General features: G+C 41.1%; 2 protein-coding genes across 4 annotated transcripts; one reads left to right on the top strand and one right to left on the bottom strand.

The window, feature by feature from the left end:
* Positions 1-26,630: 26,630 nt before the first annotated feature.
* CAPN7 (calpain 7) lies at positions 26,631-56,320 on the top strand. 3 transcript variants are annotated; one of them, XM_033067061.2, is made up of 21 exons: positions 26,631-26,809; positions 30,482-30,590; positions 31,251-31,408; positions 33,641-33,708; positions 34,801-35,001; positions 35,410-35,496; positions 36,171-36,297; positions 36,612-36,697; positions 38,567-38,660; positions 40,252-40,398; positions 42,041-42,147; positions 43,632-43,752; positions 44,009-44,153; positions 45,632-45,731; positions 47,409-47,544; positions 47,977-48,052; positions 50,252-50,397; positions 51,133-51,195; positions 54,308-54,438; positions 55,619-55,711; positions 55,792-56,320. In XM_033067061.2, exons 1-21 carry the CDS (start codon positions 26,708-26,710, stop codon positions 55,934-55,936), a joined length of 2,442 nt encoding a protein of 813 aa, XP_032922952.1. In that variant the 5' UTR covers positions 26,631-26,707; the 3' UTR covers positions 55,937-56,320. The 3 variants fall into 3 exon arrangements, with proteins under 3 accessions (XP_032922952.1, XP_032922968.1, XP_032922962.1); XM_033067077.2 differs by lacking the exons at positions 47,409-47,544; positions 50,252-50,397; XM_033067071.2 differs by lacking the exons at positions 26,631-26,809; positions 30,482-30,590 and having other exon boundaries at positions 31,368-31,449.
* A 4,966-nt stretch (positions 56,321-61,286) lies between these two features.
* SH3BP5 (SH3 domain binding protein 5) lies at positions 61,287-114,686 on the bottom strand. Its single transcript, XM_033061717.2, has 9 exons — positions 114,555-114,686; positions 112,357-112,419; positions 102,554-102,682; positions 82,514-82,678; positions 72,849-72,979; positions 68,947-68,989; positions 66,863-67,082; positions 63,427-63,687; positions 61,287-62,749 (listed from the first exon to the last, which is right to left on the bottom strand). Exons 1-9 carry the CDS (start codon positions 114,633-114,635, stop codon positions 62,568-62,570), a joined length of 1,275 nt encoding a protein of 424 aa, XP_032917608.1. The 5' UTR covers positions 114,636-114,686; the 3' UTR covers positions 61,287-62,567.
* Between the last annotated feature and the right edge of the window lie 8,923 nt (positions 114,687-123,609).

Below are 123,609 nucleotides of genomic sequence, written 5' to 3'. Positions count from 1 at the left end.
TACACCCAACAAAAGGTTTATTCCTTACCCTGACCAGGGAGATGTTTGCATTAATAGACCTGACTGACATTAGTTTTTATGGTTTTCAGTGCATCAGGATTATCCACTGTGAACTCTCCCTCTATCACCAGCTATTAAAAACAGCTCTCAAGGGGGATTTTATCATTCCATAGGAATGACATAGTCAGCTTCAAAGACATAGATCCCATTGCTCCACAAAGCCATTGCTGCATCCTCTACCCTGTCAGCAGAGTACTCATTGAAAAAAGCTCTGGACAAGCCTCTTTTTGGCTACCAGCACTTGCTATGAAGTGATTCCCTAGCACTGGAGGCTCTGCCCTGTTTTGGTGACTCCTTCTTTGTAATGTAATTTTTGTATCTTCTGTAAGGAATTGTTCTTGTTATAAAAAGTGTTCAAGAATAATTCAGTGTATGTCACATCACTGTGCTGAATCACACCAACACAGATTTTGTCTTGTATTGATCTTTGAGCATTAAGTTCCATGTCCCTGTACTCCAGGATCCATCTACCAGGAAAAATATGTCAGTCATGGAAGCTTTCCTGCTGACTGAAGAAACACATTGTAAATTTCCTCCTTCCCTAAAGGTTGTGTGATCTAATACAAAAGTAATTTTGAATCCTAATTGCTTTTCAGTATCCAAGACCTATTGGACTTTCGCAGAAAAATCCTTCCATCTATTCTGCCAAATTGTCATCACCCACTAGTTACTTCTTTTCCCCTGTTTATCATAGAGAGGGTCAGAAGATACATCCTTCTGCACCACCATGCATAGGAAAAGGAGAGATGCTGAAATCCACAACACAGTTCTCGTTCACAGTCTGCTCAGAATAAATATGTAGTGAATGCATATGAAACACTTCTGTATGTGAAACACAACTATTGGAATGTGTTGGCCTGCTCTCAAGAGAGCAAAGGAAAAGTAAGTAATGCACTTTGAGTTCCATTCTGCATGCATACATTATTAATTAATATTTACTTTCTGAGGGGAAAAAAATTAGTTCACACCAACTAAGCACATTTCTTTGCAGTAGGTGTTAAGCTCACGAGTTTCCACAAATTCCAGAAGCATATAACAGTACCAGAGCATGGATGGAACAGTTATTATTTCCTCAAATTCAATGATCATGCAGAAAACATCCTGCAACTGGGCAGAACACTTCTCAAACAAATCTTTCAGAAGACCTGACTACCAAAATGGAACTGCTAAATACTGTGACTTATCTTGCTTTTGGCAGTCTTACAATTTAAAGAGCTTTATGTTGCTTTTACAAATATAAAACCTCAGCATGCATGAACAAACCCAAAATTTAATGAGCTGTTGCATTATTTTTTTTCATTTTTAAGAGAAATTCTCATACTGTAGTTATAAGTTTCACAAAAACAGACCACATTATCCCTGATTATAATCCATAGTTAGAAAAAAAATTCAGAAATTCTTCATCTCTACATTGGGTATAAATGTAAAAAAGCAATTTTGCTATTAACTTGAAGAGCAATTTCTTTAGTGTATTACCAGACTCCTCCGCCTCTGTAGAAAAGGTGAAAACATAGAGAAGAAGAAGTGGTATCCAGGCATCCATTTTGAAAACTTTCCTAGGGGAAAAAAAATCAAAGCCAAAGATATAAGAAATACAAAGTATAATTCCCTAAAAAAGATGCTTTTAATTGTGGAGGAACAGGGTAAGTGCATTTTATTAACAACATGCAGGCTTTCTAGCTTATGCAATTTAAACTAGCATTTCAAATTCATAATTTTTCCCTTTGCTTTTAATACACAGGCTTTGAACACAGAGCTGTTAGAGTTTGGCACTGATGTACACAGCATATAACCAAAATGAATTGTTCTATGCTTTGCTCTCACAGTCATTCTTTGTTCTGATTCACACAGCTATATTTACCATGATATAAAATTCAACTAAAAGCAAGGTTTTCAAAATGTAAGATTAATGGGAGTTATGCCTTTAAGATTCCCTTTTAGCCTTGAAATTTCCCACCCCCACATCAATTTAAAGGAAAGCTTGGTGGTTTTATCTATATATGATACACATAGATAAGAACAAGCATTCATTTACAAATTAAATACACCAGTGGGCCAGTAATAAGGACACTTGTCATAGAAAAATGGAAATAAAAACCAAACTCAGTGTTGTGGATAATGGGAATGAAAATCCCTCAGAAAGGACAAAATTAAGGCATGTTGAGCTTAAGTACACTAAACAAATGAGAACAAAACAGTTTTGAGTAACTTTGTATTCTAGGACACAAGCACACTTGATTCTGCCTTTAACAACTCATTACACTGTTTATTCTGTACCTTGGATCTGCAAAGACAACTTAGTAAAAGGGTTACAGCTGGTCTAACATTATAGCACAAGGTTCAGTCCAGATTCTTAGGGTAACAGCATATAATATTACCCTAGGTCTTCTAAATAACAAAAGGTAATGAATAGAAATTATCATATTGAATCTATATTCAAACCTCAGGCAAGAGCAAAACTTCATTTCCAAGTATTGCCACACCAAGCTGCACTGAAGCTCTTGAAGAGTTCTTTGGAACCTTTGGGGAAAAAAGCACCACATTTCCTGTATTTCAAGACATTTATCAGATACAGACACTTTCCACTTTTATTAGAACTGCAGAAATCCCAGGTGCAACTGAGGTCCCTATGCAATCACAGAGGTTCTAGGTATTATGTAGTCCTCTACAGGAACAGAAAGCAATGCTAGGGTTGGTGCATTAAGGAAATCTCCTTCATGCCACATGACAATTTTCTTTAATAAGCATTACTAACGCAAAAGGAAACTGTTTTGCAACCATTTTACATGCCATCTTCACAATTAAATTTTGTCTTGGATTTAATTATTTTTTCTGCATATATTCCTGAGAGTTAATGAATCTCTTCAGAGTTCCCCTTGGTCACTTTGACAGAGATTTAATCCTGTTATCTATTTTCACTTCTACACCTCATTATATGAGCCTCTTTTTAAATGTTAATAAGCTCAAACTTTATACTGAGAGACAATTAAATATTTTAATGGTACCCCAAAAATAATAATGATTACTAATTTTCATTACTGTGTTACACAGTTCCTGCTTTGATAGCACAGTTATTATGCCAGAGCAGCATTAACATCTTGAACTCTCTTATTTGAATCAATTGCACACAGATCTATAGACCCAGCCAGACATGTACATATTCAAGTACAGTTAAGTGCTGCCAGTGTTTCCAAAGCCTCCAATTAGTGTTTTGCTCTAGAAATTTCCATCAGGATAAGTATGTGAACAATTCAAGAGCACCAACAGCAGCAAGCTCCCAAGGTACAGGTGGCTGCTCACACTCAGATGAGTGAAAAACAGCTGGTGTTTTAGCAAGGAGCTAGACTTTCCTAAATTATGTAAATATTCAGATTTCATACCAAAATCTAGCTCTTACTGCTATAATATGCAAAATAATCTGAGACTGTTTAGCTATGCAACTATTTTCACACCTCCTAACAGCTGTGGTCTCTGCCTCCTTTGGCTTCTTTCAGCCCCACAACTCAAGAATGCCCCCTAAGAATGTTCCTTTTTCTACAGGTCAGATACCCTCGATGTGAAAAATCTCTCCCACTCTTCCTAAACAGTGAGTGTGGACGGGAACCTATTTATCACGTGCTTTGGTTTTCTTTTAATTAGTTCCTTCTGACATCAGGCAGCTTCTTTAAATACACAGAAAAACCTGCAATTTAGAAACATGTGCAGACTAATTTTTCTACTTATACTATTTATTTTGCCTTATCTTCACATGCAAAATTCCAATCATACACTACTAGATGCATAGATAGAAGTGCTTTAGGCCTTTTATGTGTATTCTTCCTTATTTACTAATGCAAAATAAGAAGTAATTTAATGGAAAATTCACATCATACTGCTCATATATACTATAGATCAAAGCCTAAATAAACTCACTCAGAAACATGCAGTGCTACAGAGCATTACACTAGCAATATCTTAATTTTAAAATTTATTTGAATGTAAAATGGTACATACAAGGTATCAGCATAAAGTACTTATATATGCATATCTGCAGTTGCTTATATAAATAAATAAATAAATAAAAGCATAATTATGCAAGATGCTAAGGTAGCAATTCTCCAAAATCTAAGACATCTTTCCACTTTAATTCTATTTTAGGAGACAAGAGTTGAAAATTATTGAAAATCCCTAGAAACCAGTATAAAATAATACTTATTTTAAAGCTCATTTTACTGCCAGCACTTTTACTTATTTGTTCCCAGAGATAAACCAACATGTATATAAATCTCAAGGGAAGAAAAAGATCAACAGTACTCCTGAATCTTTAAATGCTTCACAAAGATTACTTGCCAATATATTTTATTTTTCTTTTTAACCAGCAAAAGTCCCAATCTTATCTTCAGCTGCTTCAATTTAGGCAGGTGAAAAAGTCATTCTGTAGATTTTTGCTGCCAGAACAAAAGGCACCCTCAAATGATAATATGCTTCTTAAGCACACTGTCAAAAGCATGGAGATCTTGAAGCAACATCTCTTTTTCACCTATGATTTATAAGCATCTTGCATACAGGATCTCCCTGCACACCTGACTGGGGACATTTTACCTCTTGTGTTGGTATATACTAACTAAAGGAACACAATCTTTCTTGTCTCAGTTTAAAATCCCATCTCTACCAGTGCAAATAAATGCAATCATATAGTTTTCTTCTACCTACTGAAGTACTCAAGTTAGATTACTTCAACTTCTACATGCTTCCTTCCTTCTTCATTCCTTCTGAAGTCTCTGAGATAAGATCAAGTCTTGGAATACAGCGGAGAGAAAGCTTCAACTTACATGTCCCACTTAGTTATTCCTTTCCTTCACCATCCCCTTTTCTCTCACTAAAACAAATTTAAAGTCTGGTTTTCAACTGTGGAATTTCCTGGTTTCACCAAACAGTAAAACAGGAGGAATCCATCCCACTCTCCCACCTCACCACTCTCCTCATATACCCACATATTGAACTTTAAACACTGAGAAATCATAGTACCAGAAGAAAGATAAAATGTTGCTGTAAAAATAAAGCAACATACTTTCTAGGTGTCAGCTCTTTATGTAAAAGAAGAAATTTGGTTTTTTAGTTATCTCCTCTCTACATATTTTTTCCTACAAATATATTATCTTCTTGTTAGCACTAAAATGTCTCAGGAAGAAAGTTGTTGCTTAACCCATTACAGGTTTCCTGGAGAAAAAGGAGTTTCTTAATGATTCCAGGAATAATCACAGGGCGAGGCACTGATTCAAGCAAGGAGACCCTGAGTGACTTACCTGATTTCTTAAATCAGTGTGAACAACATGAGGTTCAATATGTTTCAAGGGGTGGTTTTGTTTAGAAGTGCATGCAGACACAGCTGGAAAGGACGTGGCCACCAGGATAAGGAACACCCCCACAGACAGACGTAAGTACAGACAAGCACAGAACCAGCCCATGAGGAGTCTACATCCAGTCTTACAAGGAAAAGACTGACTGACACTAAAAATCCGTTTCATTTACCATTAATATCAGTGTCTGCCTCTCTGTGAGCAAATGGGACAGATGTTTACTTGCTGACTTCATTTTAAAGAATGAAGAGACAAAATGATTTCCCATTTCAGTATTTGGTGCACCTTTTCTAAGCCTATTGCCTATTTTTCCATTTCTGAGCAAAGTTAAGTAATTAGCACATTATGATCCTGTTAGTTTTCATTCATACTTCTATCTTCCTGATGGTTTAAACAGAAAAAAAAATGTGATAATTACACATTAATAAAATTTTATAAATAGACCCTGATACCCTGACAGCCTCAAACAGTTCTTAACCTACCATGAAATTAAAAATAAAATTATGGTTTCTCTATTCAGCCCAGAAGATCCCTCAAAAACAAATCTTCTGTCAGAGAGCCCAACTATTTATGACATCTCCATATCTAACGTAACCATACTCTTTTAGTGTCCCCTGAAGTCAAATGTGTTGAATGCATCAAGTACATATGTATATTCCCTTAGGATCAGGACAATTCCTTCAGAAGTCCTGAGCATCCTCTCTCTATTTTACACAACTTCCTTTAGCTCAGCATGAGCAACCTGCAACTCCCATAATGCATGATGGGGAGACAAGTAGAGCTGCCCTTGCTGTCTGCCAGGTGTGAGAAGTAAAAATTCTGTAAGATTTAGAAAACAAATTTTCTGATCCTGTTATGTTGCCTGCCCCAACTCCCCATACTTTGCTTTAAGAAAATCTTCACTGAAAAATCTATGGTTTTTTCCTCATAAATTTATTTTTAACACAAAATAAAGTAAAACAAATGGCTGAAAACCTCATTAGATGAAAAGGAGATCTAATCAGAATACTTACAACATCTACCTAAGACTATAGTTTGCTATTCTGAGAGCCTGATAAGCTTTCACTTCTTCTTTGCACACTCTGTAATTAGCTGTTTACTAATCACACCCTTATTTAAACTGCTCTATTCAGTTGAAATTTAAAGCTTGCCTCTAAGTGTATGAATTCAACTAGGCTATCCCAAGTTGTCATTAAAATATGAACATAACTATGCACATTACTATGGCTTTAGACTTTACTCTTGTTCTAGTTTCCTCAAGAAAGAAGTCAAGCAGAAGGTTACATTTCACCTTTCATCCCTGATGGGGGGAAGAATTTTAAAATCAAATCTAGTAAAGAGAGCTGTGAAACTTAAGAGTTTTTAAACCTTGTTGAACGAGTTCTTACCTAGCAATGACTCATTTTGACCCAGAACTAATTCACTTTCAAACTCCTCAACACTCCGTTCTTTGGCCTCAATAAAAGAGCAGCGAAGGGGACCTCATACGACAATTTAGGACTGTACCCAATAACCTGTATATATGCATTTCACAGAAAGGCGGATGTATGTCCTACTAAGGGATTTGTCAAAGGGGGTAAAGGAGGCAAAAGAGCTCCTTTGTATGGAGTAGTTTTCCCACATCGGAAAGCTCTTACGGAACTAGAGATGCATTTCTTATTGTTCCTCTCTCTCTTTCCTATCTGTTCTGGCCTTAGACTTCCTTTGCTTTAGTATCATGTCAGTATCAAAGAAGTATCATGGCTGATCTGGCCACGGATCAAGTTTGTTTACACACCGAAAAAAGCATAAATGCTATCAATAAAAAGCTTTAAAGCAGGAAACCAAAAGCATTTCACAGACCTTGTAAAATGGGCCAGCTAAATCTGGAGGATAATACAAGTAATTTTTCATATCCTCACTAGTCCCTTTGGTTGGAAAGCAGACAAATGTCAATAGCATAAACCTTACCCACATATGCTTCACTGACTCATTTAGTAAAGGATATTAAGTGAACAAAACACAAACATTTCATTCATGAAAGCAGCTTCTCAAAGCCAAAAGTTCTTAAGAAAACCAGCAGATGTGACCCTCCTGCTTCCAGGAATATTGAGTGGGAAATCCTCCTATCCACAGGAGTAAGTACTCAAACTCATCTGGAACAAATTAATTTTATAAGAAGTCTTGTTTTAGAATAAAAATAGTGTAAGTCACCTCATGTTGAACCACCACAAAGTGGGGAATTTAAAATTGAAGACAACAGTTTGTATGCAGAGTTACACAATTTTAAAACCATCAATTATTCACAAACATATGCTAGAAGTACCTTTGAGATAAGATTCTAAAAATATGAGCTTACTGGAGGTGGCAAGATGCAGATTCTTGCTTTATAAAAACTTAATGTTAGAAAAACCTTGCAATAGTCAATAGAAGTAAAACTTCTGCCAACATACTTGCTTTAAAAACCCTGCTTAATTATCCTCTCATTTCTAGTTCTGAAAATCATGCATTTTTACCAGAATCTATCACTTTTGATGTCAGGAAAATACGAAGCTAGGAAGAATCAAAACTTTTGCTTGTGAATATCTTCACAATACTATATCACCCATAGTTAGTGCAAGGCTTATGTTGTCTTGTTAAATGAAATATCTTTGTAAAATGAACAAAGCAAAGAGACACATGCATTTCTGAAGCATCCTGATGTTATTACTAGGTGCATATTTTACTTTGAATTGTTTGGAATAAATTTTGTTTATCCAAAGGCTCTTTTCTTATTCATTGACATGAAGGAGATTTGTTTGACTGAATAATACTGTATTTGGATTTGAATGTGTGGAAGAATTAAGTAAATTATTATATGCAGGCAAATTATAGCTCAGTAATTTTGTGGCAAACATCTTTACAACTGCAGCTGTTGTGAAACCAATGAAAATTAAACAGCATGTTTTATATGTTGCCACATTGTGAGAAGAATCCATAATAAATTCCAGAAAGTAACTGGAAATCTGACACATTCTCAGGTGTCTGCATGCCTATATACAGGTAACTTAGAAAATGTGTTTTGTGACACTCGCCATGCACTAAAGTCACAATGCACCAGATAAAATGTAAGTTCATACATATGCAAACATTCACTAATAATCCTCAGCAATGCCATCTCAGTATAGCAGATCTTGAAAAACAGTTTTGTGAGGAGCTAATAAACTTTAAAATGTAGCTTCATACAGAACCAAAATAAGCCAAAAATTCCGATTTTCCCTTGAAGCTAAATTAATTTGAATACAATTTGGCACCTCTCAAGTGTTGCATTTTCTCAAAAATCATTGGTCTCTGATATTTTTTTTTAATGCTATAATACTAAGCTTTTAAATGCTGAAAGGAGCTACATGACACTTGCAAAATGAGGGTTTGTCATATATGATTACTCAGTACTACATAGGATTATCTTGGCAGATGAAAGAATATTGCTTGAATCTCCAAACTATTGCTGAAGATGTTGAGCTCTCTTCCTTCAAATCTTTGTCCCCAGTCTTCCAATCCAGCAAGAATTCTGCACATAAATTCTTTCATCACATTTTTTATATTGACAATACCCACTGAAATTCACTTCATGCACACTGAATAACCTATGCTGAAAGTGTATTCTGAGATAACATACAACTAATAATAGTCATGGAATTTGGTCTCTACAGCATCATCTAGAAAAAAATCCTCTGTTTCCCTAGGACCACACAAAAGAAAACAAGTATAGCATCAATGTTTTTTCCCTGTGCGCTACTAACATTTCCTGGACAATGTTTCAGTTCAAGACTACCATATGCCTCTAATTATTTACTGATTAGAATTCTTGCATGAGCCATTCTATTTCTGCATTCTAATTTTGCTTTGGAAGGTTGTAGGTTCAGTTCAGATGTAAAAGCGCTTTTAAACAAATGCTTTTACTTTGTCTGGTGTCAGGAAAGCTAAAAAGAAGTGGAATCTTGCACACTGTTCTGAACAACATAGTAGCATATAATAATTTAACTGCAGTTCCGTCCCTTTTTTATAACATGCTAATTACTTCCAAACACTGCAACCAGACCTCCTGGGTTCCTCTGAAAATTGAGAAGTGCCTCGAAATACCACCCAGAGACACTGGCATCAAAGTAAAGTTCCCTTCAATGAAAGGGAGACAGCAAGTACTATGTTACCAAACTTATCTGGAGTCATTGTAGGTAAGAAAAATGCTTCTTCATGCTACAGAAGTTTGAGATGTCTCAAACTTAAATGGGAAAAAAAATACTGAAAGCTCAATTGCCCACATCAGAATCACTATGTTTTCTGTTCCCTTCAGAAGGGAGTCTCACACATCTTTTTTTCTTTATGGAAGCAGTTTTGATGCAGGGGATACAGCAACTTAACCTCAGGGACATCCTCATGCAAGATGAATGCATGTAGTTATTCACTTCCACTTGTAGAACCTCACAGCTATTGTGCAAAGGCACCTGGAAAGGGGGCCACAGAAGGCAAGACACCTCAAAAAGATGGGATTTGTCCACATTCAGGTTCCTTAGCTGGTCTTAAACCTGATCTCTTTAAGAGGCATTTAAGTGGGCATTTTCCCAGTCCCTACCTTTGGACTCTGGAATTGAGTGACATGAGTGGAGCACTTGCTGGTGAAGACCAAATAAAAAAAAGTTGTTGAGTATCTCAGTTTTGTACGTGTCAGTTGTAGACAGGTCCTCTGTTTACCACTGATCAGACAGGGTGCAGTTTGTTCTCTTCCTTTTCTGTTCCAAGTACCTGAGGAAAAACTGTTATTTTTCATTTCCCAAGCCAGGTTTAGTTCCGGCTGATTCGTTCCATGCACCCTGACTTTTTCTCTTAGTATTTCATTTTCTTTTCGATTAGTTTTAACTTTCTGTCATCTATTTTTGTTGTTGTTGATGCTGTTGTTGTTTCCTTAGGAAACATCCTCTATGTATCATACAGTCTCAAAACCCACACAATTTTTGTTCTGTTTTATGGCAACCAGGTGTCTCAGGAAAGACAGGCAGCTTTGCTTTTTTTTTTTTCCTTTATTTCCTATTCAGCATATCCCTAGGGATAAGATCAGCAAAGAACCATGGACTTCAATAGCACAGATAAGGATCTGGTGTACAGATGGGGTGTTCATTCCAACCTCTCCAGTAATGTCTTTCCTTAGAAGGAAAAGGAAAAGCTCACAGGCAATGACCAGCTATTGTAAGAGTGACTCTACAGGTCACACTGCTTCAAGAGACTAGAGAGATCTTTTGCTTTATTTCTAGTGAAAGAGAGATTTAGTAGGGAAGTCCATCCCTTCTGAACACAGTAACTGGGAAAGGTGTAAAAGCTAAAAGAAGGATGAGCTAATAATGCCATGGTAAGCAAGGCTAATGCTGGAACAGAGATCACATGAGTAAAGATTCCTGCAAATCTATTCCTGTTCCAATTACAAGGAGCTCTACACAGTACAGACTACATCACCCCAACTAATGAGGCAATTGCACAATTTGGGGTGTTTTTAGGGATGTAGTGACTCCAATCCTATTTTGTTGAACCTTCTACTGAAAAACTGATTTCAGGCATCAAATACTAATATTTTGCTAGTCTCTCCTGCATTTGGAGGTAGGGAGCCCACTGGTCAGAATATGAGATGGACACTGCTGAATGTTTGCCTGATCAGCATTCAAACTAAACTTATTTGCAGAATACCTGAAAAGGTTTTTGGATCATCCTGATCCTGTAGCACATTCACACGATGACAGTACACAGGTAGTGTACTTAATCCTGTACAGATAAAAAAATCTTCACTCCCTAGGAAGGTGAAAATTCTTCATAAAAACACATTTTAAAAACCTGATTTTTTAAACTTCTTACAAATATCTCAGGCTCAGTTTACAACCCTGCAGTGACGTCTCATGGCTCCATAATAGTTCCAGCAGCAAATACATGCTGTCAAAGAACACAGACAACACTGAGGAACACAAATATCTACATGTACAAAACTGGGTAGCTGACATTGCTAAGGGATGATCTAACCCCATTAGTTGGTAACACCAGACTCATTTATCCTCCAAAAAAACCTAGTACAAAATGCTGCCTGTTACAGGGTACTTATGTCTGTTTGCACACAGGTTTGCATCCCATTACAAGGATGCCAGTTCTAAATAAAAGGATGGAATAGATGTGGAGAATAAAATTACAAGAAACTAGGCAGGGGTGAGTGAAGTTAAGAAGCAGGGTCACAGGAGCAGCAGTAGCTGCTGGAAAAATTGATTCCTACCCTTCCTAACACAGACAAGTTACCATTCCAAGAGGTCAATGCCTTAGGTAGCCACCTATTTCAAGCAAAGAAAAAAAAAAGAAAGAAAAAAGATAGTCTCTTAGTTTAAGAAGCCTGGAGCCATCACATGAATATCATTACAGGGAGCTGCATTGCATACTTGCATTGCAGAAGCCAGCAAGAGGTGAATTAATTCCATGTACTAATAAAGTTGAAATTTTCTTACGAAGAAAAATTATTAAAATGCTCAGTCAAAACCAAAGACTAGACCCATTCCAGTCTAACCAATCATGGCATCTGCATACCTTTTCAAAATTTAATGCAAGAGCAGTCTTTATTCCGTAATAAACTCAAAGCACAATACCATTTCCCAGGTCAAAACAAAACTACTATGTAATTTATTCTCTCATGATGAATAGCAAAGCTTTTAACTAGGTCTCTTGGGAACCTGTTTTGGGGTGTTTGGTTTTTTTGGGGTTTTTTTGCATTGCTGGGAGTATTCAGGTACTTCATAAATGGAAGCAAACTGGGGAGATGAAGGGAAAGAAATAGGCAGGCTTACCTCATTGTAGCTGAGGGTAGTTTATGAGCACAATGCAGTTTTATTATTTTTAAAGAGATCAGACTCAGGCTTCTGGTGAAAACTCCACTGTCCCAGAATGCCACCCTTGCATCATTAATTTTTTACTCCAGTGGCTTAAATCTTAATCATGTCTTCAGTGCCTTGATCTGAATACATGCTAATTACTAGACAGTGTGCACTGTCTAGAATACACAGTGAGCTCTAAATTGGCTCTATTTCTATTTCATTAATTTTGTGACCTACTACAGATATTGAAAAGTCTGAGTATTTTGAAACAGGAAATGCAAAAAGTTAACCACTAAGGCTTTAATAGGTGAAAGAAATAATAGAAACTTTAAGGTTATCGGTTCTGCATGATCTCTACACTCCTGGCTTTTGACACAGGTCATTACTGAAGTCAAACCTTCATGTGGCAATTTTGGTATTTAGTGAAAATTACTTGGATTTCAACCAGAAGACACATGAAGAAAATCCTCAAAGACACACCCACCTTCTACGGAAATGTTTTCCTCCTCTGGCAATCACCAGTTTTCATACAAAAGAGGAAATTAGAACATCTGGCAAAGTGAACTCTGCTATGTTCCTAAGAATGGAGGGTTCATTGAGCTCTATCATAAACTGGAATACTTCCCACTTGACCGGTACATAAAGATGAGATGAGATCAGGTTAATAAAATGCACACAATTGCACACCTTTACTACTTTTCTTGATTTGCCTTTATTAATGCATATCATGCTCACCTAAACATTGGTTTTGATTGGGTTTTCTGTTCTTGTTTGGTTTTGAAGATTTTGATCTACTGAACAGCCTAACTTTATTGCAGGGTGTCATACGAGATACAGAAAGAAGCAGCAATGTTTGCATTTGACTGGACAACACAGACCCTTCAAGCCCATGTGTTCTTTTTCCTGTTCTTTTTTTCTCTCCCGTGATCCAATACCCATGTCTCCATTGAAGTAAAGTAACAGTGATTTCAGAGATCAGCAATAAATCTGTAGATTCATCCAAGCACAAAGCAGGGTAAAAAGAATAAAAGAAAAGTATGGAAAGACATCCAAGCACAAAGTGACTACAGTAATTTCACGAATACAAGCCGCAGCAATTTGACAAAAATTTTGGTGGAAACCCGGAAGTGCGGCTAATACTTGGGGGTGGCTAATATGTGAATAATTTTCTGACATTTACAAACCCCAGATGTGCCAGACAGGGCGCCGAGCCAAGCACCTGCCAGTAAAAGTCGGCATTTCGCGATTGTTACAAAGTGTTACTCTGTTGCCCTGGTTCCCTGCAGGCAGCACATGGGGCGGAGAGAGAGGCGGGAGAGCTCTCTTCCCTCCTCTGCCGCAGCCCGGGGGAGAGACGGGGGGAGCCTGCGCCGCCATTGCCGCAGCTCGTGGAGGCGGGGGGGAGCCTGCGCCGCCCATTGCCGCAGCTCGGGGAGGAGGGGGGGTGCTCTGCCCCCGCCCTCCGCCACCGTGGCGGGAGCAGGGGGTGCTCCGTGCCCGGCCGGCGCCGCGGCAGGAGCGGGGCCGGGGTGAGTGAACCCAGAGGCGGCGGCCAGCCCCGAGCGGCAGCGCCGGGCTGGGCCACCTGGCCCCGTCAGCAGCCCCTAGCAGGCCAAGCCTGCACAGCCTTAGTTGAGCCAGTAAACCCCCCACTATGCCGCAGTTCTGTTAGTATTTGGCAACTTTGTTGCACGCAGGTCCTCGCTGCGAACGACAGAGCGGCTTATATTCAGGTGCGGCTTATTTATGGACAAAGAACGAAATATTTGCCAACACCCAGAGGTGCGGCTTATACTCAGTGCGGCTTGTATTCGTGAATTTACTGTATTCAGACTAGTGGTGAATATGACTACAAAAGATGACTGAGTAGAGATACAATTGGTGTTTATAAAGCCATAAGCAACTTGAAGACAATGGCTCTTCAATATAAGGATGAGATATCAACTAAAGATAGATGACAGCAGATTCACAGCAAGCAAAATGGAAGATCAAATACTGGGTGCTTAAGTGTGGAATGTTTTGCAGCAGGGTGTTGGGATTGCTAAGACATCAGGTAAGTACAAAGAGCCAATGAATTGAAAGTAAATAAATCTGAGGGCATTAAAAATCCACCTTTTACCTCTAGAAGTCTCTGATCTTAGAGCATTAAATTTCTGCTGCGTCCTTTTACTCTTCTCTCACAGACTTCCAGGGAGGGTAGAAAAATTATTTGAAAAAATTTTGATGAACCAAGGATCTGAAAAACTTACCATCATACAGAACCCAAGCACTCCTCTTGGGACTTAAGTTAAAGATCATTGCAAAGAGCCTGACATTAAGCTCTAACAACAGGATCCACTTAGAAAAAAGTATATGCACACATCACTTGTAAAACAGAGCAGAAAGACAATTTCCTGCAAGATACACTGGGGATTTTTGCCCAAAACAGTTATAACATCCAGGCTGCTCCACTTCCAGTTCTAAACTACTTCTTTGTTTCTAGGCAGCAAAACAGTCAAAGAAATGTTCATCCACCAATACCGTTGGAGGTCTCCGTTCTGTTTCCCAGACAATGTTCACTGCCAAATTCCTTGCCTGCAGTACTTTAAAAATAAACAAAGCACAGGAATTGTCTTAGTTCTGAGGGACATTTTCATATCATCATGCTGTTCACTTGTCTGAGGCAGACACAATTTTGTTGAAAACCAAATATCTTATTGCCTTTTAACTTTAAAACATTAAATGTGTAAGTAAAAACATAATAAAAATGAGACAGTCACAAGCAAAGCCATTACCATGTGGAAAGGTTATAGGATATGACATGCAGATTGGAAGTGACATTTCCAGGTCATGGTTTTCTGTCCTTAATTCCTTCTGATTGTACTCAGCCATTTTGTTTTGGTAGTTCGGAGCAGACATGCTGCAACAATGCAGATTATAAAACTCACTAAATACTAGACTTTATTCAGGGCTGTTTTATCACACAGTTAAATACTGCATAATGATCCCACAGGACTAGAGGGAGACTGGTTATTTGCAGAAGGAGAAAAATAATAGTTTTCATTTGAAAAAGAGACTAGATTTTTTGGCATGCTATTATTTTATTAATAGCTGGAGATTTATGGTTAGGTTAAGGGATATCAATGTAGTGTACCTATAATTTCTCTTGTTCCAACTGTACAAACACTTATGCCCATGAACAACTTAATCCTATTGAAATTTTCAAGGGTAAAGTTTAGGATATGCAATAACTGAATGAGGTCCACCATTACTTACACATTGGTGTCCTCAGGACTTTACTGTCATTATTTTTTTCTGCTGCATTTCTGTGCAATATAAACGGCATTATTTTAGCACTCATCCTAGAATTTGCCTACTGCTTGCCTACTTACTGCTCACAACAATGTGTCAGGTATCCTTCAAAAATACAAACTCAAACAAATAATGTAATTTAATGATTGATGGAATCATGTCATTTGACATAAAAATAGAAAAAATCTGTAGCAAAAAGCAGCTTGACTGAGCATATGTGTATTCATGCACACAAGGAAAGACTGAAGATGTACACTTGGCATCTACTCCAAATGCTATCAGATTAGTTCTCTGCATCAATTCATGAAGAAAAACTTTCTCAGAAAAGTGACAATTACCAAGATGGATCAAAACCGTCTTGGAGCAATTGTACTCCATCATCCCATTACACTTATTCTGAGCAGTTTTTCCTCATTCCTTCATATACATTTCCCCATTCCTTCATATATATTTTAATGGAGAAGCATTATTTTAATTAAAGCAAAATTTTAGTTTTTAATTAGAATAAGTACATGAAGCAAAATAATCAGAATGTTTACAGACCAACTTCGTTAGCAGTATTGGCAGTAGGATAAACTACCCAGTCCTGTATCATGTCATCTTCCTTATAATCCACAGAAACAATTACTGTGATCCCAAAGATTTCCCAAAAAAATCAGCCTCCCCACAGTCGACTGAGTTGACCTTTTTAATCAAGTCCAACTGATGCGAATGTTCTTCAAACTTTTGCCATTATAGAGCATTTCCATACTTAGACAAAAGTTGAAATCTAACCCATTTTGATATATCTATATTTATTAGAACTGTTAAACTTGCTAACAAGTCAGAAGGAGCAATCAGAACCTGAGTACAGCGTGAGATTTGTGGGGAGTGGGACAGTCGTGAAGAATGTAGTCTAGAGAGACCAATCACGCACCTGAAAGACACAGTCTCAATTAAGAGTATGATATGCAAACAAAATTACAGTTTGGTAAGGTCAAGTGCAAACTCAATGAACAGTTGCTCCATGTACTTTACCCTCTAAATGACAATACCCACAAAGCAGTTTTACCTTCTCACTGATCTCACTATTTAGTATTGCTCTCACACAGTACTTGGCACAGCACAGCTGAGACACACCAAGTTCAGAAACTTCATTTTGCTGGCAAAATGGCAAAAATATGTTCTTACATGAACCTCCTTCCAATAGGAGAAGACAACAGTCTTAATATTCAAAACTCCATGAGAGCAGTAGCTACAGGAATATGAAGGACAACCCATAGGAGGCATCAGTACTTTCTGACCTATGTCCCCTTGATCACCAACAAGGATCTTCAACAAGGGTCTTCCCTGCCAGATTCAGCAATATTAAGGCAGCAGGGGTTGTTTCCTTCTGCAGCTGCGGATTTAGTTTAGCTCATAAACTGCACTCCAGGGTACACCCTCTGCAAATAGAAGAGGGTAACCCTAGAAAGGGAACTTGAGATCCATGTATCTGCTATATGGGTCTTGTCACCCTCCACCAGGTTTTCAGTTGTGCCTTACATCTGCAATATCAAGCAGTAATGAATCCAGTCCACCTGACTGCCTTAGCTTTACTGAGTTGCCTGTTAACAAACCTGAGGAGGAAAAAAAACTTATTTGTAACACCTTCTTATTTCTCTTCAAGGTGATCCCTTTATGAGTACAAATACTTATATATACTGGGTATAGATAACAGGGTTTTGGTAGTGGTGGTGATGTTGCAGAAGCAGCCTCAGTGAAAAGAGGTATGGGGCTGCCCTGTGTCAAACTCAGCTGACCCAGCCAAAGTTTGTCACATGTCTTGAAAAACATTTCAAGAAAGGGCAGAAAAAGTTAAGATTAAGATGACCAGTGTATGGTATCAACAGAGCAACAGGGTCACAGTAGGAGGCACTCCATACTGGAGTAGGTACAACTCCAAAGGTACTGCAGCCCAGGCTGGAGCAGATGCACTCCCGACAGGACTTCAGTCAATGAAGGACCCTCACCAGAGCACGGTAAACAAGTAAACACGGAGAGCAGAACAGAGAAACAAGGAACACCAAAGAGAAACTTTCATACTGATCCCTAACTCCTACACCATACATCACCCTCTCTTAACTTCACCAGTAACAAGAAGGGAGGGGAGGTGCCTGGAGTGAAGTTAAGTCCAGAAAGGGGGAGGAAAAGTGTTTTCACAAAGTGTTTAAATGTTTGTTATCTTTGTTTCCCAATGCCCAAATCACTAACTAAATGTTTATGTTAATGGGCAATGAATTAATTTAATCCCCAGTTGGAGTCTGTTTTGTCAACAGTAACTGGTGAATGATTTCCCTGTCTTTATCTTGACGCATTAGTTTTCTCACTCCTGTTCTGTTTTCTCTGTTTCTCCCCAAGCCCGGTCCTGTTGTGGAGGTAGAAGTGCAAGAGCTTGGCTTCCAGCTGAAGCCAGCCCATCATGATGAGAAATGTGTCTAGAGTTTTAAATTTTTAATTACCTGGGAGTACAAATTCGATAGCATAACAAGTTGTTTCAGTAAAGGACTTGATTAAATTCAAGTTTCTTGCAAATAACATTATTCATGATAATTAAAATGTTTTAATCGGAAATGAGAAAATAAATAGCACCAAAGGAACACTTTTAAAACGGGCCATCTTGCCCAATGCATAGAGTCTGAATTTTAATTTTTCTTGAAAAAGGAGATAAAGTATCAGCCAATACTTTAGGAGCCATTTCTGGTAAAAATTTGATATCCTATAAAGAATACTGCTTTCTTTACAGAAATGTTTTTCAACAGATGACAGAGACACATTTGAGCATCTATTTAATATTTTTTTTGTCCTTGAAATTGAAAAAATTAACTAAGGTTATGTTAATTTTTTTTTTTAATCAAGATATATTTCTCTCTTTTCTTCCCTCTTTCTATAATAAGGATCACAGTCCCTGTCACTATGACTGTTTCAAAACAGATTTCACAAATTACAGCCCAGAAAGCTGAGAACCAGTGTTTTAAAAGTGTAAGGAATAATATTTTCCTTTTAGAAAGTTATATTACTTTTTGCAATAAACTAAGAAATTTTGGAGGACTGCAATAATCTCTGCTGGAAGTCTGTTACTTATGAAAAAAAGAAAACTACAGAATCTATAGTAACATGATTTGATATTTCATGCTGCTATTTCTCTAGTCTTTGGGGGACCCAAAATTTCTGACCAGTCTGAATACTGGATGTTTGACTGTAAAAAACAAATCTAATTCTCTGTGAGTCAAGAAAACTTCAAAATCAAAATTAAGCAACTTTAACCACACTCATAGGTAAATCAGAGCCAAACAAAAACTGTATTTTTTTCAATTTCTGTTCCTTTAACCATGCAAAAAATTCTAGCTTCAATCTAATCGTAGATGGACACCTAGTGGTATAATATAATTTATTCCTTTATTCGAATAGTTTCATAAATCCAAAGCCTTGGGAATAGAAGGGATTTCTAGCATATTAAAAATTAAAATATTATATACAAACTTAAAGGCTTTATTTTCACCTATGCTTTCCCTGCCTTCTTGTTTTCATAAAAGTACCATCTGCAGCAATCAGAGGTCTGAGTTCATATTAAGAAGCCTTCAATCAAGGAAAATTTAATTTTGTAGTATAAAGACTTTAATATAATCAATAGGTAGGGGTCCAGTCCTGAAAATGCAATACTTAGATAGCCTATGTAACAATAAATTTGTGGAACTTTGCACAAAAATAAACCAAGATCAGTTAGTCGGTTTAAGAAAACATTTTATGCACTGGAGAATATAAGCAGATTTACTCTGGAACACCCAAGCAAACCTGGCCCATAAATACAGATCCTATCCTTTCAGCTCCTATCTAGCTGAAAAATACAGGCACCATTTCCCTAAATTATTGCAGAATCCATTTAACACTTGTGTATACATGTTCAACAAGTTACTGATGAAACAACTTGATTGTATTGATATTCAAAGATGTTCTGAACAAATAGCAGCCATTCTTTAGTGACCTATTTTACCTTCCTTAGCTTCTTGTCACTTTGCTCCATGCTTCTAAGTCCTAGATTTCCCCAAGCCTTTAAAATATTAACCATCACGTCTAAAATAAATTAACCTGATGTTTACTGTATTGAATCAAACTGGAAAACACAAACCTACAATCTTCTAATGTAGGATGAAGAGATTATTCAACATACTTCAATGACTAAAAGAATACAAATGAAGGGGGGAGGGGGCCAATAGAGTGATTTATTTTATTTTATAGTAATGACAACTATCATGTTCTTGCTGCACTTGGAACTAAAAAAGGAAGAGATTACCTATAGTCTGACTAGACATGAAACAGCACAGTCCATGGAAGCAGTGAGAGAACATGGTCCTGGCTAAACAACAGTGTCAAAATATGAACAGCATCTCAGGTAGAAGGTTTGGAAAGCTACTTGTCAAAGGAGAGCGCTTGGGAAAGGATGTCTCTTATGTCACACATAAGAGAGTAGAAATCTGGAAGGCAGTTCCATACAGGGACACTAAAAGTTTACCACACAGTGCTTTTCTTTAGCAAGTAGAGGAAAAAGTAACCATTCATAAAATACATGGCATGCTGATTCTTAAAATGGTGAAGGGGGAGAACCCTGGAACCAAAACACAGCATATCCAACTTCTGTTTCTGAACAAGGTGGTCACCTATTGCAAAAATTCACAAGTTACCTAAAAATGGCAAGAAATAAAAAGGAGAAGAACCAGTGATGCATTAGAGTATGCAATTTTGGAGAAAATAAACCCCCTTGCATTTCAGCTAGTCCTCAGAGATCAGAGGGGTTGGGTGTAGCTAGGCTGAATTTTTGATTATAACCAATTTGGCCCCATAAGTCAAATCATGTTCAATAAGAACTTTCACAATCACAAATTCATGACTGGAGGAGTTTATCGGAGCAACAGGAATAAAGATTTGGAATAGCCATTGATAAATGCACTTACAGCATTAGTGATAAATATATCAAGGTTAGCTGGTGATTAATTAAGCTAAATTAACAATTCAAGCTAAAGTAACAAATTCAGCTTTTCACTAAGCTTAACTTCACTGTTAATTAGCTTGGTTTCACCAGAGTATGCCCTGACACAGTCAGAATCACAAATCTTAGCAAAAGAACACCTACCTGTGTCGGGGAGGAGAGAGGAGCAAGCCCAACAACTTGTTTGTGAACTGGGGTCATATTTTCATCCTCTCCATGGAGGACTCCAAATGTCAGTGTTATATTTTTGGGTAAATGGGGATGGGACTGTAGTCAAATATAATTGGTCAAATGCTGTTGCTGTCATAGGTGGGGAGGGCAGCCCCTTTCTAATTTCATATTGATGGGTGTATTTTTTCACATCCAAAGGAAGGATAATGAGGGGTTTTTTGACCTTTGGTCAAGCTGAGCTATAGGACTTACAGATGAATCAAAGGCAGAATAGAAACCCAACACTTCAGCATTGCTTCCTCTCCAAAAAAGTCAAAGCACCAGTAAAGGCTGTCTGATCTCTGCCCAATAGCCTGCTTTCATCAGCATTTTAAAACCATACATCACTGTCTCCTCCAAGGACCTGATTCACACTGCTAACAAGGCCTTTTACACCTGGGTGAGGGGATTCACGTGTCAGGGTCAACATCCCTGTACAGAGGTGGCAGTGCTCTTCTGTGCTTTGCTGAGACAACACTGGACTGGGAGGCCTCTACTTCACCCCACACATTGAGTTAAAGCCAGGGACAAGACAAGCATGTAAGCTCACGTTGGCTCAACCAGCCTTGACAATTCTCCACAGCAAGCCTGGCAATTTTCCACAGCCACCGATACAAATAGTCTGGTTGTGAAAGTCTGCTACAGAAAGCCGTGCAAGGGTCTCTCCTGCGTATGTAGTAAACAGCCTATGAAATTAAATCACGGGGGAAAACCACCACATTAGGTACATAATGACAGATGCTAAACCATCAATCCTTTCTCAGAAAAGCCGAGTCATTCTGGAGAGCGCTCAGAACTTCAGTCAAAGCTAAGCAGTGGTTAAAAATGCAAATGGAGTGTTAGGAATCATCATGAAACAGAAGAAAATTACGCACAAGGATACAAAATTAATAAGACGGTTCTAATACTGTACACTATTCTGGTCACTCCACATCAAAGGAAACATTGTGAGATTGAAAAGTGATTAAATCTGTGACAAAAGAAATAATGGTAGAAAGAGATAGTAAACAACACAAAGTTATGGGCAAAATAAAAGACGTGAGTGATAGGATCATCATTTTCTATAAGCAGAGGTGAAAGGGTGAAAAAATGCATTGAGAAACAGCATGGCAGTTAGTTTATTGTTTTGGGTTTTGTGGTTTGTTTTTTTGCAATGGAATGCGATACAACAAATTTAAACATTCCCTCAAAACATTTTGAATGCCAAAATCAAATTGTGCTAAAGCAACAATTAGACTAATTAATTGAAAATAAGCCCAGCAAGTAGTATCAGAGGCAATAATGTGAGGTCAACCCACAGTCTACGGGTAGCTGAGACAAAACTCTACTTTGACTTTATCCTATTCCTGTACTCTTTCAACAGGCATCAACTACACTCCAGTCAGATGAATAAAGGACCAGAGTAACTCCTGTTCTGACTCTGTATTGCCTCAACAGAGTGAAAGCAATTGTGGAGGAATTCACAGACCAGATTATACCAAGTTTTGTGTCTTTGGGGTTTTCAGTGCATGGGGGAAAGGGGGTGGGGAAAGCACTAAAAGCATTATAAAGCATTAAAAAGCTTTGGATGCAGTTAAATGAAAATAGGTATGGCAGTAAGCAAAATTTAGGTAAGAACATCACCAACATGCAAACGTCTATCCCTACAACATATGTTTGAAAAAATAAGGAAAAGAAGAGGCAGAGAAGCAAAAATCAAAATCAGGAGGCAGGAAGAAGAGCTGGGAGGCAGTAAATTACAGCATCATGTGAGATTCCTTTTGAGATAAAAGGAAAAGAGGGATGAAAGTACCTTCAGAGGAAGGACAATTGAGAATGAACTGATTCTGTCTTGTTAGCAATGAAAAACTATGACATAGAAACAGAGACCTGAATTTCTTTATCTGATACTGCCTCTGCAAAAAGGAATGGGTTGGAGGGAATAATATTAAGATAACCTATAGAGCTATGATCTTCCCAGAGAATACTGACTGCAAAAGGCAGGCAGGAAGGAAAGAAAGCAAATATTAAATGAGATTAGGAAGGCACATAAGGTAAGTAGAAGGTGGGAAGTAAGCGATACTCAGAGCAAATATCACCACGGGGAAGAAAAACTGAGGCAGAGTAGGACCTGGATGTGGAATTGGGATTTGTGACAGTGGAAAAAGGGATTTAACAATCCTAGTTAGTGGAAGTGGTTTTCTGTACAGTATCAAAAAAGTTAACCATACAAAAATTTAAATGTCTGGGATATATAAACTTCATGTGAAAGAAATTATTCTTCTTCATGTAGAAAGAAAATAGACCAATTTTAATATCTGGCTCCAAAAGTAAAATACCACTACAAGCAAAGGCAAAAGGCAAAAAAATTGATATGTGTGAAGTCTTAGCTCCAGTCATGACCTCAATAACTCACTGTACTTCTTGTACATTTAAAAGCCTTTTGTAGAATTTTACAAAGGATTAGTAAGAAACAGAAACACACAAGCCATTTATTGTCTGAAAAGGGCCAATCACAGTGACCATCAAATAGTGAAAAAATAATTCTTCAAAGTGACATTTTTGAAATTCCAATTAGTTGGAAGAGGTCTGAGTTTATGTTGCAGAGTACAGTAGTTTCACGAATACAAGCCGCACGGATTATAAGCCGCACCCCCGGTGCCTCGACAATGTTGCTGTCTTTGTCAATAGATAAGCCGCACCCCGAATATTAGCCGCACTTTCGTTCGTCGCGAGAATCCGTGCGCAGCTTTCACAAATTGGCCAATTAGTAACAGGATCGCGGCATAGCGGGCTTTACTGGCTCGGGGCGGGGCCAGGCAGGCTCGGCTCGCTCATGGTTGCCGACGGGGCCGGGTGGCCCAGCTCAGCGCCACGGCTCGGCGGGGCTGGCCGGGTGGTGCTGCCGCCGCCGCCGGGCTCGCTGGCCCCCCTCTCCCGTCAGCACCGCCCCGCTGCCGCGTTCGCTCGCCCCGGTTGGCAGGGCTGCCGCCGCCGGGCTCGCCGTCCGCCCCGCTGCCGCTTTCGCTCGCCCCGCGCCTCGCGAGCGCCGCGCCCGCCCCGCGCCGCGCCCGCCCCGCGGCGCTTTCGCGGCTCGCGGTTCGCGGTTCGCGGCTCGCGGTTCGCGGCGAGCGGCGGCGCTTTCGCGGCTCGCGGTTCGCGGCGAGCGGCGGCGCTTTCGCTCGCCGGGCGGCGCTTTCGCGAGCGCCGCTTTCGCTCGCCCCGCCGGCAGGGCTGCTGCCGCCGCCACCACGCTCGCCGGCCGCCCCCTCCCGTCTGCACCGCCGCCGCGTTTCCTCGCCCTGGCCGGCACTGCAGGCCCCCGCACCGCCGGGCTCCCCCACGCTGCTGGCCCCGATTCTGCTGGGCTTCCCCCGCTGCCAGGCAGCCCCACCCGCCGGCCTTCCTGCTTCTGCCATGCTCCCCTGCACTGCTAGCCCCAGTTCTCCCGGGCTCCCCCGCCCTGCTGGCTCAGGCTCAGCCGCCCGCCCCCGACACTGCTGGCCCCGCCTCTGCCAGGCTTTCCCACCTCTGCCGGGGCCGGCCGGGCTCCAGCTTGGCTTGGGGCTGCCGCGGGCTCTCACTTCCGTGTTGGCAGCTTTTAGAATTTTGTTAATAGATTAGCCGCCCCGGAATATTAGCCGCACTTCGGGGTTTCCACCAAAATTTTGGTCAAATTGCTGCGGCTTGTATTCGTGAAATTACTGTAAGTGGCTTTGGCATGTAGATTTAAGTAAGGAACAGCATTATCTGTGGTTCTGCCCAGTTCAGCCTCCTTTTCATCATGCATGTTACTCTGAATACTTCAGAGTTGCATTTGATCCATAAATGGTTTAGTTAGAATCCATGATACACAAATTAATTTTAGGCTATGCAAGTTACACCTCTATGTCTGAACATTAAATTGAGGCAGACCCTGACTGAAATTCCATTTTCATGGTGTCATTAGGGGAATATGGAACAAATAGAGCTTTATTCAGAAAAAACCCTTTAGTGTAATGTGAATCTTTCCTGTGCTCAGATGAAACCCATAAAATATACTTACAAAGAAAAAGAAAACTCAAACCAACTAACTTTATAAGGAGCACAGCCAAAAAGGAGACCTATGAAGAATAGAACAACTTCTTCCTACATAGCAGATCACAAAAAACAAGTTCCTTTTTGCACTAAACATTACTGCATTTATATAAATGCAGTCAGTAAAGCACAAAAGAGATAAGGAATGGAAGAAGATGGAATGGAACCACTTAACTCTGTACTTAAGAAAATTATAGGGAAAATAACAGATTTCAGTAATACCTGAATACTGTAATACCTAGTACTCCTGCATTTAGCTGCACTTCTAACTAAACCTATAATCAGAAAATAGGCTGAAAAGACATACTTAAAGGACAGCTGCAGAATAACTTGCCAGACAATATTTTTGTATCTCATGAAAACAATGCCTTACAATAAGCTGCATTTTTAGGCAGATATAAAAGCCTGTAGAATCACAGAATTGTCCAGATGAGAAGGAACCCCAACCTTCTGTGGGAAGAGGAGCATAGATGTGACTAGCTTAAAAACTTCCACCATGGCCCCCAGGGAAGCTATTCCAATGAATGGTCGATGATTTTTAAAAATTTTTCTTTCTTATGTCAAGATTAAACCTCTCCCAGTGCAACCTGTTCCCATTAGGCCTTAGTCATATTGCTCCTTGTGGAGGAACTCCACTCCTCAAGAATCCCACCCCTCAGATTTCCCCTAACTGCCTCTTACAGTAGAAAACGAAAGAAAATCCTGAACATCCTAGCTAAATAATCTAGGTTACAAAACTGCTAGCCTGATTTTTTTGTTTGTTTTAATGAGGATCAGTACAAAAAAACAGGTATTTTGTTTGCTTTCCACTTTACACCTATATGACAAACAGGTGCACACAGAAAATGCTCTCCTCTGAATGCTAGAAAATCCAGCCTCAAGGGGATTAACCATGTTTACCTCTATTAAAAATTGAGAAATGGGGGAAAAAAGAACAACCCCACTCTGCAACCCCTGGGCTGCACCTGCTTCCTTCATCTGTGACTGAAACCATGGGAGAGAAGGGATGGAAGAGAATCCAGGGAAGTCATTCTTCACCTGTGCTCAGCAGTGGTGAGCCTGCACTTTGCGTGCTGTGTCCTGTTCGGGAAGGGCATTGAGGTGCTGGAGTGAGTCCAGACAGACACTGGAGCGATGGAGCTGGTGAAGGGTCTGGAACACAAGTCCTGTGATAGAGGAGCAGCTGAGGGAGCTGCGGGTGTTCAGCCTGGAGAAAAGGAGGGGAGCCTCTCCTCTCTCCCGGGAGAACTTACTGCTCTCTACAGTTTCCTGAAAGGAGGGTGTATCCGGGCGGGGTCTGCCAGTGACAGGACCAACCTGTGCCAAGACAGGTTCAGCTCGGACATTAGGGGAGATTTCTTCAGCGAAGGAAGCAGCAGACACGGGAATGGGCTGCCCAGGGAGGTGGCGGAGTCACCGTCCCCGGAGGTGTTTAAGGCTGGACGTGGCACTTAGGTCTGGCTGACACGATGGTGGTCGGTCATGGGTTAGATTCGATAATCTCAGAGGTCTTTTCCAACCTAACTGATTCTATAATTCTGTAATCACTGCCCTGCACGCGCTCATCCCTCAAGCGCCTCAGGCAGGCGCGCGCGCCTCCCGCCCACCGCCTCACCACCCTCGCGCGCCCGAGCACGCGCAGTGCGGCCCCAGGCGGGGCGGCCTCTGCGGGGGCGCGCGGTGGGCGTGGCCAAACGGGGAACCGGCTACCGGAGCCAATGGGCGTGGCCATGAGCGCGGCGGGGCGGGCTCGGGGGCGTGGCCAGACATGGGGGCGCGGCCGACGGGCGCGGTGGGGTCAGGGAGGCGGGGGAAGCGGCCGGGCGGGCGCGGGGACTGGGACACGGTGGGCTTCGACGGTAGCTGTCGCCGGCAGCGGGAGGGCGCCGGCCATGGACGCCACCACGCTGGAGCTGGACGCGGTGAAGTTCGCGCAGCTGGCGGTGCAGCGGGACCAGAGTGGGCGCTACCAGGAAGCGGTCTTCTACTACAAGGTACGGCGGGGACGCGCCGGTTCCCTCGAGGCACCGGTGTCTCGTTCCCCTCGCCGCGGGCCGCGCGATGCTCTTGAGCTGCCGAAGGGTTCGCGCTCCCCTCTCGGCCCCCCGAGGGCCGGAGAGGAGCGTTCGGCACCCCCGCGGCCCGGCACGGCCCTGCAGGCGGAGAGAGACGCGCCGGGTCAGCGCGGCCGCCCCCGCCCTCCCCCTCCCGCGGCGGGTGTGCCCCGGGAACGGGCTGCTCGGCCCGGGGAAGACGAGGCGGTGCCCGCCGAGACGAGAGTGGAAGGCCGTGCGTGAGCGTCGAAAGTTTGTCAGTCTCTGGAGGAGCCGGGTCCTTCAGGACGGGTTGCGAAACGTCTTTTCCCTGCGTCCTGTTTTTGGGTGGAACGAGCGCTACCCGTGCGCTGATGTTTACCGACAGGCTTATGCGTAGTACTGCAGGTGCTTAAAAAACGGGAACGGGCGCTTCTTCCAGCTGCTGGAGACGCAGCCCCTTCAGTGCTTCTGGGAAGATTCATCGTAACCTAAAAGCGTCTCTGCCCCGCTGGTTCTACACTTTGATTGCTGGCCTCTCCCCAAGCCCTGCCAGGCCAGAAAGACTGCTCGGTTTTACGCTGTAATGTAAGCGCTGGGTATTTTGGAGAACCACAAGTGGGCATACTGTGCTCCTGCGTGTGCAGCTGGGAGCAGCTCTGTTGTACGGTCATCAAGTAAATAGAGAGGTCTGTGGTGAAATACAAGATGCTCAGCAGTAAAACAGGTTCAGATCACAAGCTGTCAGTGACAGGTTTTTAGCCTCATGTGAATATTCTTTCCATGAGGGACCAGATTTTATTGTTTCAGTACAGTTTCACGTTGGCGTAGCTAAGGATGTAATGAGGTTGTTTCAGTGTCTTGCTTAATATCTGTAGGCTTACTACTAGTATTTAGTAGTTTTTGTGCAACTGTTAGGCATTTTTCACCCATGTAAATTGTCTCATTTTGTTGTTTTATGTGTCAAAGTTACATTAAAGTTCTGTATCCCATTGATTTCTCATCTGCAAGAAGGAATCTCTTTGAAGCTTCTGTTTATCCTTATCTCAGCAATCATTCCACAAATTCCATTATCCTGACAAAGTCATTCTCTTCCAATAAATTGTTAAAGGATCTGTAGCTGACCTTTTATTTCACGAGTACAAGGTGTCTGTGAAATGTTTAAAAAGCATAGTGTTAATATCATGGAGGCGTATGCATGTAAGTGTGAAATAATAGGAAGAAGAGTATTTTTTTTTTTTAAACCCAGTTGTTGATTTTGTGGGGGCTAAATTTATATATGTAAACCTTATATATGCAAAAGTTATAGTTGCTGATAACACCGATAAGCTCTGTGGTCATCACCCACACTGTGTGTGCGTGGTCTGATAACCATGTGCAGTACTGCTTTGGTACTGTGTATTTCTCCTTTTATCTGGAAAAAATTACTCAATGCTATTCAGAATGAAAATATCTTTTTGTGCAAATAGCCACCCTTGTATGCTTTTGAACATATGTGTGCGTGGAAAATCTTTTTCATATACTGTATACAGGTGATATTCTTGCTAAGTGGAAAATTGCACTCCTGGCAGTCTTGGTGCACTTGAAGCAACACGAGACAAGAGTGTAACCTAGATATGTTTGGCTTTCTGGATGTCACCTGAAGAATCACTGCCGTGTTAAATTATGCAAAATAGTTACAAAATGTCATTTGTCATTTCAGGGATACTTTATTTATTTATTTACTTATTTATTCCAGCACAGTGGAAGTAAGCTCTGACCTGTCACCAGCTTTCTTATCAACTGCTCTAAAAAGTTCAGAGCCCACTGGTGCAATTACTAAGCTTGTGGGAAAGCTTGGATACTGAACTGGCTTCTGCAGGAACTTAACCTTAAGGATGAAATATGGAAAATGCTGCAGTTGTTGCCATAGACGGCACCAAAACAGACCTGTGTGAATGGAGTTCTTATGGTTAGCAAGTATGCTTGGTTTCCTGCTAACATGTAACTTTGAGAGATGCCTAGAGGAGTGAAGAGCATGTGAACCAGCTTCGGGCAGCTTGCTAATTAGTGGTGCTCTGCAGAAATGTCAGGATCATATTTGGACACCGATGACTTCAGCCAAAACTGCTGAGGGCTGTTGCAAGTCTGGCTATTGACCAGCCCTTAGCAGCTTGCAGACTGATGATCAGTAGTTAACTTAGTGTGACTGTGGCACGCGACTCGTGACAAACAGTAGTGACATTGGAGAGATCATAAATGCTAAGTTGGAATTGCACATCCATCTGGTCACTGGAAACAGCTCATAATTGTAGTGCAAAAAATAGCTGTGTGCTTAATGGTAGTTAATTGCTACATTTAAATGGTACTTCTGCTTACCCTTCAGTGGCTGTGGATGTTTTATGTGATGTAATAGGGAGATGGATGCTGGCAGGGAGCATGCAGTACTTGATTCTGTGATATTTCTCGGTGAAAATTTATCCTGGTAACAAATACAGTCTGCATCAAGATCAGCTTTAAGTGTGGGCAAACTGAACAGATGGATATGGGAGCAAACTGCTAAACTTGTCCAAACTAATGGCCATAAAACAAACAAGGGAGCCCTGGCCATGGATCTGTGCTTTCCCTCTGCAGGGCAGCCTCTCTGAGCGCTGCCTCTGTAAAGCAGCTCTCTAGTTACTCTTCTGCTTTCTGCCTTCCCAGCCTGCCTGCTGCACGACCACCTCCTCTCCTCTACTGCTGGTGGGAAGGCAAGCACTACCACAAAAGTGGGGGGTTTTCCCATGTCAATAATGAGGGCAAAACAAGGTTTCTGTCCTCATTTTTGTGGGGTGACAAATGTTGATTCTCCATGTGGTTCGGAGACCGTGTCAGCTCTGGCTATTTCTATCAACCCTGCTGAACCTTATGTGTTTTTCTTAAATTCAGTTAAGGGATAGACAGCTTATGCAACTGAAGGCGTTTTTTGTTAATAGATTTGTACAGTATGGAAAAAGCCTTAATGTGGGTAATGTACTGTGTGCCTGAGCCAGAGGCCTACGCTCCCTCCTGAAAGGAGACTTCCATCCAGTATTTTGTGTACGTACAAACATTTAAACAAACAAGTCTGAGAAGCTAAAAAGCCTCACATTTGTAGGCGTTCCAGATTGGATAGTTTTATCTGAGTAATAATAATTTTTTTTAAATACATTCTAAACAAAAATTCTTGGCGTTTGATTTTAAAAAGCTTTTATATTTGTTTACTTTCATTATTGCCAGATTAAATGCAAATAACTGGAGTAGCTACTTTTTTTCCTAACCTTAAATCCTCAGCTTTAAAACCAAACTGATTTCAGTGCATGCTTAAAGAGTTCTGCTTATAATCTCCTAATTTCATACATTACTATATAAACAGACCTAAGATCTGGTCTGACAAAACTTCTGAATATTTTTATAGTCTTATCGGTTGTCCCAGATGTGAGAAATTAAACATGATCTAGCTTGTGACTTGAAACTTTTTCTTTTTGAGCAGAATTTCCCTGCAGCTACTGAGTCTTTTTGCAGATATAAGGACTTGCTTTCGTGCAACTCATGGCTGCTGCAGGCCCTCTGTTTATGGTAGGTAATTTTCTAGGCAGCAAACATTAACTTTGTCTCCAATTCTTCTCCCTGCAGGAAGCTGCACAAGCCTTGATTTATGCAGGGATGGCTGGGTCCAACTTGGAAAATATTCAAGAAAAAATAAATGAGTACTTGGAGCGAGTTCAAGCTCTCCATTCAGCAGGTGGGTAAGGAGCTTTCTAATTAAACCTCTGCTTAAATTAATTGAATGGAAAGTTGTTTGCTGCTGTGAAATACATATCAATGGTGTTTGCTCTGTTTTTATTATTCTGATTTTCTTGTCCTTTGTGAAGAACCACAAATACAATGAGCACATCAGTGCTTTGAATTCTGATATGTCATAAATTAAGCAGAGACTGACTTTCTAAGGACTTGAGTGTGGGTATCCTTTGCTTTTAAATATTCTTTGCTTTTAAATATTCTGAAGTACCACATCTGCAGAGGAAATGTGAGAAAGTTCATTAATAAAGGTATTAGGTGACATGGACACCTAAGGAACTTGCATACTGTCATGGGTATTTTCACAAATGATGCAATATTTTATGTAATTAAACATCCTTGTTCTCAGTGTAGTATGGAAGAGATTTTATCTATATTATTTCACATCTGAAATATCCTGAGCGCTAACCTCTGCTTCAGGAAGTCTGATGGTGTTTCCTTGTCCTTGAATAGATGTTTATAGCAAAATTTAGAAAGATTTTGTTTCCAGACAAGAAAGAGATGTTACCCATCTGATTAGAGCTGCTAGTGTTTTGGTGACATGTTCAGGATGTTTTTACATATCTGCTGCTGTAGAAAGCTAAATACTTGTTTTTTCATTTAGTTCAATCACAGAAGACAGACCCTCTGAAGTCAAAACAACAGTTGGACTTGGAGCGGGCTCACTTCCTAGTTACACAGGCTTTTGATGAAGATGATAAAGGCAATGCAGAAGAAGCTATAGAGTTGTACACAGAAGCAGTGGAACTCTGTTTGAAAACAGTATGTTAAGCTACAGGTTAACTTGGTGGAATTATGTGATGGTAAGAAATTCTTCCACTCTCACAAATGACTGAGCATTAAAGGCTGGCTTGAAAATGGAGTACCTGTATTTGTAAAAATGACCTTTTAATTTATTTTTTTTTGTTTCACTGTTGTTTTTTTTAGTGTTTCTTCCAGTCTTTGTTATGTTGCTATACAACACTGTAAATTTATGGGGACTTGTCATATATGTGGGTTTTTTTCTGGACTAGATTATACTAAAAGCTAGAAATATTCTGGAATATTTTTCATGTTGATTTTTGCCCTGGAGCAAATACCACAAAACCAGAAATTAAAGTCATGTTAAAAATGAAGATGACTTGCTAATGTGTCAGCTGTATTAATTTCTGACTACATTAAAGGAAGTCATTTAAGGGAAATCTGTATGTGTAACATTTTCTGAAAGCGTAACAGTCTACTGATGCCAAAACTATTAAAAATACTATTTGGTTACTCAAGTGTTCAACACTAAAGCTGTTATGAGTGAATTCAATTCACGCTGAAATTAGTAAGGATGATTTGGCCAATACATAAACAATGAAGAAAATATAATTACAGGTACTGCTTTTCTCCCTTAAGTCCAGTTGCCTTAATTAACTCATTACAAGAAGAGCTCACCATCATAATGTAACTCCACCAAGTCTGTTTTTCTTTTTTTCTTCTTTTCAATGTTATAATGTAAAAATATTTGTGGGTTGTTGAAGGTGTTATATTACTGTTGCTACATGCTTGAGTAAATCCTTTCCTCTGAATTATGTTAACAGGTTTTACCAAGGCTAAAACCCGTGGTGATACAGTGTAACCAGATCAAGAGTTAGTAGAGCTGCTCTAGTTTTTCCACTCGTGCTGTTGGAGCAGAACATTTTCAGTCTATTACATAACGTTTACTAAGGCAGCATGCTCCTTTTCCTTTGCTGTGTTCCTCCTTCTGTTGTGTCAGTGCCTGCAAATATTACTGAAGTTAGTCTGAAAATATCTCGTATTGACAACTACATTTATTGGGTTTTTCCTTAGGTACAAGATACTGCTGAAATTTCTTTTAATCTTGACCAGCATATTCTTTTTTTGATGTGATGGTAAAGTCTGTACCTTGAGGTGACCCAAAAGTACCACCTTTTTCCCATGATGAAAGGAGATTTAAGGAACTCTACCATCTTAAAGATTTATTTCTGTCTTTCTCCACAGTAAATTCAGGGAGAGATCTATTTCTTCCTTACCCTTGGAGTACTCAAAGATAAGCCATTACTCCTCTTCCTTTTCCGTGGCTGACTCCTACATGAGTGTGCTGGTGTTCCATCTCCACTACTTATCTTCATAAATCTTTAAAAGTCTTTTCCAACCAGGAGCACCAGTGTTATTTGTTTGCAAATGAAATTAGTTGCTTACAGAGGATGTTTCTAGTTTTGTTTCTTGGGGTGAAAGTAGCTTGCTTTTTGTATCCTCAGTTGACATCCCTGACCTGGAGTAATTGGTCAAGGCACAAAGCTAGAACCTGAAACCTGCTTGTGGGTGCCACGGGAGAAGCCATGCCTCAGTTCTGCAGATTGTTTGGCTGCAGAAGCCATGCTTCTTCTGTAAGGAAGACAAAAGTATAAACTGTGATAGATGACCTCCCAAATGGGAACAGAAGTTAACATCCTTCACATCTTTGTCACCCTGTCCTAGGTTATTTTATGCTTTTGATTGCAAGTTTAAAGTGTTCTTGCACCTGTGTCTTGTTTGTTTGAAAACAAACTTATTTTTTGAAAGTAAACATTTAAATTTTTTTTCCTAAGTTACCATGATAATTTTAACACATGGGGAAAAGAATCGGAACACGTCCAAGCTCAGCAGTATATGCAACATTTTGTGTTGTCTTCTTTCTGCCAATAGTGTTTTAATACAATTAATTCTTCTGGCAATTCTTTTTGCATATGCACTGTTTTCCATGCTGAAGAATTTTAGACATAACTTCCATTCTATCAAAATTTCACTAGAACAGCAAAATTATATTTGCTTACATTGTATTTTTTCAACGCTGAGTTTAAAAAAAGAAACCACAACAAACAAATCAAAATATTTGCTCATTTCAAAAAGTGAATTGGAATAAATAGCTAGTTACTCTTTGCTGTAATCTAGAAGTATGACAGCTGAGCTTTTAAACATGATAGGGGTTTTTGGATGTGTAGATTTTTCTTTTATTTTGCACTTTAGGCTACTGAAACCTCAGAAGCAGGCCTCCAGTCCAAACTGAAACAGCTGGCTCGACAAGCACTGGATAGGTGAGTGCTGCTAATGTTAGTAAACATACTTGCTGTCAGGTCTAAGTGTACCCTCTGAGTTGGATTCTCGGTCTAACATGTCTGTGTGGATTCTGTGTAGACTAAGCTCCTGCAGAGTTCACCTTGGAGCCAGTTGCCAGCTGCTTCACTGCTGAATGTAGCAGCTGTTGTGCCAACCCTCTGGGAATCTTGGGACATGCAGAATTAGGAGAGGACAATGTGTTTGTTAGAACAAATGCCGTATTTCAGAGATATAATCCAGAGTACTGTAATTATTGACCTCGCTAGAAGATGCTGAATTCAGGCTAACATGAAGTCAAGGTGTCAGTGTCTCTCCATAAGGAAGACAACTTAGAATCTGGGAAACACTTTTCTGTACAATAACAATCTATCTAAATGCATGGTGTATGTGTAGTGAAATCTCTGTCTGAAACAATTTACACAAGTATAAGTTCAATGTACCTCTTTTTAAGTCAGCTCTATGATGATGAATCCCAGGCTGTGTTGGGCTAAGTTTCAGTATAAGTTGGGTTTTAGCACTTCTCAGTCTGTGTTCAGAAAAAAACCCAATGTTTTGCATGCATGTGACTGTCCAGCAGCTTAAGGCAACAATTACAAAATACGGCTCCTGCATACGCAGTGTTCAACCAGTGAGAGTCTGAGTTGTGAGAATGCCCATGGGTTTTACTGCTATTGAATACCTGCTAGGCAGAATATATTTGGAAGGTATGAGAGAATGCACATCAGTTTTCTCTCTGTGTTTCAGTGATCTTGTTCTGAGATTCCACATAATGAACACTTAAACAAATTCTCCTATTAGCATAATTTAGAGGCAATAAAAATCTAATGAGTTATGTCAAAAGTAGCTTGTATGAGTTGGAAATGCTGTATTTCCAACTCATTCAAGAACAGAAAAACAAAGAAGCATCAGAAATCAATTTTTGTTTTTTAGAAAAAGTAGCGTTAGTCAACTTGGGCATTTTCTCATTCCATTTAAAATATGTGGGAACATGAACCAAGAAAATCAGTAATTGAACTGTAATTAAGTTTATATCACTGTTGTAAAGAAAATGCATTCTTTATTTGCTTTAGAGCAGAAGCACTGAAGGAATCTATGTCAAAACCATCTCAGAAAGAAAAGTCAACTGCAGCCAAACCAAATCAGCCAGTCAGAACATTCTTTCCATTGGGACCTGATTTTTCTTTAAATGATAAACCACAGACAATAAGAGCAGTACAAGCTAGTGAATCTCAAGGTCAGAGATACACTGCAGAGGAGATTGAAGTACTCAGGTAAGTCTAAGATTTTCCAAAATGAGTTCATGAAAAGTCTGGCTCTGAGAAGCCGGAGTGCAAAGTTGTTTTTATAGACTATACAACTGCTACTTCACTGGAAATCAAAGGCTCACCATGTTTAATATGACTCTGCCTTCTATTACATCCAGTTCGTTTTACTTTGATTTTTATTATAGGTGAAATAAGGTACAAATAATCCATAAAACCATTAACCTAAACTGTGACTTTGGAAAACTATCAAATATATGATGTTCAAGAGGTAGTTGTCTTGTTTTCAGAAGCACTGTGTATTACTAGTTTTTAAAAAGTTATTTTATTTGCAATTAACTTCTGCAAATTAATATTCAGAAGATGATTGATAGGTTTGTAACTCTTCTTTTTTTATGTTTGTCTTCTGACTTGCAGGAAGACTTCAAAGATTAATGGCATTGAATATGTACCTTTCATGAGCGTTGATCTGAGGGAGCGTTTTGCCTTCCCTATGCCTTTTTCGTAAGTATGCTTCGATTACTGAACTTAATTTTTGTTTTTATTTTCAAAACTTTTCCATATTTGATATTTCTGTATTTTCTTTTTCAGGGTTTAAAATTGTTTACATAGGCTTTTAAGCGTAATTCAGGCAGAGATATTCAAATACTACCACTTCCTTCTTCCTCTCTGAACTTAAAACTGTATTGTAAGATGATCCTACTATGTAGTACTTTTGCACTTATGTATTCCTCAAGGCTATGAGGATAATATTATATTTGGCTTTTTGGATTATTGGGCTGGGCTGGCAGCTTAAGTCTGTTTTCTGATGCTGCTTCATGCTAATGAGTTTAGCTCTGTTGCCTCTAAAGTGCAGATGATAGCTGTTTCCTCTGTAAAGGGTTGTTCCAGGGAAGAGTGATATAAAACAGCTAGACTTTAGTTCATAAGCAATAATAAGTTAAGATTGCACAGCCATAATAGATAGGTTGGTTGAAGTTTTTTAATATATTTGTCTTTTTCCCCCTTAAAAACCACAAACTTAGAAGCAGTGCTCTTTGAAAGTATTTTGCAGCTTTGTAATTGTTCTGTGCGTATTTTGCACCATCTATCAGACATATTTAAGACTGCACCTAACACGAAACGCTCTTCTAAGCTGCTATTGATTTATTTCTACTTTTTTTCTCTCTTAAATCTAGTGATAAATGTGGGAAGCTACCACTCTCCCCCAAACAGAAAGCAATGTTTGCCAAGTGGGTGCGACCAGATGACATAACAAATAACCCTACGATGATCTATACTGTATCGAGTTTCAGCATAAAGCAGGTAAATTGTTCCCAAGGAAAAATGTGTGCTGCTAGTGGTTTATCATGGGGGATTTGTTGTTCAAAATGGAATCTCCAAATACGAGAGTGCTTTCCTTGGCTCTTGTAAGGGTAAATAAATAGAAAAATTTTGCTCTATTGAGCAAGCATACATTTTCTGCTTCTTTAATAGTGACTTTGCTTCTTTTAGTTTAAATCCTTCTCTTTTGAACGGAATTACTAACTGACTGTTTTCCTTCACTACCACACACTGCATTCATCTCTCAGTATCTGAGTTATTAGTAAATGTCCTCACTGGTTTTCTTTTCTTCATAGACAATAGTGTCAGATTGTTCTTTCGTGGCATCACTAGCTATCAGTGCAGCATATGAAAGAAGATACAACAAAAAATTGATCACAAGGTAAGTAGCTGTTGCTTTGTAAGATCTTTTCAGACTTAATACTGCCACACTTTTGCAGTATGTTCTGTGACAGCTTACACAGTAAAAAACAGCACTTGTTTCACCTTCACCTCCTTTGGGCTCGTGTGGTTTCAGAACTTCTAAGCTGGAAGCCAACTTTATATTGAAACAAAGGGTTGTAAGTTTAACAGCAAAAAGCTGTTAGACAAAAAGTCCTAATAAAAATTTTGAATCAAAATTGGGAACAAATTGTGGATTTATTCTATTGACATGTTCAAAGAAACAATAATTTTCCGACATTTATGTATATGCTCTAATATACAAGATTTTCTAATCTTTTTTATAGACACTTCAAAAGTCTGCCCAATTTATTGCATCATGGTATAGGTGTTTTGTTTCTTTTATTAGTACCAGAACATCTCATCTATCTTTGTTTAATGGATAGCCCAGGTTTTATCCAGCTAAGCAGCGCTTTATTGAATTTGCTGTCCTGGTTAATTTTCTGCCATTGGTTAACTTTTCTGGGGTGTAACAAGCTTATGACATGGCTCCCTTACTGTACCTGCAGTGTATTAATCAGGTTTTCTGGGCCATATAGGCCTTTGACTCTTTAACTTACTCAAGATAGCTTTCTTTTTCTATGATATCTTATTCATCTCTAGTTATATGATAACCATTAAACAATTCTTTATTGAATTTTGTTCTTCAACTGTTAAGTTCTCTAAGGGGTATGGGTTCATGGAGTTCCTTTCTGCAGGTGCTGTAAGATAATTTCTCAGGGTTTTCTACTGTCATTCAGCCAACACAGATGTAAATCAAAGCCAGCTAAAATGACAGTCAAACATTCCTTAACTAAATAAGCATAGGTCATTACAAAATTTTTAAAAAATCACAAAACTCCTGGCTAGCTAAGATATAACTCGCTGACAATATACAGTAATTTCGCGATTATAAGCCACACCATTTTGACTAAAATTTTGGTCCAAACCCAAAGTGCGGCTTATAATCAGGTGCGGCTTATATATGGACAAAGAAAGAAAATTTGCTGTGACCGGGAAGTGTGGCTTATACTCAGTGCGGCTTATAATCATGAAATTACTGTACATATGTATACAGACACTGGGGTCTATCTTCAGATGTGCTTTGAGGAGTAAGAAATAGTTGGAAGGATTTTGCATTTGTTCAGGATTTTTTCAATATAACATTTATTTATAATGCTCTCTAGTTTCATTTTTCTACTTTGTTAGCTGTCGTGCAACAGGTAGCCCATTTTACAATTCATTGTAGAATTAATGTTAACAACCCTATCTCAGCTCCACTCAATTGGCATCCTATGATAAATTTGCTGTGGATTTTCTGGACTTCACTGACAGGCTCTTGCCAGACCAGTGTGTGAATGTTTTTGCATTGTTTTGTTTTAAAGTACTCTTTTTAGAACTGAATTTGTATTCTTTTCAAGACCAGCAAGTTCTGCACTGCCTTCTCCTTCAGAAGTTTGATTTGTCATTCAGGCAAATACTGTATTTATATTATAGATTTGTAAATACTGCTTGCTTAAGATAAATTGTAAGATAAATTTGTTTGCATTGCTTCTGTTTGAGAAACAATTAGGTTACTTATGTACTTTTTGCCTCTATATTAAGTAGAAAGCTGCAGCAAAGAGCAGGGCCTGAAAAAATAAGACTTATTTAAACATGACTAACTTTTTTTACTAAATTTGAGTTGCTCTTCATTAAAAATTCTGTATTTCTGTTCAGTGTAAATTCTATAAACAGACTGTGTTAATTCCTTTTATCATTATAAGTGTAAGTACAGCCAAGTCATTTATGTAATAATTTCTTCCTTTTCTTTTTTTTTCCTGTTTAACAGTATAATTTACCCTCAGAATAAGAAAGGAGAACCAGAATATAATCCATGTGGTAAATACATGGTGAAGCTTCATATCAATGGCGTTCCTAGGAAGGTAAATGCTTTTGGGGAGCTTTGTACTGTTACTGCGTAAGTCATGTTATAAAGGCTTCATCAGCTTCACTATGAAGTGTTTGCATAGCAAAAACTTTAGGCAGGTGTTTTTGAGAAGTAGTTTTTAATTGTTAAACCTTTTTGAGATTCATTTTTAATTTTGAAGTATGCAACCACATACTTCTGTCTGTACTTCTGTATTTCTATAGGTGTTCATAAAAATAGCCTTACATTAAATTCATGTTAAAAAATGCCTTATATTACTTATCAAAATTGTGAAAACCAAACAGCAACAAAGCTGTGTATCCTCTATTTATGAGTTAGATGTGCACTCTTCCACTCCATCTTAGAAAGAATTAAAAAATATAGAGGGGGATATCAGGAAGAATATAGATATTAAATGACCATAGAGGAATAACTCAGCTGATAATTCAAGCAAGGCCTTGCTTGACTACAGATTTTTAGTAAGAAGAGGAAATGCCTTATGATAAAATTTCACAAACTGACAAACAACTTAATTTTCTTTTCAATGCAATAAATAAGAACATAAAATAATGTATTTCTCCATATAATACTTAACTGTAGCACAGATCATAGTGACTGATGAATGTTGATGAGAGTTCAGAAATTGAGTGGTCATATTCATGGGGTGGGGAAGTCGGGGGAAACTCCTTAAAGGCTCTTAATTGTTAAGATATCACCTCTGGGCTAGGAAGTCCTTGAGCTGCAAAATTCCAGAATCTGAATGTTTCAGGAAAGTATCATTTTTGTGTCCGCCTTACTCTTAATATTCTTTCCAAAATATCTCCTAATGGCTGCCTTTTGTTACGATGAATGGCTGTTTGTTCATCTATGAAAAGGTCTATTCATTCCTGCACAGATAGGATTTGACCAGAGAATGTGCTGTGTTGGTAGCCTGCATTTGTAATGGACCAGTGCCAACAGGAAACTGAAACATCTATTCACGGAAACTGTTTCAGATTACTGCAAATATGCAGTAAGAATCTGTAATGATGATGTGTTTATAGTACCTAATTTAAAGAAGAGATGTTAATACTGTCAGAGCTGCTGCTTTGAGGTGTTTTTCCTTTTCAGAGGGAAGAAACTTAAATCTGGAACTAGAGGCTGTGAAAGTGATATGACACAATTTGTTTTGTTAAAGATAAATAAATATTTATGTCTCTGCTGTCTACCAAGCATCGTCCATGCTCTGATTCCTGATTAGATGAGGAATGTTGTTGGGCTTTTTTTTTTTTTTAACTTTTTATGCTTGTTATTGCATGGAGCCTTTCTGCAAGTGTCTTTTTGCAGTAGCTATTGCACACTATAAGAATGTACTGTCGCCATCAGTCAAGGCAGCCACTCACACATCACCCAGTTAGACCAGTGCAATCAAGAGCTGGCAGTAGAATTTCTTGTTCACATGTGCAAACCACTGCAGGATTGATAGAGGTGTCCATATGTAAGATGATGGTCAATCAGGTCTGGCTGTGTCTAAAAAGCTTTGTATTAATGAGGTTTTTGTTTTATATGCTGATTGCTTTCAAAATACTTTATTAGATTTATGATGATTTTTTATTCATTTCACACAGGTAATCATAGATGACCAGTTACCTGTTGATCATAGTGGGGAACTTCTCTGCTCTTATTCCAACAATAAGAATGAATTGTGGGTGTCACTAATAGAAAAGGCTTACATGAAGGTCATGGGAGGATATGATTTTCCTGGATCAAATTCTGTAAGTATGAGATTATTTCTAAGAGGAAAAATTCCACTTAAATAATAATGGGGAAAAATAATTTCCTTCTAGTGAAATTAAATTGAACAGCTTGGGGAGACAACTATTTGGTTTGACATTTTCTTTAATTTTTTTCTGTTTCTTTCTTTCACAAATATTTTTAACTGTACTTAATGAAATTATTCCATCAAAATAGAATGAGCAAGACATCTTGATGTCGAAGTTAATCTAAGTTCTCAGACTTCAGTATTGATGCTTGTGAGTAGGAAGTGTTTATATAGAGTCTAGATGGAGATGTTGGTTGAAGTCATAGATTCTTTTTGCCCATATCAATACCGCTGATTTTGGTTTCTAACTCTTTCAATAAATAGGACAGTTCTCCCTTATTAGGTAATGGAGTCAGCTAGGAAAGGAACAGTCTAGTCATTTAGAAGGTCTACATAGAGGGAGCAAGTACTTTGATCTGTGCACGTTTGTTTATCAGATTTTCCACTCATCTCCATAAATATGCATTGGGTTTCTATTATGTGGTTACTAAAGAAACCGTCAACGTACATCATACAAGTAACATGCAAGTTATTCTTTAAAGAGGGATGGTTTGCTGAAATGAGTAGCTCACATAATTTGTTACTTAGGAAGCCTTTTTGATTTTAACTTTATACTATTAAAATGTTAAAGATTGTTTTTTTTAAATTCATGGTGCTAATTGGCACATTGACAGTCACATTCTTGGTGGGTATACTTGGTAATCATCACCTCTTGAAAAATTGTTAGGGAGACAAATGTGACTTTGTGTAAGGGGTAAATGTAGCACATATTTTTATGTGTCAGGCTCCTTTGTTTTGAAGGACAAAAGCTGGTGAGAATAACTGTGTTTTATTCCCATTGCCATCCTCTAACTTCCTATCTGGAAAAACAGCTTGACTGGTGACATTGAATCTCCACCCTTCCTGCCCCCTCCAGTTTCCACTGTATTCCTGCTTCCTTCTGTAATCAGGATTACTTACAATCAGACTGTCTTGTACTTGTAATTCCTCAAGTTCCCACCCCCCAGTGTTTGTTATTGACACTTCAAGCATTTACAGTCTCTGCTTTTGCTTTGAGGAGTACAAAGCAAAAGAATGGGAATTAAGCAACATTTGGGAGTTGGGAGATTAAAGCATCTTTTTATGGAAATACATGTCAGTGTCATCTTTACCAAAAAGAATAAAAAAAACCAGACCCTGAGCTTTAGAAATAAAACATAAATTATTTAAAATGCATATATATAATAGCAAGGTACCAAATCGTGCTTCTGAGATATGCTTTAAAAATCTGTAAATCAATGAAATAAATTGAACACATCATACAATTGAGCATGACTGATGATTCTGATATGCTTCCATTGCTCTGGAATTCTATTTATTTCATCAGTTCACTTTCCAGTTTTTTGGAGTTTTTTAAGCTACTCAGAAACGTTGTCCTTGTCTAATCAAAGAATTTTTTGTTTGTTAGTCTTAATCTTGACCCTTTTACGTGTAGAGCTGTATTGTAAATTATGTGTACTTGATGTCTTTCAAGGTGTTTTATAAGTTGTGTACAGACATCATATATTTATATATGGCTTATCTGTTCTGATTTCTTTTGAATACTTCCATTTCAGAATATTGATCTCCATGCACTGACAGGTTGGATACCTGAAAGAATTGCTATGCACTCTGACAATCAAGCCTTCAATAAAGATAGCACTTTCAGAATGCTTTATCAAAGGTATACATATATTCTTTCCTAAGTAATTAAAATGCTTGCTGTGTAGTAGCTATGTTACCACTGTAAAAGCAGTACAGTCACCACTGATACTTCAACAGCATTTTGGTACTGCTACAAATTGTGTTTTATAAAACCTCCATTTGTTTTCTGGAAGAAGAAAAATTGAGGTATTGATGGCTTTGACAGAACAGAAGATTAAAATACTGGGGAATTTTTGTGTGACAGAATTCTTCTTCTTTATGTATGAATTAAAAAAAAAAATCCCTTCCTTGACAGAATATAGAGTCAGAGAAGAGTAGTTTGGAACCAATATACCAATATAAATGGTACCAGTTATTTATATACACCAGTTAAGTGTTTAAAAAGAAGGAGGATATGTGTTCTGTGTTTCCACACAGTTCCCCTAGAACTATATTATATCTGCTGTCCTTAGCAAGTATTCCTAATCATATCACAAGATTATGCCCCATCAGTAACTCTCCTGGAGGAGCAGCAAAAGTCTGTCAAAACTTCAATCCTAGTTTTCAGACCTACCATAATAGTTGGATTTGATGGTCTTAAAAGTCCAAAGTAAATGATTCTATTATTTTGCTTATGTTGAAAGACACAGCTGTAAATTATAAATGCCAGGTATACCAAGTACTTTGATTTCTTTTGAAATGGTTTAGTGCAGCCATTTTATTTCAATGCAGTAGAAGGGGGTTATTCTGTTGACTGAAACACCTGCATCCACAATAAAAGAGTGTTTTTTTCTGTTGCTTAGGAGCTCTCAGAGTTGTCAGCAATTTTTCAGATGTTGTAATTTAAAGGTGTGACTGAAGTTAGGATGGGATCTAGCCATTGGAATACTGCTGTTGTTCACTGTGCTAGAGTGAAAATGTGTTAATACATATAGTCCAGTAATCCTCTATTCTGTCAAGGGACACTGAGGATGTACTTGGATTTTTAGCGTAGGCTGGAAACATGTTACTATGTTTTCACAACTCTAAGTATTCCAAAATTAACAATTGCTATTCAGATATCTGAACTTGAGTATAAACACCTGCAAAAGTATAGAAGAATGAACTTCTCATTCTTCAGAGTCCTGGGGATGTGGCAGACTTGATAATTTGCTATATGCAGTCATTGACTAAGTGGTGATGAAACCACATTTGTGCTCAGCTGTGGATCTATGAAGAGTATCTTAAAAGTGACACAGGCTGAGCTTGAAGTTGATAAATGCTGAATTTTGTTTATGAAAATACAAAATTATATTAAAATAATTTTAATTTAAACTCTATACTTAATTCTACAAGAAAAATAATTCCACTTTCTCAAAGTTTTTTCAGGAGTGATTTCTGCTGACAAAAACCCCTGTATACCAGTTTTTATAAAGCAGGGTCATGCTAATGGGCAGTGTACAAACATGCTATTGTAGTGTCTGACAAATGTTAGATTACAACTTGTGAGATTTAATTAAGCTATTTTTTCCTCTTTTTGAACAGATTTCACAAGGGAGATGTCCTTATCACAACAGCAACAGGGGTGATGTCTGAAGAGGAAGGAGAAAAGTGGGGTTTAGTTCCAACCCATGCATATGCAGTCTTGGATATAAGAGAATATAAGGTATTAAGTGAAACTGAAGGTGTTTTCAAACTCCAGTTTGAAACCTGCATGTGCTTCTAGGTTTACCCTAGATGGGTTGCTACTGAATTTTTTGCTTTAATGGCTAATATATTTTATTTTGTCTTGGACTCCACTGGGAAGTTTCATAAAACTTAATGATTCTGTGTTTTCATGATCCATATAAAAACCACTTTGAATACATAAAAATTACCATGACAAGATTAATTGACAATTTTACTTCTTGGGCTTTTTTTAGGGACTTCGATTTCTTCAGCTAAAAAATCCCTGGAGCCACTTACGTTGGAAGGGACGATACAGTGAAAATGACACAAGAAACTGGACCCCAGATCTACAAAAATACTTGAACTTTGATCCCAGAACAGCTCAGAAAATAGACAATGGTAATAAGGTTTTAAAAGTCACTATCTTTTCAAATAGTATAGATCTTTGTGGTGTATCCCTGCAGGGAGATAGAAAGGAATGTTTAAAAACAAGGAGAGCAAAACAAATACTAGAAACTAAATAGGCCAAAATTTTAGGAAGTATTTGTGTATTTGAATCTGTCATTTCAGATTTGTCTGGAGTTTAAGTAATCTAGACTGTTAAATATCTCAAATTCATTGACAAGACAGTACCTCCTTAGTTAAGTATGCTGAATCAGTATGTGGAAGTTCAGTGCAAAGAGAACATTCTGACAATAAGCTGTGTAATGCTGCTTTTTAATATGTGAATGGACTTTTTGTGGGGTTTTTTCTCTCCTACATTTTCAAATATGTATCAACATGCTTACTGTAATCAGTATTTAAATCAATCTTTCTGCTGTATCAGCTACATTTTAGTTTCAGAAAGATTTTTCTGCTTTTTACTGTGTCGTAGTTGCTGTCTGCAAATCTCTGAGGGAGCACTTTTGTTCAGTGCCACTGTTTTTACACTATACCTCCAAATCCATTAGATGATAACATTTATTGGTATAAATAAATATAAAATGCCTGATGAAAACTTTTGATTCAAACATTAAAATAGCAGCCCTGGATTTGTGACAGTTATGAGATAATAGCTTGTTATTTATTTACCAATTCATTTAGTATTTGTAGCGTCTAGTTGTTAAAATTTTATGTGAAATTACATTAGTAATTCCAATGGAGTTTTTCCTTCTAATTGGATTTACACTTTGGTCTTCTTGTTTTTGTGTAGTTATGACTGTTTTTTAGTGCTGGAAGATCTGTAACTGCTTATGTCAGAGACATTATTTATAAGGCTGCTACCATTTTAAAAGTTCATTCTACTAGGAATTTGTTGGCTTGCAGGTACTGTTGTTGGAGTTGCAATTAAGGCAGCTATGGATAATTAGAATAAATGCATTAGAATAAAGCAAATTTAGGGTGCTAAAACAAGTGACATCAGTGTTGGATGAAGTATCTTGGAAATACATTTAAACATACATGTTGATTGAATACTCAATTGTGCTGGATGACTGCTAAAGTAGGTTGTTGAATGGCAGGAATCTGTTTGATTGTGTATTTTATTTTTTGTTTTTAGAACCTAGGAAAGGGGAAATCAGGTCAGACACCTAATGATGTCTCTTTCAAAATAGCATATTTTCTCATACCTTCTGCTTAGTGCTTGAGAATGGAAAAGCATTCTGACAGCTTCAGAAAGTCCCTGATAATAAGCAGAGACTAACTTATTTTTTTCTTGCATTAACTTGGTTTGGGGGGCAAGTTTAAATTTAGCAATTTAGGCAGTGCAGATATTATTACTATGTTTTGCAGAAATGTTGGCTTATATAAGTTGTATCATTTGCTCAGAAGGAGACTTTTGAGAAACAAGTAAAATCAAGGTATTTGGTAAGAAAATAATAACAGCATTTCCTTCTCAGGCATTTTCTGGATTTCCTGGGAGGACCTGTGCCAGTACTATGATGTTATTTATTTGAGCTGGAACCCAAGTCTTTTTAAAGAATCTACATGCATTCACAGGTTGGTCCAAAAGAGAAAATTTTTGTTTCAAAATCTCAGTAAGTGTTCTGATGTGATGTTTCCTTCCTTCCATTCTTCCAGGTTACAGATAGGGGCTTGAATTCCAACCCTGTTCTTTTGAGCCTGACTTTACACTTTCTCAGCCCAGGCTTTGTTTATGACTACTTCTGAAACATCAGTGGAGCTCAGTGACCTTTGTGATGTTGCTGTGGAACTATGGTTGTATAACCAGATTCTGACCTCAGTCCCACATCTCCCTATCAGAATAAAAATCAGACTTCTGTGCAGTCCTTCTCTAAGCAGTGCCCAGACAGTGCTTAAGTGACCTAGTTATTATTTGGAGTTCATTCTTCTGGCCACTTGCAAGTGAGCTGTGCAGCATGTGTTGTCTTTATAGGGTGTGTTCACTGACATCACAATAGTTTAACCAGTTCTGGGTTTTAGCAGTTGTACTGATTAGTTTTCTGAATGTGATACCTGTCTCTTACCAAATATCCATTATATTCAGGGGCTTTGTCTCCCAGTTTGAGGATAAGTGTGTGTATCTGTGTCTCAGTTTTGGAAAGCAAGGGTTTCTATACTTTTCCACTCCACTAGACTGCACTTTGCCACTGCTTCCACACTGTCCCTGCTTGTGTTAGCTCTGCACAAGCTCCTTCATCCACAGTGTGACTGCCGAGTTTATCTGTAAAGGCTCCTTCCATTCTTGCTCTCCAATGACTTCCAAAATATACTGTGGTGATGTAGCAAGATGAAACTGTGTATGGTAATATCAGAGCTCACCTACTGGTCTGTCTGTCCTTAAGGTATCAGTGACTGTCTTCCCTTTGTGTAGGGAAAAGCCTTAGCACACAGCAGTTGCCATGAAATGCAGAGTAACGGTGATAATCTGAAGCCTTTTTAATGCAGCCTTCCACACGTGCTGTTCAGTTTTACAAGAGTGAGAGGGATAAGGAGACAGGAATAGTGCATGCACTATTGTTTCCAGTGTGTCACACTTTGTGTTCAGCCATCAGCACTTTCTGTTTTTTCTCACTGTATTTTTCTTGTCTAGACACTTCACGAGGCAATAGGCAGATTCTGCAGTAGGCCACCTCAAAGATCTTTAACACTTTTTGCAGGGCACCCTTCCAAGCATGAAACTGGGCAAATTTAAAAATAAAAAATTGCCTCAGAAAAAAAAAATGGAGGAAGAAATTTGGCAAGCTTTTGAAACCAACCATAGCAGATAGAGAGATAGATAGATGGATTTCTGCAGTTACAAAAGTATAGGTGTTTTTGATTTAATATTGGTGTGTGCAATCATAGGTATGGTTGTGGATCCCAGACTGCTTAAATGGTTCAGCTTTTTCTGTTTTTTTGTGTTTTTTTTGGTTGTTGTTTTGTTTTTTGGTTTTTTTTTACTGTGCTTGCAGTCACCAGCCAGGCTGTTTGTATTTAGGATTTTTTTATTATCTTACGTGTATTGTGATGAACTCCTTTATAAAACAGGTTCTAAGATAATGTTTCTGATGTGACTGTTAAGTAACCACTGCCACACATTCTAGTAGAAAACTAGGCTTTGTAACTTGTTACTGATAATGTCACACTCTGTGTATGTGTAGGATTTGTTTGTTAGTTTGTTTCAAAGCACAAATGAGTTTTTTCCTGGTCTAATAACGTGTCTGTCACTTTCAGTACGTGGGATGCAAAGCAGGGCCCGGTGAAGGATGCCTACAGCCTGGCCAACAACCCTCAGTACAAGCTGGAGGTGCAGTGTCCACAGGGTGGTGCTGCCGTCTGGGTCCTGCTCAGCAGGCACATCACTGACAAGGTGCTGGTTCTGCACTGAGAGCTCTGCCTCAGCTTCTGTGAATCTTTCTGTATGGCTTTCTTTTATTAGTGTATTACTGCCTGTGTTCAGGTGGGCATGCCAGTGTACATGCAGAATTTTTTAATTCAGCAGGTACATGCACCTGCAATTGAAACAGTAAAATTTGAGCTAAGTGATTCTATTCCATCATAAAGGTTCTGAAGTAACTTTGAATCCTGGGCCTGAATAAATTAAATCAGTGGATTTTTGGTTACTTCAGGCATTTGAAAAATAATTCTGTTGGGTGTCCCAATAAATACAAATATCAGATTGTATTGTGTAGTGATGAAAAGGGATAGTAGAATGTGTACTTGACTCTGATTAAGCATTCGTGATGTTTCACAGAATTGCACAACTCTGATTTGTGGGTTTTTGTGGGTTTTGTTTTTATAGGATGACTTTGCACACAATCGGGAATTCATTACAATGGTTGTATACAAGACTGATGGCAAAAAAGTTTACTATCCAGGTTAGTGTACCTTAATTGTCAAGAAGCTGATGTTATAAATGTTATAAATGAAAATGAATGAAGAAGCACACAGAATTTTGTGGAGAGGAAAGGCACTTTTTGCTTTAAAACTAATGCCTCATTAAGAGGTCAGTCTTCTGAAATCATTGTTTTGCTCTGTTTGATCCTATTTAAAGTCTACACTGAAGGAATATGCCATTCTACACATGCTGTATGCACTCTTAATAAGTCTACATAGTCCTGCTGACACTTACTTTGATGCAACCTTTTCTTTATTTTTTTCTGTTTATTTTTCAGTGCCAGTAGTTAATGCTTAGAGGGAACAGATGTTATGTGTTAATTTCCCTGATAGCATAATTATTTCCTACATTTGTGAAATTATTTAAGGATCTGCAGCTTCCACAAAATGAAAATATTCAGGGTTAATTGTCCCACAAACTTGGCTTAGTAAAGTACCTAAGCAAGCTTTGAAATATAGGTGAACACTGCAGCTGAATTCCAAGTATTAGGTATGGAATGTTTAAAATGCTTAAATTTTATCAAGATCTCATTCTTTCATGTCAGATTCTTTTCTCCTTGAATAGAAGAGGTTTGCTATTGCTGTGAAGTAGCCAAATATGCTTTATTTCAAGAGAGATAGCAGATCTGAAACACAGGCTCAGACTGAAACTTTAAGGTAGAGCTAATAAGATCATATTTTTATTTATTCTTTCCATTAAGTTAGAGATTGCTAAAAATATTCCTTGGAACTATGCAGTGAAGGTGCATCCTAAAACAAGTGGGATTTGGCCTGTTGCTTTTACAGATAGGAACCTCTTTAGAACCAGGTTTGCATTCAAGTAGCTGCTCATGCAACAACTCCCTTAGTAGATTTTAAAGCTTTTTTCACCAGAGTGGAATCTGTGGGACTTTTTCTACTGGAAAGGCTAATAAGCATTGCATTGTTTACATCTGATCTTGTTCAGTTAACTCTGCTGACCAAATCCCCCAGAATCCAAGCTTCCCCTAGAATCCAAAGTCTTTCTATGGACAGATCTGTTGACACCTGACCAAATCATGTTTTTGCAAGAGCTTCTCTGTGAGGAGAAGCAAATGCCCAAGTTGCTTCTGGTGTTCCTGGTAGTTGTAGCAGTGGTTATTTTACATGTGTGTCTCACTGGAAAGGTTCTTAAGTGAGCAAACCCAAGCACAGTTGTATAGCAAAGAGAATTGTTCAATTGTGCTTGAAAGAAACAGCTTAGAAAGACCAGTAGCAAAAACTGAATGATCCATATATTTTTGTCTTGCTACACAAACTCTTTTAAAAACTTCTGATCTCACGAGCTCAAACTTGTTTAAAACCTTTTTCCATGGAAATAGATTGGTCAAGCTGCAGTATTATTTTTAACCATCTGTTAAAATGAGATGAAAACAAAGCAGCTTAATCCTTTGGCAGCAAGGCCAAGATTTCCCATTCCTAAGCTTCTTATTGTTTTATATTAATCCTTTCCCCTCTCATGTTGCTTTGTGGAAGAAAATAAAAGAACCTGATCCAGGGCCTATTGAAGTAATTGGCTAGAGTTGGTCCTGCTTCACTGAAATTAAAAGAAGCCTGCAAAGAACCAATTAGAGGCCAAATAACAAATTACACTAATTGTAAAAGCAAACATTTGGGATCTTTTTAAGTACCACATGTGCGTTGGTATTGGGATGCAGCTACATCTGTGTAGTGATCACAGGGATTTGAAGAGAGAGGGAGAGAAAGCGTATGTGATTTAGTTAAAGGAATTAACATGTTTTGAAGTATTGTTTATGAGGTGACCAAAGATTTTGGCAGCTGGCATTCTGGAACTGTCCAGCCAATGAAGAAAGAGCAGACACTTCAGAGATTTTCAAAGAGTGCTTAAACATTCATTATCTTCTCTCTTGAAATTTCAACCTAATTACAGTAGTCTTCTTTGAGTAGCAATATTGGTAGGAAATGGAGAAGCAGTCCTTGCAAGTCTTAGGATTTAAGCTGTACTTTCAAGCACACAATTTGTGTCTTATCATGTGTGATGATGTGTGATATACCTCTCCTGAAAACAGTAGTTGATTTTAAGACTCCTTTTTATGGGCAAATCTTGAGGCTTTCATCTGTTCAGAGCACTCGGGTCTGTTTAGTCTAATTTTTTCTGGGGGATTTTTTGGTCAGGGAAAAATGTTCATCTTCTTTTTCAGCTGATCCTCCTCCTTATATTGATGGTATTCGGATCAACAGTCCTCATTATCTGACCAAGATAAAGCTGACCTCTCCAGGTTCCCATACATTCACCTTGGTGGTGTCCCAGTATGAGAAGCAAAACACCATCCATTACACCATCAGGGTATGTGTTGTTGTTTCATAATGAGTGTAAACAATTAAACTGTAAAGTGTCCTTTGCTTTTAAATTTTATAAAAAGGGTATTTCTAAATCAATATTGCTATTTTGGGGAGGGAAGCTATGAATGATGGAGCAGAACCACTGGATGAAGTCTTTGATAATGTTCTCCATTTGCAGTTAAGATATTAGTGTGGTTTTAGTAACAAAATCAGCTGAAAAATACTCTTATTTCCTAGAATAAAAAAGTATCTATGTAAAGGCAGATCACTGGCTCTCTATGTATCCAAAATAAACCTATTTTAGATCCTGGTTAAGATTTAAAGATTTTTGACTTTTCTAGGTCTTGACTTAGGATTTACATTTTTCTCTTAGCTGCTGAGTCACATAATGATCAATGCTAGATTTTTTTTCACTGAAGAAACAGTAAAATGCAGATTGTTTCCATTTTGCTTGTTTTGTTGGTTGGGTTTTTGGGTTTTATTGGGGGTTTTTTTTGTTGGGTTTTGTTTGGTTGGGGTTTTTTTGAGGGGGTGGGGTTGTTAAAAAAATTAAGTAGAACAGTCCCAGCACTGTTCTGAATTTTGAGATTGACACAGGGTCATCAGATGGGTAATACAAGCATGTAGTGAGCAAGTATCTAAAAATATTGTGTAGGCAATTCTGCTTTAATTTGTCATGATTTCATTTGAAAAGTACAATATGAATGTTGTGTGACCTGCTGCTTCTTTTACAACACAGGTGTATTCCTTGTGCAAGTTCACCTTTTCCAAGATTCCTACACCTTACACGATTTCCAAACGGGTAAAGAAACATTTTCTTTTATGCGCCACTGGTTTGGCTTTTTCATATCTGAGATGTACAGGGGTTTTTAATATATTTTCATACTACTGCCCCACCTCCACTAGAGAGTGTATTGTTGCAGCTGTGCCATTGCAGACATGCTGCAAAGCCTTTGTAGAACAGACTGGCCTTTGGAACACCAACCCATACTTTAATAAGTCATTGCTCTGCAGAAATCGGGTTGTACTAGTAATGGTGCAGAGTGATAACCCCCCCAGAAGTATTGCTCATTTCCTCTTGGGAGAATTGCATGATTTTCTTGGAAGAACTCCTGGCATGATGGGACAAAATCAGCAATGCCAAACCAAAGGCACCAGTAGCAAGACCATAAGAAATAAACTTAGGACGGCAATATCACAACACATTACTGTTCCTAAATTTTGCAAAGACAGCTCAAGGGTCTGTAACAAATGGAATAAGCACTCCCAGATAGGATGAAGGAAGTATATCCATTGTACATTTCCTGTAGAAATGCTCCCTGAGATTATAGGAACGGGGGGAGAGTGAAAAACTTGGCTTAAACTAAAGCAGAAGCTCAGGCAGTTTTGGAACCAGCTGCTGTTCATATTTCAGCTGTCAACATGAGCTGTAGTTACACCTTCAGCTGAAGTATAAATATAGCCAAGAGCTCACAGGATAAAGTAACTTGCATGTATTTTCATGTTTTAGCAGTTTAATCCTCAGGAAAGAATAAACCAGCAGCTGTTAACCTTAGGTCTGTACCTACCATGCATACTCTGGAGAATACTATTCTAGTCAAAAGTCTTCTGTCCAAATATAACTTGTTCATGTAGAGAGAAACAAGGAAGGTTGAGCCACAGTAGAACATTCCAATTTCTGGGACACTCATGCCTGAAGCCCAGGATTGCATTATTTTGTGTGGTCAGAGGGACATGCTGGCTTGCAGCTTGGCTCTTGAGTTCAGACAATGTTCCATACCAGGTGTTACTTCTGAAACAACCCCTTGAAGTCTGTTCTAGAGAAGGGTGAGTGAATAGAGAGATTCCTGGGAACAGCAAGATGATTTGTTTGGTTCTTCCAGAAACCGCTGCCCTGTATAGCTATTAAAAACTGGGCTGACTTTGAGGAAGTGCTTCAAGAGGTCAAAAGCACATTCAAGGTGAAAAGCCTGTTTGAGGAGAGATGTCTGTTTTATGTTGTAGTATGTTTGAAAAGGGAATTAAGTATGTAGAAAACTCATGTTGATTATTTGAACATGTCTGTCTAGTATTCAAAAAAATCCAAGGCCAGTTCTGTGTTTGGGGTTGAATACAAAAAGTTTAGTTGCTTGTATTTAATGCCTGTTTGGTGATTACTTAGCAGTCATCATACTCAAAAGCAAGCAGAGAACTAATTCACAGTTTAGCAGTAAAAACAAGTTCTGCTAGATGTCCTATACTGGACTCAAGTGGTCACCTCTGGAGCTCACCAAGCCCTGATGTGATTCCTGGAACTACAGTAATTTCACAATTACAAGCCGCACTGACAATAAACCACATCTTTGGGTGTCAGCAACGTTTTGTTCTTTGTTCATACACAAGCCGCACCCAATTATAAGCCGCTCTGTCATTCGCAGCAATGACCCGCATGCAACAAAGTTGTCAAGTAGTAACAGATTCGCGGGATTGCGGGGTTTACTGGCTTGACTCGGGCCGTGAGGGCTCAGCCCGCTCAGGGCTGCCGATGGGGCCAGGTAGCCCAGCTCAGCGCGGCCGCTTGGCGGGGCCGCTCGGGGCTGGCTGCTGCTGCCACTGGACTCGCTCGCCTCAGCCCAGCGCTGCCCCATGGTGGCAGCGGGGCACAGAGCCCGCTGGCACCCGCAGCGGCAGGAGGGGAAGGAGCCCCCCCGCTCCCGGGGCAGGCGGGGATGGGAGCCCCCCGCCTTCCCCCCGGGCCACGGGGCCAGCAGGAGGGAGCCCCCTGCCTCTGCCCCGGGCTGCACTGCCTGGAGGGAGGCCCCCGCCTTCCCCGCCCCCCCGCGCTGCCGGCACAGAGCCCGGCTCCACCCGCCGCGAAACAGAGTAACCAATTTGTAACAATCGCGTAAAGCCGGGTTTTACTGGCAGGCTCGGCACCCTGGCTGGCACTTCCGGGGTTGGAAATTTCAGAAAATTATTCACATATTAGCCGCCCCTGAGTGTAAACTGCATTTCTGGGGTGGGAGCAAAATTTTAGTCAAAATGGTGCGGCTTGTAATCATGAAATTACTGTAAGTGTAGCAAAAGTAGAAAAGGGCTAGAAAGCTCCACAGCACACAGCAGTTTTGGGTTCCTGGGTAGCAGCATGGTAGGGGGAGAAATTCCTCTTGCTTCCATACTTACCCATGTTTGAGGAGTTTGGGCATTGAGTGAAGAAATTAAATCACAAGGGAAAATGCTGCCCCTTACTGATTTGACAGTCAGGAGAGAAACAGAAGAGATGGATCTCAGCTATAAATCTGTGGGAATGCCTGGCATGTCTTACGAGTCTAACCTTTCAGTTTAATGACTAGCAAGAGGAACTTAGAAACAGATGGCCTGCTTCTCATAGTCTGAGCAGCATTTTTCCTGTTATGTGTCTATCCTTGCAGAATCTGTCCTTATGGTTATCTTGTCACAGCAGTGCTGGTTCTCAGAGTGCATAGAGGTGATGGACAGGGCTGGAGGCAGAGATCTTTGAAAGCAAAAGCTACAACACTATTAGTGTTGTACTGCCTGTATTGCTGCTGTTTCTCATTTAACCCAATGGAGGAGTGTCTGAGGACAAAAAAAATAACCTGTGTAGTCTTGTAGGTGTGGGATAGATGGGAATGTGGGTCTTCTGTTAGCTGCAGTTTGTCACAGTCAGAAACAGTCACTCAGCTGGAAAAATACTGTACATGTCTCAGGGATGTAAGGCTTTGATCGAGGGAGATGGGGAACTGCATGAAACTTTGTGAATGCTTAACCCCATCTTTCACTTCACTTTAAAAATTAGGAGCGATCACCAAAGTCAGTAACCTCTGAAGTGAGAGGACCCTCTAGTCTTCTTTGTGTGTATATGTAAGCAATACAAATCCTCAGGATTTGTTTTCTGTATTTTTTACTTCTTTCAGGTTAATGGACAGTGGAAAGGTCACAGTGCTGGAGGATGTGGAAACTTCAGAGACACGTACAAAAATAATCCCATTTATCAATTCCAGCTAGACAAGAATGGACCATTGCTAATTGAACTACGGGGGCCGAGGTTTGTAGAAAATAATTGTGCATCAATACAGTGAAGGCATTGCATGCCAAAGATAAAGCTTTGTCAGTATCCCCTTGAGAAGGGTGGGAAACTCATGGAAAATCCAGAAGACATGGTGTGGGAGTTGACTCAGATTTAGTACTATTTATGTGTCTGTCTTTACCACCAATAGTGTTTTAAATCTACACATTCTACACATTCACTACTGAGAGAAATCCTATGAGGAAAGCAGCAGCCTTCCTTTCTCTTTAGTTTTGGGGTCTGAGCACAGCTAGGGAAGAAGGTATGAAGGACTTCTTAAAACTAATTATGGTCATAATTCCTTTTATTTTGTGCTAGAGCTAATATGCAAGATACTAAACCCTTACAGCTCTCGAAACACCTTGGAAAGTGCATTTAGCCACTAGCCACTAGCCACTAGCTGGCCAGGAGAAGTGCTGGATATCAATGTCCTATAAACTAGATGTATGCAGGCCAAATTCCTTTGGCGTAATTAATGATTACTTCAAAATACCAGTATTCAGCACTTCAGAATAACAACATCTCCTGATCTGCAAGCAATGTTATCCTTTGCAAAGCTGTACAGTGGGCCCCACAAAATGGCAGAACTTTTTTCTCTCCTCTGTGAGGAAACTCTTTCTCTCATGAATTGAAGGGAGAGGTGTGGCTGCACAGTTCAGTGAACTGAGCAGTTCTTTGTATGCATTTTTTCTTGCTCTTGCACATCTTATTTGGGTAGTCTGAAGGACAGGGGCAGTGGTGCCTGTCACATGCATTAACAGGAGCAGACGAAGTGTCCCAAGTTGTATTGCAACATGAGAAATTCTGCTGAGATCATTGACACTGAATCTTCTGATAGCAATCTGATCACACCCCAGGATATCTGCCATGTTCAACAGGCGTGTGTCACACGCTTAACTACTTGAATTCTGCTTGAGTGCACAGGCAGCTTCTAGCAGGCATTTTCCCTTCAGTCTAGTTCTAAACCTGAATCAAGTTCTTTCTTCCTCCAAATTTTGCATCCATGTAGTGGTAAATTTGTCTTAATATTTTTGTCACAAATGTGACAAAACTTGTAGATGTCCTTTCAGTTATACTGTATAGTTTTTAATAACTAGCCTTCTTCATGGTAATCCTGATGACCCAAATATTTAAAGCAAGTTTGTCATGTCACTTGCAGGCAATACAGCGTTGGTTTTGAACTTGTCACCGTCTCAACAGTGGGAGATCCTGGTTCCTATGGCTTTCATAAAAAAAGCAGTGGTGACTACAGGTAACACTTAATGAAGTCTGTACAGAGGTCGGAAAGATATTTTGGATCCCATTCCTAACAGGTAGTTTTCTTTATCATAGGTGTGGATTTTGCTACTTGGAAGTGGAGAACACATTTGCTGGAGTTTACAACATTATCCCCACCACATTCCTGCCTCAACAAGAGGGCCCTTTTTTCTTAGATTTTAACAGTACTACTCCTCTTAAGGTGTCACAGCTGCAGTGAGGATACAGAACTGTACAGTGCTGTTTAAGGAGATGGTTTTGATCTGTCCAACAAACAGGTGAAGAACCTTTACTACACATGCACAAAAGAAAATTACATCCTGAGTTATAGCCAAAAGCATGGAATCACAGATTGCCAGTTAATTGTAACAGGCAGTTAGCTGTGTGTTTGCTGCTATGGTCCAGGAGTGAACACTGTTCAACAGGCTTGGGAATAGGCTAAAACGCATACATTCAAATGAACCAGCAGAACTCAATTTATTGCAGTTTTTCCACACTTTGAGTCAAAGTCTAGTGAGTTACGAGAAAAACTAACATTGAAATCCCCTCCACCCAACATACAGGGTATATAGGATAAAGATTCTATTCTTAAAAGTAAACAAGTGATAAAAAAATATTCTTGTGTATTCTGTTCATTCAGTCTCAGGACCAAACAGCTTTTATTACATATTTATGCTGCTATCTGTAATGTTTTCAGCACTGAACTGGTTCTCATATCTAAATGTAAATGTACTACTGCTGATGCAATAGTATTCCATGTATCATCTTATCTGGAATATACAGGAGTAAAGGAAAAGAAGGTTCCAGCTTTAGCTATTTCTAAAAGCAAAGCAAATGCTTTGCTCATGTTACGTGTACTTTGAGAGCTGTTACTTCATCTCTGTATGACTTTAGTACATAACACAGCATGAGGTTCTATGGCTTTCTTCCTGGCATCTGCCAGACCTAGGCTGATCCCGATGAGCAGGAAGGACAGGAGGTTATCCAGCAGTAGTGTCTAGGCAGTGCAGCACAGGATTCCTTGAGCAGCTATGAAAGGTTTTCATCTGAGAGCCCCAGTAAGATTCAGTGCATCTACTGAGGGTAGTCTCAATTGCTGGTGCAGAGAGATGGGGAACTGCCCACTGTCAGCAACTCAGCAAAGAAATGTTTAATTTTCATTACTTTTATAACTATATATCATGTAGGGAAGGATCATTTAAACCTTTCCCCCAATACACCACAGCTGCAAGGAATGCACTTGCTGATTCCATTATGCAAGATATCTTTGAAAACATACTTTTTTCCTTGTAAGTTGAAGCCAGCGTCATCAGCAGAAGCAGGGTCAGAGTTTCTTAAGAAAATAGTGGAGGTGGGATTAATGCAGAACAAGTTGGTTTTTTAGAAGCCTTCCTTATTAGCTCTTAGCTCTTATTAGCTCTTCTTGTAGATCTGTATACATTCTATCTGAAGAGTTTTTATTTATTACCAACTGCCTCACAGATCCTGAAATCGATTAAATGTTATCACTTTTACAAAATCTACAATATTTCACAGCTGGGGGAGAGGGTATTTTTAAAAGAGCCATGGGAATTTTGCTGCTATTTACCCTGCTTTGGCAGTTTTCCAAGCAAAAAGGTAGCATTTAAATCTTGCTTTCGATCACAGGTGTCACTTGGCCATTGGGAAACTGAACACACATTCTACAGTAGCACCAGAAATGTTGGTGGGCTAAAATTATTCCCACGGAAATCTGCTATTAATCCTCCCCAGAAAGTAGAAGAACCTTTTGTTTCATTTCCTTCATCAGACAGCTGCTTAGCAAGTGTCTGGCGCTGAAAGGGCACTGATGGCTCCTGCCTAGGAAAACACATGCCTTGCTGACTGCAGTTCTCTCAGAGACCATCTGGGCTAGGGAATTCGTGACAAATTTGTCAGACAGTGACTTACCTTCTTTTGCAGGGACGTTTCTGATGATTATTGCCATAAAGCACCAGAGGGAAGAGCATGAGCGCAAGCTGAGAAAAAAACAGGTTATTTGTGGTTATAGCTTGGTTTTTGGAGTATGTGCCAAGGACTGCTTCATCCCTAAAATATGAAAATTTTATTCAACTCCCATTTTCCCTGCAGGCTTCTGTAAAGTTTTTAGCTGAGGCTAAACCAGAGTAGCAGTGGAGTCCTCCATGTATCTTATCACCTCTAAAGTCAGAGGTAGTAAGGAAGTCTCAACTGAATCTCTTCTTGGCAGTTCAAAAGGCAAATGCCAGAAGTGCCAGCTTTCAGCATCAAGTTCTTGCACATTCTCTGCTGTCTGAGATCAAGCTGGTAGACTTGTCTACAGGAAAATCTGTTGTTGTTCTTCAGTAGCTGGTTTCAACTCGGCAGGAAGGAGTTTTTCTTTCTCTTTCCCCCTGAGCACAAGTTAGTGCCAAAGCTTATGCTGCATGAAACAAGCATAAGGCTCAGCTTCCGTACTGTGCTGAACTTAAACTGAACTGAACTAGAAAGTAAAAAATGTACTCACTTTCCCTGTCTCCACCAGGATAAGCCAGTATTTCTTACACATTTGGATGAGTCAGTGGATTGGGATGAGCCCCATTAGTGCACAGGACTTCAGCTTAGTGTCAATCTTATATGTATAGAGCAAATTCTATTCAAATATTGCACTTGCATAGGCTACTAGAATGCCATCACTGTCCATAGGACAGAACACTCAGGTGAAGTATTTAAGAAGTACTACAAAATATCCATATAAACTGTAGCCTAGGGATTCTGGTTATGACAGATTAATTTTGCAAGAAAGTTTTCTTGCCCTTTTTTCTTCAGAAAAAACATTGGTGTAAGCATTTAGGATCTGCTGTAATATTTTCTGTCAAATATATACTTTTATATTCTTTTCCAAAAGTCTGGAAAAATTATTGCAAAGTGAACTGATCCCTAGATTTTAACATGACCTCAGGCCACTAAGTTAAGCTTTTCTCTTCCCTGTACTGTTTAGCATTTTTTGAACCCTATGACAGAGAACACAGTTTGTTAGGAAGACACTGGTTAGCCCTCAGCTGATCGCATCCCTCAGTTCTCAAAGATTCAGTGAGATGTAGTACCATGAATGAATAGTATCAACAGCTTCTATCCCAACTGCCCCAGACTGTGAGTCTCTGTTCAGTCCTAGTCTCCTGCTTCAAGCTTCATGTAACTATTTTGTACAGTAATTATGCATTTAACCACACTATCTCTGCAGCCTTTGAACAGTCACCCATTTACAATTATAGTAATTTCACGATTATAAGCCGCACCATTTTGACTAAAATTTTGGTCTGAACCCAAAGTGTGGCTTATAATCAGGTGCGGCTTATATATGGACAAAGAACAAAAAGTTGCTGTTGTAGTTTGGAGGACAGGTGTCTGCTGAGAAAGGCGGGAACTTCTCTTTGAAATGGAGAATGTAAATCCCCTCCCTCCAAATTATTATAATTGTGAAATCAAGTGGCTCTCAGGCAAAAATATGGGAATTAGGAATAACAGTTCTTTTCTAGGGAAATTAAAATAGAAATACAGTACTAAAAAGAAACAAACTCCAAACCCTGACAAAGTCAGAGTACAACCTGACACTCTGTCAGGCAGGGTGCTGGTAGCAGTTCAATTAAATGGTGTCTTCTTGCAGTGACAGATGTGATTCAGTTGGAGCAGTGCTCCTGTAGAAGGTGCAGTTTCCCTCCAGAGGTCCAGTGGTGATGTGGAGAAAACCAGTTTTCCTCTGGAGTCCGGTGGAGAAAGGGGCTCCCTTAGTGTCCCAAAACCTCTGTTTCATCTTGGTAAGAAATGTTGGGCTCTTCCCCCTGGCTGGAGCATCTCCCAATGGGATGAAGTAATTTTATCAGTCACACAGTGGGACTCAATGGGCCATTAGCAGAAAATGACTGGCTGGAGGAAGGATGGGTTGTGAAAAGATAAAGAACAATGCCCCACCTGGTTTCAATGGATGGCCCATTAGCAGAATATCTGCTGTTGAGATAAGGATCACTGCCTCCACCATCAACAGATGGTGATAGAATAGATACCTTTTATCACACTCTATATTGTAACGTGAGGCTTATAATCAGGTGCGGCTTATGTATGGACAAAGAACGAAAAGTTGCTGGTACCTGGAAGTGTGGCTTATAATCGTGAAATTACTGTAAGTCTGTGTACATACAGTAGGAGCTTTCATCACTTCATCTAAAAGAACACTGAAATTATTTGATAATACCAAAGAGAAGTAAAACTCCTAGGTTAACATTTGCTTTATACATTCTCACATCAGGGCAGCTGAAGCAATCATGTATACTTTGATACAACAGAGGCTTATTTTTATACCCATGAAGGCAGCTACCATCATGTTACACTTCAGAATCCATGAAGAGCTTAAGTAAAAAGTAACTGGTCATTTGCTTGTACTCTACAGCAATGTATGTTCATTTAAGTCTGTCATATTTATAATTATGGCTTTATGAAGTTTAAAATAAAATGAGTTTTCCATTAATTTATTAGACACACAATTGTGCCTGTCTGCTTGCACGTTTGAAGGGTGATTTATCTGCCAAGTCTGGGGCTGCACCATGAGCTTTCAGCAACTCTTGCAGCAGTGGTAGAAAAGGAAGGGCAGAGTGGCTTCCACACCCTTTCACAGTTCCAGATCAATGGTTTTACTCAGCTGGGAGCTGAACCTGATCAGGATATAGGCAAGGCACACACAGAAAATTAACATTGTACCCAAGTGTGGGAAGTTTGCGTTTCCAGTTGGAATGGGCAAGATGAGAAGAAATTTGATAGCAAGAGAGGTTAAAAAAAAAAAAAATCACCACCAAAACAACGATCCAAAGAACGCAGGAAAATATAACAGATTGACTGGGAGGTCTACAAAAGTGAGATTCAACCACAAAGGCCTCTGCTAGTTTTTCTAACTCAATGCAGCACAGACAATAGCTCAGCTATGAAAGTTTAAGTAAGATAAGAACACATACAGTGTGGCACTCTTATACTGCTTTTCATATTTAATACTGTCTATCCCAGCTTTTTCCCAAGTAATGGTCACATCAGAAGTTGGAACTACAGATTTCTTTTGTAAGCATGTTCTGGGCCTGGGAACTGCTGGCAGTTTCAGCCTTAAGGTCTTCAGAAGATGTAAACATATAAACGTCCAACACAGTTACTGCTTAACAGCTCTAACATGATGAATCTATGTTTTCATGAAAACAGGATTATTTGCCTACAATTCTGCAGAGCTTTACAGCAAATTTCAGCAGCATTATATACAGAGGTTTTATGAAACAGAATACCTCCCTCTTCCTGCACACCAAGGGGGTTTTGGAGAACCTAACTACAGCTCCAGTCTTGTGGCACAGTTCAGAATACAAAGTGAGCCACATGTGCAGCAATTGGGAAGCTGGAAAGAGGCACCAGTTGCCCACGTACCACAGTGGATTCTAACACCAGTTGCAACTTCAGCCTGCAGTCTTCAGCTGGAAGTGGATAGTTGGAGGCTAAACTTGCTGTGGGAGAAGATTTGGTTCCTAGCACTTGAGATAAACTTCATTTGCACAGACTCAAAATGTGGAAAACAAAAATGTTTACTGTAGTGTGAAGAATCTTACATTAACTTTGAGAATAGATACACAAGCTGTGGCAGGGATGAAATACAACAGGACTGCAAAAACATAGAATAGAAAATACTTTGGGCAATACTAAGATTCCCATCAAATTAACAATATAAACTGACATTTTAGATAAAATGGTGCTTTCAGAAATGCTTAGTCACCAAAACTGAAGAGTCCTAGGATTTTTACTACCACTTATTAGCATAATTATCAGACACTACTACTGCCTAACAGCTGCTGGCAAAACATGCCCCATGCCCTTTCTAGTTTTACTGAACACTGTCTAGGGCATACTAAAATCCCAAGTCCCTTAACAGTTATAAACCCCCACACAGTACAACCTACAGAGAAGCTTAAGAACACATTGTCAATCTACACTGGCATTTCCTTTTCTTCATGCATATTTCAAGGGCAAACCCCCTTATCATAATCATCCTGAAAACATCTATGACTCCCATTTTTGAGGAAAAAAATAAAACAAAATAAAAAACACTTAAAGTGCTGAAAAATAATACTTCACTTCTCAGGGAAGCAGAAGGGCAAGGGGCCAATCAACTCTTTTTGGTCACTGCAATCACCTGCGGAGTCCAAGCCAGACTTGGGAAGGTGTCTGGAAAGGGCCTCCCACTGCTGGGCATTGCCATCCCCTTCCTGTCATCCATCTGTTTTATAGGCTTTTAGAGGCATCACTCATTTTATCCTTTCTGTGAGCACCAAGGGGAGAGTGAAGGCTTTCAGACCCCACACATGCAACAGCTTTCCTCTATACAAAATATTTCTACAGTTTCAGCATAATACAGACCAATACAGATGTTTAAATATTATTCCATTTGTACTCAAGAGATTGGTTGTATCTAAAGAGAATTTCATTCTACAAAACCGAAGCCAAACCGCTCTCTGCAAAAGTCTGGCTTGAATTTCAGGCCCCCAACTGGCATGAATTTACATGGGAACATTATTAGTTATTGCTTCAGCCAGGCTGCTACAAAACAATTTACAAAGTCTGTGAAATATGAACACATCTTAAACATTTGATAACTCGTCCGGCCTACAAAGGATTTACTGAATAAAAACTTCAGCCCTCCACATCAATTAAACTTCTTAGTGCATTTTTAAATTCTCAGAGTAAACGCTTAAGATTTGGCATATATTATTGGCACAACGTTCTTCAAACACTTAGAAGTTCATGTATAAATATTTAGACTCCCATTATTCAGGACGGGGCACAAGAAGGCCTCAGCCAATCTGGGCAGCTTTCCTGCCCGTGCATATTCCCTCTTTGATTTTCATGCACTGAAGGGAGAGCTGCTTCATTCGGTTATCCAGAGCCAGCCCTTCACTGGAGCTGCTCCTGGTGCTGCTCCTATTCTTGTTCACTCTGTCGCTTGTCTTGTTCTCAGCCCCTTCTGCCCTATCCCCTGCAAAGAAAGGATTAAATTGGACGTTAAACCCGGATTTCATTCTGCAAGTTAAGCTTTAAGCAGGTGCCTCTGCAGCTTCCTTTGCCAAAGCACATAAGTTACAGGAGCAGGAGCAAGAAGCTTTGACAAAGCCAAGCTGGCCTTTCAAGCCATGCTCATTTTGTGCACTGCATCAGAAAATCAGAACAGCCTTAGGATGGAGCAGACAAAGGCAGTGGTAATCCTCTAGTTTGAATTAGTCAATCAGGGCTGGCACAGCCTGCAAGAAGCTCCTTCTGGAAAGTTTTTTTTTTGTGAGGATTTTGGTTGGGTTTTTTTGGTTGTTTTTTTTTCTGGAAAGCAAGATTTTCAAAAAGCAGTAATTTAAATAAATAAACTCAGATTTTCCTCCAAAGAAATGTACCATGAGAATCCCACTGATCACTTATTTAGCGAGAAATCTCAAACCCCTGCATCAAGACAGAACTGGGGAATGTTCCCAGCCAGGAGAACAGTAATTAACAGACATCACTGTTAGCTTTGAGACACAGAGCATTCCACAATTGCCTTCCCCAAAGAAGCGACAAGCAGTTCAGAGCATTCCCTGGCATATGCCATGGGGAGCTGGGATGGTTTTCCCGCTCCCTTTATGAAGCTGAAAAACACTGGCCCAGGACATATCCAGCTGTGCCTACCTCTTTCAGCTTCACACTCGGGGGAGGAGGCCCCACTGCATTCACTCCGGGGGCCCAGGACAGGGAAGATCATCCCAAACTCAGAGAGGGAGACAGGGCTGGGCAGATCCAGGCTTCCAGGTCGTGTCGCAGGAGGAAACTGAGTGGGCACCTCACAGGGACTTGTAGGACCAGAGCTGAAGCTGGACACTGACTGAGTTTCTGAATCTTCTTCGGACACAAAGCTGCTGCCATTATCATCCTCAAACACTTCTGAAGCCACTGCAATGTTCAAAGTATATTCCTGTTAGTAATTCAGCCTCCCCTTCTACACCTTCCCAGGCAAAGGCAGTTTCTCAGGTTTGCATCTCCCACACATGAACACACTGCTAACTCATGAGCTGCCCCCTGTGGTTTTCTGTCCCCTGTGCAAAGCCTTAGCCTGGTTCTGCCCTGAGGAGCACCACACCTGCCAGCCAGGCCATGCAAAGCCAGCTCTGCAGTAGCTACTGCTCCTCATGCGAAGAAGCTCTGGGATTTTTAGTGGCCCTGCTGGCCTTGTTCACTCATGGTGATCAGTAGACAACTTAGGTTAGAGCCTAATTCCCTGTGTCTGCCTCCTTCAGCACTATCTTAATCCCAGCACAGCCTCCTGGTTATTTAAGGTGCTAATTAGAAAGACATCCCAAAATTTCTCTTTCAATGAGGATCATCAAACATCACCAAATTAAAAAAAAAATAACATATATTCTTTTCCCTGCTTGTGTTGGCTCAGATCTGAATTCTAATTAAAGCAAACCCACTCCAAACTGTCTGTCTAGATTAAGCTGCAGGGTCCTTACGAATAAGCACAGGAGAAGTCCATTAAAGAAGGCTCCATTTTGTGCAAGACAAGGGTGTAGATTTTGCTGGAATTCAACACGCTTCAGAGGCTCATTGCAGGATGGGGACCAAAGACTTCTGCACACATGCAGTCCCACTGGGATCAGAAGGTTCTCTACACACGTCAGCCTCTACACCACACAAGTGTGTGCTGGAGTCCCAGACACAGCAGGACACCCACAGTGACCTGACGTTATCTTCAATTCCTCCTCTTTGTGATTCCTGCCATTGTTAGCGAGGCTCAGAATCACCTTGGAAGAGCAGCAGGAGCAAAGCAGCAGCATTAACAAAATGGCTCAAAGGAGAAGTTTCAAAGAAGTTCTTCTGTCACCTTGGCAGCCTGGGGCTCGCAGGCACCACTTGGACATGAAGGTGCCAACAGAGGCTGCTGCTGCCATGGTTATGGCAGAGATGTTCAGCCTCTTCCTGCTGGACTTGCAGATTGCAGAACTGCACTTAACACATTGCAAAATTAACCCAAAAGGCTTCAAACATAAGATAGATAACATTATCCATCTTCCTGACTCCTCCCCAGGGCACTTCACACTCGGAGACAGCTTTTCTTGTGGTTTAGGTTTTGCTGTTTTGTTTTTAATGAAGTCAAATCTAAGACTGCAGAGGGGCCTTTCTTCTCACTTGTTGTGTTTCATCAATATATGGTGAGCAGTACAGATAACTTTGCAGGGGGCAAAAGCAATAAAAGATTTGGCAAAAAAGACGTTGCCAATTAGAGTCCTCTGCTTGGCAAGAAGCACTGACATCAGGCAGTCTACAAGCGGCACAACTTAAATTGTAGCCTCCTTTTCACATCTAAATTCACCGCAATGCACAAAAGCATCTGCAAGGGCCAAGAAACTCTTGCTGATGATGAGGTGTTTTACCCAACTCTGGCAGACAGAATCAAGATATAAGGATTTTGGTGGAAAGCTCCCCCCATATTACAATGAGAACTTAATCCAGGCTATTTTATTATTTAATCCAGGCTGCTACTCCTGCTCTGTCATAACCCAGTTCTGTGTTGGCATCACACAAAAGCTGATGTCCTTCCACTCATGTCAGACTGTGCAATTCAAAAAGAGGGATGAGCCTGCACTGCTGTTCCTTGACTGCAGCCTCAGCAGCAGCCAGGGGAGCCAGCAACTAATATTAATTAATACTAACTTTCCTGGCTCTTTCTGCCCCTATATCCCAGGTCCCTGTGTCCTTCAGCACAAAATACCCTCAAACTCAGTTACACCTAAGGCTTTCAGGAGGCCTTCTGCATGAGGAGGGGAACATGTGGGTATCTGAAAGAGGCAATTCCTGCCTAGGTTGGAAAGGACCAACCTCAGGAATTAAGGGTGGCAGAAGGTAAGCAGCCATACTGAAAGATAGCTGCATCAGCTGTCCAGACACAGCACTCACTCGCTGCTGCAAGTCAGGTCCCAGCCTGCACAGTACTGAGCGAGAGAGTTCCAACACATCATGCAGAAGTTCTCACCATTGCAGAGGGTGGAGGCCAGCCCAGGGCTGCCTCCCAGCTCCCACGCTCACACAAGGCGGTACCATGGACCTACAAGGCCTCAGTGTCAGTACACACTGGTATCTATGGGGAAATTGCATCTTCTGCCTTTGGGCACCAGGGTTGTGCAATCATGAACTCCTGCAATCCTGACCTAGACTTTTCCCCTGCAGAAACGAAGCTATAATGCAAATTAAACTGGAATTTGTGGGACTGGACAACAAGAAAAAGACTTTCTGCATCAAGAAGGGGAAAAAGTGTCCAGGAAGGAGGCAAAATTAGGCCACATGCAATGTCCATCTATCCACTTTCACCCAGAGCCAGGAAAAATGCAAACTCACCATACAACACATGGGGTTGTGAGTCACTCTGCAACACAAGGTCCCCACATGCCACCAGAAATCAGAGGTTACCCTGCTTATTTGGAGCTTCCTTGGAGGTTGTTGCTGTCACCCATTTCTCCTACAAAGCCCCTCAGCACACTGCAGCAGCATATTGCTGCTTCCTCACTTCCCTTGTTCACAGCACACATGCTCTGCTGAAATCACACCTTGGCAAAAGACTCTGCAGCACAAAGGAGCTTATCCTTACACGTTTCCATTGAGCATGACGCCTTTCTGTACTACTGTAGCCACAACCTCAGCTCCCTCTGCCACACGCCCAGCACTGGAAGACAAGGACTTGATCCAAAAGTTCTGTTCCCAGACTGGCTGAATGATCTATGACAGCCTGTGACCACCCCAGGTGAGTCACTGCCAGCGGCACCATTGGATTAAAATTAGACGCACACTCTGAAGTGTGTTAATTTTGCTTCTTTCATACAGCACTGTACAAAAAACTACAGGGATGTTAAGGGAATGGCTGATGCACTTTAACTCATTACCTTTTCCCTTGAAAATTGGCTATTAAAGAATGTAATCAACTCCTGCAATAACAAGAAGCATCACAACTTAGCCACAGTCCCACAAGAGCCAGCAAATTTCAAAATTGCAGAATACACAGAGCAACCCTAACGTCAGCATTTCTTACGATGCCCATGGGATATTCCCAAGCACGACAGTGTTCTGTACTCACTGGAGATGGTGTCTGACTCTGCTTTACTTGCTGACAGGTCTTCCACAGAGGTGTTGCTCCCCTCGGCACCCACGCCACATCCTCGGGGCCCCATGGCAGTGGACCTTCTCCTCTCATGAATCTCATCTGAGATCATCTCCAGATTTTTCAAGGCAGTCTTATACTCTCCCTTTGCCAGGGCCAGTTTGGCCTGCAGGTCATCCACTGTTTTCTTCAGTTGCTAACAAGGGAGATAGGTATTAGATGGACTTTCAAAAAAGGATTAGATGGACTACAAACAAAGCACAGCACACAGTTCCCAGCCAAGCACAAACCAGGGCTGGTATCATGGGAACAGGAGAGTTTAGAATTCAGAAACACCCTGGCACAAGCAGGGGCACTTGTGGAGGAGACAATAGCAAGGGAACCAGGGCCTGGGACTGCCTCAGGAGTGTGGTCATGGCCCATGGCTAAGCACATAACAGAAGTCCTGTTAAGATGCGAACATGCAGGATCTCTCCTTAACAGGAATGCAGCTCTCAGCTATGTCACTGCTTTTCCTACAACCACCCCTAAGGTTTGCTGGCAGCCCCTGTCTGCAGGGCACACCAGGGCTGGGGGTCACCCCTGAAGGGGCTGAGCCTCACTCTCTGCTGAGCAACAAACTCATAACTTCTGCTCACTAAACCTGCAGAGCAGAAACCAGCAAACCTCAAACCCTGACAGCTGTAACACAGCAGTTCCTGTGTCTCCAGGCACAAACACCACCCTACAGCAAGGGCAAGAGTGTTGAACATCCTATTTCCCACAGGGGAAACACTGCTTGTGTGTCTATAGCTCTCTCAATGCTGCTTTTTTTTGTGCATTAGAAGCAATCTGTTCTTTTTTCATAGAGTTTACACAATCACCTTGCTTCAGGAGGGCATTGAGCAGCTGCCACAGAGATGCAACAGGCCCACAAACAGTGCGCCTTTGCCCATGGAAAAAAGGGAATTTCTCAAAAGCTGCTTCTAGGAAGCAAGGATTATTGGGCTGGCATCCAGCCCAGGGCAGGCAAGGCAAAGCAGAGGAACAGAGGCCACCCAAGCCTGGAACCTGGCAAGGAAAACGGTGCACACCAGAGTCTCTGAGGCTTGCAAAATGCTGCTGAATCTCAGGCAGCCAAAGAAAGGGCTCACAAAACCTTTGTGGGATATGCCTTGCATCCTAGACAAGAAATGGGAATCCTTTTCTAGATAGACTCCTACCGATCCAGCATCCCACTGGAGCCTTCGGCACCCATGGCCAGCAGTCCAAGGCAATGAGCTCCACTTAAACCCTGTGCTCATCCCACACAACAACAGCAGCAGCCACTACCCTGCAACTCTGAGGAGCCAGGCTCCCAGTTCTGGGGGCCACGTGCAGCAGAAGTCACTCAAGTAGAAACAGAGTTATTCTTGCATTTGAATTTGTAGGGTTACTCTGCCCTTCCATCCCTGGGCAGCTCCAAGACTGGTTGTAATAGCGGGGATTTAGATATGTTACCATCCCACACAGAATTGCCATGCCCACCCCAGGGCCTTGTGTCCTGCAAGGCATGTGCTGTGCCCAAGCACTGGCACAGCAGAATGCAGTGCAACAATGCCAAAAAACCCTGGAAGCCTATCCAGCCAAATCCCAAATCCCTCTTACACCAAATCCCTCTTATGTCAGAAATTCACATCTGCATGATATTTGAGCAGGTTACTTATTCTGTTAATTGGTCCAATCAGTGAACCTAAAACAGCACCCCAAATACAGTTAAACAGTCTGAAGCATAAAACATAGAGGGGAAAAATGAAACCCACAACAAACAAATAAATCCCAGACACATTAAACTACAAGAAACAAAGACAGTCAAACTGCACTCTTTTGGTTCTGACAGAGTTCAAACACTCTTATTTCACACAAGAAAACAAAGACTCTCTTACTCTTTTATCTTTAAAATGTGCTTAGCAAATTGCTCAAGAGGTTTTGAATTAGTTTTGTATAGAAACACAACATAGTTGTTGGAGCACTTTAGATGTAATTTCAGTATTTACTGTAAGCAGTAAAGAGTTTCAGATGGATCTGAATTACATACGTACCTCTAGTTGGACATAGTACTTTGCCTTGAGTTCAAAATAAGGTCTGTGGGAAAACAAAGAACAGTTGTTTACAATCACTGGGACTGAATGCAGTGTACTGGCGTGGGAGTTGCTCTGTTTGTAGCATTAACACACGTATTTCATGTATCACTGCAATCCCAAGAGACCACTACCCAGATGATGGAACACCTACACATACTCGGTGTCTCTCTCTTATTCTCTAATGCATCTATTTCTCATGGGTCTTTTGACCTAAATACAAATTGCAACATTCCAGTTTTTGGAGTTGACAGCATAATTCCTCCAGGCCTAGATTCTGCAAGATATTTAAATGTAACATCCAGCTTCAGGCATAGGCATCCTCTCTGTACCCAGCTAATTTCTGAGCCCACGGCACATGTAAATTCCTACAGAAGGTGAACCTGCTCCATGTTCAGGTGTGAGGGTAGAGGGGCAGTTCTTGGGATTTTCAGTGAAGGAGAGGGTGTGAAGAGAGGTCAGAGCACCACACACAAGGGCACAGCACTTCCCAACAATGGCCCACCAGGCACTTCCCTAAACTTGCTTGTAGGTTGCAAGAGGACAGGGGTACAAGAGGTGCAGGACAAAGCCTAGAAAACACTTTCTACCCTCAAAGTTTTGAAGCCCACAAGACAATATCATCTGATACAACACTGAGCAGGACAAGTTAAAGAAAAAAAACAAAACCACAAAAATAAAAAAGCCCACTTATTTCAGCAGGGCTCACTACCCTCCTACCCTTTCAGAAGCTCTCCTGGAAAGCAGGGGAGAGATAAACAATCAGATACAGCTTTACATGAAATAGAATGTGAACTACACTGGTTGTGTTTCTACCCTGATAGTAATGCTCTTCTGAGCTGTAAACCCTACTGCAGCTGCATTCTGGACTGTGCACTAGAACTCAGGAGTGTGAAACTCTGGCTTTCTGATCCTATGTTCTTGAAGGGTTGAATTCACTACACAGTCACGCGCAAAATAACTGAGTTGTATTTCCATACGAGTAGGTTATTTCCAGCTCTGATATTTTTAAGCACCCTTCCACCATCACCAGGAGCACATAGCCAAGTATTAATGTTTCCAGTGACACCAATCCAGCCAAAATGCACCTCTGCCTTCCCTTAGTGGGACATCACCCTGCCAAAGGCTACACAGATGCACCTGCCAGGCCAAATAAAACACTGCAGCTGAGACTTTGGATCCAACAGATAAAGGACTCCTACAGCCGTACCCCAAAGCACTAGTAATACACAGATACTGACAGAATGGTGTTGCAGGGAAACACACACAGGGAAAGCAGTGAAACTCATTCACCTCAAATGACCTGATTCTCAACCTTCCTTAACCTGGTGAAAGTTGGGAGGGAACAACCAGACTTGAGTCCTAAGCTTCCCACCAGCTTCCACAAGCCTTGGGAAAAGTCCCCTCTCTATCAGCAACAAGCACACGTGTGTTTGCACGGTATGAAAAAGCAATACATACATGCAGGTGTGTGTATACACAAATACATACACGTGCACATAGGAGCAGGAATGTTTACTTGCACTCCTCAGCTGCACAAGCCTGACATGCAGGAGCTCGCACACAAACACTGCTCACTCATGGCTCACACACAGCCAGGCACCTGATGCCAGCAGGAACCAGGGCACTGGCAGGGAAGGCACTGCCATGTCCTGGGGTCACTTCATTCCCTGACATCCTCACTGTAACCAGTGAGGGCAGGTCTGTAACTCAGCAGGGCGGGAGAAATGCTCACTGATGCCAGCAGTGTCCTACATCAGCGGCTGGCTGAGCCCAGGGCACTGCACAGACAAAGTGCTTTTCAAGCTGGTCACAGGAAAAGCAAAAGGCAATTTGCCCAAGTCACCAGAGCAGAAAGTGACTTCCAAAAACCAGCTAACACAGGCGAGTTCATTATCCTAGAGCTCAGAGGCACTGAGCCAGAAGATCTGGTAACTGTTAAGAACATGCAGCCGTATGCACATTCATAGATCACAAGCAAGTAAGCACCCAAAAACTAAATTAAAAGCAACACCAAAACAAAACCATCCAATAATCCTTTGTTCATCAACTTTACACAGCAAATCATCCAAATGACTTTCCTCCAGGATGTCTTGCTTTCAGAATAGTAATGCTTTAAGCATCTTAATCCCAACTGAAGTAAGGAGCAAATGCAAATCATTTTCTGCCCAAAAAAGAGCAACTCATTCAGTGTGTCTATCCACAAGTTTAAAGAGAAGATGAACAAAAGGCCAGAAAGGCATAAGTGTTACAGCCAGTGCTCCCACACCACCCAGGGAGAAGGTCAGAGCAGGATGGTGGCATTAAATCCCTCCTGAAAGGCAACTAGAGGCCATCTACACTCTACAATACAAACAGCTGCAAATTCAGCAGCCTCATTTCCCAATTTCTGTAGCCACTTGACAGCACTGATGTTTTCAACACAGTTGCAATTTTCCTTTATGTGAAAATTGCAATGCTGGGAGACGACTGACCTTTCCATCACCCCAATACAGCATAACTTCAAAGACATCCACGACTATTTGTGCTATCAGGCATCTTTCACGTCAGTACTAGGTTAGAAGTGGCATTTCTGTAAACCCTTTATTAAAGGGTCTCCAAAATACCCTACCCAGCTAGTTCACACTGCAGTCAGCCCTGCTGCGAGACAAAGGAATACACTGGGATCCTTCCACAGAAGTAGAAAACAGATTGGCCTGAGGAAAACGACACAAGACACCCCTCTTAGGGTAGCTCCAGCAAAGAAATGAAAACTCAGAGGCATGTCACACAAGAGGCAGCTGGGACACCAGGCTCCACACCATCATAAAAAGCTACGCAGGACCCACTGACAACTTAATCATGGTCTTTATTTTAAACCTTATTGCAAGGAAGGAACTCCCAGCAGCCAAAACTATTCTCAGACATTGCCCTTATCCAGAGGAATCTGTCATTTTTGATGTGATTATGGTTTTCACAGCCCCTGTGCAGTGCTAGACAAACAGCATGCAGCTCATTCTAGGAAGTCACACTACTACACTGTTTCAGCAAACATGCTTGAATCCTGCTTGAGAAGTGCTAATCCTTTCTTGAATTGAGCAAACACTAATCAAAATAGATTTTTAGGTGACCGATTTCACCAAAAAGTCATTTTTAGATGGAGGGGATTAAAAGCTAAATACAGCAAGCAGATTGTTTAGACAAGCCACAGTCTGGAAATATTAAAAAAAAAAAAAAGGACTGTGAAATATAAAGAGGATTAAGAATGCAAAATTTTAAACAGGTTCTGAGCAAAAAGCTGTTTCACTTCTCTGCAACAGAGCCAAACTGCATCGCAAATGAAGACACAATTATTAATGACATGAACTGCTTAGCTATGCCTTCTGAAGGGTGTTTCCCTTCCCCAAGAACAGCTCTCACACAGCTTTGCCATGGCAGCAGCAGGAAGGAAGCAAGCCTCGTGTAAAGCACCTTACACCCATGCAGTCTTTCAGCTGTCACTTGCTTTGTTGCTCTCCTAACTAAAAATAAGAACTGTGATCAATCCTAGGCTGTGAAACATGCACACAGAGCTCTGCAGACAGCACCTGGGTGGAACCCATGTGCCTGTTCCTCAAATCACACACCACCAAGGAGTTCAGTGCATTAGAACAAGACCGAGATGCTGCTTGGAAAAGGTTTCTTATCCCATGTAGTTCACCAGTCCATCAAGTCAGGTGTTTCAAATGACATTTAGGATGACAAGGACAAATACCAGTACCAATTGTGCTGTGAGGCTGCTACACACAGAGAGCAATACATTTTCACAAGTTAAAAAAAGCCATAGACTGAGTATTTCCCCCAAACAGCTTTCACCACTACTCCTCTCCAAACGTAAATCATACTTTGATTTATTGATGGCTCTTTTCAGCTTCTTCTCCAGTTGTTTCATCCTTCCCATGGCAGCATTGTATTTGGCTGCAGTCTCTTTGTGAACCAACTCACTTCTCGTTTTGGTCTGTTCTGCCTCCATGACCTTCAAGAGGGGGAGAAAAAACAGTTTGAGTGGCAAGACATAATGATCCACTTCTTATCATTTCAATTAACAGCAACTTTATAATCTCTCCAATCAGCTCATGTCAGGAAAGTGAGGGTATAGGAAAAAAAATTATGACAAAGGCGTTACAGAGCCTTTCACATAATCCCTCTTACAGGAAGTTAAGAAGACCCTCAGCTTTTGGAATCATCCATTTTTTTAGCCCAGTTAGATATTCACAAGTGGAGCAACACTAGCAGAAGTCATCCAGTTAGACTGAAGGGCAACGTTTCTGTTTCCTCCTGTTTCTCTCCCAGGAACGTGAATTTCCCAGCAGAGAGCTCTCAGGTTGCTCAGCTCCCAGCTGCACCCCCACTGCTCTGGAAAGGGCTGAACAGCAATCACAGGAGAGGGAGGACTCAAATACAGTTTGGCCTGAATCACCAGTCACTAGAAAATTGTGTGTCCAAGATGGCTTTTGTCTTGAGACGGCTGACGTACCTGAAATCACAGTTTCAACACTGAAAATGCAAAGGTCCAAGCCCTGAGCTGACACCCCCACTATGCAGACAAGGAGAGTCATGCTGATGACCAGCCCCCTATCCTCATGTATCAATGTACCCATAACACAAGTCTGATAAGGAGTGGCTGAAGGAGCTGGGGGTGTTTAGCCTGGAGAAAAGGAGGCTCAGGGAGACTTTACTGCTCTTTACAATCCCCTGAAAGGGGGGTGTAGCCAGATGGGAATCAGCCTCTTCTCCCCAGTAACAAGCTACAGGAAAGAGGAGAGGGCTTCAAGTTGATCAAGGGGAGGTTTAGATTGAATATTAGGAAAAATTTTTTCACTGTAAGAAAATGTTGTCAAGCATTGGGAGAGGGAAAGTAAATGTCTCTCCATTAGCTTCACTGCTGGCATCCAACACCCAAGCTTTCCCAGTAATTTTATCCAGGGTACTTTTATTGTCCAAATTTGAGATGTCAAAGGTATAAGTCAGAAAATGTGTTTTATTTAGTGCACTAGCAGCCAAGATCCAGACAGGGAGGTGACTGATTTTTTTGAAGTCAGAAAGGTGGTGACACCTCTTTTTTGGTCTGGAAATGAGGTGAAAGCAAGCAATTTTTTTAAGTTTCTTGTTTTGCAGCTATGAAGGGATTCATACAAAAAAATGGTAGGACTTGATTTTCTCCAGTACTGGATTTTGAAATGACTCAACTGTGATACCAACTACTCCACAACTTCAGGTAAATTTGCTACACCTGGCTCTCACCACCAGACTACACATCTGAGCTCTCATATGCAGAGAGAATACTCAAAATATCTTGATTTTAAATAACTTCACCGACAAAGTTCTAATTTTTTGAAAAAGTGTGCTAGTCCTCCCAACCTTCAGCATGAACTGAACAAGGAAAAGAGATGGTCAACTCTGACTGACTTGGATCACTGTTCTCTCGGAAAAACTCATATCATCCTTTCTGATGCCTAAATAAAGGAGTGAAACTGCCAATGCCATCAGCATCAACTCAGAGCTCTTGCTAATACAACTGGACGCCACTTTTTGCTGATCTGCACACACCACTCATTAAAAAAGGAATTGCTGCAGAACTTTAAACTATGAGAAATAAAGATTTTCAAAGGATCTTTTGATCAGATATAAAATAATACACTCAACTCCAACACTCCTCAATTTTTTCATATATATAAGGCATCCATTTTCAAAGAAAGGAAAAGAGAAAAAAAAAATCTATCAGGCTCATAACATATTCTCTTCTGCATCCTGAAAAATAAACTGCAGCCTCTCATCTCAAACAACTATTTCAAAGCCAGTTGGTGCAATGACTTGCCTTAGTGAAACATGTCAGACAAGGCTGGTTTTAACGTGGAAGTCTCTTAAATTAAACTGCAGTCTCCAAAGACTGCACAGAAGGTGGTTCATCTTCTTTCTAGTGTGGCAAGGAAACTGCAATTTAAAAACGCCGTAAGCTACAAAATAATGGAGCAACTGGAATTTGCCAATGCTCAGTTACATGTCAGTCCCTCACATTCTTGGAGCAAAATTAGCATAAACTTTGATATCTGGGATAAATCACATTATAAGTACAACCAACACCAGGGTCGTAAAGCAGGTTAGGTGTCCAGTATTGTGCTGATTTTTCAAATGTTTCATCAAGCATCACAGAAATGCTGAACCCTGCAGGACTAGGATTTGAGGATGACAGATTGCAAATGCCTCAAAATATCTGACAAAATGTGGAATTTGCTGCCAGTCATATATAGTAACGTTCATTACCTTTTCCAGAAAGAAAGGGAGAAAAAAGGCTATATACTTCACCCTTTTGAGAAATCAGTGATGTAAGAAAATCTCTCTCCCTCCCACCCTTGTTTTTCTGTGGGAATTCTGTCCTCATGCTCACATTATCCACACAAGTCTGCAGAGACAGCCTGTCTCCCTTTTTCTGGGACAGCAGCTCAAGTTGCATGCCTGAGGCTGAGGATATTACCTGGGGGATTGTAAGGTACCTCTGCAGAGATCCATCACCTGTCAAGATGCACTAAAGCACTTCATTCAAACAAGAAGTAAAAGAGAGATCATTCACCCCTCCACAAAAGCCAAATGGAGAAGTCCAGTCCCATTTAAATGAGTCCACCAGGGGTGGCAGGCAGAAACAAACTGCAAATGATGCTGTCACCTCTGCAGCTGGGAAGTTCAATGTAAGACCAGTTAAGAAAACTCCTCGCCTCCTTAAGAAACCTTAAAAAAGACAGGTAGGCTTGTGTAGGAAAGAAGTACTTTTTATTAGAGCTAATAATGCATTTGGTGAAAAAATTGCAATGCCATAGGGACTTGTAAACAAGTTCTTGGTCACAGTTCCCAGATAAGCTGGTTTGTCTAACCCAAGTGAGTGCTTCTGCCACCCACCTTGCCTTGTAGGTGCTCCTAAGCCAGCACAGATGCAACAGCATCACTTAGAAAAAGGCAGGGAAAAAAAGTGAGGATGACACCTCTTCAAACAAAGGCTGCTCAGGACACATCTCGCCTCCTTACATTGTACCTGCCTTTCAGCTCACCCTAGGGTCAGCAGGGGACATACTCTTGGACAAAAACATCCAGAATGGATGAACTTCCAGGATACCTACACAACCTGTCCCTAACTACTGGATCACCTACCCCAGGCAGAACTCACTCTCCCAGGTAGCACAGGCTATAAGATACAAGTAATAGGAAGCAAAACAGGCAAAAATCCCCAACAGAGGGATTGATCAATTCCTCTTCTCTCTTCCCCTACCCTCTACTTCCTACCCAGTTGTCTGGAAAAGGAAGGTCAGTGTAGAGTATATATATTTACCATCAATACTGTACAAGTAGCTTTGTTCCACCCAAAATGTTTCCATAATCTGAAGTAAAAATGGACTCCAGGCAAAAGTTTAGTAATAATAACAGATGCAAAAGAACAATTTTATCAGTATAGTTGAGCAAAGCTGACCATCTAAGCCAGATAATTACAGTAATTTCACAATTACAAGCCACACCATTTTGACTAAAGTTTTGGTCTGTACCCAAAGTGCAGCCTGTAATCCGGAGCGGCTAATATATGAACAATATTCTAAAAGTTGTCAACCCAGAAGTGAGAGCCCGCGGCAGCCCCAAGCCAAGCTGGAGCCCGGCCAGTCCCAGCAGAGGTGGGGCCGGCGGCGTGGCGGCAGGGGCTGGCAGAGCCCGGGCCAGCAGCGCAGGGGAGTTCGACAGTGCGGGGAAGCCCAGCAGAACCGGGGCTAGCAGCATGGGGGAGCTCAACGGTGCGGGGGAGCACGGCAGAGCCGGACCAGGGTGAGCAAATGCGGCAGCAGTGGTGCAGGCGGCAGGGGGGGCGACTGAGCCCAGTGGCAGCGGTGGCAGCACCGCCCGGCCAGCCCCGAGTGGCCCTGCTGAGCGGCAGCACCAAGCTGGGCCACCCGGCCCCGTCAGCAACCATGACTGGGCCGAGCCTGCCTGGCCCCGCCCCGAGCCAGTAAACCCCGCTGTCCCGTGATTCTGTTACTAATTGGCAAATTTGTGAAAGTTGCACGTGGATCCTCGCTATGAACGAAAGTGCGGCTTATATATGGACAAAGACCTAAACGTTGCCGACACCCCAGAAATGTGGCTTATAATCCGTGCGGCTTGTAATCATGAAATTACTGTACTCTGGAGGACTGTTTCTTTCACAAAACATTAAACTTATTGTTCTTCTAGGGGAAGAATTAAAAATAAAAGAGGAAAGAGACAATGCTCTATCAGTAAACCAGGAGGAGAAAATCAACAATACGAGGGATTGCAAAAAATCACTGCATTTCCAGGATAAAGTGACAGAAAGATCAGGACAAGAAAAGATGTGGGTTTTTTGTTGTTTCTTTTACAGACTTCTCCCCCTTTTTCCTCTAGGTTTTTCTAGCTGCAGGAAGTATCTCTCCTCTCTACATCACGAAAGCACCCACACATTTTACACTGACAGATGGTACTTCACAGTGTAATATCAAAGGGAGCTTCACAAGCCAAATTAATCCAAGAGGGAACATGCCTCCTCCCTCTTTACTCTCCCCTCATCCTCTCCTTTTTAAAATGTCTCATGATCAAGAGCCAAAACATTTCTTCTCCCTGCCAGAATTTATGAACTCAACATATCTCAGGAAAGACTATAAAAGCAGAACCTTTTTAAGACTGCAGATTGCATCAACAATTAGAAATTAGCAATTTCTCTTGAAATTCATGAAGGGTCTTCCTTTCTGCTCCAGTTTGTGTCAAACAAGAGGTAATACATCTGTCAGTACTTTCCATTTGTATATCTTTACGAATTATTTTCAACAGGAGCATAAATGTGAAGATCATTTACCTCCATCTCTCCAAAATTCAACATCCTTCAGTCCTTTCACATTACTCTCTTTCATAGCTCTGCTCTCTGCACCTCAAACTGCAGCATTTACAATTCAAGGAATGAACAAGCTGGTACCCACTAGCAAAAACAACATCTCCAAATTCTAAAGAGACACTGCAGTTAACCAAAATCCTGGTAAGCCAATGGCTAAGAGTAGTAGTACTCCTCCTCCCCAGGCAGTTTAAGAGCTCATCAAGCCTGTCTGCATTTTGATTATAATCAACAGAGAATTTATCTTACAATGAACTTGCCCCTCTGGCCACATGAATTGCTCTTCAGACACCACTTACTGATCAGATCACCTTTCACCATAACGAAACTTTTGGCAAGTAATTGTGATACACAGTCAGGCTCTAGACTGGACACCATGAGCTAAATCCCAATCTAAGTGTCATTACACTTCTCAGATCTGTGGAAAAATGGATATTTAGAAAAAAACACAGGACTTTACCCTGAAATACACATCAAGTTAAGAGTAGAAGTGGGCAAAGCACATGCCTGACTTGCAGGATTGCACCATAGTCCAGTGCATCTCTGTTGTGAATATTTAGCTCAAGCACAGACATTTGCAGGTGCATCTTCCCAGGCAGGTAGGCAGGAATCCAGCTCCTATTTATGCTCCCAGACTCCTTTAGAAACACAGCTCAAACTGCAAAGTGCAAAGAAATTTCTGAGTGAAAGCCTGAACTCCATGTACAGTTATTTATAAGTTGCACTGAGTATAAGCCGCACTTCCAGGTGCCAGCAACTTTTCATTCTTTCTCCATACATAAGCCGCACCTGATTATAAGCCCTACGTTACAATACAGAGTGGGATAAAAGGTATCTATTTTATCACCATCTGTTGACGGTGGAGGCAGTGATCCTTATCTCAACAGCAGATATTCTGCTAATGGGCCATCCATTGAAACCAGGCAGGGCATTGTTCTTTTTCTTTTCACAACCCATCCTTCCTCCAGCGAGTCCTTTTCTGCTAATGGCCCATTGAGTCCTACTGTGTGACTGATAAAATTACTTCATCTCATTGGAAGATGCTCCAGCCAGGGGGAAGAGCCCAACATTTCTTACCAAGATTAAAACAGAGGTTTTGGGACACTAAGGGAGCCCCTTTCTCCACCGGACTCCAGAGGAAAACTGGATTTCTCCACATCACCACTGGACCTCTGGAGGGAAACTGCACCTTCTACAGGAGCACTGCTTCAACTGAATCACATCTGTCACTGCAGGAGGATGCAGTCACCATTTAATGGGACTGCTACCAACACCCTGCCTGATGGGGTGTCAGGTTGTACTCTGACTTTGTAAAGGTTTGGAGTTTGTTTCTTTGTAGAACTGTATTTCTATTTTCATTTCCCTAGAAAAGAACTGTTATTCCTAATTCCCATATTTTTGCCTGAAAGCCCCTTGATTTCAAAATTATAATAATTTGGAGGGAGGAGGTTTACATTCTCCATTTCAAAGAAAAGTTCCTGCCTTTCTCAGCAGACACCTGTCCTCCAAACTACAACAGCAACTTTTCATTCTTTGTCCATATATAAGCCGCACCGGATTATAAGCCACACTTTGATTTTGGACCAAAATTTTAGTCAAAATGGTGCGGCTTATAATCGTGAAATTACTGTGTACATGCTGGTTCTGTCTGTTCCATGAACAGAAAGGCTTTCCACTCATTAGCAGCTCACCCAGGAAAAACAAAATTTCAGTTACTCTCCCATTTCGCCTCAGTTGAATTGTATGATTTTCTAGATCAGTGGCTACAAAAGTCTTGTTTACAGAAGCCCAACAGGTTGTCACATTAAAAACAGTGTTAATAGCTTTTCAGATTATCAAGACATCAAAAAGCAATTACAACATACAATCTTTATTTCCTCACAGTGAGGGTCTGGAAACAGCATTTCCTGTTCAGTACCCTGGAATCCAGGTCTTTGTCTATATCCATTAGGTGAAGTGCAAAAGTATCCTGGCAGCACTTCCACACATAGCTGTATAAGAAATAAGTTTCCCATTTGTTCTCTTGCCTACCCTTTTTCTTTATGCTTTCTGTTTATAGTGCTGCTCCAGGGCTCAGATTCGGTTCCAAGTTTCAGATTAATTCATTACAGCCTGCTCCCACTGCCTAAGAACAGCAAATAAAAACACTTCACTGACATTTCTATCAGAAGGAAAACAAATGGATTAGTAGCCCACTTCTAGCATTTAGCTCAGAGGTGCTTTTCTGCACTTGAGTCTTCGCTGTGCAAGATTATTCCCTGCCCACTACAAATGTCATTCATAAATGCATACAAAAAAAAACCTAGAAAATCCAAATAACCAGAGTGCAAAAACTTTCTCCAAGAGTAATTTTATATGTGCAAGTAGAAGACATCTATTTCTTAATACTTAGCCTTCACCCACAGAAAGAGTTTTTTCCATTAGTGATTTCTAATGTAATTTATAGTTAATGATCTAAGTTGTCAGCAACACTCTGGCAGTCAAGGAGAACTTTTGTTCTAAAAGATCCCATTCTCTAACCTCTTTTCATCCATAGTTTGGTAGGGAATGCCAATGTTTTCTCCTCCCTAAGATCCAAATCATTCTGTTTGCCTCACTGAACAGTAAGCACTTCATTAATTGCATGCACTGAAGCCAAGTGAAGTTTTCACTCCACTCTTAGAGAAGATATAAAACCCAGTCAAGCACTCCAAACAAACTGATGTTAGGGGTGTGCAGTCAGGATTTCCAACAGCATTTTCACCCTTCTTGTCTCTGGCCTTAGCCTTAAGACCTCCACCAAGGCCAATGAAAATTGTGAGACAAACTTCCATAGAACTCTCTCAAAACCTGCTGCACCATGGAGAGGTGCAGATGGGTGCTTTCTGGGAACTGAGCTTACCCAGACTATTTTAAGCACCAGGAATTGTTGGACAACAAGTTTTCCATTCACTGAGCCCTCAGCTACTCTGTACAGTCCAGTCAGTGCCTAGGAGATTTTACAGCTGCAGTAAGTACACCTAAGTTCCCCATTTAATGTTCATCTCTAATAAATCAGAGACATTATGGCTTGAATAAGCCTCCCCCAACAAGCAGGTATCCTGCAATCAGTGACAGCACCTATCAACACCACCAGCACGGCTCCACCAAACACTGCCAGCTGCCATCTGCTGCTCTGAATCAATGGGTTTGCTCATCTCAGGTGCACACCTCTCTCAGACTGTCAGGGAATGACCAAGGGTTCTAGAAGGACACAAGGATGCCTTTGAAATAGCCAAGGAAAAGAAGAATTTGTTTGTACGCTCAAGTTGCCATTGTTTCTTTTATCACCCACCCCAACACCAGTTTTTGTTGTGCCAGCTAGAAGGATGTAGGTGGCGGATGGGGTTGCTGTCACTGTCCACCATAATTCAGCAGTTCAACAGCCTGGAGCTCTAAGCACCTCCTTAAACACCTCTGGTTTTCTCATCTATTAGTTCTGAGAATCAAAAATTATCTATTTCTGGACTTTGTTCATATTGAGCAGGGATTCTAACTAGGGAAAATGACAGCTGGCACACACACTCTGCAAAGGCGGGACTCCCCTCATAAACACAGAGGTCACCACATCTGCAAATAACAAATGATAACAGGGACAATAACACAAACAGTACTCTGGAGTTCATTTTCTCATTAATATATACCAGGTTTTATATCTCTCCCCAACACACAGCCAACATCCTTTCTGTTCCCTGTTTCTTCATCAGGCAGCTGGATTTTAAAATTCACTCTGAAATAGAGGTTTTCTTATTACTGACAACTTCTGCAACAGAACAGAGCTTTGCACTGAGGACTGCAAGACAATATGAGCATTGTATGGCATGATAGGATGTTTGGAATAGCAAGTTCAGCTTCACTGGCATATTAAGGAAGTATGACACAACAAAGGTTTTTAACGTCAATTTTTGGTTCTTTTATGGTAAAATAAACCTTTATGCATTTTTTTTTTCAACAGAGAGAAGACAAATGACAGGAAAATTCTTCCTGACATCTGATAGAAAGAATACTGCCTTTCTGTGTTAGTGCATCTCTTCTGTAGCTTGAAAGACTTTACAAAGGAGGTAGGACCTTGTTTAAATTCCAAAGTTAGTTCAGGATAAAGCAGCATGAAAGCTTAAAATGCAGCACACAATTTTAAGTAATTCTACATTCAAACACACATTTCTGAAGCAAAGTGACTTGTTCAATTTACTCGATACTAAGAACAGGTTATACTAAAACTTGAACGCGTCCCTGTTTTTCCAGGGTAAACACTCCCATAAAATGTGTATTCAGGAACAGGCATCCCCATGCAATTACTCTGGCACAACTCCAAACACAGATACGCCTTAAGGCATTGTTTATCCCTATAAAATACATGGTAAAAACATTTCTTTTCCTGTATAGAGCTACACCATTACTATAGCACCACCAGACAGAGAACTAGAGTCATCCCAGAAGCACCCAAGGCCCAGATCATTTAATCTTAGGTTTCATAATTTTCATAGCTTAATTTCATACGTGTCATGCATCTGGACCAAAAGAAAAATTCAGTCTTTCAGAAACTGGGCCTCAATACACCACAGGAGAACACAAAGTATGGAAAAGGCGGTTGCTGAGGCAAGTTTGTATTACCCTCTGAGTAGCGTGGTTGAGCATCTCTTGCCAGGCAGAGTCAAACTGACGCTTGTCATCTTCCAGCAGCCTCTGCTCAGCAAGTGAAATGGTCTCCTTTGCAGCACGCAGCACTTCAGTGGCCCTCTGAAAGTCCTGAGTCGCCCTCTGAGCCTCCAGCTGCGCCTAAAGGAGGAAAAAAAAAAAAAAAGGTTGGGCTCAGAGAGAAAGGAACCATCACGGTCATGTTCAGAAGATCTATTCCACTAATCCCAAGACTTTTTAAAACAGCCACACTGGTGTCACTGTTTCCCGAACTTTTACTTGAAATGACATATTTTTTCACTGGACTAAGTCCTGCTAAGACAGCAGTTCCCATCCAAAGAGGTCACTTGCCAAGAAGTGTCTCATGGTGTTTGGAGTCAAAAAAACTCACAGCTGATGGCCTACAAATAAGCACCTGGCTGACAGATAATACCTAATGATGTAGGTTTAGCCACTGATAAATAAACCAAAAGAAAATGAAATAGCAAACTAGTGGTATGTCAAGAATACACTGAGAATGGCACTCCCTGAGTTTAGTCAGGGCGGATTTTTATCTGATACACCATTAATCATGCTGAGAAAGTATTTTGGAATTATTACCTTGCTATAAAGAATAAACAAGTTCTCTGAGATGGTGACCTCTTAATTCTTTGGGTGTTTTTTACTTTGCTATCGCTGGTACACAACTGGTGCAGCACACAGACACGAGAATAACCAAGGGGATTTAAAAAAAATCTTTACCTGAATTTTTCTACATTATGTATTTCATAGATTTTTATTTAAAGGAGTATTTTTTAGGTGTTTTGCTCAGAAACACAACCTTTTGCAATGTAAGCCCCACATTCAATTAATTGAACATCCAGCACTGTGAAGACAGTTTTTACACTTCAACAATTTTTCAAAAATAAACCGGAATTACTCAGCCCATACCTATGAAAAATACCTTTGACCAGACAGACTGACAGAACAAAATAATGAAAAAACTTTACATATCATGATATACACAGAAGCAGTCTGGGAATCAAACATGAGAAAGGACTCTAAGATACAGAATACTACACTGAGAAAGATAAAGTCTTATGAACCAAGGAAGAGGTTTTAGTGTGAAGAAATGGTGGTCATGTGGGAAGTGGCTAAAAATCTCTGATACAAAATAAGTGCAACAAGGGTGCATTTCTTCAGCAAACAATTGGCTACACCTCCTCAACACCAGCTGCAAATACCACCACACTTGAGAAACCACAGTTATTTGTAAAGGTAATCGAAAAAACCCCTCCCTCCCTGCCCCACAGCAGGGAAGATGGACTCCCAATTTAAACACAAGTTTCAAAAGGAAATAAAGCACACTAAGTTTCCCTCACAATGTCCTGAAATAGCAGCAAGCTCCTCTTACTTCCTTTCCTCCCTCATATGAAGGTACTTCACCCCAAGGTAACCATGCAAAAATAGGAATTATGCGTCAGAGGTCCTTCAGTTACTAGCTAAAGAGGGAAATCAAAGTCATCACAATCAGAGCAGTAATTTCCTTCTGACCAAGGTCCCTGATGCATTTCCTTCTGAAGTGGTTGGTGGTGTTTTCCACAGAGAAGTTCATCTAACCATGCCTTTTGCTGTTTTCAGGCAGTTTACACCATATCACCCTGTCTACAGCCTCTGTGAAGAGCCAATACACTAAAGTGTTACTTTCTATGCAGAACTGCACATACCAGGGCAACATAGATCTTTGGGCCAAGGTTAGTGGATGTACAGCATCCTGGTAGAAGTCCAATGCCAACAAGATCTCTTCTCTCTGAAAAAACCCCCCAATAGTTTCATCTCCTCATCACCCCAGTCACCAGCTGCCTGTTTCAAATGTATTAATAAATTTTAAAGAATAAAATGTAGAATAACAATTTATTATTGTAGAATAAGAATAAGCCTCACTATAGAATATTCTTATTTAGCCACTAACTAACCTAAACCATGATACCCAGCAAGCACAAGAAAGTCATATGAGGATCTTTAAACAAGGTTTGACCTAGGCTTCCAGCAAACGATACAGCAAAAAGCCTGAATCTTAGACCCCAAAGTATCTACTAAATTTTCTAAAAATTCACAGCTCTTTTTCCCTGTCCAGTAAGTCTAACCTATGCTACCAAAGGAACCAAATGCAAATAAAGGCCAAAAGTTTCCCATAAAAGCAGTTTGAGATGGGATTTTAAGACAGGAACTAAAATGCAACGCTTCAGTAACAGCCTGCATCAAGTACTGTAGAACAGTGCTGAGGATGTTTGGAGGAAGAGCAAGACCAAATTTCATGGAAGACTCTACAAGAGGCAGCCAGGTCCCAGTAGCTTCCAGCAACAAGGCTGCAAAGGCAGTTCCAGTTCCTGCTGCATGAGCAGGCCTGCCCATGCAAGGAATGGCTTCCAAACACACAGAAACAGAAGGGAGACCCATTCCTAGCACAGCCAGAACCTCCTCAGCAGGTAACTGCTTTCGAAACTCAGTACAACCAGATCCCAGGGGCAAGGCAAGCACAGAAGTGCAGTTTTCTCACTGTAACTGCATCAGTACTTGAAAGTTTCTCTTGGCACAGATACCTGGGTCAGGGATCAAGACACCTAAAGCCAGCAAAAAGCCTGCAGAGTATTAGGAGCTGGGATACTTAATCCCCACAGAAAACAACATTTAATGGTAGCTTGCTGTACTAGTAGCTCTTCTGATGAAGGCCTTAACAGACAATTGACTCTAAAGCAGGAAAATTGTCTTTATGATTAAAAAAAAAAGCCAAATTTACAATTCAATTAGATTTCTGCTTGCACCTGGACCTGTAGGACACTGACAGCTGGAGCTGTTAACAGGCAGGCACACAATTCTAGGTTCATAATCCATTCAGCTTCATGCCCTCTATCTGCGTGGGTAAATGGAAAACTGAAACTTAAACACTCCCTGCCAACTGCATTTGTTGAATACTGCTCTGCAGTGGCAATTTGGAAACACTGTTTTGTTTTTGACCGACATAGCTAGTTCAAATAGCAATTTAGCTTCAACAGTTACCTGAAGTCAGTCTAGAGTCTTTACTTTAAGCAGTTTACTGAAAGTCTGAGAAAATAAAAAACAAATCCTAGGGTAAAGAATGATACATTTGTCATTAGAAAAACATCAACAGTTTTGTGGCTTTGCCAGTGTGAACAAAGATACTCAAACACTTTCTTTTGTGTCCTAGTACAGTCACCCAATAATTAGCCATCATTAAAACTCCCTCCAGCACATAGAAGTTGCTCTGCACCATCACCAACAGGTTGCTCTCAGTCCTAAGCCCACAGGTCACACCACTGGATGGAAAAGAGAGTAGCCATGTCCTTCGTGTGCTTTTAAAACCACAGAGAAATCAGCAGGAGCTCGTGTCTCCATCCAGCCTCCTTATATTGCACATAAACCTAACCATCTTAGACAGTGGCTGTTTCTCTCAAGACTAATATCCCAAATTCAAATGAATGGCTGAAAACTAGGTTGTCTTTCACCACAAACTTGCATTTGAGTTGAGAGAAATTTAGCCTTGGGGTCAAATAAGAGAAAATGTACTAGGGATGAGGACAAAAATTGCTGAGGGAGGTTGGAGCAAGTAGGATGTCGACTTTCTATCTGTGAACCATACCACTGCTGCTTGATGGAGTCTCCAATACAAAATACAGAAGTGGGAATCTCTTTCATTATAGTCAGAAGAGCCACTCCAGTGAAACTTCTTTTTGAAAATGAGCAAGTCCTGACACCTTGGGAAATGGGGGACCTGTGCCCCAGCTCCTACTGCCGCAGGGACACTGCTCACTGTGGTTCACGATCAGTGCTTTCTGCCAGGAAACTCAACTAAATGTCTTCACCACTCAGACCCTTCCTGTATCAGTGTAAAACATAAAATGTGAGTCCTTAAGAATTAGGACGATTAGACAGCCAGAGATTGAAGCTAAGGACAATCCCGCTGTCACAACACATCCGTGACACACTGTCCACACAGAGCATCAACTCTTCCTGCCACTCTTGGTCCCTCCTCTGCAACTCAGTCACAAGCAACCAGCTACAAACACATCTCCCATAACAGTAAATCCCTTCCCTACAACCAGCAGCACATCCACAAGTCCTGCTCTGCCCCCTCCGCATGGCCAAGAGCTCTCTTTACACCACTATCCACTCTGTTCTGCACATGTGATCTCCTCTCACCAGCTCATCTGCCTCCCTGATCTCCCTGGCTCTGACAGGCACAGCCCTGAAACTCCCAAGCAGCTCCCGAAGACTCAGAAATGACATTCAGTAGCAGCACTCACAGAAGCAAGTTGTGCACTGTAGTATAAAACATGTCATCTTAGAAAATAAATCATACAAAATTAAGGGGGTACTGACAGGTCTCATAACCACAAGCTATTAATATATTGCTGAAAGATACTCAGCCCTGACAAATCCCTTTTGGGGGATAAAAGCTGTAGCCCCATGGGCAGTCCTCTGCTCAGCCTACACAGGGCCTTGCACAGAAGGGAACCATGCATAACAGCCAGATTATGTTGTCAACTAGAAATTTCAAAAGCACTAGGCCATGGCAAGCTAACAGCAGAAAACAAAACCAGGCACTTTTTGAATGTAGCCCTCCTGGAACTGGCAGCACCATACAGACATCAGCTTGCCCACTTTCACAGCAAAAACTGAGCACTCTTTAATTAGAAAATACAATTTTCTGGTTAGTCCACACAGTTTCTGTTGATCCAAGCCCTCTTTGTAGTCAAGCCCTTGCCCAACTGCTAATAGAGGATTTCCCCCCAACTTTCCATATATATCTTGAACCTATGACATATCTCCATTTCATCTCATCTCTGATTTTTGTTTTTGTTTCTGCACAGTATCACTGACACTGAAACATGGTACAACAGAGCTACAGCATTCCTCTGAGGTTAGTCAACATCTAATGTACCCTGGTAGGCACTGCTCAGCCTCTGACACGTGAACACACCTGCACACAGCTAACAGTCCAGCCAGGCTGCCCCAAATAGATGCAGAGGGCTTATTTTGTGGAGACAAGCCCATGCAGAATTTCTCCCCTTGGCCAGCCTCACCAGACGACCAGAGCTCAAGTATTGACATTTAATGAAAAGGGCGTCACAACACAACTAGAAATTTTCCCATTAGAAACACAGGTTAGCAAAGATCACATATTTTCAAAATTGGCTTCTCATTCACCCCGGTGAATGTATCTCATCCTGCACTGCCAAGGTCTTGACATCCACTTTATTTCAGCATCTCTGAGTTATTGCCAATGAAAGACATGAAGCATCTCTGTTTATGACATCACCATAAGCTGGAATGTGAAGGAAACACACAGCTGCTGCTCAGAACAAGGCACCAGTACACCAAGTGCTGGCCCAAGGCCTTTGCTCTAAAAAGTACTTGTTTGTTACTGTGAAACCAATGTTTCTCTCACTCATTAATCTTTAAAACAATCGTTTAATTGCTACCAGCAAACACGTACCTGCTTACTAGCAAATAGATAATGATTACCTGTGCTCCAGTCCCACTCTTCAAAAGGAATCAAGTTTCAGATGTTTTCATTCTCGCCCCCTTTCCTTCTTGTATCAACATCCCACATTAATTTGCTGTGCAAAGTACAACAGGGAACATGTTTTGAAACAGGAGCTTTACTCCATCAATCGCCCACCAGAGCTGCTGCAGCCCTGCCTGTCTTCAGGGATCCCTCTGACTGCAGTGACTGCACCAGGGCATTCTGCACAAGCTTCTGGCAGGGATGAGGACAGCAGGATCACCACACACTGACCACAGCATCCCCATCTTACCCACTACTGCAGCACAGTCAGTGATGCAGAAGCCTAAAAGGCGAAGGCAGCTGAGTGCTCACTGCACCACTCACAGTAACCAGCCACTGAGTGCTGCTATTTCAACTTCAGTTTTCCTCAACCTGTTTTAATTTAGCTGACAGGCAGGAACAAGAGCAGCAGCCCAGATGTCAGCACAAGGACTCATAATGCTCAACATCCAAACAAATAACAACCTTGACACTGGCACAGTTCCATCCATGGCTAATCTGTGAATGACCCTAAATCAGAGATGGCTGAAAAGGCAGAACCTCAGCCTAGACCTTGGGAAACTTGACTGGACCAAGAGGCACTTTACAAGAAGGAGACCTGTGGAGCCCTGCACTTGGGGTGGAATAATCCCATGGTCAGCCCTGTCAGAAAGGACCTGCACATTAGAACAGGTGTGAGGCTGAGAAAGTTAAGAAGGTGCAGTCTCATTGGGAGTAATGCAAACCATGTCCTAGGCTAAACTAAGAGGGCCATAGCTGGCCAATCCTGCAGAGAGGTTACATAGAGAGGTTTTAAATCCCCATCCCTGGCAGTCTTCAAGACTTGGCAAAGCCATGGCTGATGCAATCCAGCAATGTGACAGTTCTGCTTTGAGCAGAAAGTTGGGATCTGATGACCTCCAAAGGTCCTGTACAACCAGTAGTTCTATCAAATACCATCACATTTTTCTTGGTTTCCCAAAATCTGAAGAACATTTTTGCAAAAACTTTGCAGGGATACTGAACGTTAACCTAGATACTCAAATGTACAGTAATTTCACAACTATAAGCCGCACCTGATTATAAGCTGCACTTTCATTCGCAGCAAGGATGCTTGCACAACTTTCACAAAATTGCCAATTAGTAACAGAATCGTGGGATTGCAGAGTTTACTGGCTCAGCTTGGGGCCGTGCAGGCTCAGATTGGCCCCGCTTTTCCCCTGCTGGGGCCATGCAGGCTCAGATCGGCCCCGCTTTTCCCCTGCCGGGGCCGGGCGGGCTCTGGCTTGGCTCAGGGACTTGTGGGCTCAAACTTCTGGGTTGGCAAATTTCTGAACCTCATCAATATATTAGCCGCACCTGATTATAAGCCGCACTTCCAGGTTTGGACCAAAATTTTAGTCAAAATGGTGCGGCTTATAATCATGAAATTACTGTATTTATTTTCCTGAATAAACAGACTGGTGATGCAACTGAAGCGGGGGGTAAAGGTGCTGTTTGCTTTTTTTAAGGATCATAACCTTCCTTTCCCCTCTCTCCCTACAGCCTAAAAACTCTGATCCAAACCAGAACTCTAAAGTAGTAAAAACACCCCAGACACCCCTTCTAGCTATACTTTTACATATATATCTTCTAAAATCCAAGGTTTTGGGAGTTACCTCATTTTGACAGATCTACAAGGCCTGAGCTATAGAATCTATGATGACTCTTTGCATAAAAAAATACAGTCTCTCAAGAGTCTGAAATACCCTGGTGTTCTTAAAGCAGTTTATTATAAAGCTATACAATTGAACATGGGTTAGAATTTGTTTTTTCAAAAGCAGATTGAAAGATTTTTAACTGGATTGAGAAGGCAAAGAGGAGAAAAAGGTTAAAACAAGCCTTGCTAGAGTTTTGTGAAACACAAACTGTTTCCTTCCTGCTGCATAACTAGTGAAATGCTTATGGAACACCTAAACCATGTCTCCCTTAGTCTCTGCTTTTGATTAGGTGTCTTATTCTTGCACTGGGCTTTTCGGTCCCCTATGTGCATCCACGCTTCTCTTCTAACAGTCAAATTGTTGTAGAAATGACCTGACACCCAGTTCTGTGTACATTCCTGTAGTCTATAAAAAGGCTCAGGAAATAAGAGCAGACATACAAAGCACATTTCAAGAGACATCTAGCTCTGTGCTAAAGTTAGGTGGTATGTGCAACTCCTTTAAGACAGGATCACAAGTGTGTTCAAAGACCCAGCAGGTTCAGGGCACAACCAACAGCTCTATCATTAGCTTCTTCTGCTACCAGTATGCACACAGCTGGACTCCTCAAAGGCAGAATGCCACCTCCCTTCCTTGGGCTGTGGAAGGAAATGAGAAAGAAAAAGCATCTGAGCACACAGTTCCTTAAATACTGTTATGACCAGCCCTGGACTAGACAGAACAAGCAGCTGCCAGCCCTTTTCTGTTCTCTGGCGGCTCCCATCTAGGTCGTAACCAGGATCTTGTGAAAGGAGGGCAAGGATATCCCCTCTGAGCTGATCACTGCCACTGTGCAGTCAGTTATCTGAAATCTGCTGGTCTCCTCACTGGTTTTAATTGATGTAGCTCCTTGCCTTACAGGAATAGGGAGGCAATGCTTACTTGGGTGCAGACTGCATGGGAGACACTACCCCAAGCCTTCTGCCCCTCCTTTGTTTTTCATGTGGTTGTTGAGAGATGCTGGTGCGCTTGGAGTTACTCACATTAATTAACAAGTCTGTGGCACCAGAACATGACAAATGGTTTCAGTCTAATACCATCCAGGCACAGCCTTCTTGGGCATTCACTGACATCTGCTTGTTAGTTGTGCAATTGTCTGCGGCCAGAATTATTAAGCTGTTGCTTTCTGGAAGAGGGGATGATAAAATATGTCCAGTTTTGATCTCCAAGGCAAAAGATCTTATTAAGAGAGAAAACCACCATGATAATCCTCCCTGCTCTATGCACCTGCATTCTGAGAGCTTAGGCAGTGAGTCAGCGAGTCTATGGCTTACAGCTGGTTTCTAGGTTTACAGAGGTTCTACATGCTCATCTGCACCTGGCAGCAGCCTGCTTTGCTGCAGTTAAATATAGAAGCAAGGAACAACTCCCACGAATACACCATGCAATAGATACAATTCCTGCTTTAGTGGCTTTTGCTAATATCCAAGATAATCAACATTCAGCACATACAGATGCAACAGGTATGTTCAGGAGAAACACAGGATTGTTGTCTCATGTAATTGCCACCAAAAGCAGCAAATGCTTTTAAGGAGAAGTTGGCAAGGAATTGGCAGCCTGGTTCTGAAAGCACATCTTGTACATGCATACTGGCATAAGCAAAGACAAGGCATGTGGGTAGTTTCACCTGGCTGATGGGCTGTTCTGGACATGTTCTCCAGTTCCCAGAAAGCTTCACACCCACCAGCAACTGCCTGTCCTCAATACCAGGAACATGCTCTGGGAGAAAGCTGCAGGCTGACCTTGTCCGCCTTTGCATGCTCACAGATACTTATGAGGCAGTCACTCTCCTAAGGGACATGCTGAAGATAACAATTGAGCCTTCAACATTTTTCCTAGTCAAATTACACAACTCCATAGCACAAGTGAATAACAGGTTTGCTTCACTTAAACAAAGAAGTTGCAGGCAGTGTCCTGGACTAATGAAGGGCTAAGTCCATTCCTTGAAGGAAATAGTCTAGGTAGCAGAAGGAATAGAGAATATGTTAATTCCACTTCACTGCTAGCAATAAAATCCTCCTTTAAGAACAAGCCATCAGCACACTTGACCTACCAAGACAAACCAAACAACAACAAACCAATAAACAAACAACCACCAGAAACAGACACAGCTAAAAGAGGTGGACATCTCTTTCACATCCTGGCAGCAAAATTTCTTGTTTAATAGTACAACTTTTTGTTGGCTGCAATTGAGATGTATGAGTAATTTCACGAATACAAGCCGCACCGTTTTGACCAAAATTTTGCTCCCACACCAGAAATGCGGCTTATACTCAAGAGCGGCCAATATGTGAATAATTTTCTGACATTTTCAACCGCAGGAGTGCAAACTGAGTCAGCGCAGACTGCAAAGTCGAGCACCTGCCAGTAAAACCCTGCATTTATGCGGTTGTTACAAATTGGTTACTGTGTTGTGCGACGGGTGGAGCTGCTCTGTGCAGGCAGCACAGGGGGTGGGGAAGGCGGGGCAGCTCCCTCCTGCTTGGCCCCGCGGCTCGGGGGGCTCCCGTCCCCGCGTGCCGCTGCCTCAGGAGCGGGGTAGCTCCATCCCCGCCTCCCACCGCCGCCGCGGGTGCCGGCGGGCTCTGTGCCCCCCCTGCCACCGCGGGGCAGCGCCGGGCCGGGGCGAGCAAGCCCAGCGGTGGCAGCGGCCGGCCCCAAGCGGCCCCGCCGAGTGGCAGCGCCGAGCTGGGCCACCCAGCCCTGTCGGCAGCCCCGAGCCCGCATGGCTGAGCCGAGCCAGTAAACCCCGCCCTGCCGTGGTTCTGTTACTATTTGGCAACTTTGTTGCATGTGGTTCCTCCCTGCGAACGACAGAGCGGCTTATACTCAGGTGCGGTTTATTTATGGATGAAGAACGAAACGTTTGCCAACACCCGGTGATGCGGCTTATACTCAGTGCAGCTTGTATTTGTGAAATTACTGTATTTGTTACAGAAACAAAGTCAATGCAGAGCCATTCCCACACGTTAATTTCCTAATACAGAAATTGGACTCTTCAGATAATCTTTTCCAGCAAGAACAGACAAAAGCTCCAAAATTCATACTGTTTTACTAAAGTCATAATGAAACACATCCAGAGGCATCCGTATCACATATGTTTTGGCAGCAGACCTTAGCATGAGCACTTATCACTCCAAAATAAACTCTCACCTATTTAGACCACTGTACACAATAAAGACTTGGTTGGCTGAAAAAATTCCCCCAAGTTGCAAGACTTGTGCTGCCTTCAGCAGTCATCCCTGAGCAAGTATCACACAAACAGGTACATAGGATATCACCCTGACCTCAAGCCACCCAGGCTCAAATGCCAACTACTATTTTTAACAGATTATCCTGTCTGTGGTTTACAATCTCTTGAAATAGCCTTTACTAGAGGCCAGAAAAAAAATCAGGAGAGGAAATGATGAGAGACAACAAAGCAAAGCAACATTTCCTTTAAACAGTTTTCTTCCTGTAGATCTGTGTTTTGGCAATAGCTGTCCAAGTGCTACAGTCACACAAAAGAATGCACAATCTAATCTCTTGGGTTTTTCCAAAATGAAGAGGATGCAAAATGATGTTACTCAAATCTTCATACAACAACAGAGGAAAAAAAGGGATTCTGTTCTATTTTCACATTCCAGCATCCTTTAAGAGCTGTTTACACTTCCTGCCAGTTCTAGCATCTGTTACTGTATAATAGTCAGACCACCTGTATCACTTCTTTCTGCCTAAATCAGCTGACATCTCGAAAACCCCCAGATTTTTCTGCACCAGCCTTGGTACTCCAAAGAACTGAGGGTATTTCCACACCAACTTAACCAAGTATTCCATTACTTCAGACCTATTTGCACAACACTTTTAAGTATTTCACAACAGAAAAAAAAACATTCTTGAAGGTAGGAAAAATAATTAGGTCATTTGATTCCCAACAATTAATGGAGAGGAGGTTGAACAGCTATCTGGGTTTCAACTACAGTCATCCACTATGGCTGAGAACTGATGCAAGTTTTGTAGGATTGGACAAAGTGGGAGAAACAAGAGAGAGTAATTTTTTTCATCTCTCCTAAATTAATTCTTCAAACAGTTTAAACAGTATTTTCTTCGACTTCTGCGAAGAAAAGCAGAAGAGAGAAGAATCTCTAATTTACAGTCACAGTCAACAAATTCACCAAATGATGGAATCCTCCAAGGCACATCAGCAAATAACCATAAGAAAACCAATAACAGTTTTTGCATCAATAGCTTATACAACTATCCTTCAACAGAACAGTGCTCACCCAAACCAGAAAAGTAGGGTGCATGAATACCAACCCAGAATAACTAGACCCATTCAGAGGCTCAGAGAAATACAGGTGATCTAACTTTTAGAGGGGGACATGCATTACACACAGAACTTACTGACACAGGTAGGTCAACTAGCAAGTGGTTAAAATTAGTTCCCACTATTCCAACGTGCCAGGAACATTGTACTTGCAGATGATATTGTTAGAGATGCCACCTCCTCTGCAGGAGATATAAGCAACAGAGCACTAAATTTGAATCAGGCAAGGATTATTTTTTTTCTGTTCATCTAAGAAGTAGTGTTTTCAAACATGGGACAGATTAAGAGGGTAAAAACCTGCCAGCCACACTGACCTACTGTCCTACGTTAGTAAGGCTGATAGGAAGACAAATACATTAAGGAGCTTTCCATCACAGATCAGATCTTTGGCATAATCTTCCCAAGCTGACAAGGCAACATCTGTCATCTTCTCGGCAGTGTAAAGACAACCAGTTTGACACACTGCAATGTCCCACTGCTCAACCAGGTGACAGAGCCAGAACACAAAAGTCACATTTAGTGAGGCTTTAAGTAAATAAATAATGTTAATAAATCAGCCAGGCAAAACCCAGCTTGTTGACCCAGGTAAGTGGCCCTGAGTTCCCTGCTTCCTAAAGCAGTTCCCTGCTCTGTAGCTACTTTGGCCTGAAGGAAAATGCAACAGAACCATGACTCAAGACTTGAAATACAGTTTTCAAGTTCTAAGAATTCAGGTGGAACAAACAGCACACCAAGCACAAGCTCTGTGCAGCAGCAGTGAGACACTGAGTGCTGATGGCAAGGCAGTGACTCCCACCCGCTGCTCATGGGGTTTCAGATACAATTGTGCAAAAACATTTGCTTGACTGAATCCAAAGTTCATGCTGCTTCAGAAAAAGCTTACAAAATTCAGTGGATTCCCTGGCGAAAGTCCAGGAAGTGACTCCTCACCCTCAATAATAAAGTTACAGATTCCCTTGCTTGGCTTATGTCCTCTTCAGCCCCACAGCCAGTCATGCATCGTTTGGGAAGGGAGATTAATATTCTGAGAATGCCCTTTGGGATCACAGCAGTGGGAACTCCACATTTCACCAGAGGGCTGACGTCACGTCGACATGATTTCCCCAAGATTTAATGATGTGTTTTGTAATAAAAAAACAAAAACATTGGTGGGAAGAAGGGGTTCAGACCTAGAGCAGGCCCATAGGGAGCAAAAAGGACACAAAGCTTCACAGGCAAACAGGTACAACACATAGCCTCAATGCCTCACACTTTCAGGGACTTCTTGCACAGCTCACCAATGTTTCATTTCCTTACCATTCTTCACAGCACTGAGTTTCCCAACTGCTTACCCAGCAAGTTCCATGTCTCTTTTCCCTTCAGAGCACATCAGTCACCTCTTCCCAGGCAAGGCTTGTGTTGCCTCCCTCCTGTGCCACAGCACCAACCAAGACCATCTCACCATCCTCCATCCCACAGACAGGTTTCTCAACCACAAGGAAAGTCCCAGCTCAGGAAGGGAGCTGCTCCCCTGCCTCTCCACCAAGTAATCTAACAATCACAGCCATCTCCACATGGTTGATTTACAGACCTGTGCAGTGAGTCGCTTCTCACGACGTTCACCCCACCTTCCTAATACAGGCATCATTCCCTCCCATCTCCCACTGCCAAGAGGCTCCCCGAGACCCACCAGGGTAGCTGCAAGACAGCATCCTCAAAGGGCAAACAGCACAGGCAGGGCACACAGCACAGGCAGGGCACAAACAACACAACCTACACCTCCACCCTAAGCTGGTTATTGCAAAAGACCAGAGCAGCAGCATCCATCCAAAATACAAACAATACAAAATGAAAAAAAAAAAAAAAAAGAAAAAAAAAGAAAGTCCTAATAATCAGACAAGGGGAACGGTTTTAAACTAAAAGGGGAGAGATTTAGATTACATGCAGGAAGACATTATTTACTCAGAGAGTACGGAGGCATTACTATAGGTTGCCCAGAGCAGTTGTGGATGCTCCATCTCTGGAAGTCTTCAAGGACAGGACAGCTTGGGCATTGAGCAACCTGGTCTAATGGGTGTCTATGCCCATGGGAGGTGGACTAGAACTTGTTGATATTTAAGGTGCCCTCTAACCCAAACCATTTCATGACTGTGTGATTACTTAACAGCCACAGAAAGCAGTTAAGAGCTCTGGGTGTTTGTTTTTTTCCTTTTTTTTTTTTTCCCTTAAACAGAGAATTTGCAGAAGGTTTGTCAAAGTTTATTTTCAAGTTTCTGTATTCCTTCCTTTCAAAATGTGAATTCACATGATAGTTATTTGGTTTATGAACAGTTAACCAGAAACACTGCTTCAGCCAGGAAAGGTCAGTTGGTTGTTCCACTGTAACTGTGCCAATAATTTTGCTTTTTACTAGTTTCATGGCAAGACTCCAAAGAGGAATGCAAGTCTGTCACAGTTCTGCTGACATTTAATTTTTGCTTCTCAAGTTCCTTCTCCCTCCACCTATTTTTTTTTTTTTTGCCAAGATATGCTTACCAGATTGGAGAAATCAGTCTTAACTCCTTGTTGTCCTAAGCATGAGCCTCAGGACTTCATAAAAGTAGGATGTAGGAGATTCTTTATGACACGAGAAGTCAATATACTGATGGATAACACATTCAGTGTCTAGGCAAGAGGGAAAGACCTGGACATCTACCACTGCTGGAACTGTACCCAGGAGCTGTCATCCACACTCAGTGCTGTCCGCCTTTTCCCAGGATAGCCAGCTGGTGCTTTGATCCCATTAGTTCTCATTCACTGAGCAAACTTGGATAGAAAACTGGGGTGCTGCAGGAATTGACACTGGCAAGACCACTGTTTTCAGTTCCTAATTAATCTTCCAGGATGTTCGGCAGTTTTGAACCTCCAAGTCACATGAATTTAAAAAGCTTTTGTTTCCTGAGCTAAGGAAGTTTTACTATCTGTAACTTTCCAAAATTGCCACACTACTTTCAGACATCTCAAGCTGCACACTTAGAAGCTGAGATGCAAGGGCCGCTTCAGAAAATCTCGTTCATTTACTAGCTTGATCTCTGCAAAGAAGGGTATCAGTCTCATCTGCTGAGGAAGGCTCTTCCAGCTAGGTAGGTGTGCTTTTATCTGCTTACACCCCTCCCACCTTTACCACCAAGTGGTTCAGTTTCTCCTCCGTTCCTGTTCTGCAAGATTACACCAGCTGCTTTTCATCCTGATTCACTTTGAACAAAAAATTCACTGAATCACATTAAAACTTGCATTTGAGAGAGTAAAAATTTCCCAGTGGTAACTGGGCTCTCCTAAGTTTTGTCAAGAAAGGTAGAATGGAGGTGCAGGATCTAAATATCTGAAAGTTCACCTCTAATAATTCTTTATTCTCAGCTAATTTCTTCACACAGATGTGGTAATCCAGTTATAGAATATTACATGAGTAAAAGATTATTAGTGAGGTGAAAGAAAGGAGCTCTACAACATCAAAAGTTGTGGTGAACAGGATGGGACAGCTGTCCCTCCTTACTTGTCTATCAACTGCACTTCCTTTCAAGTATGCCAGGACATCAACGGACAAGAACCACTGCAAATGCTCATTTTTTTCCAAGGTTTTTCCAAGTCTTTTAGGACAAAAGAGTACTCCTTAAGTATGCCAACATCATGAAAAAAAGAATTAGTTGTAAAACCTAGAAAGACTGACCCAAGAGGTAGCAGAACATGCATATCCTCCAACATATTGCTATATGAACACATGGTACAGATGAGTTCTTTAGTGAGAGGTCCAGACAGGTATGACCTAGCATAGATCCTTCACCTATTTTGGCCTGAAGCAAGTTTTCTGACACTTTTTTGTAAAAGCTAAATGAGGCAGGGGGTCAGAGGGGTGGAGGGAATATCACAAAGTAAAACCATGTCTCTCCCAAATAGGGTCAGTACTAAAGCTGAGCAAAGCATCTTCACCTACTCCCTATCTGAGCCAATAAAATGTAACCCCAAACAAGCCCACCGTCAAACAAAAACCAGCCAACAAAAAAGAACTAAAAACAAACAAAAAATGCTGAAACTCAATTAAAAAGCAATACTCCCAAGGTTTTTAGTCAGGTTAAGGCCACTAAAAATGCAATTATTGCTTTATTTTGGGGGTGGGAACACACTTTTATCAGATTCTTTTTCCAGCAGAAGCAACGCACAAAGGCACGTCTCCTGTTCACGTGATAATGTATGGATAGCCGTGTTTTAAAGGCACCTCTCACCCAGTGACCCCAAAGTGCTTTTACTTCCCTTAATGAACTCAGCTTCACAGCAGCTTGACAGCTTCATTTTACATGGGAACTGAGAGAGATGAAGTCATTCATCTGTGCCATGCAGCAGCACAAAATCAGCTCCTGCCAGCCCAGTGACTTATGCATTAGACCACACTTGCTTTTGCACAGCATCCTGTCACCAGGGAGGTAACACACTTCCCAGCTCTGTCACTCACTCAGACAGTGCTGTGAACACAATTGCGTAGGCACTTTCCAGCCCTAGCCCTGCAAAATGTTAAATCAACAGTGGCTTAAGACACTCCTTACCTCAGAGGTTTACGACTTCTGTTTACAGTATTAATGGTTCCTGGCAACCTCACCCTTCTTCCCCATTAGCTTTGGGCAAGAAAAGTCTAATTCTTTGACTAGTCAACTAGGGAACCACCTACTAGTGGAAAAAAATTAAAAGAAAAAAAGAAGAAACCACCACCTAATCTAAAGAGACGTGGGAATTTTGATTTTCTGAACATTTAGAACCTGGGCCACCTTCTAGATTACAGGAATTTCATATTCCTCCTATACGGGCTTTGCCTGTGTACATGCACAATCCTCTATGTGCCAAGGTTCTTCCACTGAACATGGGCATTTCTGCATAAGTTAAAGAACAACATGAAAAGACAATATGCCAAACAAAAAATGTTCTTGCAGCACAAGTACTTCAAAATTCAATTAAACGACAAATTGGAATCAAAATGCTCCTAAACAGTAAGGTGTGTCTGCAATCAACACAAAAGGCTCACTGCTGTAGCAAATGAGGAGTCACAACAGTTCTGTCTTGGCAGAAGTTCCATTGAATCTCCTTGAGCAAGAACATTAGCTAGATCTCACTTGAGTCTCAGCAAAAGCCAAATATTACTGCTTTGGTAGCCACAGACAGCATCCTGACTCCCTATGCCAGCATTTCAGAGTGCAAAGTACTCAGATTGTAACACCAAGGGACCAGTGCTCTGGTAAAGCAAAGTTTCACCCTGAGATAGGCCACACCATGGCTCTCTTAGCAAACATTCCACAAACAAGATCCTACAGGACTTTTGCACAGGAGAGTTAGCTTGTTTTGAATTCCCTATCTTCTGCCAACACAGGATTGCACAAGATGGGGATAAGGGTGAGTAGACAAAAGGGCTCAAGATCCTAAGGCTTCTCCAGTGTCATAACTTCAGAAGGTGAGCTGGTTTTTGATGACCCCACATCACTGCTCTCATACCTTCTTAATCAGTTTTATCTTAATAGATGAAACAAGTATTTCCAAAAGAGACTCGTGCTGGTGCCAAGTGAAAGCAAGCTCCTCAATAACGTGACTTAATGCAGCCTGCATCAGGTAACTTACTCTGCAGCTGACATCTTAAACACCTGCATTTCTGCCAAACTAAGAGTCATTAATTATGCAATTCTGTATTTCCAAAAGGCTTTAAATTCATGGGTCATATTTTTACTTCCCTTTAGTGAGAACAACAAACAGGAATTTACACTTCCCTTTCTCTTAACAGAGAAACTCATTTTTCCCTTATTGTTTAATTATAGTTGCTTCAGCCTCCAAGAACCTTCTGCCTGTATTTTTGGAGGCAGCCTAATGGCTCTAATATAACTGTAAAGACAGGAGGAGGAAGACAATTCTTCATAGGCTAGATATTATTAAGTCAAATGGAAAAAAAAAAAAAAAAAAAAAAAAACAACGAAGCTCTTCCCATGATTTCTCTACAGTTTTGCAAATCAAAGTAAAAAGAGAAATGCAAAATGGCACCTAACCATGTCAATACTCTGGTCCATTGTTCCAGTTTCATATTTCCCTACCTATTCACCCCTTCTCCATGCTTTATCATAGTGAATTTGGTCCCAGTTAATGGAACTTTTCTAGATTAAAACTAGAAAAACCTCTAAGCAGATGCTTTACAGATGATTGGCACCAATCTTTCCCATCTCCCAGCTTCCAGATAGCTTCACCACAATTCAATGCTTGCATTCCTCTTGGCCCCCACATTTTCCATTTTAAGATGTTATTAGGAAGAAGGAGAAAGGGAAACCAGAGACCATCTTCTACCTGTTTGCTGAGCAGATAAAAAGCAGGAACTCTGTTCCATGACCAGGTTCATTATACAAAATGAAAAACAAAGTGAAATGAGTGGCTAGAAGGGCAACCCCTGCTTCAAAATAAAATGTTATCAAGGAATTAAAAGAAAATCAAATGTGTAGCAAATAAACAGATCTGGGATAAACAGCATTTAAATGTAGCTAGTGACAAAACGGATTGGAGAAAAATACAGTTCCCTCTAACAAGCCAGAGCAGTGATTCCGCCGATGATTCTATTTATTTAAGGACCTTCAGGAGCTTAGGTTTCTTACTGGTCTTGCAAAGTACCTTTGAACCAGAATGACTGAATGGATTTCATGGGTAGCAGAGACATAACAATACAAAATTCCATTTACAGAACATAATCTGCTGCCAGCTTCAGGACAGAGGGGAAAGTTCACTGCTCTGAGTTTGTAATGTTACAATTGATCTTCCGATTTTTTTTTTTTTTTTGAACTGCAAAGTGTGTGCTTTCACCATTAACTTTTCCAAGTTAACTCTTGAAGTTCTACGCATGCTATGCCTTACCCAGCTATTCATAGTAATAGAAGGGTAAGATCATTTTGAAGGCAGGGCTGCAGGGATTGTTTTTCCAAATTGCACATATTAGTTTACAGAATTACTAACTTTTGTAGCTCACCACTGGTTTATCTCTAGCACACACCACAGTCCTCCTGAGCAGGGTTTCAGAGCAGTTACAGATGAGAGGTAGATACTTCCAAGCACAGCAAGCAGGGTAGAGTTTACCTATTTGACACATTGCTTCTAGTCTGCAGGATTAAGCCTAATAGCCCCTACACCTCATCCCCATCACCTGAGACAATGCCTCCAAAACAGTGCAATGCAATTTAAAGCATCAGCATAGTCACATATGATCTTGTATGCCACATTCCGTCAATCCAGCTCCTGCTTCGTCAGCTTTCAAGGAAATTAAGCTTGTTCATTCCTCCCTTTCCTGTGTGCTGTTCTGAGGATGCATTCTCTCTCCCCCATTTCTCTTACCCTGAGAGTTTACTCTGACTCCTGGCACACAGCTACTCTACTTTTCTCATCCCTCTACCTACTTTCATGAACAAAATCCTTCTGCAGTTTTCATGTATTTCACACATGCCACCCCATCTCTCACTCCTCCCTTGAACACATATCTCAACTACCCAGCCACAGATGCCACCTCATACATCCTTCCAGACAAGCACAGAAGTAGCAGCTCTAGGCAGTTCTTCCTGACTCTTCCTGCCTCAAGAGGAAACAGAAATAGCAACCAGGAACATACTTCCCTTGAGGAAAAAATAAAAAGCCTCACACACCAGCAAGCTCCACCACAAACACTCAGTAGAAGTACTGCCTAAGCCACCACACACTCAACTCTCAGCAGCTTTTTCTCTAAAATGAGATACTGCCTGACATGTCACAAGCTTTCTGGCCTTCTCTTCATCCAGCAGGCCACACTATTTCTTCCACACCTCATTCCTCCCTGAGCTACACAGGCCTATCAATAATCAAGTAGTAATTGGGGCAGGAAAAGTAAGGCCCTGATGACAGAGAAAGCCAAGCTCAGTTTGTCCCCAAAACAAAACACTTTAGAGCCACATTTAGCACATTACTACTTCATCTCAACCCAATCAGCACCAAACCCTGTGGGTTTCCGCAGGCCTGCCCCACTCCAGCCTTTTTCCCTGCAGCTTTCAGCTGCAGCCATTTAGCTGCTGAGCATTTTGCTTTAAGAAGAAAAACCAGACACATAAAGTCTACAGTGTATTTTCAAAATAAGTACAACTACTGATAGGAAAGAGCAAGGCTCTGAAAGGCCATTTATAATAGGAGAAAAGAACTAGCCTTTTGCTATTGTTTCTGCTGTAGCTGTTCTGGGTTTGAAGACCACGTGCAGCTGTGGCTGTGAAGAAATCCATTTTGCCATCAATTCCCATGGCTGACATGCAACTGAAGACACAGACCAGTGCCAGCCAAGTGCACATGCTTAGAGTGTTATTAACAGCAGGAAAGCAACACCATCAGTGTGTGCCTTCCAACTACCACCAAAAGCTTAGAAGACAGAAAGTTCTCACCTGCCTGGCCACCCTCCGAGCTTCCCAGTAAGGTTTAGAGTCTTCTACAGCTTTTCCAATCTTCTTCACCAGTTCGTCCAGTTTTACTGTTGCCTCGACCAGCACAGAGCGGAACTTCTGGCGTGCATCCTTCAAAATGTTGCAGGAAGGAAAGGAAGGACAAAGGCAAATTAGAGCTTTAAAAATTATTTCTACCTGCTTCAGGTTCCTCTTCAGATTCATACAAGAGCGGACACATTCAAAAGAGTTACTGGAATTTGGACTAAGACTGAATTTTTCAGCAGAGGAACCCGGGAACACACAGTCAAATCCTAAACAAGGCATCCTGGACACCAAATATTTCGTCCTTCAGTGACAGCTTTTATATAAAGCCTACAACAGCCTGTTCTAGATGCTACCTACCTCTGGCAGGGTTTCTCACGGAGGAATTGTTTGTAAATTACTCACTCACTGAGGAGGCAAACAGCAGTGTAACAAGTTCTGAGAAGGACTTCAATGGCAAAGACATCTCATATAGATAATTCTAGAACAGTGCTAGCTGGCAGGCCAAATCCTCACAGCAGGTTGGCAAATCAGCTGGAATTAGCACAGAAAGCCCATCTTTTCAGCTATGGTTTCTATCAATGGAGAAGGGCACCTACATTCCACTTCACTGTTAACATTTTCCAACTACTTCCAAATGGGATGAGTTGCACTCCTTGTATGATTAGCTAAATCAATTAAAATATTTTCTCTGCTCCACTGAAATTTCCACACATGTAAGCAAAGTGATTGATTTCAATCTCAGAATCCACCACAGACTCTAAATATATGAAATTATTGCAGACTGATGCAAATTCAGGCTGGGACCTGGCCCAGGATTTAAGGAGATGAAGAGGAAGGGCCATGTGAGCTCTCAACAAGGCTTGTAACTCTAATTAGAGTGCAGCATTTATGCAGACTGCTGGAGTGACATGTTGATAATCAGGAAGCAGCTGGCTTGAAGAAGTGCCCTAATTCAGGAGGGTTTTGTCATTATTGTTGAGGATTTCTAGAATGCAAAACTGCTTATTCACTGGAAGATTTAAAATACATTGCAAGCTGCCACTATGCTCTCAAAAGTGGGAAAAAATGCAAAAATACATGAGTTTTTACTGAAAAAGCAACATACTTCTGTAAAAGCTTCTTTGCTTCATTTTTAGTGTTATATAAAACCTGAACCAGCATCAGCATTAATCAGTCCAGGGCAAATAGCTTTGGTACTCCATTTTATTCTAAGGAATTATTCAAATGGGTAACATGGTAAAAAATGGAGAATTAAATGGACATGAACTTATTATTTCATTAACTCAAATCCAGTCAATAATCTCATTTCTCAGTGAACATCTGAAATGTATCATTTAAACAATATTTATCGAGTCAATGATTTTCTCAGTGAGAAGAATTTGAATATTTCAAATTAAATTACTGGACCATACTTGGTTCACTGCTCAAAATGAGTTTCATAAGTAACTGAAAAAAGACTCCAAGCATGATGACTATATTGCAAGAAAAATATTAAGTACTGAAGTATATTTAACAAAGAGAAAAATTCTTTGCAGGTGTAGGAACCGAATTAAAAGCTCATTTCTAAATGAGTGAGCTGGAAGATTACTTTTCACTCTCTTTGTGAAAGCTGCATATAAGGGTATTAGTTATGCAAAGCAAATAGTTTAAGTAAAAAAAGCCCTCTGTGGTGATTCATCAAAAAGTTGAGTTCCCATGTTTTTAAGATAAGAATTTGGAACAAAGTAATCATCACTACAAACCTGTGCTTGGAGACCTACCCCAAATTTATTCATGTAATAATTATATACAGTCTTATCCAAGAGGAAAAAGATAGCTAGTCCTCACTTGGAGTTTAAAAAAACAAAACAAAACAAAAACCAAAAGACACTAAGAACAAAGCAGTCAAATTAGCAGCAACAACTCTGATGAGTTAAAGCAGATACAAATTACTGAACTCCAGGTGCTCCTCTAGCTGGTGCCTGAAGCACAAGGTCTTACAAAAGGTGAAATACACATTTGCCCATGAGCACAACTCCACTCCACACAGTAGTTAGTTACACAGAATAGGAAGCTTCAGCTGAAAAACACAGTGGTGTGAAATTCCAGTTTATCATTTCCCTCCAAAGATGACTGGTTCTTCTTTTCAGGCTTAACTTAGGTCTGACCACCCTCATTCTTACAGTGAAGAATAACGAAAATCAAAACATCCTGGAAGTTTATATCTGTATCATCCATCACAACTTATTTTAAGTGGCATTCATTCTCAGGCTCCGGACTGTCAGGAACACAAGCCTGCAGGCTCTAACACCTTCTGCAAGCATTTGGGCCCTGCCATGGGCTGGCAGAGCATCTGCAAAACCTTTGGGACAGCACAAACCCCTCCCGGCAGGTAATCCTGAGGAAGTCTGAGTAAGAATTACAGGTGCAGCAACTATTTTTACGCTTCATGTTGAAAATGCGGAGGTCAGAAGCACCAAGGCAATTGCACCAGCAGGACTGGGTTGGGTGCACTTACTCCTTATGGGACATGAGAAGCACGTGTGTTGTTCATGGAAATTAATTGGTCTATAGTCAAGGCAGTAACGTGGGAATTGATTTAATTCACTGCTTTTTGTCTGCCTTCCCATGTTACTGTCAGTGAGACACTTCGACCCATATGCAAAGTGGTTCAAAGCTATAAATCCTCTTAATGGTGTTTTCTGTAAGGACACTCACATCCAAAATTTAGAGGCTGAGAACAGCACATCACTGCAGCTCATCCATGGTCCCCAGCACAGGGTTAAGTCCTACATCCATGTTAGAAGGACAACCATAACACTTTCAAGCTACTTAACAAATCCTCTGGCATGACTTGCCCACCCATACACGTGTTAATATTTAACTGCCAAAGTCTTGCTTCATTTAGACCTTTATCTAGCACACATGGATAACACAGAAAGGAAAATATGTCAATTCCTGCAACTTCTTGTAGTGAGCAAAACCAAGACAGTGTAGCATACGCCATAGAAATTTTCTAGCACAGTCCTCAATCTCTAGTTTCTGTATGTCAGTTTCTTGAAAGGTAACTCATTCCAGCAAAAATGCTATTCATTGATAACAGCAGCCTTAGGTATTATGTGAGTCACACTCATCATTTCTGGGTGGGTTTTTATGTTTGGGGTTTGTTTTTTAAAAACACATTTTGTTTTTCTCATCACTGCAATGAATACATACACAGACTCTAATAGAAGCAAAGCAACTGACATGAGACTTCTCAAACACCCTGACATTTTAAAAACAAGTTTTCCTCCTCTGCTCACTCCTAATCTTCTATGATAATTTTTAAGAAATCTGATTTTCAAAATAGAAAGGTGACATTGAAAATGTTAGCCAGTTGGCTTTCAATGTTTTTTCACTCCTATTTGCTCAAATGAGATGATGATAAACCTTTTCCAAGCTGGACAAAAGCCGATTAAGGCACTTTATCCTCAATATGTGCTGCAAGGTAAAAAACAAAAAACAAACAAAAAAAAACAACGTCGCAGGAGAAGGGAGAAGCTTCTCACATAAATTACAGCCTTACTAAGTAGACTCTCACTAGCTAGATGTTTGTCATATACACACTCTAGCAGGCAGAGCACTTAGTGCAGCACGTGGACAGCTGCAGTTTATGTTTCAACATCTTGTTCCATGGCTGCAAGAGCTCCATGCTCATCAACCTTCTTCCTGGAAATCTTTAGCCCTCTTCTTTCAAAAGAGATTTCACTAACACTTTCTTAGGGAGCGTGCCATACCTCTACCCCATATATGGTTTTGCTGCAATAGCTCATTATTAAAAACAGATTTTGTTTCCAGTGACTTGCTGTTGGGCAGCTTTTTGACACTGCACCAGAAAGAGGGACCACACTTAAGGACAGGTCACCCTTACAACATCCATTCTCAAATGTGGGGATAAAACTAAAAAACTAAAATACAATAAAATACAATTTTCAACCTATACTGCACCTGTCAGAGAAAAAAAGCATGCCTGTTTTCCACACTCAGGAGTGATGGTCATGAGCTGGTGTTAGATGCCAGATGACAAGCAAATAACTATTTCTGCCCAGCAAATGAAACATGTATTTTCAAACAATTTTATTTTTAAAATGAGCTTTACATAGCAATCATGTCTGAATCATCTTTGTACCAAGCACATTTAAATTTCATTTACAAAGGTTGTCCCACGACCGTTCTGCCAGTCTGGTGTGCAGAATCTCTGGCAAGCATGGGAGGTGCATGGGAAGTGGAACTGCTGACTAAAAGACAGGCTTCACCTATTTCCAAGCGGCTGACAGCATCCATACCCATCTTCTCTACTACAAAGACTTACCAGCTGCAAAAGGTAATCTCCAAGCTAAACCAGCATCAGTATCATACATCCACACCAAACAAGGTGTGCTCAGAAATCTATCCTCAAGCACCAAACCAGTTAAAGACACTTTTAGCATCTCTTTGGTACCTGAGCAATTCAAATAAGCCAGACTGGTAACCAAACCCTAAAAACAAAGTGCAACAAGGAAGGGGATAAGCAGTATCTCAAGTCTTAGGGCATAAGAAGAGTCTTTGGTTTTTGGTTTTTTTTTCAGGCAGCTATTAATTTGCCATCTAAGAACAACTTAAAAATCAGTACCTGAAAGTTGCTCTAACCTCCTGCTTGCCAACAGTTACAAACTGAGACTACCAATACTTTTTACTACAAATGTTTTTAATTTTTTTAGAAGAGAGAAGAAAGTAGGCATGGGAGGGTACTGGGTGCTCCTTCCAAAGCAAGATTTCTCCACCTAACCTCGCCTCTCTCAGGTAAACCCATCTCTTCAAGAACATGAATCAAGTAAAGCCCTTTGACTCACTCGGTTGACAAAATCTTTCCAGAGCCACAGCACAGGAAGAAGCCTACCCTTACTTATCCTTGGATGAAAGCAGAAGGCAAAACAACAAGCAGTTCACACACAGGAGCCATTTCCTATGGAAGCAAGTAGATCATAAAAAGATGTGATAAGATTTCCACATCCTGATAGTACTGGACAAATCCATCATGCATGTACATCCTCCTCCAAAAGCCAGCAGGAATACCAGCCAGTGAGCTGCTTTGCCCTTATCTCTGCATTCTTTTGTGGACACTGGAAAATGCTGCACAGGGATACTGATAAGGTGGCGGATGTTTTCAGAGATAGATGTTTCCTCAAACCAAGCAGGCATGCTCAGAATGAGATTCCAGACACTGAGAGGTCATTTTTATAAAACCTGAAAGATGGAGGATTTTGTTTTTTAAATCTACTTACATATTTTATGTGTGACAGGGTCAACAGCTCAAGTTTTTTTCCTAAAACCAAGCATCTTAGTGAAGAAGTAAGAAACAATTTTAAATAACTGGTGAATATCGGCCTGCCAGTGGGAAGCAGTGAATTAATTCCTTGTTTTGCTTTGCTTGTGTGTGTAGCTTTTGCTTTACTTAACTGTCTCTATCTCAACCCACGAGTTTTCTCACTTCTCTTCTGGTTCTCCCTCCCATCCCACCGGCAGGGAGGGAGCAAGGAGCTGTGTCATGCTTAGCAGCCAGCTGGGGTTAAACCTCAACAAAAAGTCCTTCCCCTTCTGAGAGGGGTTCAAATGCTGACAAGGCTCACAAGCGAAAGAGTACCACAGCTAAAAAAATCCCTTTCCTTATTTCCTTCAACAACCCAGGGTGACCTTTATCATAAATCCAGGACTAATAGTAACACAAAGTCTTGCAGATCAGGACTAGAGGCAAGCACACAAGAAGGATCCCAACCAAGCCCTTTAGCAAAGAGCATGGCTGAAAGCAGCACTGTTCAGCTCTAGTTTTCCTGTGCAGTATCTCCCATGAACAAACTCTAGCAAGCTTGTAGCTCCAGCAACACAAAAAACTCTCTCTAACAAAAACCACATTTGGGATAGCTGGAATTCCAGTGGTAACTTTAATGGTATGTGCTGCATTTCCCCTCCCGCAATGCTGCCAGAGGGTCCCTGAGTTAATTTGTTACAGCTGAGTTGTACTTTCAGAGCCAGTCCAAGCCCTGTATGAGCTGGCTGGACAGGCAAATGCTGCACATTTGTTAAGTACATCTGCAGCTCCTGGTGCGAGTTCAGATGGAAACACATTTCCAATAAACAGGAAAAAACCTCTTGCATTTGGCCAAAACATGCTTGTATCTCCCCTGCAAGGTGTTTCCCCCAGCTCTTCACAGACTTCAAACATAAACAGGGACATTAGAGAAGCCAAGTGTTAAATCCCCCAGAGAACCCTTATCATCCTTCTGCTGTGTCAGTAACACTCAGTGTTGCACTTAGTACGAGCAGCATTATGGATTTTAAATCAAGTCTAATCAAAGATTCATTAACAGGCAATACATTAACGCAACATATAACTACCAGCCACTCGGTGCCCTTCAGCAGCTCCGCAACTCCTGAGCGGGCTGTGAGCGTCAGCAGGTCAGGATATTTCTTCAGGGTTTAATAGCATAGGTCAAAAGAACAAAAAAAGAGTAATTCTTCCAAGTAAAAGAATAGATGTAGCCAACTTCAATGTATATGTCCAAGTCATGCCATGCATGTATATCCAGTGCTCTCAAAGGCAGAATGGGTGCAGGAGTTATTTTAAAAGATTAAAAAACTCAGGCTGTTCAGCTTAAAAACAGATCATATGGCAGTTCCAGTGCAGAACTTAAAGAAATGGTAGGCTGGGCAACTTAAAACAGAATTCCCCATTTTAACACCTCTGTAAGCAGTAGACACCAGTATTTTCTACATTGCTCAAACATGGACATTCCTATGGCGACACCAAGACAGTGCAGTTTCAGAATTCTAGAAGCCTCTACTGAATCCAGCCCTGTAACATTTTCCACTGGGTAACGCAGCATTATTACTTCCATTCTGCAGATGCAGACCTGAGGTACAGCAAGAACAGAGGCATGGGTTTAGAAGGATTTAACAAGTCTTTTTTTCCAATTAATGGGAACTGGAGAGCCAGCAGTCCCACTTAGAGCGACTCACACACAGCTACATACAGGAAGCCCACAACAGTCTTGCAGAATTCAGATGCCACAAGGTTACCCTTCCTGCTTATCAGAGAGTACATCAAGCCACAAAAACATGGGTGTCTTTTTCTGAATTTCCTTCAAAGAAATATACCTTCTAGTCAAACACTTCCATTGCTTTTCCAGATTCTGGGAAAAAATCAACAGTTGCAATGTATGGACCACAAAGTAATGCTACAGGAAGCTGGCTGTCAGCAACTTGTGCTCTAAATAATGTAATGATACATATATGCTCCCATTAAAGATATTGAAAAGATGAAGAGAATGATACTAGCAAAACAGGATAAATATAACTCCATTGTCTGGTTAAAAAGCACCCACATACATCTTTCTTCCAATGAAATATAGCAGGAACACCACAAACTAGAAAAGGGTAGTAAGAGGGACCCAAAGCAGCTAATAAGAGCCAAAAGTGCAAATCTTCAAAGGGAAACTCAGCAGAGCTCTCCCAGAAGCCCACATTTTCAACAGCATTCATGGATTTTGGAAGCCTTTGAAGCAGAATGATCCCAACTACAAACTCCTCCTCCCAAACTCCAGATTTATCCTATGAGGCTGCTTGGCAATCTTTCCTTTCTTCTCCAGAGTATGAATACAAAGATTTTCTGCTAACCACAAGTGTTGGGCATTGTGGGATTTTTTTTATTCCTTTCCGCTAGAAAGGTTTTAAGTCCATTTAAAATGTATTTATCAACTTGTATATAAATCAAGCCTTGCTTATATCATCCAATTGCATTTGTCTTCAATATTTAAGCCGATCAAATGTAATGAAAATCTTTATGGATTAAAAATTATGCCGTTGCATGATACCACAAACTGGTATCCGTCCAGTAAGATTTTTGGCTGAAAAGTGAAGACAAAACATTCAAGAAGGCATACTCTTGGTGGTATTTCATCTTAATTCCATCAAAAATTGCTCACAGTAAGTACTACAGGCAGATCTGCAGTAAAAACTCAATGGCAAAGTGCAGAGAATGGTTGTATGATTTCTACCTAACACCTGGTATTTACTAGGCTGAGTAAGGAACAATGTAAGACCAAGCTAATGTGGAAATTCTCTTCTTTTATTTACAGTTATATTTCCAGGAGCCTTTCAGCCTCTACAGCTCAGTACGTGTCACACACACAGTAGCTACAAATCTGCAGGCTCGACAAACACTTGATCATATGAATAATTTTAATCAAGCAGCAAAATCCCATCTTAAAGTCACTGGGATTTATTTCACGAGGATGCCTTGGCATTATTATTACCATTCCATCTGCTTCATAATATGTCCTCAGTGCAAGGTTATGACAAAATTAATGAAATCCAGGCAACTATCCATAATGCCATCTTTCAATTTCAGTACCTCAGCATGAAATAAGGAGACTGAAAAGATACATATAAGATAGATATATTGAAAAAATATCTATATAAAGATTCCTGCTACCATTGCAGACTAAAATACTAATTTTTAAAGTTCACTTGTAAAATTTAAATCATGATAGTGACACAGAGCAGTTGCCACAGCAAAAATACTGTTTAATTTTGCATAGCAAATAGTTGCCCATTTAACTAAGTTTATTTACCAAAATAATTGTGATCTACATGCCACAGAAAATTTACATGCACAGAAAATGCAAACAAATGGGGAGAAGAAAAAAGCTACAAGACAAGACTGCTTTGTTTCTAAAGATCATAACCCATTTTCTGTTCAGTGCTCTCAGCAGATACTCCAGTATTTTAAAAATCTACCAAGAACCACCCTATGCTTGAGGTATCCATCTCCTGAAAAGACACACACACACAAAAAATTTTAAAATTAACAAACAAACAAGCCAGACATAGACATTTTGAAGGTACAGACAGAAATCTACAGATGTACTTTTATAGTATGTTCCTCGCTGCAATATCAGCATGGTTTGATACAGTATTCAAAACTTTGTAATGATATCAAAATTATTTAGGATGTAAATTCATATTGTATGTCAGCTTCTCTTTAGCAGCATACTCATCTCATACTTCCACCGTGTTTATCGTCTTTGTTTTGCAAACGAAAGAAAATTTAGACACACAAATAGGATAGTTTTTTGCTTCACTATTAGATCAATAATGTTGAGCCTTCCAGAATAACCACCAAGTAGATGAAGCACAGATTTGGGGATTCAGAAACAATTTCTTCAGAACTTGCTATTAAATTTTTAAGTATCCACAAAAACCTCTCTGCATAACCAGGAAGTCTTTTATTCCAACTTTCCTTCATCGCCTTCCTTGCTCAGGAAGTGATGACAAAAAAAAAAAAGTAAAGATAAGCTAAAAAAACCCTAACAGCCACCAAAGAGAAGATCCTGCCAGACAGTTGTACAGCAAAAACCTCTCAACCAAATAAACTTTCCCTGTCTATAATCAACAAACACATATCAGTGACTTGTAAAAATAACACTTTTCTAAGTTAGTGACAAAACTAAGTTCCGGCAGTGGTTGTGTGCGAGGTTCTCCATACAGGGTTTTTTTACACTGTCAGCATATCTCTACCTTTTCCCTTTCTTTCCAGCTCTTAGGTCAATTCACACTTCAAAAAAAAAATCATCACCAGACTCTTGCTGCAAAATTACCATTCAGGATGCACAAATTCAGGAGGCAACCTACTCAAAAACACTGTACTTTTGTCCACAGAATCCAACATGCACAAAAGGAAAATGCAAGGATAAATTCTGTACCTCCAGCTCCGTCTCTCTGCGATTGATATCATCTGTGGATTGATTCAGTTTTTCTAGCTCCCCCTAGAAGGAAAGAAAGTCAGATGCATAGTAAGAAATCATGGAAAAAAACATGTCTGAGAAGGCTCATTCAACATCCCCACTGAAAGCTCACAAGGGCTTTGGCTAATGAATTTAGTGAAAAGAGGAAACCTTGAGATGTTTAGCTTAACTTTGCCACTGGTCTTCTACTTTGCTACTTAAAAAATAATCAGGGAAGCTATATATTTTTATGTTAATGCAACACATTTCCTATTCTGGCTACTTCTTCACTATTACAAATAAACACAAGGTACAGTAAGCTCTGTCTCATTAATCAGTGTAGTCAGCATCAGGAAGGTACTGGGCAGACAGACACACCCACCCTGAAAGATTAGTGTAAAGTTTGTACTATCACAGAAGCCACGCAGTGAAAGGACAGAACTGATAAGAAACACATCTTGCCACATGAGAGGCATTTTATACAGGATTTTGGCAAACCATTTCATAACACACTCAATGGGACGTACAATTATGTTTACCTAATTTGCCGTCCTGCCAATATTTTGATGCCTTAACAGCAGAAACAAAGGTGTTAAATCGCTTGAATAAATATGTAGTAGAGGTGGTATGAAGGAAATTCCTGTAAAAATAAAGCTCATTCTTACTTTCTCACCACAAAAAGCAACCCTCAGGAGCAGATCTGATAGTTTTCTTTATCGAGCAACATATTCTTTCAAGATTATTAGGGTTTTTTTTTAACAGGAGTGTTCTCCAATTCAAATGTTATTTAATTGGCAACCAGTGTAACAGAATACACCTTGAAATGTTTCGCTGTACAAACGGAACGTTGTAAATTGATTGTCACTTGAGCAGTTTCCCACTAGACTACAAGAATGACTCTGGTTACAACCAGAAAGGAATTAATTACAACAGTTTAGGTCTCTTAGCCTCAGTGGTCAGATTTTGTTTCCTATTCCTAGGATTTGGAAAATAACTATTCGGGTATCCATGTTGTCTAAAACAGACACTCATCCAAAAATTACCTAATTGTCTCTTACTGTAAGGCTCAAAATCTTATGGCTCTCACGGAAGCAGACACAGCAGCCTGTTTTTCAAACCAAACAAGAAAACTTAACAAAAACAATTGTTTTGCCAACAATTCAGGAATTGTATATGTGGAAACTGTGTTGCAAGCTGAAGAACCTAAGGGCAAAATTATATCAATAGACACCAACTAAGCTTAGCCTCTTAAAATCAGGGCAGTACGAGGCTAGCTTTTGGCTGAGGGCCTCGCTCTGTGTAACCATGTTTTGAGAATTTTGCCATCACTCTGCGCAGCCCTGGAAAACGAAATGCTCACGATGGAGAAAAGAATGACAATTACATTGAGCAGGGATCTATGCCAGGGATCCTCTCAGCAATATACACACGTGTTATATTCATTCATGACAAACAGTCCCAGCAACGCTGGAGGCAAAAGCCATAAATCTGCAGAGACCTAAAAATACATCTCATTTCAGGGACCACAGCGTGCTTCAAGTTTGCACCAGGCTATTGGTCGAGACGTGATTTTAGGGAGAAAAGCTTTGTTTAGAAACCACGCAAGAATAAAAAGCATTGCAGAAGGCATTCACAGAGAGGAAGCACCATATTCCACTAAACCTCCTTTTTACAAGAAACAAAAAAAAAATAACGATGGAAATAAGGAAGCAAAATTTTAAAACCTACGTTTTCCCGCATTTATGAATTTCTAAGCACCAGCCCCGCTCCACGAGCAAGGTCACGCTGCCATGGTCAAAACTAAAAAGGGGAGGGGGGTGGAATTTGAGGTGGAGGAGGAGGAGGAGGGACGCGCAGCAGAGCCCGGCGCGGAGCGATGCCCGGGGTAACAAAGGGCTGGGGCGCTCCGGGGGCGCTCCCGGCGGGAGCCGAGACACCCGCGGCTCCTCCGGGGGAAAAAAAAAAATTAAAAATAAATAAAATTATTTATATATATATATAATTATGTGTATATATATGTGTGTGTACGTATGTATACATATATATACACATACACTCATATGTATGTATGCACATACGCAGCAAAAGCGACGAAATAAAAGGCAACCATTATTACACACAGCCGTAACACACATCAAAATGAACTTAAGAGCCGCAGCCCCTCGGAAGGCCCTCACCTGGATGCGGGGATCCACCTCCTCGTCCTCGGGGCGCGGAGGTTCCTCGGCGGGGCGGCCGCGCCGTGCCCCCGGCTCCATGGCGGCTCCCGCTGCTCCCTCCGCTCCCACTGCCGCTCCCGCCGCCGCCGCTCCCGCTCGGCCGCTGCCGGCCCCGGCCCCGGCCCCGCCTCCGGGGAACCCCTCCTTCCCTCCCCACAGCGCCCCCCGTTTTCTTTGTGCCTTCGCGCCGCGAGCAGGAGATCAGCGCGAAATTGCGGGGTTTCCTTTCTTTAATTTTTTTTTTTTCTTCAAACCCTGCCTTCCGACCCGTTTTTCTGGCGTGCTGGTTCCGGAGTCCTCCCCTCGTTCCCGCAAAGGCACTGCGTGAAACCAGGATGAGTAGTTCCAGGTGCAGGGAAACGCTAGGGACACCTTGCTGGCTTTTTAATTTCCATTTTTTTCCCCCTTCTTTTCTTCTTTCTTCTTTTTCAGGCTCTGCTGGAGGCTGGCATGGGTATAGAGAGAAAAAGAAGGGAGAAGAGAAAAATACTAAAGGCACTTTCAACAACCTTGAAAATTAAAATGTAACACAGATTTCTATTGTGTGGCATACTATTGTACCTGCTGCATGCATCAGAAAAAGTCATCCTGAAGACACATCCTTTTGTTGTCAGTAAAATAGAATTTCGTACAAGAAGTATGTACATGCAGGGCCCATGTCTGAGCACTTCACATTAGTGTCTTCCTAATCACAGGGGTGGATAACAAGTAATTTTGAATAGATGAGGAATATATTTCCACCTTTAAAGTATCACTGTTAATTTAACCCCATGTTTTGTTAGAAAATTCCTCAAAAGGTAATAAAAATGGAAAGTTTAGATGTGGTGAAGAAAGAAGCTTCCTTTGTGAGACTCCAGGTGAAAAAAATCTCGTATCTCTTTATAAGATAAAAATAAGAGGGAGAGAAAAAAAGAAAGTAAAAATTAACATTGCTGAGGTAACTAAGGTAAAAAAGGAGGCAAAAGAAAAGCAGTCAAGCTCTTCCAAATTCTATAAAGCAGCCAGGGGGAAAACAAAATATGGGAAGAGAGTGACATAAACATTTGAAAATAGTATAAACATGCAAAGTGTCACCAACAAACTAAAATAATCAAGGAACAGAGGAGGTGTTGCAAAAACGCAGATGGGTTGTTTGCAACATCTTCACTGCTCACAGCAGTGAAGAAATCATGGGGGGGGGGGGAGGGTGTGCGGGGAAGAAATAAAAACAAACCAAAAACCAAATCAGCCAAAGCCAAGTGTTTGCTCTTACTGCTGTCCATTAGGGGAATCCAATGTGTCCACACAGCCAGACGTTCCCAGGGCCTTGGCATTCCTCTTCCCTGGTGTGCTGCGGCTCATGCCAAGACTGTAGTGGTCAAATGTCCAACATTCCCACCATCCTAAAACAGCACAGAAAACACAAAGCTGCACATGGAAGACTTAATATGGACAGTGCTGCTGTTATCACTTTGATTTCCAAAAAACAAGACTATATAAAAAATGTACTGCAGCTATGCCATGTTTTTCCAAAACCTACACAGGCTGACCCATGGCGATGTCACAAAAAGCATTGTCCATGGTCCATGTCCATTGTCCATGGGGTACAGAAGTGCTCCTTCACACACATGCTTTCCCAAAGGGATTTGTTATGTTTGCACAAAGGACCCTGTTCTTCTGTTACTACTGTGACAATCCCTGTGATCGTTGCAGCTCAAAAACCTCAGCCAAACTTGTCAATCTGCTACCATCAAGGCAGAGCAAGCTGTCTCTCTCCTCAGCTGCACAGTGGATTTAGAAAGTTGGGAGAACTGCCTGCAGAGCTTAGCACTGTGCAAGAGATGGTGTGGATACACAAGCCCCTTTTCCCATGAATCTGAAATCTTTCATAGAGCCCTGAGGCCATTGAGATCATTTTATATCAAACCAGTATGTTGGGAAGATCTACGTATAATAAAATCAGTGAGGAATGCAATTTGTCATTGCTGCAGACATCACTAAAGCATTAACAGAAAAGTGGCCTGAAGGAAAAGATTTGACAGAGCAGAGAAAGAGAGACTATTCAATACAGATAGAGATCGATAAAAGACTCAAGGCTATTATTCACACATTCATTTTCTTCTCTTCATCATGGAGTGGTTTTTGCTGAAACTGCTGCCCCATGCAAAGGACGAGAAATACCCGGGGAACAAACCTGTGTGTCACTTAGGCAGGCCTCACACATGAGCATACTCTCAACAGGCTCCTTGGTGACACCAAGCTGTGTGGTGTGATTGACAGGTTGGAGGGAAGGGACATCATCTAGAGGCACCGTGGCAGGTGTGAGAGGGGGTCTGGGCCAACCTCTGGAAGTTCAACAAGGCCAAGTGCAAGCTGCAGCACCTGGGTTGGGGCACCCCAAGCACAAATACAGGCTGGGTGGAGAATGTACTGAGAGCAGCCCTGAAGAAAAGGACTTGGTTGACAAGAAGCTCAACATGACTCAGGAATGTGTGCTTGCAGCCTAGAAAGCCAACCACATCCTGGGCTGCATCAAGAGGAGCACAAGCAGCAGGGCGAGGAAGGTGATTCTCCTGCTCTGATCCACTCTGGTGAGACCCCACCTGGAACGGCACATCAGGTGAAGTTTTGTACTGTAGGGCTAGTGAGGTGCTGGAACAGGTTGCCCAGAGAAGTTTTGGATGCCCCATCCCTGGCAGTGTTCAAGGCCAAGTTGGATGGGGCTTTGTGCACCCTGGTCTAATGGAAGACATTGCTCCCCATGGCAGGAGGAGGGAGCTGGATGGTCTTTCAGGTCCCTTCCAGCCCAAACCATTCTATGATCTATGCTCTGCTTTGGTCAATACCGTGCAAGAAGTGAACTGTGGTAGATGGCATTTGGGTATTACTTTTGCCAAATCATGAGTGATCTCATCCCAGCAAATCCCTCCTGCAAACAGAGTCTGTTAAAGGCCAGGCTGCTCCCAGCCCCTCCCCACCCCAGAAAACCAGTCCTGCTGGCCTTTTCGCTTCTCCCACTGGCCCCACACATGCCAAGACATCTGAGCAAAGCTTGCACAAGGCCTGACCCAGACAGTCTGTTCTTTCTCCTGTATCAATATTTCAAAACCCTAGTCCCAAGTATTCAATATTTGAACAAAGCACTCTGAAGTCAAGGCAGGAAGAAACTGCTTGCTCTTTCGCTAATGGGATTCCAGAGTGGCCACAGCAGAGAATTAGTCCAGACCTGTCAGGCTGGGCTGCAACTTAACATGAGCTGTGCTGAAGAGGGTGCAGCTCAACTAAAAAGCACTAGGAGAGGTTTTGGTGCAGGAAAAGCCACGATCCAAGTTGCTTCAGCAACCGATTTAAGTGTACCAGGCAACACCTCTGTCTTGTGGCATGACAGCAGGCATTTAGGGTAAGAGCCTTATCATCAACATCATGCCCTGGAGCACAGAAATCCCTGGGCAAGGGTGATGTTCTGGCTGAGAGAACTGCTACAGCTCTGCTTCTGGGGGAAGTTGCTACTCATATAATCCCATTCTCCAGTCCCACAGAAATCCTCCGTGTACAGGCAAGGGAAAGATTTGGCAAGGGAAAGATTGAAATGTCTGTACTTTGAGGAAGGAATACAGAGAAGAATTCTCTTCCTCATTCTGGAAGACAGTTTGTAGATTTGGTGTTACATTGCTGAATAGCCATTGGGGAACTAGAAGTTGCATTTTAAATAAAATTAGCTGAGAAGAAGTATGCATCAGTGAAGAATGGCCTGAGGAAACATCCTAATGACTATAGTTAATTTAGGGATAAAATTCAAAGGGAATGGATAGTGTGATTTTACATGTATTTGATAATGGTAGATTCTGAATGGATTTTAAGGAAGAGTTGGTATTTTTCCAAATCTAATCTTACATTCAAATTTCTACTCATACTTGCCCTCAAAGCTTGCTTCTGCCTCAGCACCAGAGGCAGGAGCCTAAAATACAAATCAAAAGTTGCATTTCCTTCCTCATAAACATGTAGCTTCTGGTTTTGAACATTGATAGCAAACTAAGCAGAGTTCAGGACTAATTAATGTACATTTGATTACTGAAGACACATTTCAGCTCATGGAAATGTTCAAGGAGAAAACAGCCTAAGAGCCTTGCTTACAGAATACTGTCCCTCTCCTCAAGGGGACTGGGTAAACAGGTCTGCTCTGAAAAATTCTTCTGCTTCTGTTGATGATGGTGCTAGAGGCTAACTTCCAATTGGCTTCAAAAAGTGCTGTTGCAATTTGGTTTTAAATAATTTACCAACAAACAAACGCAGAAGTATAAACAGTCCAAGGAGTTGCTTCTAAGGAGTAACAAACACGGTCCCCAAAATACATTTATGAGCATAAAATCTACCATGTAGCTTCTTAGCCGAAATAACCCCGAAGACCAGTTTACTACAATGACTTTTGCAATGTTACACCAGAAATTAGTTCAATTCAGGAATGTCTTATTTAAACACAGAGCCACCATCTCTATCTTCCAAGCTGCAGCAAAAACATTGCTCTGTCAGTGTTCCAATCCTGTATGCTTTCTTGGTTTTCAGAAGTCTACTGCACGTGTTGGAAACATTTTCGAACATTAAGTGGGATCTCACCCACAGTCATAGTACATTTGTAGATCTGAGCCTCTATCACTTAATCTTTTACAGGAAGCTAAGCACAAAACTTTTATGGAAGATATGCACTGCATTTATTGAAGATTTTAAATTTCTTGGATGCATATGCAGAGTATTAAACACAAAGTGGTCAGAATCAAAATTTCCCCTGGCTTATTTCTCAAGCAAATTTTCATGCTTCCATACTCAAAATGGTTGTGGCATGTTTGTGCTCTGCATTGTAGAAAGCGCTAAAAATCAATTATCTCTCCTACACCAGTTTGTAAGATGGTATTGCCTTATGAACTTGCACACAAAGATATACTAATGGAGCTTGAGCATCTGTGGTACAAAAAACTTGTAGATTTCCCCACCTACGAGGAATGTATTTAAAGAAAAGGTTACATTCCAAAATACCCTTTGATTTCACTTCTCTTTAACAAGCACCATTTAAAACTAAAAATAACCTCCCGGCTTCACAGGGCTACAAAGAAAGGAGGCTCATTTAAAAGATGTACAATCTATTTTCAAGCCACACTAATTTTAGTATGTTCCATAAAAACTAAATACAAAGATTATTAGCAAAATTTTCTGCTGGGCCATTTTCTATTGCATATACATTTATCTCTCATCATATCATGAGCTAGTTTTCTTATTATTTTAGAGCTTGAAATTGATGATGCTTCATACAGAGAGTGAGAGTGCAATATAGTTTTTTATACACACACACATAGACACACTCACATGCAGTATGCTCTATATATGTGTAAAAAATGCATGACTAACAGCTTGATGGAATTCCCTGCTTGTTCTTTTTTCATTGGGAAAGAACCACCATCATCACAGGAAATTTTCTCCTTCTCCAAGCTGTCTTTTGGCAAGGCTGGTGGTGGTGGAATTTCCCACTGAAAAAAGCCATCCATGCAATGACACTACACTTGCAGCAATCCTGCTGCTCCTCTGACCAAAATGCAGAGTGTGCTGCTTTTGCAGATTTAGAAAATAACAGAGTAACTTGAGCCTCTTCCTCAGATCTGCCGCTGAATGATAAGGAAGATCCCTTTTACAATGTTTCATACTTGAACAGGGAAAAGCCCTATACTGCACCCTTTTAAGTGGAATATATCCACCTAAGTTCCCAGTCCTCCTATCTGCTTTCCTTGATAAGCAGCCTCACATCAATTTCAATGGCAGCAGGATCACATGCAAAGGTGTTAGACTGTACTCAAAATGAGGCCTTAGACAAGAGGTATTGGCTTGTGAGAGCCAAAATGAGATGCAAGTGCCATTCTCTATCCAGCCCGACAATTCACTAACACTTTGCAGCAGTGTGGACACATCATTGCTATTCAGTACAAAAACACCCACCCTCATCTTTTATTCTCTATACTTAGACATCTGTGCAAACCACATTTAAAGCATTTATTTAAAGAACCACCTCTGACTCTCAAATAATGTCAGCCACGTGCAAGAATACATCTCATTTTTTCAGTAGTGTGTTTAATGTTCAGACCACTTCTATATTTGTGGCTACTTAACTGTTTCAGTAGATTTCTCACTGGTAAATTAAAGGATAAAATCCATTCACAGGTTTCTTGCCATCAGCCCATGCTGCTCATGATACCAAATGCAACACAGACAGATGAAGGCAGGAGTCCCTATGAAAATGCAAGGACAAACAAGAAGCTCCAGGTAGTGAAGTTCCTGTGGGTCTGGTTCAGGGTGTCCACGTGTCTGGTGCACTTTCTGTGAGAGAGCCATGAAGGGTTGCTTAAAGCTGGCATCTACCTCAACCCTGGTTGCTCTACATACTTCGCACATTCCAGCTCACCAGGAGAGGGTCTCCGTATGCCTCCTGGTCCCAGGCAATGCTCCTGACAGATGCTCTGTGACACCCACTCCTGCAGTGAGTCATGTCCTGTGAAGCACAGGTACCTGGTGTGTGCGGGCTGGAGCACAGCTCTGTGCAAAGGCAGCCAGGTGACTGCTGAAGGCTCTCTGACCACAGACTTTGCTTCTTACTAATCTTGTTATCAGGCAGGAAATTCACTCATACCCTATTTTAATCTGCTAAACACACAACATTAAAATCTCGAGCTTCTGTCAGAGATCTCAGAGCATTCCTTCAAGCATCAGCTATCTGGAGAACCTTTCCCTTTGGTTGCCAGCACAAATCCCATTTCTTATAAGTGCATTTCAAGTAAAAGCATGGCCCAGAAGATGATGGAAACAAATACCTATTCAAAATGAGCTTCCACACAGGGCTGAGTAGACCAGGTAGCTACAGGAAGATTTGGGATCCCATTATCATCATTGAACAGCTCAAGTGCAAAGAGAGAAGGCAGAATCATGGTCTACAGCTAGAGAAAAAAAAAGGGTGGGGGGGGGGATGGGCAACCAAAGGGGAACTCCTGCCTCTGAGTTGTGAAGGCAGACTGGCAGCCAAGAGGGAGACAGCTGGGAAGCCCAGAGATGGGGACAGGCCCTTCCACAGCCAAGTCTCATTAGCAAGATATTAAGAAAGGTCTTTTTGCTTCCTAACCACATTTGACTGCCTATAAGCAGTGACAGGAGAAATAGAAAATGTTTTTTATAGGCTCTTTAGTTTCCTTTATGGAGTGATTATAGCCTATTTTACCTTGTGCCAGAAAATATGAGCTTAAAAAGTCTCTAGATACAGAAAAAATTGTCAGTTTAACAAATCTGAATTTGATCTCTGCAAGATCCTAAGTGTCTACACTTCAAGTGTGCCCTTCCATATATATTGGAAATTCAAACCTTTAAAATACTTGAATTAAAAATACCTGTCTGAGATCTGTACAAGTTAAACGTCTCCTGTGTACAAAGCCCCCTTTTTTCCCTCTCCCAGCATTAATAGCTAGATTTTCTACCCTGGCAGAATCATACTTTTCAGTGCTTCCTGTTACATTAAAAATGGAATGATTGAGCACATTGTGTGTAGGAGTGAAGCAGCGTCTGTTTTAGCACCCAACTTCATATGTCAGGAGAAGAAGTAGTGATTAACTGTGATCCCTCTCCTGCCTGCTCCCATGCCATAACCTGCATGCAGATGGTTTCCTGTGGCTGCTGCAGAGCCACATCCCTGCATTTCCATCTTGGTGCCCAAGAGCAGCCTGCAGCAGAAGCACCAAGGCTGTGAAACCGAAGTCAGTAACACAGGGCAGGTTTTGAAGCCTCCCTGGCACAACTTTGCTGCAGCAGTACCTGACCAAACATCTCACAACTCCTAGAGCTTAATAAACACTTTGGATTGCAGATCTCACCTCTGATCCCCACTCCTCAAGTCTGTCATCTCTACTTCTCCCTCACCATCTAGCTCAGCTTTGTTTATTCCCCAGTCTCAATACCTTCCCCTTCTTTCTATCACTGCAAGTATCATTTAACCCATCGTTTCACTCCTTACTTAATTTGTCTTTATCCTGCATTTCTCTTTTCCCCTTCTTTCATGTATAAACTGTTACATAGCGATGGTTCAACCCCACCATTTGTCAAAATGATGAAGCTTCATCATTTTGCCTCCCACTTTGGGGTTGGGTTTGCTCATCTGTTGCAGAGACAGAGAAAAACTTTTGCAGTACCATTTGGAATATGTTGATCTTCCCCACAGCAGAGCAGTCTCTTTTGCCACAGGAAACATATTCAAGCCTAGCTGCAAATTCCTCTCCACTGAAGTCTCTCCAACGTGAGGGCAGTTTTGCAATCCCAGTGAATAAGAGGTCATAGGGATAGAAATGAAACATTTTACTTTGAAAATCCCTGCAACTCCCCCAGTGCTCAGAATTTAGGGGTTTTTTTAGATGCCCTCTAGACCTCGAGAGTGGGATTCACTTTGTGCAGGTAACGGGATTTAAAACTACTCCTTTTGTCTATAAGGACATTCATTCTTTTTTTTTCCTTGTTCTGTTGATACAAGAAGGTAAGATGGCAATTCCCTTATTGTCTTCCAGTGACTGTACCAGAACAGCACTTTTCCAGCTCAAATTGCAGGTATATTTCCTAGATATAACAGCTGCTACATATCTCAGGAGCAGGTTCCACAACAGCAGGAAGAGATAAGGGAGTGCACTTCAGCCTTTTGGAAAATCCTGCCCAAAAGGATCATGTCGAGCCTGACAGATTGTCCTTTATTAAGATGCAGATGAACACAAATCACTCCACACTGGAGACTGTGTTCCTCTGATGCAAAATGTGACCCCTGAGCCTCCTTTTCAGCTCCTTGGCCTTTCCTCCAATTTCCTCCCACTCTTTTATTTCCTACCCTCCCACAGGGTAACTCCTTTCAAGCGAGCTGTTCACATCAGAAGCACCCACACTTCTATGGAGCCACCAAGGCACAAACAAATCTCCTGTGATACAAAGTATCTGAATTCCCTGGAAGTGGTGGGAGTGCTGAATACCT

The sequence above is a fragment of the Catharus ustulatus genome, chromosome 1 (assembly GCF_009819885.2).
Source record: "Catharus ustulatus isolate bCatUst1 chromosome 1, bCatUst1.pri.v2, whole genome shotgun sequence".
Lineage (NCBI taxonomy): Eukaryota > Metazoa > Chordata > Aves > Passeriformes > Turdidae > Catharus > Catharus ustulatus.
This window is presented reverse-complemented; position numbering and strand designations above follow the sequence as displayed.

Coding starts and splice junctions, on each gene's coding strand:
- CAPN7 (XM_033067061.2), top strand. CDS start 26,708: ATGGACGCCACCACGCTGGAGCTGGACGCGGTGAAGTTCGCGCAGCTG. Junction 48,053..50,251: donor CAAAAAAGTTTACTATCCAG/GTTAGTGTACCT, acceptor CTTCTTTTTCAG/CTGATCCTCCTCCTTATATT. Junction 54,439..55,618: donor ATTGAACTACGGGGGCCGAG/GTTTGTAGAAAA, acceptor TGTCACTTGCAG/GCAATACAGCGTTGGTTTTG.
- SH3BP5 (XM_033061717.2), bottom strand. CDS start 114,635: ATGGAGCCGGGGGCACGGCGCGGCCGCCCCGCCGAGGAACCTCCGCGC. Junction 67,083..68,946: donor AGTACTATGTCCAACTAGAG/GTACGTATGTAA, acceptor CTCCCTTGTTAG/CAACTGAAGAAAACAGTGGA. Junction 63,688..66,862: donor AGAGTCAGACACCATCTCCA/GTGAGTACAGAA, acceptor TGAACATTGCAG/TGGCTTCAGAAGTGTTTGAG.